A 144,179-nucleotide genomic window follows, 5' to 3' on the forward strand; every position below is an offset into this window, starting at 1 on the left:
CTTCTCCTGCTTTGTCTCTTTTAGCCCTTCCTGAACCCCCACCCCTTTTCTCTTTTCTTCCCTTCTCCTCTCTGAAGTTAATCTCAATGCTGGATGAACAAAAATGAGACATCTGTCTAGAAATCAAAAGTGCAGGGCGTCTTGTCTCCACATGAATACCTACACGCCTTGTAATTTCTGTCAGTGAGCCCTCCGACAACTCACTTAATTGCCTGCCATCCAATTTATGGTGAGATTGGGGGGGCAGAAGAAAAGGCGGAGAGGATAAAAAAAGAGTAGAAAGGGCAGGGAAGTGAAGAACCAAGCCTAAAAAGATGAAAGGTAGAGCAGAGGATCGATAAAGTAATGAATAATATTTCATAAAAGTGAGGATTTTTATGACACGAAGCATAGTTATTGGCTTTACTTCGCACTCAAGAGAATCTCACGATGGACTTGCAATTAGTGCAGCACTCATTAATATTAGTGACTTGAGTAGAATGAGAGCGCTGAGGTAACGATTCTAGGTGGGTGGACTGCACAGAACCTGCCATTGTTCACATAGACACCCTGTACAGAGTAATTGGTATAAGTGCTGTCATTACCATTCCATTGAGCTGTATAAATTTCCTTTATGCATGTTTTGAAAGCATGTTCAGGGCCTTTTTTGCCGCAGGCATGTAGCAGAATGAAACAAAATTCTAGCTTTATACTGCACTGCCATACAACTGCTAGATAACAACGGCATTGTGTTCTGACTAGTCTAAAAGGACCATAGATTACAGATGGATGCAGAAAGAATGGCCTTTGGATTGGTGCTACAATGTGTCAGAGTTCTACCAGAAATGAATTGGAGGTAAATAAATCAAATCTCTGGCCAGTGACCTCAGACAGAAAAGAGGAGCCAGAAAAAACAACGGGGGCTTAAGTACAAAAAAAGACTGGTGTTTTGTTTTGTTTTTTTGTCGGCTGCAACATAACAAAGGTTTTTATTTCCAGATAAATTCTGAAACAAATCAAAATGTATCCTTTGTTGTTTGGCCCTTTTATTCTCTGCCTGTCAAAGGCAGCTGCCTTTTAGAGATTTTGCCTTTCTCTGATGTCAACAGTCTTGAGAAGCTATTGCTTTGCATTGCTAACAGGCGCAGAGACTGGCAGCAAGCAAGAAGCAGCAGCAGAAACCTGTGAGATCCAGTGTGCAATTATTACTGAGGTATTGCACCTACACATTTATACTCAATTAATCACAGAAGCTGAAAAATGAATTCATCTCAACAGGGAGGCTTTTATATAAACATGAGTTCTGATACAGATGGGCCTGCAAGTTCCAACAAATCTTCAATAGCTTTTTAGTCAAAGTCAGAGATTAAGACCAGGGATTGTTTTGTTACATTTAATAAATAAAAATACTGACAGCAAAGAAACAATCTGTGTCTACATATGTCCTTGATGATTACAAACTGTCATGGTGCTATATTTCTACAAGGTAACAGCTCACCACATTAAAAGAAAGAAATTATTTTGATTATTTAGTCCAACAAGCAACCAGTTCGGAATCCCAGGGCATCAATTGCTGCTATTTTGTCTAGGCAAGGAGCATCTCATAGATATGCACAAGGCATCATTTGGCACTGGCCTCTCGATGCACCAGCTGTGACAGCGATGCTGGGAACAAATAGTGCCATGCCAGAGAATGGAGAAGTGGATCTGGACTGAGTTGTTCACTTGTTTTATGGTGAAATTTAGGCCCTAAAACTAGTTATTAAAGTTATCGATAAGATTATTGATTGGCTTAAATTCATAACAATGTCAGGGTTAGGGGTTACGGTAAGCTTGAACCTGCATCTACGAATGAACATTAAATCTCTACCATGCAAAGAAATACCCATATATGAACATGTGACAGAAACCCAACCATCTTTTCTGGGTGAAAGCTCGTTTAAAATGGATTGAGGCACAGTGGAAAACTGTTCTGTGGTCACACAAATCTAAATCTGAAAGTCTTTTTGGAAATCATGGATGTCACATAGTCAGGAAAGGGACCATTCAGCTTGTTATCAGCACTCAGTTCAAGAGCTTGCATGTCTGATAATATGGGGGTGCATTATCAATGCTGAAAGGTATAAAGGAGTTTTAGAGTAACATGTACTCCCATCCAGATATGTATTTTTCAAGTAAGGCCTCGCAATACTGAATCACATACTCCATCTGTTAGAACAGCATGGCTTCAAAGTAAAAGACTCTGGTTGCTGGACTGGCCTGCCTGCAGTCCAGATCTTTTACCAACTGAAAACCGTTGGAGCATCATGAAACAGAAAATATGGCAAAAAAGACCCAGGACTTATTATCTGCTAGAATCCCATATTAGACAAAAATGGGATGACATTCCTCTAAAATGGTCCAGCAACTGATCCTCTCAGTCTCCAGATGTTTATGTACTGTTGTCAAAAGAGAGAAGGGATGTCTTCTGCGTTCTACTGTAAACATGTTGATTTTATTGATTTCTATTCTACACCAGTGTCTCCTGAATAAATCAGCAGTAGCCTATCTAATATGTTGGGATAGAGACTGGACTCCTATAAGACATCAGTGCAAAACATATGCGCTCAGTGCTGTATAAAAGTATAAAAGGATTAAGTATAAAAAGAATCATAATGCATTCCAATCCATCTTGAGCTTTTATATACATACATACATTTCATATACATGCATACTGTATTGTTATGCAAAGCTTTGCATCAGGTATTTATAATCAAATGCAATGACCAGAATACAACTTGAACTTGTTTTTGAACAGGAGAGATTACTGTTCTATGCTTATGGTGTTTGTGATATAACCCTTTGAAGTACTTTCAAATACCTTCAGTGGCTTTTGAGACTTTAGGAACCATGCTGCACTTGCAGGTACAGACGTGAGGACTAACTCTGGACTCGATGAATACTTATATGCAAACAAACATCCTGCCTGACAGCAAGCATGCACATACAAAAGAATACAGGTAAACCTTTCTTTATCGTGCAGCTTCATCACCAGAGCCAGGCTGAGGCAGGTTGAAATATAAATGGGTTGTATGTCGTTCCTGAAGATGAAGTGGCCAATCCCTTTGGTCCACAGTGAAACTCTTTCCCAGGGCACTGCCTTGTTCTTTGATTAATATTAATGAGATCATCTCTGGTGGACGAAGGTGAGTAAGGGAGAAAAATGTTTACGAGAAAGGAGTCAGAAAGAGGATGCCGCTGTAACAAAGTGTTTGGGGATATGATGTTGTCGATAGAAAGTTACTGATATGAATGGGCATTTGTGTTTGAATTTAAGTGAGACAGGAAAGGCCAAAGACAGATAAAGAGGGTGTTGCTGTGGGGACAGATGACAGATGAATCAGATGGATTTTCTGAACCCAGATGTTAGAGGTTTAGAGATATGCACACAGGAGGGTGAGTCGTCTTGTGTTGTGTGATGTTGGGAATGTGACTGCATTGGATATTAGATGTAACTTGTATAATTTCTCAGGCTTACATCAGTTCCTCTCCAGTATATTGACTATCACACTGATGTAATGATGTGTACTGAAGCAGAAGATCTTTACAGCTCCACAAGGTGAGATGGTTTGTGAGATATTCTACCAACAGATACAGTAGGGACAGGAGCTGCAGTAAGACAATGACAGATGCTGTAAAAATTGGTCAAATAAGGGAATTGTTGTTTGCATCTTGATGACGTAACAACAGACCTACTGAGTGTTTTAAAACACAAGTCCACATAACATCTGCATCTACAATTGCTAATTCCCTGTTTCATAATTCTTTATATTCCTTTCTCAGATTTTGCATTACCCTTTCTTAAACGCCAGTATGGTCAGTTAATAATGGGACACGAGTGGGAATAAACAGGCCTAAATGTATCTTTTTAGATACATTAATCTATTGATATTTATGTTGTAAAGTGTCTCTATAGCTCTCCAGTATTTAATGTAACAACTTACAGTTTAATTCTTGACCTGAAACCAGATAATCAGGTGCATGTTCTTAGTTCAAATACCAAATAAAGAAGAAAATACCACTTATCATTTAAGGCACAGCACACAAACTCAAAATCTGGTTTTCAACCTCTCTGTATGTTTTATTTGGTACATTAACTTAATTTATACATTTATGAATAATGAAGGTAAACTTCCATTCAACCCCTCTACATTAACCCTGAACTAAGCTATGCCTCCTCCACATTTTTTGCATCGAGCTGGCAACATTCTCTTGGGAATGCAGGAAATTTAAACTCCCATATCATCCCTTGTATAAAACCTACAGTCCTTCAACAAATTATCAAGGAATAGCTTATTTAGAAGGCCACCGTTCTCAGTCAAATCCTTGTCACTCACATAACTCTCTCAGCAATTAGTCTAATATCAATAAGATATTTTAAGGCATACTTGTGTTTGTTGTTGGAAAAAGCCCCAGCTTGCTTTCTCAGTGTTGATTTCAAAACAATTCACGGTAACTGCAAAATATTATCGGAAAGAATCTGCATACTGATTCTGCATTGCATTTTGCCTAGTCTTTGTCTCTCTTAGTTTCTCTTTGGCCTGTCCTGAACTTTTCTGTTCTCCTCCTCCAAGTTTTTTATTTCATCCAACCTGTAATTGCATGAACCTCTACTAACCTCTGTAACCCCCTCTTCTGAAGATGCAGCTTTGTACATATCTGATCTCTGGCCATGTAGATCTCATGGTGTTACAGATGTCACGTTATTCTCTTTTAGAGTTTGCTGTTTCTGCTCTCTGGTTAAAATGTTCACTGTACACTGTCAGGTTGATAGCCTGGCATTTACTAGTTTTGTCTGTTATGTAGCAATACAACTAGCCAGCTGCAAAATCAAGTGTGTAGCAACAACCCTATGCTTCATTATCACCAACTGTGTGTTTGTCAAGAGAAAATAACCAACCAGAACAACTGGAATGTTGTTACTGCCGTGTTTAAAAATCCAGAGCCCATATAAGTCTTCGATCTGCTTAATTCAAGAGACAACAATAAAACTGAAGTGGAAGAACATGAGCTCAATATTCCTCTCATTTTCCTTCTAATTATGTAAACGACCAACAATTTGTCTGGAGCCATGTTGAACTTCCATCTCACCATTGTTGGACTCTGCCACCATCTCTTTTCAGCCAGTTCAGCTTATATAATCACTGTCGTTGCTGTTGGTGAAAGAGCTCTGTCTGGCTGCTTGTCCAGTGTAGTAAATGAGTGACAACAGAAAGCTAACTTTCACATATGGAGAGTCAAACCAGTTTTTAGCTCGAACCAGCTGTAGGACAGAACTGTTTTGGTAGAAAAGTGATAAGAGGCACCATATTATACTATCTTTCTGAGTAGTTATCAACAACCAGTACCTCTAAAAGAAGCTTGATAATCTTATCTTAATTCTTCAGAAGGTATAATCATAAAAAATGAGCTGAATCTAAACAGACTCATAGAAAGTGTGCTGACAAAAAGCATTTCAAAGCCAAAATTCCACTCTTGGATGTGCCTAGAAGGACTCACAGGAGACCTGATGATATCAAACTGTTTTGGCGTATCTCTATCTTTGGTCTAAAATGGGTTTCTGGACACTACTGTGTCAAAAACTTTACTTCTTCTACTCTTATCAGAAAGAAGTGCATGAAGAAATGCATCACAGATTTCAAGGATTTGTAATAACTGACTTTCAGACTTAAAGTTCTGACGTTTAAATGTTTTCCAATGATTTACAATGTATGTGTTATAATAAATATTATAAAAGCATATTTTTTGTTTGTTTTGTTTCAAAGTTTGGGTCAGCCTTGAATTAACTTTTGCTTGTACAATTATGGACAGCAGGAGAGTGATGAAGTGGGTGGGAAAGAAAGGAAGGTGGTCACTGAAGAGCAGACACAAGAGAGCAATGAGTGGAGGTTGAACAGCAAAAGACAGTACTTATTATTCTGCATCAAAGAATATCGCTGTAGGCAATACAAAGAATTGTACCAGTGAGGCAAAGCACTAAGAGAGATATTCAAATTCTTTACACCCCAGAATCAAACTCTTATGATTTATTCAATAAAGTTTCTATTCTAATCATGAGAGTACAGATATTGTAAAAGTATACTTTAATGCTAACAGCTGAAGTGTGTGTGTGTGTGCGTGTGCCTGCGTGCGTGTGTGTGTGTGCGTGTGTATGTGTACGCACTTTGGCAGGGGAACAGGCGGGATATAACTACAGAGGCTTGAATGCAGATGCTACCAGCAGCAGCAAAGGGATTGAAGCCCTCATCCCCAGAAACCTCTGGAGAGAGAAGGAGCTTTAACGGATGGAAGGTAAAAATAGCAATGGCACTGAAACAGAGACTGATCCATGCTGCCAATATCGGCTTGTAGTCCCGAGGAGGGAGATTGAAAACCAAACTGGCAAAGCTGCCAGCACTGACTCACATCCAGGGATTCATCACCTCAGTTTTACAGTCAACTTGGAAATGATTTTCAATTAGTTTTGTCAATCTTTTAATGAAGTTTTTTGTTTCAGAGTTGAGACACAGAGTCATTGCTCACTGTCTTCATGTTCTTGGTGCTGGTTGGAAAACTGTCTGTCCAATATTTGTGGATAAATCCTGCAGATAGTGACTCTGATTACCCCCGGACCTCTCCTCTATTACTCCCTTTAGTTTGATAGCTTTGTATTTTTTTTACCAACATACTATTACAGCTTTTAGACAAAATGATAGTTGAAAGTATTTTCTACAGACATCTATGGTGCACTCAGGATGAATCTTGCAGACTTCCCACTCTCAAAAAGCATAATCCTAGGCTGGCCTTTGGCCTTACTATGTTAGATTTATCGACATCTATGTGAAGAATAATACATTTTTTCTTGAAATGTTGGCCATTAAAGAGTGCTGATTAAAGATATTTCTGTACTGGCTTCACTTTTCAGACTCCAAGGCTACAGCCATCACTACATGTAGTCTGTGGGATAAATATGCAGTTTTGTCCAGGCATTCATCATCTTTTGGATCCATCTGACACCAAAACAATTTAGGAGATTATTAATTATTACCAAGATTTCGAGTAATACTTGGTATCATTACATGTTGAGAAAAGAGACCATTGCAAAACTGAGCCGATCGCTGAATGAGATATTTTAAATCACAAGAATCCCTAAAGAAAGTGCCAGGTTATGCTTTATTCCTTTATTTATTTGAGTTTCTGAATAGAGTTTTTAAGTTCTGGTGCTTTTGCTCAAAATGTGTCTAAGTGGGCACGGTTTCTACGATAATTAGAACCCGCTCCCAACACAACTGTGACATCGCTCTCTAAATTCCCATTTTATCCACTTATTGTTCATCTCTCCCTGCTAGAGATGTATATGTTTCCAGCTGATACAGTAATGCAGACTTAGACTTAAACTTAGACTCAACTTTATTTATCTCCTTCAAGGAACTTTAAGACAATAGCCAGGACAGAGACCTGTAGTCTCCAAAACCCTTTGATCACCATTTGTCATCAGCATTTAAATAAAGTGATTTTTCCTGAAACTGTGACTTCTGACCAGGATAAATACTGCAAGAAGGACAAAGGACAGAGAGACAAAAGAGTAACTTTGCTTCAGCTGGGTCCTGTCCTTATTTCCACTTTTGAGGCAGTAAATATGGCGTAGGAATCTTTTACAGAACTTGGGTCTATTTGATGGAGCTTTATTCTACCACCTCCATTTCCCACATAAGAAACATGAGCTAATTAATGTTCCAGGGTAGGTATTTCATCCTTCAGCACTTAAGGTGCAGGACATTTCTAACTTGTCAGCTATTGTCAGAGTCTTATTGTTGTCACGGTCCTTGGATTTGTGTATTTTGATGAGTACCTGTATAGCTTTGTATAGCTTCCCCCTTGTTTGTCCTGTTGAGTTTTACTTCCTTTCCTGCTACACCTGTTTTTGGGACTGAATAACACTCACCTGTTTTCAATCCCCTTGTCACTCCCTCAGTATAAATACTCCTGGTTTTCAGTTGATTCTTTGTCGGATCATTTCATGTCGCACATTGTTCTGTTTTCCCATGGATTCTTTGTAGTGTTTTCTTGCCTGATCCAGTCCATCTATCGGCTTTGCCTCTCCACTGTCTTCATTTGGGTCCGCTCCTCCAGTCTTCCACAACCTTGAGTCAGTCAATTTATGTTTAATCTCCACAAACTTTTAAAAACTGTCGGCAGGGGAGCTTGAAGCGATATTTGAGCAAGCTCAAGAATGAATGAGAGGAGGGAGTGTGAAGGAAAGAATAGGAGCAAAAATACTTCAATCTCTGTTTCTCAGCAGTTGTATTCTAAGGCACAAAAAAAACACATTCAAGGAAATATTTAACATTAACAGATTTTTTGAGTGGATGCAGTGGAAGTGCCTTTTCTTATTTAACTCCTCAGCGTTTCTTTGTACTGCGTTTGCTGCAGTCCAGCAAAAAAAACATTTCACTGTTAAACAGACTTCATTTGTTTGATCCAACCTGTACCTTAGATGACGATGGAAATCCAGATGATTTATAGGTGAAATAAGCATTTCTGGAAAAAACAGTGTTTTTAAGTTCTGGTGCTTTTGCTCAAAATGTGACTAAGTGGGCACGGTTTCTACGATAATTAGAACCCGCGCCCATCATAACGCACAATGACTGATCATGAATAAGCCAATCACCTTGAAAATATTTTGACCCGGTAAAGTTTAAAGTAATTGCAAAATTAAATATATTTGTGCTTCATCCTGATTAACCAAACAGAGTCCTTCAATGATTCACAAACATTTGATTCGCTTGACAGAAGTTTTTTCTTTTTCTTTTTTTTTTTGTCAGGAAGCCACAGCGCTTTACTCAGCAAGATGGAATCAACTTCATCATGCTGCATGTATTGGACAAGTAAGACTAGAAAAGCAAACAAAATTTAGGCACAGATTTATCTTACTTGGTTCATATCTATAAATAAAAAGCAATAGAAAATGAAAGCAGTTTAGATGATGTATAAGTGATAACTACAGGCAAATATAAAATGTGCTGTAACATAAATTATAACTTGAACATTTTCATTTTGGAACTCTCTGTAAATACACATGCTGCAGTTTCAAGGCAGTCTGTACTTAGAACAGCGATATCTGACCTACCAAAGACCCAGCTTTATAAATACAGGTTACAGAACAAACAGGATGAAAGATTCCCAACAGACTCGTCTTTGTTCTTGTAGCGAGATGTGAATCATGTATGTGTCATCTTTTTTTCTTTTCTTTTGTGTAAAAAAGGCTAAATACGGTGGTGCAGCAAACAAAGATGTACAATCTTATGACTGACATAGTTCTTAGGTCAGGGTGACTTTGTCATAACACTGACTTTTTAGTTTGATTATTGTGGACCAGACTGACTGGAGGGTGTACTGACTGAGAATGTAAAGTCATTTTATATATCAAGATCCCTCCTCTCTCACGGTGTTCCTAATGCTGTGGGGAAGGACAGACTAATTGATATTGTGCAATAAATTGTCTAGACTTAATCTAAATTTATATTTTGAGTTGAATTATGTATATTTCATCTGCTGTGTGTTTGTGTTCAGACAAAAACTCAGTGTGTGGGAGTATACTTTGATGTGGATGAGGGAAGTGTCAGGGGTTATGTTTAGTTTTCTAAGTATATGGGATTTTCAACCATGTCTCCTGCAGAGTTTATATACACCCAACCTGCCTTCCATGACAAGTTTGGAGGGAATATAACCCCTGCTCCTGTTGTTTTGTCTTTTATTCTCCAGCAAAAGTGATATCTTAAGTTGCAGACAGCCTGCACATTACATCTTTGCCTCACATTAATGAAAAACTTTGATTGCACCAGGGTCACAATATTTTTGAAGCCTTAACCATACTTTGAGTTTCCGACCCATTGAAATTGAACCATTCCATTTTGGATCATATTCTCATCCAGAGGAAGAAATGACAGTGAAATTAACTGAAAATAAACCAAACAGTTTATTAAAATGAAAATGTATCTGTAATTACTGGGATATGTAATAATATATTTATTGGAATAAATTATATGGACTGCCGTGAAGAAATATGGCAGCATTCCACCTTCTCAAATTTGAAGATTTACATTTTCCCCTTTGTTCTGTATCATTACAAACTTAGGTTATCAGTGCTTTAGAACTGTCTACAGACATAGATATCAAACTTGAGGCTTATTCATCTCTGGATATAGATATTTTATTTACAAAAAAGTTAATCAATTGATTATTGTGGACATGAATGTGATGGCAGCATTCAGTTCGAATTAATGTTATTTTTCAAGGGTAGAATGATACATTATATATATTTTTACACTGATGAAATGAATGAATAAATAAAAAAAAAAACTGAATTTGAAGTACAAGCTTTAAATTATTTTCAGTTTCTGAGATTAGCCCAGAGTTGATGAAATATACAAACATACTCAAAAACTGTGTTAATATATTAATTGATATTATTTATTCAGTGGCTCTAGAAATACAGAGATTTATTAAAACTTGCAAAGGCTCATTCATGTCCCAGAATGACTGACAGCAGCTAGTTGGTAAAAAAAAGTTAAAAAAAAACAATGGACACACTTAGGTCTACACTTATAAAATGAATAATTGTAAAGCGAAATCGGAGGTGGCTATAACTTATATCATCTGTTGCGTTTAGAAAACCACATATTAATCAAAATCCTTTGGTTTTATTAACGATAATTGCTATACAATTGCGGTTCTTCAGAAATTGAAATTGAAAAGTAAAAAATCAGTTCAAATAAATAACTAAAAGTTCAATCCAAGCCTAGTCTTGCCTTAATGTGCACAATGCATGTCTGTAAAGTGTACATCTATTGTAAAGGGTTTTGTTTCAGAAATATCTATATTAACACGATGTGTGTTTTAGTTTAGCTGCTGTGTTTTGCTACAAAAAAAAACTTGATACACGTTGTCCCCAAGCTTACAAAGCTCAAACTTGAGGGCCCAAAGAAAAATGTCATAAGATAACACCCGATACTAACAACGCTGGAGGAAGTTAGATTGCAAGCAGCAGGTACTGCAGGGCATTCTCGAGTGGTGTGTGTTAACACAACAAATTGGTACATGAACAGTTTGCAGACCCATTTACTACAAACGTGTTCTAACTGCATATAGGCTTCATAAAAAAGTAATACAAGGAGAAATGTGATTCTTTCAAAATGTTTTTGCCAGTAGAAATTATTTATGAGTCAATATAATTTCAGGAGACATAACTAGTTTTGTCGAAGTAGTGGAGAGGGGAAAGAGAGATTGTGATGGGGAAAGATGCTTATGTAAATGTCTGTGTGTGTGTGTAAACTGAAGTATATTAATGTGTGTCTGAACAAATCCTAGTTTGTGCTACAATCTTTTTTACCAGCTGCTACCATTCATAACTCATTGTCATGTTGAAAATAGCTTTTGAGACACAGGAGAGAAACAAGCACCCCTGTTATTTTTTTAGTGTCGGTTGGCGCAGTGACAGGGATAAGTTAGATGGCTTGAGGAGGAGGTGGGGTGAGCGGTTGGCCCTCAAATTCAAGCAAGAAAGAGTCCCGACTCAGCTGAGCAACGGGCTGGCTAGCTGTGGAAAATAAACAGCAGGCCTGAAGAATCAATTCAGCAGGCCTGTCAGAGGACTGTCAAACTCCCCTTCATGATGGACAGTCTGGATGTTCACAGTCTATTTGCCGCCAGACTGCGAAGCGGTGAGTAAGTGAACCATGCAGGGCCGAGCACAGACAATATGAAGAGGGAGTGCAGAGCAATATTTGCTGTTGCCATGCTAGATCAGCATAAATGTCAAGGCCACTCTGCCGTGCCCTGAGGAGTCTACTGGAGGGACTCCAGGCCTGGAGGTGAATGTGTGAGCAGTGTCAATATGTGCAAGTGTGTGTAGCGTGATACGTGTTTGTCTATGTGGTTGTAAGTGTTAGCTGTTAACATAAATCAAGTGTGAAATTTTAATTAACTCCATCCATTTACCTATGGTTTGATTTGTTTTTCATGGAGCATGTGCTTAAACCAACATGAGCAGCTGAGATGAATTCACAGAAAACCCAGGATAGAGACACTGTGGTAAGTGATTAACAGCTGGTGTTGTTCTTCACTCGCACAAAACGTGTTTATGATTGTCAATAATTATCAGACATGTGTTGGCTGTCCTCAGCCACCCACACTGATAATGTGTTTTTTTAAAACCGCATCTGCACTTCCAGAGTGAACCATATCCAAGTCCTGGTGTCAGACAGATTAGATCACTCCTACATTTCTGCATTCCAGCATTTTTCACCTTAAGCTTGGCTCTTCATTATATTTCTGTGGTGAGTAAATTTAGATTAAAAATGGATTACTTGTTTAGCGGTCAAAAACTACACTTGTAACAGCAGATTCATTTTTAAAACTTGTTGTGGCTATAATTATGAGACTGCTTTTTTTTTTAAATATTGAAGTTTATCTTAAAATCTTTTTTTTTTTACACAGGGCATGGTGGAGGGTAACACCCTTCTAGGGTAAGGACTCTTTACCATAGACACTGAACCTTGAGTTGGAAACAACTTGGAGAACAAGATGGTTTTTGCTGAAGGATTTTCTTATCTCCAGAACATTGTTGTTGTATTTGATTGAACTGCTTTGCCTGGCCATTAATTGGGCAGGAGGCTTTTGTGCACATTTAACAACCTACTCCATTGATACGTTTCTTGTGGATAGATTTTATTGTAAATGGTGATCTGGGTAGTTAGGCTAAACGGTACTTAGCCTAATTCCATTTCAATTTCTAGCAGAAAGGTTATAATCATATCCTTGTTTATTTTTCAAGCCAAAGTGGATGGTTGTGGTGTAGTTGACTGTGCTACAGCAAATAGAACATTATTCCAACATCACCTACACCTTTAACAATTATGATGGAAGGAAAACAAAAAGAATACTTTCGCTGTTTACAACACTTCATCTGAATAAAGTTCTCAGCAATGATATAATGTATGGTGGAGATACAAAATATTCTTTTGTTGACTATTGAAAAGCAGGTGTGCCTGCAAGTTGTCAGTGTAAGAGTAAAACACTGGTGGATTTAAATACAGTTTACTAAAAAAAGATGAGAGATAAAAGGTAAAAGAAAGTATGATTTAACCAAATTGAGGTTGGCTTGCCAGATAATCGAACTTAGCCTACATCTCAATCGATCTCAAAGTCGGTCCTTTCTATGCATTGAATCCACACATCTTATAGTGGTTCATTTAAGCTGCTTTAGCCTGTCTATCTTTGCTGCCTCTTCTGCAAGCTGCTTTGCAACCATCTCTACTACTGCTCCGGGGAGGGCAGAGAGGCCCCAGAGCCATGCTCTCCAGGTTAGAGCAAATGCTTATCACCTTCTTGACTTAGCTGTAATAAAACTCTTATGAATACTGTTCCCCAGCTTTGGATGTAGAAAAAAAAAGATGAATATATTTTAGAAATGTTTAGAAAATCATACAAAAAATTATGGCAATATGTTTTGAACACTGAGCAAAAGCCAGTATGATTAAACATTCACTGCTGCCTTTATTTCCATAGTTTACACCCTCTGCCCCTGAGATACCAAGGAATAAGATTTAATAAACATTAAAATCATGGTCATTTTCACTGTGGACTGTGTAGTCTCTCTGCACGAGCTACTTAAGTCCCTGCCTTTGGGCAAACAACACTGTCTGACAGTCTGCCTTGCAGCTTAATAATGCCACTAGTGTTCAGTGTTCAGATTACTGACCTGATCACACATAATCCATAGCCCCCTAGCACCCTGCCACTGTGCTACAAATTCTTATTGTCATTTGCCTAAGCTTATACACATCTTACATAATAAAAATCATGTAAGGTCAAGTCAAAAGAAGTGACATGTTATGTATTAACAATGTAGATTGTACATTTTCACTTTTGCAAGAAGGCAGGGGTAAACTCGTTGATTTTTATTAGAAATCAGCTACCTGATTTTCTCTTTAGAGATTTTAGGGGAGAATTAAAGGGCCTAAAAAGTCTGATCTCAAATTCGGCTGCTTAAACATTTAACAAGCAACATTTTTCAGAAATCTGGACACTGTGAGAACCAAAATACTTGAACTTGATCAATATCAGCAATGCAGAATTTACAAAATTTAACAAATCAAATCTATGACATTTTAATGCTGTAATACTCTTGCCTTGAATGTTTTTTTACCCTAAAAATGTGAGGAAAAATCTTTTTTAATCTTCAATCTTCACACTTGTGCTTTTAGTCTTTTAGTCCTGGAAAGCAATTTAGGTTGCATATATATACTTGAAAAGTGTTTATACAAAAAAAGTTAAAGTTGAAATGATAACAATGTATTCATTGTTTGAATTGTAAATCACAAAAAAAATATTTAGATCAGCTGGGTTGAGGTGGGACCTGTCCTGGGTGTACACCTCAGTGTACAGCCTTTGCAGTAAGGAGGAGGACTGAGGTTGTTGGTCAGCTTGCTGGGTCACAGATTGGTTATCTGCAGAGGAGCTTGCATGGCCGCAATCCAAAGATGCTTCACTCTGTGAAGCTTATCAAAACTCATGGTGTTTGGGACCAGAATTACAAAAGACAGGGTCACTGGTACACTGCAGACCCTGTTTGTGTCACAGAGGCTCACTGTATCAAGGAGTTAATGCTCTGTAGATCAGAGTGCATGGCTTGCCTTGGGATGTTTGGGTCCTGCAGCACAAGACAGTAAATCTTCCTGTCTGTCTGATAAGTATTGATTAGATATTTACATTCTCCCTCCTGTCCATGAGAAAAGAGCTCTGGCCTCCACTCTCACATACTTATCATCCCTCTCTCCTTATGCACAATTGCTCTTCTACCAGTGGGCCCTCACTAAGTGTGGTGTTTACAGTATATTATGCAGAATACTGGCACAGCTTCTTGCTTTATTCTCAGCGTATCCTCAGTTAAACAAACATCTTGCCTCCGCCTTGTTTATCTAACTGCATGACTCTCCTCGCTTCTCTCTTTTCTCTCTCAGACATGTCTCTTTCACTTTTACTCATCTTGTCATTTTCTCTTTGCCAATGCCTTATTTAATACCTCTTTTCTGCTGTAACCTGTCACTCTTGTACCTTCTCTCAGGGACACGTGAGCTTTGTGGACGCAAATTACCACCCGCTGGGAGGCGTAGAAGCATGTTCTGTGTCACTGCTGATCATGTTGATGTATGCAGATGAGTCTTTGCATATAAATGAAGTGTTCCCTCCTTGGTGGAAGGTCTAAACTTAGCTGACCAGGCATTCAACTAAAACTCTTTTTGATGCTGGTTGCGAAATGCTGAATGTGTAGCTTTGTTGAACCCAATGACATAAACAAACAGGTAAACCTCTGTGGAGTTCAGAGTACAGACTTCAAAAACACACACAACAAAGGGAACAGATCAATTAGATTAGCACATTCCTCTCTTATGAGAAAACCCATCAGCGGCATGTTCTTTCTGCCCAGAAACCCACTTCCACGTACATTAAGGCAGCAACAAAGCACGGCAATAAATGTAATTTCGGATACTAAAAATGCAGCGTCACTATTTATAGCTGAAATGTGAGTAAACAGTACACAAGTGCAAGTTACAGTCAAAACTGGAATACATCATTTTTATTTGCTCTGTATATCTCTATCCTGCACATTATTGTGTGTATTTACAACGCCTCCCCCATGTCACATTTAAACAAGCGGCTTTTAGCTAGAAATATAGGCGTAATCTAATTTCCAGGTAAAACCGCTTTCTTTTACAGCATCTCTGGGTTTCAGATGGGGGTCGATGTTTTGCAGAGCATTTCATCTATCTTCATCTTTCGTCTCTATCTGAGAACTGGGCTGCTTGAAAGCAAATGTAGCTATGCATGTCATTGTTCGCCATGCATGCATCTGTGAGAGGGGGCAAAGATATATTGAAAGAGAGAGAAGGTTGCTTATTCATGATTGTTTTCGTGTGAATGCAGGGTTGAGTATGTGAGGCTGGGTAGTGCACCCTCCCACAGGTGTATGTCTTCCACAGATAGAGAGACGTGCTTTTGGGATTTTGTTTAGGGATTGTCACAATGGATGTCAGTGTATGTGACAGAAGTAGGGATTACTGCAAGTGTGCGTGTTAGAGAGACGGAGGGAGTTAAAGTGCTTGTGTGCGACTGTAAGAGAGAAAAAAAGTGTTTGCATTCTTGTTTGTCATGACTTTGCAGGCACATGAAGACAGTCTTTTAGAATTTAAAGGTTGAATGTGTGTGCATATACTGTAGATGTGTGGGTGTATGTGATGGAGGATCCATAAACCGCCTGTCCATGAGCTGGAGGGCTGCCCGGGTGCCTCTGCTAACCCTCTCTCAGTTGATTTAGGAAGCTATCGATTTCATAGTCTTTCTTTGTTTTTCCACTTTTTCATAAATAGCAGATCAAACTTGCTATCACCCATGTTTGTTTTGTTCTCTTTCTCCTGCAGGCTATTTACTCTGACATTTCCGCCATCATCCTTGTTACATGGTGCAGGAAAATCATTTCATATTTCTGCATTCTGCAGAATTTAACAGAGGCTGTGATGATGAGGAGGTAGAGCCTGATGCAAATGAAATAATATGGATGAAAAGCTTTTGATGATCTCATTATGGTTGTCATTGTGAAGTTAATAGAAATAGTCAAAACAATTCTGACATTGTTAATGTAGGGAAATTCTATCTATTTGCTTTAAAAGGCTATTTTTTGTATTTGAATTAGCCAGTTCAGCCAATGGGGGGAAATCTGTTTTGGTAATGTCTTTGTGTCATCAAGATTTAGAGCCTTGTTTTCTTTATACAGGTTCTGACATATCAGTCTGAGAGGTTTCTGCCTCTGTATGTATGTATCCAAATTTGTGGATGTGGATGTTTTTTTTTGTCACTCAACAAAAACTAAAGGGACTAACATCCTGAAACCTGTAAAACAGGACTTTAAAATCTACAGGTTAAAAATGTGGCGAGTTTTAAGATCGGTTCTGTGTATGTTGTGTGTATAGATATAATTATCTATACAGTAATTGTCTATATATATATAAGACAGTAAATCAACAAATCACCCAGAATTATCAAGTATTGATTTTAAGGTAATGAGGAAATCAAAATTTCCAATACAAGTGTAACAGCAAGTATATCCACTGGACAGTAAACATACCCTACCTATCTTTATTCGTATTATCAGTGCACTCCACAGATGTTTGATCTGATCTTGAACTTCTACAAGTTTCCTCAAACAATACAAGAACAATTTCTTCTATATCTTCCAGGGCATCATCCCACTGAAACATGTAGGGCTGCCATGATAACGTTCATGGTCTGTAACAATTTGTAGCAAGGTTGTAAAGTGTCAATGTGAATGCTAGAATTCCTTGTTTCTGCAGAACATCGCCCAGAGAATCACAAAGTCTCTTCTCAGAGTGCATCCCGCTTCCATTTCATGGAAGAAAATCCGATTCTACAGACCAGACTACCAGCTTCCTTTGTTCTATGGTCAAGGTATAAGACCACAAAGGTTCCACAGATCCACCGTATGCATTTTAGTACTGGACAGTGGATACAGCAAACTGCAATACAATGTGAATTCTGGCTTTTTTTTTTTTTTAAATCACAGCCGGACATTTGTGCAACAATAGCTTTTCTGTATGATTGGATCACACAGAACAGTCTTCACTCCCTATCTCAAATGGTGAGCCTTCACAAACCATGACCCTGTTCCTTGTTCAGCTCCTTAACTCCTTCTCCTTAACTTGGACCACTTTAAAGTACTAATCTCTGCATTTGGTGAACAAATCAGCAATCTTGCAGAACAGAAGATGCTCTGACCCGGTCATCTTGCCATCACAATTTGGTCCTTATTAAAGTCACTCAGATCATTAAACAATATAATTTTTCCTTCTTCCATCTTATCAACTTTAAAAACTGACCGTTCAGTTAATTAATCTCACCTCCTTGACAGGTGTCATTGTAACAAGATAAGAGATCACCTGTTGGTGGTGTTACTGTGTGGCTTCTCAGAGTCTTCTCATCTGTCATGTCAAGAACTGTCCAGCTGATGCTATCTGGAAAAGATGGCAATAAAGCAACTTCACAGATTCTGTCTCAAGGTGACACTGAAAAAAAGCATCCAAGTTCCACAACCAGTGATGGTGATGAAGCAGGAGAGAAGATGATGATGAAATGTTGATTGTTGTGAATGAATGAAGCTTAGGCAGGGCCCTGTGACTAAGCTTGCATTAGCTGATTGTTTCATTCATACTTCAGTGTCACCAGAGCTAATTCATCAGAGTTTTAGCTACCAGGTCTATTCACCCTCCCTCATCTGTGCTTTTTGATTTTCTGCCATATTTAATTTTGTTATTAATAATTTAAAGATCTGCTCTCAACTGAATCTTTGCTGTTTAAGTTTTTTTTTATTAAAGCTCCCTGAAAGATCAGAGCCTCTTCCACCGAATCTTCCTAATCATTTGGAAGAGGTTAATCTTTGTGCAGCTTCACTGAACAATGTGTGTGATAAAGCCAATAATAACACTGTTGACAAATAGTTTGATGAGGAGGAGGAAGAACATGATGACAATGTGATAATACTGATGTTAGAGCAGGAGTAATGGCATGATTAAGATGGTGATGAGAATGATGATGGTGGTTATCATTATGAGGCTGATGACAATGATGATATGCTGTCTGGCCGTGATGATGATGACAAAGGAGCAGTAGATGAAGAAGGTCATAAGGTTTCCAATAATAACATTTCAAGTGAAGAGTTATTTTGAGTAGTCCGATATTTGTTTGGCTCATACAGGCTTCTTTCTCACCTTGGTATCCTGGGGATTCAACTCAAGCAGTGAAGTGAGAGGCGTCAGGATGCTTTCCTCTGTAATGTTTTTGTTTTTATTTAAATGTTGTATTTGATTGTTATATGAGACTTGGTAATGTCTGGGACGAAGCAAGACTGGCTGAAATGGAGATGTTTTTTATAGCCACTGGACATTTAACAAAGAAACACTTTTTTTCTTTCTTTTCAACCTCATTAGATGGTTCCTTTGGAAAGGAAACAATGAATAGCTGTGCACGTTTAGGCGATAGACACAACTTTTGGTCAACATATGTAATGCTCCCCTCTGCAAAACCAGCAGCAGAGCTGGTATATGAGCTGTAATGCAGTTGAATTAAACTAATTTATAAAAATATTTTAACAAATCAAGAAATTGTGTCTTTATGTATGTATATACATATACATACGTGTGTGTGTATAGTTATGTTCATTACTGCCACAAATCAAGCTGTATATTTTTACAAAGATTGTTTCAAATGTAAATGCCTGCAGGAATTAAGTGATTTTGCTTCTTTTCTTTTCTAAAGTTTAAGTTTAATGTTGAGCTGAGCATGGTCCTGCTTATTTTTGGTGATATGTTGGCAAAAATGTATTCCGAGCTGGTTAAGAGACTGTTTGAGTTGCATAAACACTTTTACAATCATTTTTAAGAATTCTCTGGGTTATACAGGACCTCTCGCTTACATGTTGAGGACTTCCTGTTTATATGTGACATGCAAAGTGTTTTCCTGGACATAAGATCTTGCCGCTTATTTGGAACATGTCCCTTATGTGTTGTAAAAGCATCCTGACCGCACCACATATTTAAACTGAGGTATTTGGTCCAAAATATTGGGATATAATCAACATTTTGATAATGACAACAAATTGATTGTTGTTAATGAAGAGGGTATTGATAAGTGCATGTAAATATAATAATGATCATGCTAATAATGACAATGACATGAAAATTAAAAGCTGAAAAGCAAAGACAGCAACACTAATGAAGTTCAAACAATGACAATCTTATACTAATAGAGCACATTTTGTGTCTAAATAATCCCACAAGTGAGCAGGAGCTCATCTCACTGTCAGGGCAACAGCCCTAAAAGACTGTTACCCCACCATGACACAAACATTATGCTGAAAAGAAAAGAAACCATAGCAACCATTTATCACAGTGTAATATTGCTCATAGCATAAGGGTCCACGTAGACTTCAGTTTGTACTTGCATTTAGCTAATTTCCCAATCATCCCAATTTATCCTGCAAATGGCATCCCAATTTGTCTCTTTTTAAGGGATTCTTTGGGGTTTTGAGGCAGGCCCTATTCCTTGCGGATATGTATCTCCAAGGACACAGATGCTGTGTTGTTTGCCTTACAGAAAGCCTGAAAATCCTCCACAGATGTGCTCATTTCCCTAAGCGAGGGGAAATGACATGCCTGTGTGCAGAATTTGGACACATTATCCACTAATGATATAGAAATGTACGCCTAAGCAATTCTGCTGGGGACACATACTGTCTCATTTGCCAAGAATTTCTTAGTATGTATACAGCTCTCTGAGTCGAACAGTGCCCTTATGACTCCAGTGGTAATAAGGTTGCTATCACAGGAAAACAACCCTTGTTATGTGATCCATAGAGTAAAGTCTGAATGGCATTAATAAATGCCCAAAATGTGAGCACACAAGGGCACTGATTCAAATTGAGAGAATTACCAACACGTCTCATGCTGCAGATTGTTGTTTTTCAGTAGTTAATTATCATGGTGAAGCCACACAGAGAGCTGGTGACAACAGTCTTGCCCTGGGATAAGCTGCTGGCAGAATAATAATAAAGCGTATGAAGAAAGTTGAGGCCAGTCTCCTCAGTATCAGGTCTCTCATTCGACATGAGTCAGACAGAGGGTGTTTTTATCAGTTTGTGAAGCCAAAATTAAATCTAAGTAGATGAGAGCAGGCCCTTAGTTCTCTGAAGACAGAAAGGGGAAGAATTTAATATGGCTGAAACTAGCACTTGTGTTGGCAGTGTTGATTTTCTGTATGAGATGGGTTTAAAAGACACCAGGCCAAACTGAACCACTGGAATGAACTCTGGGGGATAAGTTAAAGGATTAAGGGAAAATTGGATAAAAGAGTAACAAGGAAGAAATTCTTAAAAAAGAGAGACAATGTCACATGGAGATGAGTGAGAAAAGGAAAAGCCGTATAATAATGTGTTGAGACAGAAAATGTCTGTTTGAGACTATAGCTTTAAAAATCATTTTTACAAAAGGGAAAAATAACTCTAAAACCAGCTGGCTTCTGATCACATTGGAAAATGGAAATGGGAGGCCTTGGTTTGCAAGCCTGAGGGCCAGTGAAGCAAAGCGGGGTCCGGTGAGGTTGATCAGTCAGCCAGCAATTTTTAGTGAGCAAGACTTCATTTACAGTGGTTCGGGCAAGGAGAGTTGCACCTAGTTGGGTCAAAAGAAGAAAAACAAGAAAAGAAAAAAAAGGCCCATAGCTCTCAATTGGTGTCTTCAACAGCACTCCAATCCATCATATGCTTGTAATGCCACACCACGATGCAACATTATTCATCATGTTCCTGAGACACGAATAAAGGCACACTTTTTGGAAGTCTTCCTTCCATTGCATGATTAATTTATGCAGCACAATGTTTAGCCTTAAAACAGCATGGTATGAAGTTGTAGAGGAAATTAGCCTGCTAGGCAATGATATGACTAAGACGCTACTCTGCTCACAGTAAACACCAATCCTTTTCTGGCCAAGCTGTAGTAATAACTGAAGAATCCTGCTGTGTCCTCCCTGTCTGTTCCTCTCCACCTCCACTCTTATCCTCTTTACTCTGAGTCTAGCAGAAATTGTATCTGAAAAGACTTACTAAAAAAAACCTGTAGAGCTCATTAATTTAGTATCTTGTTTTTTCAGCTGGTTCTATAACCATGTATATAACACATGAAGTCAAATCATGTGTTCCATCCATCCATCCATTTTCTATACCCGCTTAATCTGTCGGTCGGGTCGAGGGGGGTCTGTTACTTTTTTTTTCACTTTTTAGCCAGTTAATGCCTTAAAATGAGATACCTGACAGCATAACATACCCAGAAATTACATGCAAAATTTTTGTGCTATTTACATGAATACCAGGAGACCAGTTTAGTTTGTTTGCCACACACAGACAGATGTATGTAAGAATGAAACTTTGTGTATGAGGGAAACTTAATCCTGGTACAATTTCCTGATATTGTGCACAGCCTTGACAAAATGTCATCCAACACAGTTCATGAAACGATAAAATTCATGATATGATGAAATACAATATGATCTATGGACCAGCTTTGTCCAGGAGGTAAACACACACAATAGGACACATATCCTCAACACTTCCGTGACCTTAATGCAGACCATGCTCATGCCAGACACTACACTACACATCAAACTACACAGATGACCGAGATTTTGCTATACATGCACACCATCTTTCATTTGCTCACACACTGATCTTTGTCAAGCATCAAATTAAGTGAGGAATTAGGGACTCCAATTTATTTTTTTTCGAGAGGAGAGGCTGATTCTCTATATATAAGTTGCAAAAAATTAGATGGAATGATCCATGCAAATCTAAGCATGTTCTCATCGTGAGTAGTCAGGAATAAACTTTCCATTTTTTTAAAAATCTTTGAACAAAAGCCAATTAAATAATTCAGTTTGGTCTAGAAGCTACACAGACAGACTGTAAAACCAGGCCATGCTGTAACACAAAAATCCATTTGAAACAATGAAACACATATCCTTGAACAACCCATAACACCATCTGCAAAGTACCACCTCAATAAACAGAAGGAGTGAAGTACAACTAATTTGAGAATTCCTGTATGGATGCCATTTTATGGATCCATGGGTTACATTTGAATTTAACAATTACAACAAAACTGTCACTTTCCAGTTGGGTTTAAGCAATAATGTCACTTGATTATGGCAAGAAATATTTGAGTACCACAATGATAAAATGCAATCTTTGTACCTTGTCCTTACTGGACACTGTTCTACTCTTCAAATACAGTTGCTCTCACAACCAATAGAGGTCTCATATTCTTTGAACGTTATCATAGGTTGTTTCTGCTCGCATGAACATTAAACGCTTGGGGTTGTTTTTGAGAGGAAGGCAGTCTCTGCAGTTGAGTTCTGCATAACACTGTAAATGACTGAAATACAAAACAAATTGACAATCTAGCTGTTGCCTCCAAGTTATATTGGCCCACTAAGAAACCAATAATTCTGCTGTATCTTCGTACAAATTAATTCTATGTGAGGAGTCCAAGACAGAGTAGCACCCATCATAACACAAAGCTGCTTTTGAGAGAATCGTTGTTCAGTTATGAATTGTAACTGGAGGCAACTGATGCATACAACATAACTGCAAGCGTGAACTGATACAGATTTCAAGTGAAATGCAGGTTTATGGTATATTCAGTAAAACAATTACACATAAAAACTAAATCAATCTTGCAGCATTTCTTGAAAGAAAAGTTTACCTGTTTTAACAGCTGAAAAGTCACATTTTGAGGCTTACTTCCTAACATTATGGTTTCTCTTAAACAGACCCGCGCCACCTGTATTGTATTGTTGAGCCTTGTAAGAGACTCAGACTTAGCATGTAGGAAAGTTCAAGTAGAATATGTAAATCTGAAAGTTGTGCTGCAGTTGTGTCATGAAAGACATTTGTGTCCAGCAGCATAAATATAGCGATTTTAAGTATGTGCCATTTTCATGATTTACCATGAAATAGGTCTGCGATCGCTTGACATTTCCCAACTTTAAACCATTGTGCATGCGCGAAGACCAGAAAACCTGCGTTCACTGATAGCATGTGTGCAGACTAATATGGTCTCATTAATCAAACATTTGCTGAATTTCTGGTTAGAGAAGTACCTACAAGACAGGTGATAGTTTATGATTCAGTGAGGGATTTCTCTTTTTGGTTGTGCCAGACAGCACCACACAGATGTATCATATAACCTCTTGTGACTCAAAGTCACAAATAGGTCAACTACAGAGATTTGTTTTCATTTTACCAGTAGATTTGTAAAGATAAAAAAATAAAGGAAAAAAAGATAAGAGAACTGATGGATGTGAAAATAAATATTGATAATCCTGTTAATCATCTTGTTAGCCATCCACACATGTAGTGTGCACTTCCTTGCAACCCCATAGTCACCTGTTGCTCATAAAGTACTTTAGGTGGCAAAACTGTTTATTTCATGGGTATGAACATCACATAATCCAGGCCAACAGCCTTTCCTCAGGACATAATCAATGTCTGAATTTATTTTGCAACCTGGTAAATGTGTATTCTGCTGAGATGTGGAAAAGATATTAAGTGAAAACAGAGGAGGGATATTCCTCTACGGTGGCTGTCCAAATATTTCTTCCACGGTCGTGTCTTCTTGCTACACGGCCAACTCACTGTGAACTGAAAGTATAAAGCAGAACAGAGCCCATGAGAGAAAGTGCTGCTGTGCAGACACGACTGAAAAGGTGCAACAATCACCAAAAGGGTGTTGTGTGCCAGTGGACTGAGAGATGAGGCTCTCCTCATCGTTACCCATAAATCCCAAATGCTCTCATTATTAAATTCAACTTGTCAGATGCCAGGGCGTGGCTTGTGATTGCCATCTAACTTTATTGACTGGCCTCTGTCCTCAGTCAGATGAAGGAGATGCCCTTGCCAAACAAAGTGGGTGCATTGGTGTCCTCCATTGACATATTTACAACTGTGTGGTGCACACCACATCCTCTGAGATTGTGCTGAGTCACAGTGATTTGGGAGTGGGGATTTGTTTTGATATATGGTTGGGAGGATGTGATTTAAAGTGAGGATGTCTGTGTATCATGTAAGTTTACGCCAAAGTTCATCTGTTTGCAGCTCCGAAATCAGTAACAGTGACAGCTGGCCAGAGTACTTAAAAAGTGTGACTATGCCACCACCGTCAACTTTCTCAGAATGTTTCAAAGTCAAAGTCCGGACACACACCAACCTTATCTTTCTTTGTGTTCTGTTTGCATCCTCCTTAACATAAGTATCAGTGGGAGAGGAGTCCTGTGTCCCATCCCACTGCTTAACAGACTGGAGCCAACATGGCCCCCATGGCATCCATGCTTGTCACTCCTGGTGTGTTATCATTAAAGGAAGGCAAATACCGGAAATAAATTAAACATGTGGCTACTTCTTCTATCGGTCTGAAACTAATAAGTTTGTTTTTCCCCAGTGTCAGAGTTTGGTGTATTTTGAGATGGCTGAATGAGCTGTGTGATAGGCTGTGGGGAGGAGTTTTTGGTGAGTGGGTTAATCTTTGTTCTGTGCACTCTACAGGAGGAAAATCAATTGCTGTTTCACTTAATATTCTGTTTGCACAGGCTCAGCTGGTTATTTGTTTGGAAATAAGCGAGGGGTTTTTGTCACAGTGAATGTTGTGACCACAGATTTAAAGGAATGGTTTCTGCCTTTTTAGTTTAGAGCACAGAATGATATAAAAGCATGGGGTTTTAATGAGGTTTTTCATACTGTGGGAGCAGATGGTTACTTTAAATGTACCCCGTGGAGTGTTTTCATGTAAACAAACTCTGTAAATTGTATTCACTGTGTCTCATCACGGTGCATTGTGCAGTCTGTGTTTCTTTTATGTTAGCAGTTGATTGCTGTGTTTCCTGGCACCTTTTCACGAACAACTATTGACCGGCAGTCTGTGAAGACAAAAAAGAGGATAATAGAAAGCCCATTTATATTTTATCTAGAATTAAAGTTATAATCACATAATTGCCATACTTTTGACATAGAAATATATACAGAAGTGGCCTTTTCAATCTCATGTCTTTGTTTTTGGGGGGTGTTTATACATACAAACATTTCATGTTGCGTTCCTCAGAGCTTGGATGCAATGTATTTTTTACAAATGGTTTCTTACCTATAAAATATAATTTCTTACTTTCTTTCCTCTACGACAACTTAGGTACAGCTTAGTTTTTTAGTTCCTCGTTTACATTCATGGACTATATCTGAAATTTATATGTTGCCTCACCTGGCCTTGGGCTGCACGTCATCTTAGTTTCTTCCCCCTTGTCTGTTTATCTACAATGAAATAAATGGGAGAACTCCATCTTTTCCCAGTTGAGAACCATGACCTCAGATTTGAATGAATGTGACTGTCAATGACTGTCATCCCAGCTGCTTCACGCTCAGCTGTGAACTGCTCCAGTGCTTCCTGAAAGTCATGGTTTGAATAGGCCAACAGAACCACTTCATCTGTAAAAAGAAGAGATGTAACCCTGAGCTTCTCAGACCAGACATCCATGTCTCCCCGACTATGCCTCGAGATCCTGTCCATGAAAATCAGAAACAGGATCGGTGACTGGGGTCAGCCTTGGTGGAGTCCAACAGGCACTGTAAAAGAGCTTGACTTTGTGCCAATAATACGGAAACAGCTCTTGCTTTGGTTATACAAGGACCAGATAGTCCCAAAAGGGATACCCCTTACTCCCCACTGAAAATGTTCAGCATTTCAAGTCCCACCTCTAAGTTGCCATATAATTTCAAAAGTACCACCTTCCCACAGCGGGCACTATAGGAGTTGAAAATATCGGCACTTTGTTAGCCCCTTTTTCTTTTTTCTTGTTATTCAGTTCCATCTAGAAGGTTTGTTAGGTAATGTTTGGGAGGTTAAAAGTTATGCCCTCTTTTCCTCTTTTTTTTCTAAATTCTGTCTCAGCTTTTATTTCAAACGCAAACAGTTTAGATTTCCAACAAAATAAATACATACTCACTACTCTTAATTTTACTGTACTTTGGAATTTGTTCATACAGCCTTTTCGAACATCCAACAAATACTGACAGGCACCACATACACACACACACGCGCAATGCACACAATATAAACAATATTTCTCAAGCCATTTACTGCCACTGCATGTCCCATTGACGGCCTGAGATCTCCTAGATAACCCATTATCTCACAAATTAGAAAGTCACTATAACAGCCCCTCCTCGGCACATTCTTTAACAGCAGCAGATTTGTGACAGTCTCAACCACCAGGATTCAATTTAAATCTCCACTTGACATGCTGAGAATGAGATGGTGCTTTAGAATAGTTTTCTTGTGGAGGTGACAAGGATTTTCCACAGAGGCAAGCCTGACTGCTGAGTAAAGCTCCTGATTTGAAAATGCCCTTATAAGCTTGACCTTGCATGCTTGTTTTACAATGCAGTCAAATGGGTGGCATTTTCAAACTGAAAGTAGCAACTGATAAGTTTCATAGTTGCACAGATTTAGTCCCTCATTAACTCTAAATGTCAAGCTCTGCTACAGATGAAAAAGCAGTCATTTCACCTTGCTTGTTGTGACATTAAACACAGGTAGCGCTATCAACCATGAGGTGACACAGGTACAACTATTTGGGAGCAGATGTCAGCTTCACAATGCAGAGATCATAAAATCTCATGATGGATACCTTGAAATCTCTAAATCGGAAAATTCTGAGAACACTTTACTCTGCAGTGCAAAAAAACAGCTGTGACTCACTGCTGAGAAATAAATGTTTGAATCACTCAGAAAAACTAAAATGTTGAGAAAGATGCATTCAGAATAAAGAAACGCTAAGAACCCGTCACCAATCAGTGGAATTATTTTCCCTTCGGACAGATTAGTAAAATTTCTGACGCCCTACACAGCAAACAAATAAATAAATGTGGGCCTGTGAAAGAAATGTCTTCTTCCAAATGTGGACACAGCTGACATCATAAGTAAGGTGAGTGCATTCTATTTTTCATTATCTGATCTGAAAACTGTCTGAAAACCTTTGAAATTACTCATCACAGTCTCTGAATCCAAGGTGTTAATTGCTTGTTTTTCTCCCCAGCACTCCAAAAGTCAAAGATGCCATATCATAAAAATAAAGAAGCTGCCGATCTTTACATTTGAAAAACTGGAACAAGCTTTTGTTATCCTTAATTGATTGATCAATTATCAAATTGTTAAGCAACGTTCTGCCCATCAACTGTCCAAGCACTATTTCCCTTGCAGTTATAATGTTTTTACTCTACTTCTAAAAAAACTGTCAAGCTGTTAATACACTGTATTTATATTTTATGCATCTGCAGTTCAACATGTTAGTCACGTTGAATGAAAGATAAACAGTGAAAGAAACAAAAAACACTACAATGAGGCTCTTAGAACGTGACCATTGGAGACCAGGGTTGCACAGTAATAAACTGATCAACTGGGGTTTGGTTATAGGCACAGCACTGACCACCACTCTCTTTTTTAATTCTTATGATGTCCCCTCCACAGCCACCAGCATCAGGTAACCCTGAGGACTGGAGCCTTGAGGTATGGTTGAATAGTAAAATCCACAGTTGAATAGATCGTTCCTATAGTCTTTTCCTAGCACTTTTTAGGGACTTAGGGAAAGACAACTACAAGAATCCCACCTGATTTAGACTAATCTAGGACGCAGGTTTTTTGTTGTGAACCTTTTCAAAAAATGTCCTTCAGAAAATGCATCAGGTACTTTACCTACTATGTTCGTATCATATTGTTTCACTGAAGCTAAATTATATATTTGGGGTTGGCAATTCAAGAAAGAACAGAAGAAACCACAAAGCTAATTTCTAACAGGGTCCTTCCACTCACTCGCTTGCTCTCATACAGTATGTATTTACATGAATCACAGTTCTGCATGAAAATAATCAGGCATCATATGTTGCAGCCACAAGGAATTGTGTGACAGTATCATCTCCTTTTCTTTCATAAAGGATGCTCCAGTGTTTTGTTATGCAAAGGGGGATTAAAATGGAAGCACTAAAGCTGTTTCTTTAGCATTTAGACAATTCAACTAGCTTTTATTGTGGGTGCCAGTTTGACACTTTCTGGTCATCTCACTCAGTTAGAATCCTTCATAAGCAAAATAATTCATTCAGACTGACACTATGTCTAAAAAGCAAACCGAGACCTAATAGATTGTCCAGCAGATTCTGAAGCAGGTTGATTGATATTTATGATGTTTAATTGGTGTCTTGCAGTGTCTTATTCACTGATTTATGTACCCTTTTTGTCACTATCAACACAAATATCAGTACAGGCAACACAACTGATGGTCTGTACTGTATATGGAGTTAACACTGACTCCACTTGTTACTGGAGTGCCTTAGTAAGTACCTCAATAATAGCTTTATCATTGTACCAGATCCAGATTCTGTCATCAGTTCGCCATCATGACACTCACAAAGGACGATGATGATGATCAAGATGATAGTGGTGATAGGAGAAGGTAGAGTGGACAGAGATGAGGGCACAGTCCGAACAGTATGGTGGAGACTGCAGTAAGAGCGGCTGTTTGCTAAATCTTACTTTCCTCTGCTGTGAAGAAGCTTCAGTGACACCTGCTGGTACACTGACATGCATGAGCAGGGTGCCTGCAATCACGGTGTTTCCCTTGATTTAACCAGTAGGAAGGTGTCACATTTAGTCTTCAATAAGTTCGATAGACTGACTCATCTACATATTCCAAAAGTTAACCTGATGATGATGGTTCTTTGCAGTAATGAAACAGAGACTGCACAGTGCACATGTTCACATAATTTTCACAAGTATTGTGACACTTAGCAGACATGATCTCACGTCGCCATCTAGTGTTTACAAACTAATAATGACCTATTTACTCTCTTTTTATCTGCTTCCACATCCAACAGCAAATGTAGAATAAACTCAATACTACACACGGGATTCCTCCTCATGAGAACTTTATCAGTTTCTTTTAAACAGAATAAAACAGTTTAACAGAAGAGACTAAAATACTTCATTATGAGCAACAGTGCTCAATAAATGAAACATATACATATTCCTTCAAAGCTTAAATACTTTAAGCTTCCTTCCCTTTTCAAAACTAACATTCACTGGTGGCCTTTCTTTTATAATCAAATACTTCCAAAAACTATCATTTTTGTTTTATTTGAGCATGAGCATATGTCCACATTCAAGTGGATATTTGCTGTCTATTTGCTGTAAAAGTGTAAGTGTAAGTGTAAGTTGCACTTAATGCACTTAAGTTGCTTAAAAAGTGCATTAAGTTGCACTTTTACAACAAGGTGATTCCCAATGAGCTATAAGATGAAAAATCATGTTGTTAAAGAATTTGAGGAAACTGGACAAGTGAAGAAGAAGTATCAAGTCTAAAAAACAACCTACAGCAGACTAACATAATATAAAAGTGAAAGAAATCCAGCAACGACTTGACACAGGACCTGAGATATGCACCTGGACCTCCTATAGATTAATCTACAGTTCACTGAGGCTTCATCAGAAATGGTCTCCGAGGAAGAGTCAAATGACAAGAACTGGACTTAAAATCAGTGGCAACAGTTCTTCTGGAGTAATAAATCTTCCCCAGAGCTAGAAGTCAACATTATTGAAGCAGGGTGGGATCATCTTGACATATCCATTCATATGTACAGTTTGAGGTGAAGCCCTCATGAAGGAGGGAGGCTGAAGGAGGGAGGCCAGGGGCATCGGAGCCACTGTCCTGGATGAAACAACAAAGATTCAGCTATCCATCAGGAGGATTACTCCCAGTGATGAACCACTAAATGGAAAAGGTAGCTCAAATACAGTGGAGGAGAGAAAGAAAAAGAGGAACCATCATGGAAGGATTGTACCATGGATAGATTGAGAGGTCCTATCAGTAGCCAGAAAAGACTGGTCTCAAAGACAGCAAGGAGGCAGTAATCATGACAGCTCAAGAACAAATGATAAGCACAGTAATAGAGGCTGGGGTCTACCACACCGGACATGACCCCCGGTGTAGGCTTTGCAAAGAAGCCTTCAAGACAGTTCATCACATAGTATTAGGGTGTAAGGTGCAGGCAGGAATGCTAAGGCCAAATTAAGCCGAGGCAGAGTGAATTTGCAGGTATTATTTAGCAAGATGAAACAGTGTTGCTTCAATAGTGAGGGACTGAATTAGAGTGGCAGCCAGAGTGGCAGCAGTGGAGGAAAGCTATATGTCATCAAACTATCAATTAAATGTGACTGAAGTGTGATCAGGCCTCTGAAAGAGGAGCTTTAATGGACAAAACAAGGCTGGGACATTGTGACTGACAACTGTACTGTGCTAGTCAGGAAGCACAGAGATGGCAACTGTGAAATCTGTAGAGTCCTGAAATCCTTGCAATATATCATAATGCATTGGCCCCATTATGCCAGAAAGAGAGATGTATTTTTTGTTTTGGAACTAAAGGAAACGGCTTAAAATGGATTAGCTTAAAACACTGCTGAGTGATAAGGTGCTTCAAAGGGAAAGAATGAGGGTAAAACGTTATGTCTGTGTAAAATAACAAGACACAGATGAAAAAACAAAACAACATCAGTGATATCTATTTGACAGTGGGAGGCCACGGCGTTCCGAACTGCAAAGTACTCAGCTGCTAAAAAAAGAAAAAGAAGAACATCACCTAAGATGATATTTGACTATCTTCAGTGATGTGGGGGAAAAAACAACAGTGCCACACACAGCATCCATCATATCAACACAAAAAATAAGCCAAACTCTTTCATAGGAGCCAACACACAGATACATGCTGCAGTTTTTGTGTCGCCACACAGTTTCTGATCATATCCTGACGAATGAGAATATTACAGATGATAAATGTAGCACTGTAAAATCTGATCACATGCAGAAAATTCCTCATAGCATCAGAAAAAAACAGAAGTCATTGCTTACTTCTCATTTTAAGCCTATTCAGTAGCTGAGAGATATCTAGGTGCATGCATAATATGGCAATTAATGCTGATCATAGATAATGAAAGGTCCAGATGTGCAGAATTTCTGGATATATAAAAAATCACCTTTCACCACTCAAGTTCTAAAACGAAAGTTAAGGTCTCTGACTTAAAGGGCCCTAATACTTCACGCCTGATTCCATCAAGATTATTTTTCTGTAGATTTTATCTAATAAAAGCATGAAGATTATACTGATTATACTTTTTTATGTGGTACAGTAATAGAACACTTGATATAGCCTCTTTTTTTAATCGAAGAAATGATAAACAAACAGAATGCTCTATTTTTTTCATCATTCAAAGAACTTTTTGTATTGATACATTAACATTGAGATTCATAATACCAGGACCTACTTTTGTAGCACATAAGTTGTTGAAAAAGAATTCACAAACAGCGGAATCTTTTTCTTTTTTCAGACATCGGCCAGAGCTTTAACTTTGAGAGCAACCTTAAGACACTTCACCTGACCCACCTAGGAAGTTAAAGTCACCATGAGCTGGCAATATTTTTTGCTATCCACACAATTAAACAAGCCATAAAGCATAACACAAATGACCTCTGTCATTGCTGTTCATGCCATCAATTTTGGGAGTGGTTTTAATGATTTTGACTTCATTCCAAATTCATTTTAGGTCTTAATCAGCATCTTTCATGCAAAAAGTTAAGCCCTAACAGTGGCCCTTATTTTAATTAAACTAGAGGTACAAGCTGCACAATGTTGTTTTAAAGACCCGAGCCACCTACAAATACGTTCCACTGTTTAAAAGTTTACACGTTTTTAGAGCTCATTTACCAGTTGAATAGTATATTTAAAGGTAGTTCAGTTAGACAAGTATACTTAGGCTCCACTGTTTTACAACAGACTAAGCTAATCAAGTCTCTTACTGTTGCTTTTGTTAAGGAACTAATATAGCTAAGTAAGTGAAAGCTTCACTACTTATAGGTCTCTAGAGGTTGTTATGTAACAAAGTGCAATTCTACTGTTTATCAAATAGGGTAGTATCCTGACGTTCTTCTTTTTCAGGATCAAAAACTGTCATGTTCAATTCGATGTTCTCATGTTGGATTAGACAGCATCACCATTCCCTTGCTCATCCTTGGACTCTTACTAAACCTCATTGATTTTTTTTGTGTAAAGTCCAAGCTCAAGAGATCATGTGTGTGTGGAAGTGGGGGTATTGCCTTGTGCTCTTAAGGTCCCACAACAGCATTTCAATCAGGTTGAGGTCTGGACTGGTTGGACCTTTGCAACATCATACCATTAATTTTCAACCATTTTGCTGCAGATTTATTATTGTACTTTGCACCACTGTCCTCTTGCATGACCCAGTTTTAGCCAAGCTTTCGCTGTCTGACAGATGGCCTCACATTTGACTCTAGAATACTTTGGTATGCAGAGGAGCTCATTGCTGACTCAGCGACAGCAAGGTGCCCATGTCCTGTGGCTGCAAAACAAGCCCAAATCATTAGCGCTCGACTACTCTGTCTCACAGTTGCTATGAGGTGTTTGTGCTGATATACTGTGTTTGGTTTTCAGTGCATTATGACTAAACATCTCCACTTTGGTCTCAACTGTCCAAAACACAATGCTGCAGAGGTCTTGTGATTTGTTGAGATGCAACCTTGCAAACCTAAACTGTGCTGCCAATAAATTACTCAAGTGCATTTTTATTAGCAGCACCTGTCTGCTACTTATCTTAATTTTCAGTAAAAATTAAGTTTGTTGCTGTTTATCTGCGGTTGTATTTACATAACCTTAAAACCATGATAGTAAAAAATGCTACATCTGACACTTTGTTTTCAGTATCACTAAACTCCAGGTAAATCAAGCTCACACACATTCTTCCTTAGAAATCCTGCATCCCAATCTGATAAGGTCAGCAGAGACTAAGATAAAGGTCAGGAGGAACCAACCTGCCCTTGCCCTGCTGAGAGCATCTCTGATTATGATATCAGCTGACTTCAGCTGGTGGAGTTAGTGTGTGTGAGTGCACCTGTCCTTTTATCATTCATGTTTTTTTGTGCTCAGATCTATCAAAGGGAAAAATAAAATTCTATTCGTTAGAAAACATATTTTGTGTATTCATAAAGCACCACAGGCCAAGCTTCTGTCCTGTAAAATATTTGTAGAATGTGGTGTCCCTTAGGGGTCACCTTATGTTTTGGATAGAACATGTAAAGCAGTAATTAGAGCATCTATTCAGTCATTCATTTGCCACACTGAAAGACAAACAACCATGCATGCTCAAATTAATTCCTACTGTCGCTTTAAGAGCACCAGTTAATATAACATGCATGTTTTTGGACTGAGGAAGGAAGCCGTGGTACCCTGAGAGAAGCCACAAATGCACAGGCAGGAATGTGCAGACTCCACACAGAAAGGCCCAGACCATGATTCAAACCCAGAACCTTCCTGCTGTGAGATGACGGTGCTAACCTGATCCATATTCAGAAGATATGAATTGGTTGTGTTTACTATTTTTCAAAAATAAGATTAGGTATACATTTGTGGGGATATAAATACTTTTGTGAATCGCATCAGACCTAGCAAAGGCATGCCTCCCCAGCTGTTTTCATTCTATAAATGTATGTGTCTTTCCAGCATCTTCCCAGATATGATATATTATCGCAAACACTTTTAGAGATTAAAGTTATTCCTGAAGAAGAGCTCTCTCTATTTTCCACTCGTAGATGTCCACCGCAGTGATTGTTGTGCTTTCCCACCTCAAAGTTTGTTTCCAATTAGAACAATTGCGTCTTCAACTGAGTTACAATCGGGATCAACAAAGCCTATACTGCAACGGCCTTTGGCAACACTATGCAGCCTACTTTATTTGTTTCAAACCAGTCAATGAAAAGTATTTGATTCACTATGCAGCTTTTCAAAAAATTGGTTCAGATTTGTTTCGCAAGTGAATGGAAACCTGACTTATGGCTAAGGCTTGTGTAGATCTCAACAAGACAATGTAGCGAATGTAATATCATCTCAAAAGATTGAATCAGGACTGTGTGTATGCCGCTAGCTTTGAGCCTGGCTGATGAAACAAAAGACAAAGCTCCTCTGAGCCATACCTTTATTGAACAGTGTAACAAAGAAAAACCCTGAGACTGGTTTATGTGTCTGCCTTTACAAATATTGCAAGATAGCTTTTGTACCACATGATGGCACTACCACATCATCATTAGCATTCAGAACTGCTATGTAACATTAATAAATATGTGTGCAACAAATGTAGGTGGGGGTTGTTATTGTGATTCAGCTTCTAGCCACAGGAGAGACCTCACAGAGGCACACTGGATATTTTTCAAAAATGGATGGAAAAGCAGCAACAAACAAAAAGCCTGTGGATATTATGAATTTGATTTAGTGACTTAATTCTCAAGTGACACAGAAAAAGAGGGGAAAAAACAATCAATACTTCATAGAGTGTTGCAGTAAATTACATGTTTAAGGGCAACGAAAAACTATTTCACATAGCACCCGTCTACACACTTATCCATATGCATGGTTTGTCTTTCCTTTGATTGGCAAGCAAACATACTTGACCCCATCTGGGGTCAATTCATGAGGATGAAATAGATGTTATAGCACACAAAATAGCAGCTTCTGTGCTCTTATGCTTTGCCGAGGGATTGTTTAGCGACATGAAACAACGTCTGAGAGACAGCATGTCTTTGTTGAGTCCTGTTTCAAGTTAATGAGCTACTGCTGTACAAAGATGACCCCTGAAATAAAAAAAAACAAATTTGAATATATTTCAATCTGAACCATGACTGAATTACTGAATAAGCAGGCCTTCAAAGACTGCTGAAGGTGATTATGTGTAACCTTTATGGCCATCATCTACAGCTGTGTGACTGATGACTGATCAATAGGACCTGTCCACATAGGTGTGCTTTTAACAAACTGAAATGGATGAGTTTTGCACCAACATTTCCCACAGCTTACACGGGCAGATGTCGAAATTGCATCATTTGAAAAATGTTTTTGTAGGCCTGCTCATTCTTTAATTTGTACTTTATTTGTGAACCCCGTATAAGGACTGATAAAAAAAAAAAGAAAAGCCCTCTCATCCCTATCTACAAAGAAACAAAACACATGGGCTAAAGTAGACTAAAATTTAGGGTAAATGAAGCCAGTATGTTTTTAATCTTCACCTGTTTGTGGTACTTCTGTTTCTCTCATTGGTTTCCGATTGTTTCGTCTCTATTCTGTGAGTTCTGCTATTGTATTTTCGTCTCTTTGTTAATAATTGATCCCTTTTTTAGGATTTTAGTGTTTCTGCTTTTGTGTGTGCAGCAGTGGAAAGACAGAATTCCGTTTCAACAAGAGGAGACTTCCAGCAAAACTGGACTCAGGAAAAGCGTCCATAAAAGAAAAACAAGGACTTGAAATAACAGCATTTACTCAAATGAAAGGTAAAGACTGTGGACAGGTGCCTAGTAGCAGCCTAGGCATATGGCGGCATAAACATTTGTATGGCTTAGGTTTACCCAAGCCAGCTATAATCAAAAGCTTTGTTGGTATTTTGATTCTTTCTAGTCATTTTGTATGTCTTTACAGCAATTTTGCAAAAAGTAGTGTGTTCTCCTGCTGTCTTTTTGTCTGTTCTGGGAGAAATGTGTTTGTATTGGATGTGTATCTTTATTTGTATTCATTTTGGATCTCCTTGTAATTTGCTCTTTCTCTTGTGTGACTGATTTGCATCTCTGTCTCTTTTTTCCCCTCTTACATCTCTGCAGTTTATTTGTGTTCATTTTCCCTTCCCTCTAATTGGTTTTCATATTTTTCTTCTCTTTTCGTAATCCTTGTTGTTGTTTGCCTCACATTTTTGGCATTTTGTGGCTCTTCATAGTTGTTTAAAGTTATTTTGCATCTCTTTGGTGTTGTTTTAATAGTCTTGCCAAGAAAAAATGGCTCTGAACCAAGCTCTGTGACTTTTTAAAATAATTTTTCTTAATACAAGGTACTTTCTTGCAACTTGTCACAATTAGTTGGCATCTTCTTTCAAACCATTAGTTTTCTACATCTTCGCCGTAATGGATCTTTGTTGTGAAGCATTGAAAAAGGAGATTTCAGATGCCGCTTCTACACAGGATGGATATTTTTTGTTTGCTTCATCTCTCCAGTTCCCAACTCATATTCCCACCTACATTTAGTTTATCAAGCAAGAGAAAGAAAAACCCTAGGAAATCAAAGCTGTTTAGGTTTTCTAATTGCTGAACTGAGAAGAAAATTAAAGTATACTGATTTGGCCGAGGAAAGGGAATATGCAAGCAGTAGGCAAATCTAAACAGATGAGTGATAGAGTGGAGTGTAGCTCTTGAGGAGTGTAATCGAGTGTAATATGTAATCTCGATATAAATAAGGACTGATCACATTGCCGTGTGCCGTAAAGACTTTACTCTGCACCATCTTGGTGCAAGTCAGAAGGTTGGGCTCATAGTGTCACAGATGAGGGGCTCGCGCCCTGCATCTCCAGCTGGCACCGGGTCTGTCACTTTATCAGCCCGATTGCAGTACAGTATCCTGACACTGGTATGCGCACTGCAGCTTCCACTCCAACCGACTCTCACCAGGGTCTGCAGCAGTCACAGTCAAGACAGCAAGCGGAAACCACAAAGATAGGGAATTAGACTGCGACGCCTTCAAAATAAACGACCCATTGATGAACTTCTGCACAACACAGGAAGAAACAAAGATGATTTACACACAGTATGTACACTGGACCACTGATGGGGAAAAGAAAAAGATCAATACTCTTTGAAACCTGGATAACAGTATGATAAAAACTGCAGTAAAACATCTCAAAGTACAACAAAAATGGAATCCTTGTGCACAAATGTAGGAATTCCTAAAGGACAGGCCAATGAACTCAAAAGCAGATCACTACAGCAATATTTATTATTAGCTGGAAATCTCACTTTTAAGATATAAGAAAATTCAGGCTTCATGTGTGCGTAACATGTCAAGTTTGTACAGCTGGTCTTTTTCTAGCCTTTTGGAAGCAACTCAGGAAAGAAAACGACTTGTTTAATTCGGACTCAGAACACAGTCATTTGTCTATTTAGGTGATTTATCAATGACCATAACCGGGAATTTCAACACTTTTCACAGTAAACTGCAGTGGCACTTATTCGAGTTTATTCAGCGGATTATTTTGAAAATTTGCAACCGGATATTTGGTTCTCTCTCCTCTCTAGTTTGTGTTGACACCGGCCATTCAGTAGATCCCCACAGAGCAGCCTAGACTGCCGTATTCAGAAATCCAAGCTCCTTCAGTTCCTGTTTCCGCTGCAGCCTTTCTCCTCAGTTTTCAGGAAAAAAAAAAACAAATCTCGGCGGCCGCTGCGTCAGACCCAGCCTCTGCAGCCCCGGTCGGATGCCTCAGGAAGCCGGCGAGTCACGTCAAGGTAGGTGAGAAAAACCGTGCTTGCTTGACATGAATATAGAAGCAAAAGAGGCAATAGATCTCCCCGACACATTCCGGCCTGTTGACTGCGTCGCTGATGAGATCACGGTGACCAAATAGCGGTCACCGCGGGTAGAAATGTCTGGTCCCGTTATGTCAGCGCTGTCGCTCGGACGTGTTTGCCTCTCTTCGGAGGGATGGTGCTTTTGCTTTTTGCTCCCTTGGTGCGTTACTTTGCACAGCTTCTCGTCCTCCTTTGTTGCTCATTTAGAGAAGCATGGTCCAAACAAATGCTGTGTCCTCGTAAAGACCTATGTATTCACCCGTAAACCTCAGTTGAGGCTACACTTACTTGAACTTGGGTGAGTGAAAGCGTGTTTACTTGAGTGGTTGAATTTGACAGCCTTCTTGAAGGCATCAACAGCGCTAGAAGCGCGTAGCCTATATGCTAGCTGCAGGTCCACGCGCGGTTGGTTTCTGTTTTGTTCATACAATGAGTTCATACCATGAAGTGTGAGTGGAACGCATTTGACCCGCAGCCTCACGCACACTCGAAGTGAAAACAAAGGCACATGACTCTCGGAGTGTTTGTTAAGTATGTGTATTTTCCCGTATTGTCTCCGCTGTTACGAGCGTCGCGGGCACAGCTGTGTCAGCCTCGTTGCACTGCTGTTATTATCAGGAATAGCTCAGCAGTAATCACCACAACCAAGGGTGACTTTGGTGTTTTAGTATATGAAGGTGTCGTTAGTGTGTAATGAGGCCTCTCATATGTGATGACTAAATGAAGCGACTTCGTCTTGCATCGGGGCAGTGAGAGGGAGCCTGTGGGTTGTTCCGCTTCGCCATCCTCTCCTCACTTTCCTTTACAAAGCTGATGATGACATTCAGGTGTTGACATTATACACTACCTGGCAAAAAAACGGTGAGAAAGAAAAGAAAAGCATCAAATCTAGACAGATCCGGGTTCAGCAACATTATGTGCCTGCAAACGAGGTCAGCTGTCTACCTGAATATACTGAATGACCAGGTTTTTCCATCAGTTTTTTTCTCTTCTTCTTCCCTGATGTCACAGGCATACTCCAATGTGACAATGCCAGGATTCATCCGGCTCACATTGTAAAAGAGTAGCTCAAGGAGCACCAGACATCATTTTCTGACACACAGATTGGTCCCCACAGAGTCCAGACTTTAACCACTGTGAGAATCTTTGAGACGTGCAGGAGATAACTTTCCGCAGCAGTTTGACACAAGATGTTGGTGAAAACTTAACGCAGCTCTGCACACGAGTTAATGTTGTGGTTTCGTGTAAGCTTATTGACGCAATGTGGTACTATTGCACAATATAACCGAAGCTAAAGGTGGTGCCACAACATTGTAGAGTTTGGGACTTTTGTCCAGGCACTGTATGTGACTCAACTGACTGAGTCTGTGTCTAAGGTTCAGCTCCCAGCAGGGGCACCCATTAGAAGATGTCTGCCTTCTCCATCATGCAGAAGTGCCACCAAATTGGCTGGTGATGAATATGCAGCTCATTGCAAACTTTCTACTCGGCTGGGTGCAGTATTGAGTGGAGGCTAAAATCAAAGCATATCAAGGAACTGTGAGACCATTTGATTTTTTTTTTTTTGGATGTCAGATTCGGTGGAAATTAAGTGCATTGCCTTGTTTTTTTCATGAAATAAGTGTACTGCTTAATGCTTGCAGCTGTTATTACAACAAGACATTTTCTGCTCTGTGAAACACACAGCGATGTCCTTTTTTTTTTGTCCTTGACAGCATATCGCCTGACAATAGATTATTATCGAAGTGCCTCAGTTATCCCAGAGTTCTGATCCATTTGCAGCCAATATTTGTTGTGCTCCCATTGAGTTGTTGCTGTTTCTGCACAATGCAGAAACTCAACACCCATGGACAACTAATTCATCATTAATGTTATCTTATAAAGTCTGCCTTGGTAACTGGTAGAGCAGATTGATTGAGTTAGTAGCCCTAATCCATTCATGAATAAGTAAACAGCTGTATATTGCTCTGACAGCCGTCTGTGCCATGGCCGGGGAGCTGGGTCCTGAATTCCAGTTGCAGCGATTCTGCCGCTCCAGATAGATGTCTGTTTAAACTTGAACTGCTTAAAACTGTCAGGGGCCAATTATTTGGCATGAAGCAAAGTGACTCATCGTTGGTAACAGTTTGCTTTCATCAGACCTTTATCATTTTTGGACTGAACATAGCCATGAGTGGACTCAGTCATATCAGCCCAGTGCAAATATTTACACTGGAGTAGTTCATTCAAGGCTGTGGAATTTTAAATGAAGCAGTTAAAGCCAATGATAAATTTCAAGTGACCCTTGAAATTTACATGGCAGGTTTGAGGTTTTTTGCAGAACGCCACCCCTGCTCATTGTGTTTCAGCTCGTCTGGCTGATTGCATTAGAAAAATGTCACATTGGTACTTCCTCAAACACATGATACTGTATCTGTAATTCAGCAGAATGTTCATTCTACCTGCTTCATGTGTAGCCCCTCTCACTTTAGCTGATCAATTTTCTATCATTTCCCTGCCTCTCTCTCTGCCCTTTGTGCATCCACCCTCCATGCCTCACGCCACTGTCTGTCTTCATTTTAGACTAATGAGTTCATTAAACATATTAACGTCGCTCTGCCAAAGACGTTAGGTGCGGAGCGGTGAGCAAAAATGGCCGGTGACTCATTTGGTAGTTTAACCTGTATTTGAAATGTATGGCATAGTGGCAAACACTGCTTCTGTGTTTGGTTTATTGCAGCAAACCACTGCCAAGCGGAGTTTTATTTAAAATAGCATTTGGATTTGTTTTTCATTTCATCTCTGTCTGCAATACCAGCCTGTCACCTGCACAGCAAGCGCCTCTGTTTGCATGAAAAGCCATTCTAATTTCAAGCATCACAGTGTTTTGGCTCAGTGTACAGTGTGTGTATAATGCTTGATATTGGCTTCGGTGTGCTGTGTATACATCCCCTTTCCCCCTTGTTGTTCCAGATATATCCCAGTTTTGTTTTTTTTTTTGTCTAAAAGTGTCAGACGAACGAGGGGAAAAAACTGTATAGAGCTCTGAAAGAAACGAACAACACATTTTGAAGACATGTTTCCAGTTTTGGGACCTCATGCTACTAGCACAAAGAACACTGAGGTGAAAAGACTATACAAGACACAGAAATGCTTGTAGCAAGCCTTGCTAACAATGTTACCGAAAGACGAAGACTCAACTGGAGGCATTGTTTTGTTGGTATTGTTAATCTCTGTGCAGGGTATTCCAATCCCAGACAATGAACTCTAAATAGAGCATAAGCCATTGAAAAGAAGCTTTTACCATTGTTGTTTCTTTTTGGAGGAAGGGAAAGTATGAAAATATATATTGATGGATACCAGGAGGTGTCCTTATGTCTTCCTATGAAAGACTGTATCTTTCAACACAAAAAATATGAAGAATAACTGCTTCATGAGCATAGTCCAATGAGCAGTCTCTGTATGATAAGTGTTGGCATTTGGGTCTCATTTTTCATGTAAGACCAGTATGTGGCATTTGTTTTCTTTCTCCTCCACACTACAGGCTTTTGATAACACCACTAAAGAGATGTGGAAATTATTATGAACCATGAGATATATAACTTCTGGGCCTTTGGGGATAGGGAATGTTGAGAGAACCATCTGCATCTTATGCGTGCAGCATTGTGTGGAAATGTGCAGAATGCAGCCCTTCTAAAGGGCAAAATCTATAGGAAAAGAGCCTTTCTGCATCACTCTTATCCTGTTGTCATCCTGCCAGAGGACTGTTATTATCTGTATTGTAAGACAGAGTGTCTGTCTAGTGATTGTGGGATCCAATCACAGGGCGAATGTGAGGCAGGTTTCCATGGAGAATAGTGGACCGGCCCAAGAGGCTGCTGAAGCTCAGCTTGAGCAGGCTAGCTTGATCGAGGCAGATAGCATTCTCCAGCAGGAGAAAAAGAAATGTCCCAGAAGCACTGTTCTGTTGTCTGCCTGTCTAAATGTCTTGGTGCTTGTCTACCTGTCTCAGTCAGTACAATGTGTAAAGACAAGCTGGGGCAAGAGGAGTTCCGAATAGAAAATCTGTGAGACTGGCACAATAGAAGCTTCACACAACAGACATGTGGCATCGTATGTCTTTCTGCAAAAAAGGCATCCTCATTAGAGGGGATGATGCGACTGCATCTTGGGGTCAAGCAGTGTGTTCCACGAGGGCGGCTTGCTCTTACACACATTGTCCATTTTGCCTCCGTTACTACCTGCCACTACTGCATGCCACCTTTGTTGTTTCACACATGACACCAGCGTACAATGACTTTGCATCATTTGCATGTGAAAGTTTTGAAAGGCCTTCTGCCACTGCAGCCTGAGTTGGGAAGTGGTTCTTACTACGTTACTTGGCTCATTTGTGCTGTCCCGAAATAGGTATGTACCCATCCTCAGGCAGCGCTTAGATAGATTCTTTCTATCTTCTTTCCCTTTTTCTCTGCTTTTCAGTAGGAGGCACTTAACTCCCTGTTGTTACACGGTCTCCTGTGTGGCTTTGCATTCATTTCTATCTCAATCTATATATATTTAGTACATTTATTTATTCTACTTTTGTTTTTCTGTGGCTGCAGAGAACTGCAACAAAGATAATTAAAGTTTTTTAGCACCTTGTCTGCATGAAGAACTGAACTCATGGGGGTATGAGAAGTTATTCAGGGATTTACTGTGGGATGCAAACGGAGACCCAAAACCTCCCACATAGCCACAAAATCCCCCAATGCTTAGTACCCACCGTCCATCAAAGAGCCTTTTAGCCCCTGAGAGTCCACAGCTCAGGCCAGGATCAGAGCAAGCTTGGAGGGCTGGAGGGATTGAGAGATGCTGCTAAAAATTCTCAGCTGCCTGACAAGATACTGTGCTATCTGAGTCTTAGGCAGTGGCATCCTACAGCGTCTAACTTAAAGCAGCGTCTCAGTCTACTTTGGTATCCAAGAGCTCTTTCCAGAATCAGATACTCCTGAAAGTACAACCTACACTAGTGGCATTCATGGATGCATGGGACAAAGGTGTGGAGTCAAGAAGAAGCAGATGGGTGTGGAGGGAAAATTAGGAGATATGAGAGTGATAGTAATTGAGACAGCTGTGCAGCTTGAGGCACAAGCAGCACTCAGATCAGCCGCATCATCCCCTCTCTTCCCACTTTGAAACATAAAAAGAGGGCCAGAGAACAAATGCTGGACATTAGGATCACAGTGACAGTTTCCCAAATTCATGCTGGGAATGGAACACAGAATGTACTGTCCCACAAAGACACACAAATGAGAACTGGAAAGAACACGACTATGACCTCATCTGACAGAATGGGTGCATTTCCCACACTCGGGTAAAAAGGTCGTATGACAAGTCTGCCTCTACATGAGGGGGGGGGGGGCGGGTGATATTATTCTGTTTTCAACACGGGGCCAAAATTCCCAGCAGCCACTCAACCTCTACCCACACATGCTGAATGTCCTCCATTTAGCCAGAGGTATCAGATCCCGCAGTAACGAGTGTCCTGTGTGTGACCTCGCCACGGGTCCAGAGAGGGTTCAACCGCAGGCTCCGGGAGAGGGGGACCTGGCTGATGATGAAAGGTGTGCATTATCTTGCTCACAGGCAGGGGGCTGTTTGTGTCACTCATTCCAGTCCTACTCCTGGAGGGGTTTGTTTGCTTTGGTGGGGCCGTGGGTGTTTGTGGATTATTGGTGTTCCACTATTGATCCTTAAGGGGTTAATTCATCTCTATGACCTCCACTGAGAGAACATAATGTGGGGTCAGCTGCACTGTGTTGCCACAGGAGCTGGAAGTGATCCAGTGTTTTGTTTAGCACTTGCCCCCCCCCCCCCCCAATGCCAAGTTCACAAGAGGTGATGTGGTTAATGTGCATGTGTCTGTCTCCATATCTATCACAGAGTTCATTGTAAGCGCATGTGGCACTTGCAGTGTGTCTTACTGATGGTGTTTGTTGGGCGGCAGCTGAGAGGATTGTGAGGGATCGTAGAGGATTGGCCTGATTGGATTTCCGTCGTAGGAGTCCTGTCACCTGGCACAGCGTGGCGCTCTGGAAGACAGCAGGGTTGCAATCAGACAGCAGTCCCACTGCGAATAAACAGCAAAATCTGTATCCAGGCACTGCTGATGCAAGCACTTTCTGTAAGAAAATACAGAGAAACATTTCCTGATACAAAGTATTCCACTGTCCAACAAACTGACCAACCGAGAAGGTTGTCTTGTCAAATCTTTGCTCTTTTTCCCTACCCCCAATTATAAAGTTCAGCTCCTCAGAATCAAAAAGGGCTTTTATTTGAACACATGACTGGTTAAAAAGAAAAAACATCCATTGTGAACCAGGCTATTTAATTTTCTGTAAAACCAGAATGCAGCCAATCTATAAGACAGTCTGTGCTCTTACTTAAGTCCATGAAGATCTGATGTCCTTACTGTGTTTTATCAACAACAGCTGAATAAAACAGCCTCACCCATTCAGCTTGATAGATCCTTTTTCTCTGGGGGTTGTTGAAAAGCACTCTGGGAAATATAGGAAATCACTAACTGAAGTCCAATTAGATGGAGAAAGCTGAAGGAAAGTGGGTACAACAAACAGTAATTACAAAAATCACTACTGCAATGCATTGTTCATCATATATTAATGATTTTCAACAGCGTGGGAGTATCTAAGAATGGATTATTTTTTTAGTTCTTTTCTCACAACAGTACAGTTGGTCTGAGGTGGATTTATCAGAGGATAATAGCAAATAAATCGTGGTAATACAATGGAAGAGAAGAATGTTGAACAGATGACTGTTAAAAGTGTGTAAATCTGCAATGACCAACATTTGTATGCATGCCTGATATAAATCCTTAATCCTAAGGTTTCAGGTTTTGTGTTACAGATCTAAATAGCCCAGAATCAAGTTTATTTTTAAGCATGTCATCATGGAAACATTTTCTTCTCTTTGATGTTCAATAAGTGAGAAACCCTTGTTTCCTTGGAGATGAAATAGTGAAAGGTGCACATTATGCTCTGAATTATTCTAAACACATTTCCCTGGTAGAAAACTGTTAACCAATGGGCTATTTTTTTTCAGGAAGAAAAGAATACAACATTTCTGCTTTTTTTTTCTGAATTCACAAACTGTTTGCTCAAGTTTCACAACTACCTGTCAGATAGGCAGAGGTAATTATCCTGTGAGAGCTCCGGGGTGGTCCCACACACTCTTTGGGTCATTGTTCACACGACTCAATGCAGCTAATTTAGCCAGCTTTGAGAAACAATTCTGCTGTTTTTGATTATCCCCAGTTGAGTGCAGAAACTTCAGATGGTTATTAATCTGTATGTTCATTCTGCAACTCGAGGACCACAGAGGTGTCGAATAACAAATTACACCGTGCTCCTCTCAGTGAGCAGAGAGCAAGTTATACTTTCATGCAATTTTCTCACCCAATAACAGAATAGCAGAGCTACTTGATGTGAAAAATGGAGACAAAAAGATCACATCAGCATATTTTTACATTTATTGTGATTGTGATGCATTTGCAGAATGAATTTCAGGTGATATTAACTTAATAGATAGCTTTGCCTCCAGAATGAAGTTGAAATCTCTCTTATTAAACTTCTCTGTGATGTCAGATCCTTTGTTTCTTAATTGTATTTCTGGGTATTAAGAAGTTCTGCTGGCCAGAGAAGTCTCATTCCCAAAGTTATTGATTAAGTCATAAAAATGACCTCATAATGCTAATGTTGCAGGCTGTGATCACAGAAATAGCATTTTTTGTTGTGGTTTTATTTCTCTGTTGGTGCGTTGTCAGTACAAATTCCATATCCCTGTGTACTGCAGAAGGGAGTTGGCTGTAGGTTTTGGTGCCGCCTTGTTTGAGTAATTCACATATTTTTGTGAAAGTGTTGCTCTGAAGACTAAGCAGACAACACTGGCTGCCAGCAGTTTTCCACATCACTCCAAAAAAAAAAGAAGATATTTGCAGAAGTGAAAAAGTCGGCGCGTTCTTGTTTAAACAGAATGCATAATGTTGAGGGTGAATTGAGCGGGACATTTGGTAGAAGTTATCTTTTTCACACGTCGATCCTCGTGTTTCTGCCATTTTCTTGCAGTCTCACACTTTGCAGAACTGGAACTTCAAAATGAATGACTAAGAAACAAACTGCTTCCTGTGCTATGCTGCTGAGTGCCCTGTGTAAGTGTGAAAATGAGTTTATTACACTGACACAACTTAAATCCTTCACATACTGCATATAATCTCTTTCTGCATAGAGCTACTTACTGATGAAGTAGAATATTATGTGCTCTCTGGTGTCATCAGTCAGATGTTGTGTGTCATTTGTTTTGCCAGTATGAGCAGTGTGGTGGAACCTGCCCAAATGCCCTGCATAGAAAAAAGCAAACCAACATCCAGCCATTTTCTATACCTGCTTAATCCAATTCAGGCTCGTGGGGGGGCTGGAGCCTATCCCAGCTGTCATTGGGCGAGAGGCGGGGTACACCCTGGACAGGTCGCCAGTCCATCACAGGGCCACACCGAGACAAACAGGACAAACAACCGTGCACACTCACACTCGCTCCGTGGGACAATTTAGAGTCACCAATCAACCCAACATGCTTGTTTTTGGGTGGTGGGAGGAGAGAACCCACACATCCACTGGGAGAACATTTTGCTCTTCAGTTTGTAAACCCTGCAACACATCGTGTTCCACCACCAATACCTGACTTAGCTTCCAGTCAGGTACAGAGGCCACCTCTCCTTTACCACATCAGCACTTTTTTTATTGCCTCTGCCAGCTTGTTGAGTCCCTAAGAGAAGTCCAAGCCCTATTATTCTGTTGACGTAGGACAGATGAGGGGAAAATAGGAAGAAAAGCAAGAGCAAGTGACTGACCGCATTCCAAAGCAGGATAAAATCTCGTTCACACAAGCAGCAGGAAAGTGTGACAGAGGACTGGAACGACAGCGGGGAGTTAGTCCGAACCAGTGGGATGTTTTCTGTCTGTGTCAGCTGCTCAGGGCGAGTACTGACGAGCATCGAAGAGACACTCGTGTGATGCCAGCCACGCTACTGGGTTTTCAAGTATGTGTCTGTGAAATAGCTGTGTGACAAGCTGCTCAAGAAAACAGAAAACAGACTCTCCTTGCTTGTTTCTTTCTTTTCTTTTTTTACTTTTCTTTGATCGTGCGACAAGTGCAAAGAATTGAAGTTGGCGCGTCAACTCAGCGGAGCTTTAAGCACCCAGCGAGAGCTTTTCCTCCTCACTTTGATTTGAGCAGCAAATGATGGATTGAATCCACTGTTATGGTTGTCTTAAAACTTTTGATGTTTAAACCGAAAACCAAAACAGTGCAGCTGCCTGAATTGCTGTGCTTTCACATTCAAGGATCAATGAGGCAGGGCCCAACCCTTATAGCACACTTACTCATCATTATTTCACATAAACAGATCACGTTATTGAGAACCATCCTGGTACCTATAGCTGTAGTCTATGCTTGAGAGCTAATTACATATGTACTATTGAACTTCCAGTCAAAATTAGTGGAGAAGTCTTTACATCATGGAAAGGGTCCGTCTTCATCTGTAAGCTCCCCCCGCTGTTTAAAAGCCGACCCATCCACTCGAATGATAGAAATAACAAAACGCCTATGTGTCTTTCGCAGTCATAGCAGCATCATCCGCTCCACTCGGTCTTTGCTCTCCTCCGGCAATTGGCGTCCTAATTGAGGCACTCTTGAGCTATGTTTATCACCAGGGCAACATTGCCCTGCAGATAATCATTGTCTTGTGGATTAGCATAACAACAGAGAGGAGGCTTTGCTTTAATTCCACTAACACTGGACAGAGCTCCTTTGTGTCGCTAGCCTGCCGAGCTTGTCTCAACTGGGATTAGAGGCACTGGCCCCCACTGTGCGATTATGCCACTGCCTGCGAACTTGTCTGACCTCTCATTGTGTCCTTGGTTGTTTCTTAGGGGAATATAAGCGCTGTAAGTATTCTGGACGCTACCTAAAGTTTGGCGTTCCAAAACTACTCTTAACTACATAGGCTTTTACCCTTGACTCCACTTAAATAACTAAAGCTAACACAAATAACATATTTATAGCATAAAAAGGCAAAAAGATGCACTTACTTAGTACACACTGCTGCTATATAAGTGATCGTAGAGAATGAGTGTATCAGAAAAAGAGAACACCGTTTGTTTTCTTCAAACTACACTGGCCAGCAGTCAGAAGTCATCTCGGTTGTGTTGAAGTGCTTGTGTTTGCCAAGATGCTGACGATGCCAGGAGACCCAGCGTGGAACCTCTAGTTACCTCCGGCTCTTCATGTCGGCTTGATGTATAAGAACCCTTACATTCGAATGGAGTAGACGTGCTAGTCAGAGTTTCAGGTTGGATGTGGTGCTCTTAAAATGTGCAACGGGGCATCTCAGGTGCTGTTTAAAGAAAACTGATGCTCGAACTAATTGACACCCAAATCTAACAGAAAAACATAAGCATATACTCCAGGTTAGTAGTAAAAATCATGACAATTTAGCTTCAACGTAACATTGGACTGGCATGCAGAACTGTCCTGGCGCGTGTTATGAGAAGCGAGTCACAAGTGGTAGCAAGTGGGTGGTTGGTGGCACATGAGGGGAGAGGAGGCAGGCGTGTGACAGGAGTGTGCGTGGCTGTCCTGTCCTGATCTATTGCTGCAGAGCACAGCAGAAGGGGATCCCCTGAGACACAGGGTGTAACCACTTGTCTCTCCCTGCCGGCAAAGGGAGGGGGCTGCAGAGCACAGAGGAGAGGGGGAGTGAAGGAGAAAGTAAAGGCAAAGGGAGGAGCGGGGGCAGCCGCTGACCCCGAAAGCACACGAGATTAAGAGGAATAATAAAAAGCAGTCTTCGCAGCGCTTCGCTAATATGCGTGGTAATTTAAATACTCTCCAAAAAGAAATGTCAGTGATGTGTGGGTGGGCACATTCAGCGTGTGTGAGGGAGAGACACAGAGAGGGAGCGCACTGCGCACATCAACAATCTCCATGGAGGATTCCTGTGGTAAAGCGTTCTCAGCTTCTTCAGCAAACAAGTGGTGAGGCGTGCAAAAGGAATTTCAGGCCCTCTCCGAAAGATGACCACACCATTGCAAGGGAGCTCTTTTGAACGATTAGCGGAGCCATTATGCTCTCAGATACAAACACACACGCTCACTTCTTTGTCCCATTTATATTATAGGATAGCGGTTTCACACTTCTTCCTGTGGCTGACATTATCGGAGTGTGTTATCCTCTGCCAGGCTTTTTTCTGCTCTTATAATTCCTGTATAAGACCACCAGCCAGCTGTGCTTAATTCAGTGTAGGTTGCACTGTCAGTCCTTGGCAGGGTCATGGCAACATAGCATAGCCCATAGCTCCAGATAGCCTTTCTCTTGTTTAATCTGAGAGACAGTTGTGAACTCTTGTGATCACTCTGTGACCCACGTTTGAATCTTTTTTATTTTTTTTTTATTTGCCAGATATGATAGAATCTATAAAACTGTCAAATCTTCAGGTCTCTTGTTTTCGCCTTCGGTGCAGAGCTGTTTACAAGCGGGTGAGTGGTGGGGGAGAGCGAATGGTGTGAGGCAGGCTGCTGGAGCAGGTGACATCTGTGACCCAGCACAACAGTGGTGGATGCCGGACACATGCTCCTTCCTCAAAGGCTACTGGCACTGTTTCTGCCTCATTGGGCTCATGCCCACACACATACATACACATGTTTTGAATACTTCAGAATGAATTAACTTATCTTGAAATGTATGGGATTCAACATGCTTTTAGCTTTAAAGACTGTGTGACCGAATAACCTCTGCTCAGTCGCCTTGTTTTTTGTAGTCGCTGTAAAGAATTTGGTCTTTTCCTTTACAGTTTTAAACTCTACGAGCAGCACAGTCACTTTGTGAGCATGACAGACTTCAAACTTCAGGATCATCAGGTCACTGACAGCAAACACTCGATATGTACTGTCCTTCCTCCAACAGAGGCAGAGGCCTTTATTTACTTAATCTGCAGGCCTGAATAAATCTTATAATCATGATAGGTAGGCAAAACGCGGTTGTCGAAGGTTTTTCCTCCTCAGGAATTTGCCTAGAGGAAGTTCAAAGTGGAATTGTTGAACAGGCTAACAAACTAGCAGGTTGACAAGCTTAGACTACACACTTCACTTTCCCTGTACCATATCAAAATAGTATCAATTCTGATTTTAAATTAATAGAAACCGTTTTATGTTGGTATGTCATTCTTACAAATGTTTAATCCGATAAACAAAATGTTAAAAACAGCATGATTATTTCTCTGAATTGACCAGATGATAATGGTTATTACTCTTAGGTGCTCACATTATACCGACAGATCTTTTTCTACCCCATCTTCTACCTATATTGGATGCCTACCTTTATCTGTTCACGTCAGCTCTGCTTGCTAATGATCAGAGGGCCGACTTTTAACTGAATACCAGTTTTTATTTGAGGAAATATGGTTTATATTGGAGCTGATTGGTCCATTTTCCTTCCCCACACAACAATCAATGTAAAACTTGTAAGAAATGGCTGCTCCTCTACGCTTATCACCAATACAACAGTACACACACACACACACACACACACACACACACACACACACACACACACACAGAGTCTTTTACACTGCATTCTGCTTAATTTGGAACTTTCTCCAGCTTTACAAAGTGACAATCAGATGATTGATCGTGCCTCCTGAGTTATTAACCCATTATATATTAGCTGCTTGATAATTGGACTGTTAATTAAAACAAAGGCCTTACTTTCTCTCTGTTGAATCTCAAACTCCCCTCACTGATGGCAGTTTCATTCCTCATGCCACTCTCCAGTGTTGTGTTTTCAGATACCAACAATAATCCACCCTCAGGATTTTGTCATTAGACGTCCCACCTCTCTGCAATAAGTCAACAGCTATCATTCTATGACTTTCTTTATATGCAGCTATGTGTCTCTATGCTGGCCTTCCCTTCTCATTCTCTCCCCCTGGAGGGAGTGCATTTCTCCTCCTGGTTTCTCTTTGCATTCTAATAAAGCAGACTCTGTCTGATGTGCCTTATCTCCTCCCATCTCCCATGGTAAAGACCACTTCTGTTAGTTTTAAGCTTCCTGCCAGTTTTTCCTTTTACCCCTCGTTTTTCTCCCGCTGCTCCTCTCAGGTTACTGCCTCGTCCCGGTGCACAATGAATCACAATTGTCAAAATAACTAAATGGTGTGCTGACCAGGCTCCAGACCTTGCTTTTTTTTTATCAAATTCTGACACCCGCCCCTTCTTCCTCACTTTCTGCAGGAAGTATAGATTTGTTGCGCGGTATCTCTGGCAGTGCGGCACGCCGCTCGCTGACTGTCTTTGACACAGGGTGTGTCCAGTGCAGGCTATGTTTGCCTGCATCAGGTTAGTGCTGCTAGCTAGGACTGATTCAGCAAACAAACATTTATTATACTGAAAGCAGGCAGAGTGGTTATATAGCCAAGGGGCCACGGTGTGTGTATGAGTTTGCTTGCATACAAGCCTGTTTTCAGACACGATAGTGTAAGTGTGTGCATTGACCTACTATGTATAGTCTGCACTACAAGAAGCAGTAGACCCGGGCTGTTTCAGACCTGTAATGAAATCAAAGCTGAACTTGCCAGATGTATAAACAATCATCCAAATCGGAGTGTACAAATCTGTGTAGACTTGCTGCGTGCAGCTTTGCAGGGTTTATGTGGAGCAGGCTGCGAAGGTCAACGTAACTTGACTCGGATTGAGAGAAAAATTTTTTTACAGTAACCCAAAAATGCCAAAAGAAACCTTTGATTTCTCAGAATAGGGATTTATTTATTTATTTGAATGGGCTTGTGTGCAGTGCGTCTTCCCTGCAGTCGTTAACGGAGAACTCCTGATTTGGAGAATCTTGTAGGATTCCTGATGGGTGAGTTAAAAGAGAGACAAAAGAGTGAATATTTGCCACTTTGACACAACTTAAAGCTCCAAGAATTTCACAGCAGTTCCTGATCACTTAATTGTAGACTTTTTACACCATTTTCCTTTTGCAACAGATGGTTATTTAGTCACTTTAAAACACAATATTTTGATAAAAATCTGCGTTCCCTTCTTCAGTTGAAAGAAATGTAGTCTAAAAGGAAATAACTGTTGGATGCAAAACTGATGTCATCTAGATATCCAATACAGTGTTGGCTATAACCACTTTGTCACTTTTTTTGTTGAGCTTTAACTTGTTTTTCTGTCCCTGCTCTGAGCAGATGTTAACTTAGCTCCCCTGTGTTAGTTTAGTAGTTTAGCTCTCCAAAAAGACCAGGTTGAGCGTGGTCTTTTGTATGTAAGACACTAACTACTCATAAATACTTAACGCAAACCCAGTTCCCCAAAAAAAATAAATAAAGCGCTTTTAACACAATCAAAATACAATGCCCCGCGATATTTATTTGTGGAATAATCCATTGAGATTCTGAAAAGTCCTCAGACGGGAACCGCATTACCCACGTTGCACCAGGTGTTATTGGGTGAAATGGATCAACAAGTTTAATGAAGTTACTTTATTAATACTGTAAATCTTCATTCACATCTCTTTAATCTCTGCATCACTTATGATAAATCTTGACAGAAGGGAAAAATCATCCTCATCATTCTCCGCAGTTGTACCACGCCCTTCACCTTCCCCACATTTTCTGCTTATCTTTACCCAGATTGTCAAATAAAGGCCGAAAAAATGCAATTGCTCGTGGAGTGTTAAGATGTCTTATCAGGATCAGTACTGACGTTACAGGCACAGTCGGCGCTCCTCTGATGTTTTTCTCCAGTTTCCAGTGGGGACTCGTTTGCAGAGGATTTGACTGGTCCAGGGTGCCTGTCTGCCTATCCACCCTGTGGACTCAACGCCAATACAGGGATTTGTTCTCTTTCTCTAGCTGTAAATGCCTCCTCCTGTCTGTGGGAAACCAGTGAAATTAATTTTACAGTAGTTTACCATTTCCTTTAGAGCCTGTACACCCTGCCGACAAAGCCTCTTGCTCTAGAATGAAGCTGGTGAAGCACTGATATTGGGATTTTCCCTTTTCCTGCTACGCTATTTTTGTCATTTTTCTCTAATCATATTCATCATCTATCACATTTTTTTCTTCTTTCGCATCTGAATGCTCAGTTCCCGAGTCACATGATTAAAATCAAAGGAATAGTCGCTCTGTCATGAGTTACCCCCTTCAGTGTGACCTGTCACAGTTACATTTTCCCATTTTCTCTCCATCTGTCACTGTCTCACATGCTTCCTTCCTTTGTCACCCGTTTTCTCTCACATGGTCTGTTATATAAACACAGACAGCTGACAGATATGTGCAGTCATATTAAATCACAGCTCTCTCTTGATAATTGTAATGCCCCTTGTACTCGATCCATCTATGTGTCTCTTTTTCCCCACAGCCAGACACTTGCCTGAGCTCAGGTGTGTGTATGAGGTGGCAGTCTGCTCTCTCTGTCAGATCCTCAGCTCCCACTAGCTTTCCAGATGGCCTCGGTGTCAGCACCGCACCTTTCATCCACATGGCCCTCCTGATCCTACCCATCCCCATTCCTTATCCCCTGCTTTCTTTAACAAAGTATACAATCACATATTAAGTGAAAGACACAACATTCCTGACCTCATTTGCATTCTTTTGGGAGGGACTGGAGTGAAAAGCGAAGCGGAGTCTGAAAAGGTCAACGCTTCATGTTCATCAGACTCATTTACGGATGTTTACACTTTAATGTAGATCTCACTTAACTGTGTGAAAAGCATTTCTAGTCTTGGACGTTAGGAAATATGTGTGGAGTGTTTAAGTTATACCGTCGCCAAAATGTTTGCTTTTTTTGTCTTTTATTGCCAAATTAAAAGGGAAACATTTCCCCAGAAGGAAGTATCATAGGTGTTGTCATGGGAAAGGCCCCGCATACACTTACTGTGTTTATCTGGTAATAGGAGAAGAAAAAAGTTCCCATAAAGTGCCTGCAGATTGAACTGTGTCAGATGTGTCAGCAGCAGAACACAGAAAAACTGACTTGTATTTTATTAAAACCCTGATCAGTAAATTATTCAGGGAAAGTCTGCAGAGGATGAGCGCTCTTGTTTTGTAATGCCCTGTTTCGCATTCATACGGCATCTTGGATTCGCTCGGGGAGTTCTGCAGGAGAACGGTGCGTTTGCTTTCTTCTCGCGCTACAGTACAGAGCAGCTACACCGGAGCAGGCTGGACTGTGTGAATGCATGTGGGTGTCGAAGGAGTCGGGAAAAGGGTATTTTCCCTCTTCATTCACACTGCATGTCTTTGACTTGGCTGCCACTTCTCAACTTTGATTCAGGACACTTGTTTGGCTTTTTAATTCAGTTTCCAGCGTCTCGCCTTTCAGTCATTATTGCAACAAGGTTCAGCCGTTCAAAAGATGTATTCCCATTCGCTCTCTGTCTCAGCGGCATCTCTTTTCATTAACGTGCCTCATTCACACCATGCTGTTCTCTGCTAATACATTCCTCCTTTCACCCTCCCCTGGTGAATTCCACTGTGCTGTGTATATAGAAACTCTCAATTGTTGTCCCTATCATGATCATCTCTCCCGCTGTCCTCTCCGCCTCTACTCTTTCTTCCCCTCCCTTTCAATCTCTTCTCTATTCAGCATGTGCTTTGTGTGACCCCACCCCTTCCCGCCTCTCCTTGCATTTCTGTCTCACTGTGCCTGCCTCCATCCTCACTGCAGGGTTGAATCATCCCTGTTTCTGCTTGCCTTGTCACGTTTGGACCCCGTGCTCATCTGTCCGGGCCTCATCACACAGCGTTGGCGCGAGCTGGGCTGACATCTTGCTGCAGCACTACAGGCGTCTGATGTCCGCGACGCCACCACTGACCTGTCCCTCACTCAAAAAGCACTGACATCATCAAACAGAGGGACACGTGTCTGGCGCAGGTGCTTTTAATTGCCAAGTACGGTTGGAGCTGTTTTCATCCATGTCAATTTCAGATCAGACGGGGAAGGAGATTAGGAAGTTTGATATCTGTCTTTATAGTGTGTTATCAAAGCCAGACTTTAGCTGGCTGCAGATCTTTTTTAGGCCTTTTCATTCCAGTCCTGCAGTTTCTTCACTTGGTATTCTCAGGGTGTTGTCTGCGAGAGGGTCCACATCAGCACTATTCTCCTCAGAAAGGAGCTGGCACTTCCCCACAGACTGCTTCAAACGGCACACCTCCCATCACACAAGCCCATATGCTCACATGCGCCCATACGCTTTGAACAGCAGAACCTTCAGCCTTGATGTGAAAGTGCACACAAATGAAAGCCCCCAGAATCCTCCTTGGTGGAAAATTGAGTCACGGTCCTTCTGCTCACGTAAACTGACAGACAAGCCAAGCGAAAAATGGAATCAAAATGTCCCCATCTTGGGGAGTGTGTGGGCATGAGCAGTGACAGTGTGCGATTCTGTAACGAGCACATGCAAATCAAGACAAACCAACCCCAGGCTCATTAAATAAAACATGGGAGGAAGGACAAAAGCCTGCTTCTGCTGTAACCTTGCATATTCATTATGAGTGCTCTTCCCTAATGTGGGGTGGAAGGATGTAACGCAGGTTGACATTATGCGGCTGGCTGCGTCTTGGGTCTGTGCTGTTGTCATGTTGGCTCTGAGCACAGAGTAATGGGACGGATTTTGTTCCTCAGATTGACCTGAGCTGACTGTTTGGGTGAAATGTTGCTGCGGTGTTACACTGCATCTACATCTGTTACACACTTTCTGCTTTACACTGAAATGGAAATGCATTAACAGCGGCGCGCCAACATTTGCTTTGTAAAGTTTTGGAAGCAAAAAACGATCCTTGCGGAAGAATTCCATTTGACAGTTTAGGTCATTTTATTTCATACCAGGAGAAACCCAGAGTGGCCGCTCCTGTTTTTCTTGTTGGGGAGCGCTTTGTGAGGGGATGCATTAAAAATGTATAATACTTTACATGGTTGTCGTTGCTAACTTGATACATCCCAGCAAAATATTATACCTCATCTGCCAGTCCCATATCTGGAACTTTTTCTGCCAGTAGTACTGAGGTTCCCAACTGAAAACTTCAGGAGCCCCGGCCCGGACTTTAGAATCCCCACTTCGAAGAACTTTTACACATTCATATATTTCTTCATGTGAAGTGAACTACTGATGGGTGTTTTGGTACAAATGCACAAGTTAAAGACCTGCTTAGATACGTAATGACGTAAAAACTTCTGTTTTATTTTAAAGGAAAAAGGAGCTGCTTCCGCAGTGATAATGCAGCAGCAGTTGTGTTTTCAGTGTTCCGTGTTTAAAGTTCATGGCTGTGTCAGGTCCAATAAATCTCTGACCACACAGTAAGAGGGACATTCAATTCATGGCATTTTCCATTGTAACGTTTCAGCTTCATTAACTGTGTGAGCCCTTCCTGCCTAAGGGTGTAAGCTTTTGTCTTTTTCAAGATGGAGCTCGCCTGTTGATTTTGAGAATTCTCCTCGTGGGATATTTGGTACCCAAAGCTCCCAACAAAGTTCAGAGCCTACCGTCTATCTGTTCTCCTTCTGAAAAGGGCCAAGCGAGAGAGAGAGAGAGAGAGAGAGACTGCTTACTAAGCGGACACAGTATATGACAGCTGCATTGTTCCCACCCTCCGTTTATGACAAGAGCCTCCTGTATTTACACACAGTTCACTCTTCCTTCTGGGGTTTTATAAGAGTTATGATGACAGTTAAAAAGAAGAGGAAAAAAAGTACAGGTGGCAAATTCTGAAGTTGCTTTGTTTCTCCAAGTTATAAAAGTGTCCTCAGAAATAGTTGTTAAATGTTATGTATCAGCGGTTCCCTTTTGGCATTTTCTTGTTGGCAAACAGAAGTTATATTTATATTAAGCGTTAACAGCTAGAACCAGTTGTGTGTAATAAAGGTGTTGCATGCTTTTCCATCCTTATAAAACAGTTCCAAAGACTGCCTTTACTGACATATTGCTACATTTATTGGTGTACACCAGCAGCCACCTGTGGGTAAATGGATAACACCATTGGTAAGGATGTGCATCCTGTTACCCACGTGCATGAGCATCCTTAAGAGCATGCATGAGACTAACAGACAGGAAAAAACTGCAATATAGTGCACCTGGCTTATTACTGAAATTGCTTTGTATTTTTGGTATTGGTGCTTATGCCTGATTGATAAAAACACGATTGAACTTTAGTCTTGTCTTGACCCAAATTACTGCAGGTATATCAGATTTTTGGATTCTGATTTTGACTTGAGTGCTGCCCGGACAGAAAAAAATGTGGATAGATGGGCAGAGAGGCTGCTGGGAGTCAGAATTAGATGCCTCCACTGGTTTTGTGATTCTCAGTTGCCAGACTGTTAGTTTTGGGAACAGAAAAAGTTGAGATCAGGTCGTGCTGATCTGTTGCCCAGAATGATGGGAAAGAGGACTGATGTGCAAAGAGGACTAGAGCTGTGGCAGACAGTGTTCATTAATGCTTCAACCTCTGATACAGAGTCCAATCGAGGGGCTCCACACACAAGCACCCTCAAGGACTGAAGTCCTCTCGCACATGTACAGCTGTCCAAGCAACGATACAGGCGGGCTAAACTGGGGCACTGATGGCTTCACTGCCTCAACTGATGGGTCCTTAGAACAAAGTGCAAAAGGAGAGTGTCTGGTCCTGTTGATGACTGTCTGATAGCCTGAGCTTAGGGCACTTCTGTCCAACATGCAGAGCCTTTACTTGTTACCCATCTGCTTCCATAAAAGCCCTGAAAATCTTAGCAGATACAGTACAACCCCTAACAAAGCTGCCCCACTTCCAGGTGAGGAATTATACTTGTAAAAAGCTGTGATCTCATATAAACATTCAACCAAAGCTTGTATCCAAAGTCTCAGAAAGGGCAACAAGTTATTTTAGTGTCATAAATTGCCTACATTGCATAAATAGCTGTCTCTACATAGAACTGGCATAACTGCATGTGGCAGAATGTGATTATGAATTTGCCATTTTTGCCGTGTGACAGACTTGGCAACGCACAGCGCAGCGTCTGTCACTGTACTCTGTCTGTTTGTACTGTCACTCAAATGTTTACCTCCCCAATACCCATCTGAAATGTAATCAGCAATATGTGGATTGATTGTAAGCCTGTTTGGTGGTGTGATTGGCTCAAACGCTGGACAAACAGGCAGAGTGCCTGCAAGCATTTTCCTTAGATAAAGAGGACAAATGCTGACAGGCTCTGCCGGCCAGATCTGCCCTTGACCCAGCGGGTGGGGAAGACAGAGCATGGGGTGCTTTTGTAAACAGATGCCTTGATTAAAGGTAATAATTATTTTTATTCTCTGCTCTATTGTACTGTCAAATGATCATTATTCAAGTGGGGTTTTTTTTTGCCTTTTGTGTCATTTATGAAAGTCTTGGTTCTTGTTCTTTACCTCTAAGACTAAGTATGGAATTCAGTGCACATGTTGTTATAATGTCACAGTGTGTGGCCGTTGCTTTTCTGGGATGACAGCTTTCCCTTGGTGGTCCTTTTCCCCTGTCATCTTGTTTTTCCTCCCTTTTGTTTTGCTTAGTGGTGCAGCTGTAGAACTATCAGCAGGGAAGCTGCTGGTGCCCCGGACATAATATCGCTTTCATTAGCAGCAGAGCTTATGGCCTTGTTTCCTCCTCATTGCTAACAGATTCCCATAGTTTAGCCCAGCTTTCTTAATTATCTTGGCCAGTTATTAAATACTTGTTAGGAAGTTTTTATTGCGCCTACAATGACAATAGTTGTTGTCAACTTAGGTAACATTATCTCCACCTCACCTGTTTACACTGTTAAAGACAAGCGGTGCAGCAGAGGAAAGGAGAAGAACAAATGACACCAAAACTCAGCAGAGATTTCATTTTGGTGAACAGCACAGCTCAAATAGGCCCCAAATGTGACTCAGACTACTTCGTCTTAGACTACTGTTTTTTTTTAATTGTCTTTATTGACACTTATTCTTTTTTGTGGCCTGGTAAGGGTACAGAGGCAGTATGAGGCAATAGGAATCAGGGATCAAGACCGATCGATCTCATTAGATGAGCTGCCTTGCTCGAGTGCACTGCATGACTTGTTCGGAGTGGCTGCTGGACATGGAGCGACCAACGTAGATGTGCTCCCTTCAAAGTGCATCCCTTCGAGCAGTCGGGAATGAAAACAGATCAGGATTCGCTCCATCAGGAATGCAGCGTCGAGCTGGGTAATGAATTCCAGGAGGCTGAGCATGCTAACGAGTTCATTATTGCAGCGTGGTTTAGGAGTAATTACCATTTTGCATCCAACGCCATTCAAGACCGGGTTGCTCTTGTCAAATTAAGGCAAGTGTGAATTCAGATAAATATTTGTGTAAGCACGAATGAACAGTGCGGGACTTGATGACAGCAATGGTGGAGATCAGAGTGGATTCTTAATCTTATCCCCGTTATTTAGTTATCTTATGTCCACGTAGATCCACGACCTGAGGAGCATAGCCTAGACTGTATCTGATGGGGTCATGACCTCCAGATTAAAGATCTGGTGGCGTCCGTTGATGGGAACATAACTAGAGGCCTGGACATGAACTTGTGAAACACTTATCTTCGTGCTCGTCTGCTTACTTGCAGCAAACCTGCTTTCTCACAGGCTCTTTGCTCTGTTCTCATATTTTGGGCATTAGATTGAAAATGGCATAATCCTAATAAGCAGTCATGCATCGAGCCTACATCAGATAAGAAGGCTCATTTTAGGTCTCACAAGAACATCATTAATTATAAAAAAGGACAAGCCCCACTAGCTGTCTGTGTTGGTAGACTTATTCCCTGACTTCCTTCACCACACAGTCGCAGGGGTGGATGTGCAAATGTATTCACTGTAAGCCTCAGAACTCTCCTATGCTTCATTTAGTCTTTTTTTTTATTTATTTTTTTTACAGAGGCTGATCAATCAATTTTTCTCAAAAGACAAAAGTCTGTGATTCACTTTCCTCAGCAGAGAGTGCAGCATTGACACTGACAGTTTCAAGCTAGAGCTCATTCTCACTTTTCACAACCCAAAAGGTTTTTACCAGACTTTTTTTTTTTGATCTCTCCACTTGCAATTCATGGTGCTTTGTGCATTTTTTTTTAAGTTATAATTCATTCGTGTAATTGAATGATTGATGCCCTCAAATTGGTCATCTTTGCTGTGTGCTTCTCCTTTTGTTATCTTCCCCGTGTATAACTTGAAAGATCTTTTATTACTCATGCATTTGGGACTGTATGAAGCATAGATGCACATGGGAACAGTGATTGGGCTTCATTATCTGTTACAGTTGTGGCGCATTTTCGTTTCTCCTCTTTGTATGAAGCGACACAACCAAGATTAAAGTGAATAGGGCCCCACCAGCTATTTTTAACAGACACATCGTATATAGCCACAAAAGAAACATGATGATTACAAGAGCAAAAGATCTAAAGCAGCAACTATCGTAAAATATATTCACAAATACATTTGTGGTACTGATGTAGCACAAGACACATTCCACCTACGATCAGACACAAATGTGGACTGGAAATAACGCATTACTTCAGTGTTACCAATGTGCATTGTGGGCCCCCACCCGATGGCATTTATCACAGAGGGCCTTTGTTGTCTTGAATAAGTTGAGATATTACTGGGAGTCCAGAGTTCAGCCCACACTGCCGACTAGCCACAGGGACACGGGTGAAATATGTTCACTGCTTGAGCATTTGCACCTGACGAGCATAAATAGAAATATGATGTTTAACTTTTTATTTCACTAGCCATAAATCTAGATATTTTTTTTGGAAAACATTCAGTGAAAGAGCCGCCCACTAGGCACGGATTTAAGAAGGGACGAACACAAACTTAAGCTAGCTCTGTGCACTTTGCAAGCCTTGGTTACATAAACACAATGAGTACACAATTAGACATAGCAGGAAGTGTTTTTACAATGGTCCAGTGGAGATAAAAGAGTCTGTCCCAGTTGCTGCATCCTGCCTCCTGCTTGAAAAAAACCTTTAAGAAACTAGACTTTTCATTCATTGTTGTCACACATGTGGTGTGATGGTACTGGTTCAAAATTAAACTGATGTTGGTGGTTTGTAACACTGGTCTAATTGTTATAGCTGCCTTTGAATACCCGTGGTGCCTCGGCAAGTGTTTAGCTTTGTAGATTTGACTGAGGTTTTGCCTTTTATTTGAGGTGCATACCACTGCGGGTGCACAAGTGGGATTTGTAAACTTTACATCATAAAGATATCTCTTTTTCTCTCACTGTCTCAGAAATATGAAACTCGGAAAGAAATAATAATCTCGTGGATTTCTGCAGGGTGAATGTTTAGTTGCTAGGCAACAGTTTTTGGCATTCGAAAGGAATCCTCAAGGAAAGATGGTGAAAGAGGCGGCTGGGCTTGTGTGCGTATGTGGCGAAACAGAAACATGGGAGGATCAAAAGGTTCTGTGGACAATTTGGCAAATTCTACTGGTGTGAAGTGGCTATACTGTTTTGAAAAATTGGCCCACATGCTGAAGAGTTGATTACTAAAGGAAGGTCATTTGAACAGCATGGCTTACTATTATTTGAACTACTCAGGAGAGCACTTTTAGCTCTAAAATTCAACTCGTAGGTTTCCTGAAAGTGATAACAATGAGTGTTTAAATGATGTAAAAGTGCTCTGCATTTAAAGGTTTCGATTGCTATAATGTTGGATTATTATTTTTTTTGTATCTTTAACACAGCTTCATCACAAAAGTCACCCAGCAGCAACTCTAACTGTCCCTGTTTTCTCACCCATAGTGTTTTTCTTTGTTCTCTCATCATCTTCGGCATGTCGGAGCCATTACCCGCCTCCCTCAGCCCCCTGGCAATCAGAAAGGAAGTCCATGACACTGATGCAGAATTTTCTTAACATGATTTCCTATCTGAGTCCATTTTCCTCTTCAGTTTGTGAGTTCAGATATTTATAATCTCGAGGCACCAACTAATAGTATTTGCTGGACGAAATCAGGTTAGCTCTTGTTTTTTATAATGGTTTTGACTGCGTGGCATTGCCTGCGGCCCTGTCTTGAATGGTGGAAGGATGACTCTAATTTTGGCTAATGGGTGACTCAGCCATCAACATCGTGTGTCCCTTCGTGGGCTGCTGATGGTTGGTGAGCCAAGGGTGCAGGAAAGCCACCGTTACACTCAAGATGCATTGTCAGTGACACATGCAGCCAATCTGGCATTTTTCAAGCCATATCCAGTGCGGGGATGAGCAGTGAAATGAGACTTTGCTCATATATAGGTGAGCTAAACGCAGAGGAAGAGGTTAATCAGTGGCTGAGTTAAGATTAGATTACGGTAGGTCAGATTAGATTAAAGCATTGAACCTTCCCTCAGGCAGTCATAGGGAGATAGCAGAGGCGAGTATCAAACAGCTGTGAAATGATACTGTATGGTAAGTAAGAGCCTGCATCTGCCTGAACTCAACTTCTACGCACGTGCTTTGGGATAGAAATAAGGTGAGTGAATCACGGTGGCAGGTGGGAGGTGGTTGCAGGTTTATAAGGTACGGTGGCCCTGCATGTGGAATGTGTATGCGGGCGGCATGGGGGGGGTGGCATGCCTGTTCCCAGCAGGGAGTGTGTCTGAGACCAGTGCTGCAGTTCCTCGTTTACATTCCACAGAGTTGGCGAAGCTTCACCAAGCTCTGCTCTGCTTACACATGCACACACACACACATAGACACATAGCTACATACAAATGTGATGAGAGATTTGCAGGTTCCTGAAAAAAAAATATGGATTTACTCTTCCCCTGTGCCTTCCTTGTACATCAACAACGTAGACTGAAAGCAAAGCACCTTATCAGCACCACCTTATACCCACCCCCCTCCATTCCAAAGTAACCTTGGCAACAGCGTCACTTCACTTCATTGTGTGGAGGGTGGAGGAGGAAGGGAAAGTGCTCCGAATTTGCAGCATGGAGGAGTCAATCCCAGGGGGAGGAGCAAGCCGGTTTACAAGTGTACTGGGCATCAGAGAATTGCCCGAACCCCAGCCTCCAGAGGCCCATTACCAGGGGTCAGAGCTGTGGTCTGAAGGCGGCACCACAGCTGAGGCCTCTTTGTATAACCTGTCAAAGACCAGTCGCCTGACCTGAGTAAAAACAGACATGTCTGGACTCTGACGAGGAAACTCATTTCTGCTGTGGGCCATTTGTATATGAACCTCCCGAGGGATCGAGGAGGGCATTGACATCAGTTCTGCAGAAACAGGATTTCTACACTAATTTGAACTTGACAGCCGGTTAACGTAAAATAACTTCCTTCAAGTAAATTTTGGTTTTGGATTGAATTTGGCATCTGTGATTACCAGTGAAGCGATGCTTATGTGTTCTACGGTATTACCTGTTGTTGGTGAATTTATTTCAGTTTCGGTCATTTGTTGCACCTGTGTCACTGTGGATCAGATCGGTCTGATTTCTTTTTACTTCTCCAAAAAAGTCTTGGCTCAGCTAACTTAAATATGTAAAGCTGCATCTTTTTAATACCAGTGTCTGAGTGACCAATCACAGTCAGTTTTCTCTTAAGTCCACAGATGGTTTCTCTCCTTTCTCCATTGAGGTTTTACATCAACAACTGTGCAGATTTAAAAGCAAGATGCCTAAAAAAAAATGGTTTATAGAACTACGGTTATAATAAATTACACAGTTGGCGGCTTAACTGGATCTGTACTTGTGGACTGTAATACTATCCAGTCAAACAGCATTGCAATGAACAGTTCTGGAAAACCTGTTATCTTGTCCACAAAATGACATCTAAATCCTATTACAACACAACACTGCATGTTTCTGTTATACATAACAATAATGGAAACCCTGACAACAGAATGTAACCCTGTACAACATCGACACAAACTACAGCCGGAGAAATTATCATAACGAGTCTTGCACTGTCAACGGAAAAAAAAGGAAAAGAAAAAAGTTTATATTCCTCACAGTAGCAGCACATATTGCAGGACTGGGGCACGGGATTGCATTTGGATTTACAGATCTTGAGATATTTGTCTCACCTGCTGTTTGGAGGCAGCCACAGCAGAAGTGGCAGTGTTTGAAGCACAGCTAGCACAAGATGCTGTAGTCATAACTGACTGTCAGTTAGGATCATAATAATCTGGTAAATTTTCATGAGCAAGTTGTATGATGTCTGCCTCATTAGTTAATGATCACACATGGACACACAGATGAAAATTGATAAAAACAGCTGTCAAACAACTGGTGAGCTGAGGATTTTTGTGTATCCATGTCCAGAAACGTATGCAATTTCTTAACCCCATCTCCCCATCACTCAAGATGACTGCAGACTTGTGGGAGGTGCTGTACTTCCAGCATGTTTAAGGAGTCTCATAGCGTGTGCGTCTGTGTTCAGAATGATCTACATTTTGTGTGAATGCATGGGCTGCATGAGTTCATGTGTTTTCTGTGCTTTATCTCTGCCTTCGCATTCCAATCTCTGACAAAATTACTTTAAGGAAGTGTGAAAACATTTTTAGCTGAGCCCATGTGACAATGAGACAGAACATACACACACCCACACATCAGATAATACAAAGCAGCAGCATGTCACAGGTCGTGTACATAATGTTCCTCTCTCTCTCTCCCCTTGCAGTCCCAACGAGCCTAGTTGAAAGGACCTGTAACCCAGTGTGTACAACTTTTTTTTTTTTCCCCAGCAGACAGCCCATAATGAGAAAGCCCCATTATGTGTCCAGCAGGAGCCTGAGCCTCTGCGCGACGGCTGCTACCACAGTTACCCATAAGGTCTTTCTCTTTGTTAGTTAAGGGGAAGAGCAGCCGCAGACGTCCCTCACTCTCTGCTTGTTAGCCAGCAGTAATGACTAGGCTGTGGGGAGCCAGGCAACCAGGCCAAGATGCTGGCAGCACGTTCCCCTCTGCTGGCCCTCAGCTCACCGACAGGAAGGGGAGCAGAAGCAGACACACTGGGAGGATCAGATGATCAGATCCAACAGGCTGAGGAAAGAGGGGATTGTAGAGGAGGAGAAGATTTTTACTTCCGTACAGACTGACATGAGACAAGACCATTATCAACACACACACATGCCCAGGGAGTATAGCTACCCCCCCGCCACTTCCAACCTGCATTATATCAGCACTACCCAAGCAGCACTAAGATCAATGCATAATTTGAAAAGAAAAACCTTTTAAGTGTCTGTGTTTTCTCTAGAATGGCGTATCTGTAAAGATTTGATCAGAATTTCTTCAGCAAGTAGTTGTTTGAATTGGGGAACTGTGTGGTAGGCAGCATGGTAGCAGAGGATTTCCCAACACGATCAAGAAGGACTCACTTTTATCTGAACGTGCAAAATAAAATAAAAACAAACCATGCCTGTAGCATTTAAGCACATGAAAGCAACTTGAAAGTATATTTCACAGTTTGGTTTTCTCTGAACTCATGTGTTTCGAAGGTTCTGCATTTCTTTCGTGATATCTAGCTTATCTATGCATGCGTTCTCCGATAAGGGGGTTTTGTCATGTCAGCTTGTCACAGGTGATCAATCATTCAGAGGCAGAAACCTGAGTCATTTGCGTTGTAATGCAGTATACAACAATAAGACAGAAAGAACTATGGCCAGTGGATGAATTAAGGGGAAAAAAACAACAGCAATAATTCATGTGTTGATGAATATTTATATGCGAAATGTGTTTTAATGCTCAGCAAGAGCCCATAAACAATCAGTCTGAGGAACAAAATCTGACAGGACTCAAATGCAGTTGACTGTCTGTGTCTTGGTTTGCAGAGTAAGAAATGAAGTTGTCGATGCTTTCGTAGGGAAGACTCAGCTTTTGAGGAAGGATTTTTGTTGCTTCACTCGGTTAGTATCGATAGGTTGCACTGGGAAAGTAGTTGAGAAACAAATGTGGAGGCACGTTTTGATCTTTAATATTTTTATTGGTTTATTCTCTTGTTCCCCATTTTATGACTGTGGTCTATTGGTTTTGGCGTATTGCGAATCATTTAAAGCAGTGTGTAATGACACATAAACAGCATTTGCAGCAGTGGCAACCAAGCACTCCCCGAGTGCCTCGTTTTCCTGCCAAGTCCGCCCATGTTCCCTCTCATCTGCTCAGGCCATCATCCTTCCTTCCCCATCCTCTCTGTTGCTTCTGTCAGTGCCTTTGGAAAGACCCATCTTTCATGCAGGCTGTTGATTTAGCAAGAGCTCGGCCAGACCTGCACTGTGGATTCACTTGAATGGAACTGAGCTGAGCTGACTGCAGTGCTGAAACACAATAGTCAGTGCATTATTGATCATGTTTGGGATCTAACCGTGATGCTCCCGAGTATATCCACCCATACACCTACATACACCTATCCCTTTAGTCATGCATAATTTCTGTAGTAGGGGAGTTGTTGTTTTTTTCTCCACCCTCTAATGGAAAGTTAGGTGCACTATAACGGTTTTCCAATAGCTCTTCTGTTTTACCCACCAGTGGATTCTAGCTCGAGCCCTATCGGAGGTCAGCACGGCAGATTGAGAGAAATGGAGTGGGAGTCTGCACAAGAGCGAAATGGGAGAGCTCCATTATAAATAGACTTCATCAATCAGGGGAAATGTCCTTCGTTTGTCATGCGTCAGTCCTGGAGGGAGAAATGCATTTTCTATTTTGAACAATGAATGTCACTCAGACCACATCAGACACATGACAGCTGTGCACAGTGGCCGGTCATACATTCCAAGAATTGTAGCTGCAAGGAAATGGGGGGAGCGAAAACCCAATCGATGCACAGAGAGCTAAATAAGCAGCAAACCAGTAGCCTCCCTTGAGGAAGATTGATGGACGTGTTGTTTAGAGTCAGCACAGATGTGCAAGATGGCTGACATGATACACATGCAACACTACATGTATGTAGCATAGTTTTGATGTTTGATGTGCAATATGGGTTGATCTGTAACGTCCCAGAGCAATGACCATTGATGGATCTCAGGCCCTGTCCCCACAGGACGTCTCTCGACTGATCCTCACGACTGTAAGAGCGCCAGAGGGTTGTTGGTGCATTTCGAAACAGGGATGCAGCTGCTCCCAGTTGGATCACAATGTTCCGCCAGCAGTGGAAGAAATGTTTTGTCTTTCCTTTCACTTTCAGCTCCTACCAAGTCACGTTGTGTAAACTTCTGCTCTGGCTTTTCTGTGTACTAATAAGGCCTCAGTGGTGCCTGCACTGGATGAAGGAATGAGTAGAAATAACACTTCTGTTTGCAGCAACATGCGAATTTATTTCTTGATTTTCCAATGGGTGAGATGGTGAATAGGGATTGTGTTCGTAGGTGTGATTGCATCAGCCATACTTACTGTGTCTTGATCTTTGAGTAACAGGTCCTGCTTAGTGGAGAATAAATAGGGTTGTGGCTGTTTTCTCAGGCTTTGTTAGCCAGGGTCAGCATAGGCTGTGTGGTATTATTTCCACTTAAACTTTATCCTTTTGAGATGAAGAGGATGTTTTGTTTTTTACTGTTGGCTCTTGCATCTTTTTTTCTTTTACTTATTTTATTCATTTATTTTTGTATTCCAGTGGAATGCAAAGTTGAACCATGTAGGTCCAACCCTGAGAGCAATAACAAAGCCTTAGAGGGAATGTTTGCTCTGTGGCTTGTAATTGTCAGTTTCATTACACTAACAACCAATAGTGTATCCAGTTCATGAAAGTCAAGACTGAATGTAGTGAATCCGATTAGTGTTTCAAGCCGAGCAGAGGAAGTCTAATATGATGACAGGTTTGTTGAATAAACTCCTCTTGAACCAGTCAAAGGAAATCATGCCAACATTCGCTACCGTGCAACATCTTAGACCGAAAAAAACAAAAGAAATGAAGGCACACACACGGAAACTGTTACACAATCTAGACATTAACTGCCAAAGACTTACAAACAGGTCACATCGAGTGGAAGGGGCATCCAAGTGGAAGCTGATGGGGGGGAGCAGAGGCACACAATGCCAGACGTGGAGCCGGAGTGGAAGAGACGGAGGGGAAGTCAGGCGAACGCGAAGTATGAGTACGGACCCAAAGCAGAAAACACAACCTGACGGGGACGAGGAGTTCTGTCAATACAGCTTGTGACGCATGCAGAATGTGGCGCCAGAGATACAGGAAAAAGGCAAGAGAGTGATGGTAAACATCAGTATATAAGGTGCAATATGTAGTTCTTCTGGAGTGTTGCACAAACTTCTAATACTTGTCTGGACTGCCAAAAAAAAGCTTTCTGAATTCCTACAGTGATAAGCAATTTCTAATCATTAAGTCAGGGTAAGAGTATTTTACCATTTTCAAACAATCTTGACCCAAAGCAAAGCAATTAAATGGAAAATTCTGTGTCAGCTTACCCAAGTCTTTTCTCCTCACCTCCCAGTGGGGTTTTGGTTTAAATGCCAAGCTCTAACAAAAATTTGTAAAGTCGAAGAAGAAGAAATGGAGTTCAGAGGAAGCCAGAGAGCAGAATAAAGCAAAAATGATTGAAGCTGGGAGTGGAAAGGAAGGCGGTAGAACACCCGCAAAGATGCTTTCAGGAAGGGGCAAGGCACAGAAACACCCATCTCAACTCGTCAATTATTAATTCCGTTGTCTGCTTTCACATGTGCTCATGCCGGTCGGAAGTCCATTTCAAAGCCAATACAGACTGACTGATGCATGCAAGTTTGGGCAATGTTGAAATGTCATTTCATCTCACTTGGATGAAATTTGGAGCACATGGAGTAAACATGAAGCGTGAAACAGACACAGAAAATACAGAGAATCTGGGCCTTCTTAAAATGCAATAACTGTGTCATACAAGTAAGAGTTTCTTTAAGCTGGTGACATTTCAACATAAATGAAACTGCTTTGTTTTAGAAGGAAAGCATTTGTCTGAGCAGAGAAAGTTATCATCCTATCAGTTGCCTCCTACAGGTGCCTGATATTTTCCTGGTAAAATGCAGACTGTAAGGCTAAACAGAGGATAGATAAATAAGTCACCTGTTACTGCTGACATGTTTTCCTCTACAGGGATTTAGGGTCAGAGAGCAAAGTAGCTGACTCTTGAAGACAAGTGAATGGAGGTAATGGTGCATAGAGTGATGAATCTGTGCGAGCTGCGTGTTACTGCTGTTTATAGAACTCTTGTTCTGTATTACTCAGGACTTGGACCCCTCAGGGAACACTGTTCATCTCCCCCTCTGTCTTTGTGTCAACCGCCGCCATCTTTCTTCTGATTACCACCTCCCTAGCTTCCACTTTTCCTGTCATGCTTTCTTTTTTATTTTCTCCAGAACAGTTTTTCTTCGGGGTCTGTCTTTGCACTCGCTGTGTCCTTTTGCCTTCTTCCTTGTTTTTAGTCTACATCTTTTCTCTTCCCCATCATTGCTCCGTTGGCCTCAGAGAGTGCACTTTGAATTGTAGCAGGGTGGGGCTACACTCGCCCTAAGCCCGGGTATAATGGAAGGTAACCGCTGGCTGTAAATTCGGTTGCAGAAGATGTAAGAGGTAGGAAATGTTCAGCAGTGGGACGTACTGCTTATTGTGTTGGAAATGTAACTTATTGCACAAGAGACTGTCGAGCCCCGTGTTCCCGTCAATCCATGCTTTTATTGGGAGATTGGAATAGAATTTCACAGCACTTTTTCTCACCGTCTCCGACTGTTGCTGATTTTCCCTAACCGCCAGCATTAAATCTCAACAGACACATTCTTTCTTCCTGTTCTCACTGCTGTGCCATTTATGTTTTTTTTCTTTAACTTTACTGCCAGTTCTTTGATGTCAGCTGGATTTAAACACCAGGACATTTTTGATAGTTGGTCACAAATGGTTCACATAGCTGCATAACCAGACTTGACCTGGAATACCTGCTAAATCTCCCGTGGCTGTTGTAGAGCTTTTTTTCTTGTGCATTTTGATGATCTGCAGAGCGGCAAACCTTAAAGGCCACACTAAAGAGAGTTTTTCTCTCCCACAGAAGACCTAAACTGCTCCTAAACTGCCCGAAACACCAAATTTGTAGGCCAGACCTTTCGTCTCAGAGTTGATGACTACATCATAAAAACAAACATGCATTATGCCTGCCTTGTGGCCACTTTGGCATCGCTCAAATTAGGAGTGTCAGCAGCTATCTTGCATTATGCCATTTTTTTTTTTACTAATTGGAGCCAACTGGGCCCGCCTGCTGGTTTGTAACAATAACAAAGATCTATAAGAAAAAGAGAATATTATCAAAGACTAACTCTCGGTTTGTATCTCATCACTTTGCTGAATGAATGTTGAGTTTACCTGGAATGAACCATTAATGCTAGTTTGTGCAGAGGGTCCTTCTGCATGGGAAAATATTACTACCATAACAAGGCTCCTTGAAGAAGAATATTGTTCTTAGTTGATGGAGAAGAAGAAAGTGGAGAATTTAGTGATTGTGGATGCTTTATTATGAGAATACTTTTTACGCAATGCATGAATAAGCAACAACGCACAAATCTGCTTTGTTAAAGAGTCGAAGCGATCTTTGAACGGGCGAATATTTTGCAGATGATGATGCAGAACATTTTTGTTTTCTCCTTGACATGTTATTTTGCTTAGCAGTATAGATGCTGATGATCTTTTGCTAGATAGATTGTGAAAAGCATTTGAGGTGGTTGCTCTATCCAGCTTCACCACTAGATGCAGGTAATTGTGACACAGGATTCCTTTACAGGAACTGAAGTATAGAATAATAATGCATTCAGTGAAAATTGAAGCGCCGTACAAGAACACCAAAGACAATTAGGAGCTTATAAATGAGCATATTATGAGCTCTTGAACTGACAAACAGATGAATTAGAAATTACAATCATAGGATCAGCTGGACCACTTCTAGGTCTTGCTTCAAAGATCTAATCCAGGCGTATCGCATGACGCCTTGGTGCATATTTAGATGATACAATCACATAATGAGGACAGTGTAACAGTAGCTGTTCTCTCTTCGTCCTCTTTTTTTTTTTTGGTCCTTTTCATCTCCCTTTTGTCCCTGCCTCCTTTATTTCCTTATATTATCCTTTGCTTTCACACTCCCTTGTGCATTCAGCCAATTATTAGACCGCTTTAAAGTGACCGAATGAAGGTTGGCACCCTCTGTATGGGGTCACTACATGCCCATTCACCCTCCCTCACCCTCACCATCTCTTTGGCTCGTCCCTGGCACCCCAGGCTGTGAAAGGTCAGTCGTCATCGGGACTCATTTTGTGGAACAGAAACTGGAACAGACAGTAAATGTGTGTGGGTCCCAGCAGCAATATAGCTCAAGGCAGAGGGATAACACAGACCTTGAATTTCTGCTTTTTGCTTGCAAACAATGACGGTCAAGGTCCTTTGCAGCGTGCACTTTGGCTTTCAGAGGACTGTGTTCCTTAACACTGCTGTGCATAAAAAGTAAATGATCAATTTTGTAATTTCTCTGCAACCCACCCACCACCACAAAAACACTCACTTAAACTCTAGCACATAAACGCTGACATTCAAGGTCTTCTCTTTTGCTGCAGGCAAGATACATGCAGCTACTTGAGTGGCACTGACTCCAGCTCTTTCCCTTTCTCTCTCAAACAGCCCACACGCACCATTGCAGAGCCAGTTCATCACCTTCGCTGACACTGTGAATTTACAATGCTGCCCTTGACCATGTCTGAGCCCCACGATCTACTTTCAAATGTCAAGAGACAGATTAGGAGGGACCCTCGCCCAGGTCCACAGTTTGATTTAGACAAAAAGTAATAAAATAGAGCGATGATTGCTGCATTTTATTTCTAATCATGTGTCCCTCCATTGCAATTAAAAGCAAACAGACCCCACCACACCTCCATACTAGGCCAGTGAGGTGTGTGTGCAGGTGTGCCTCTTTGTGTCACCCTGATACTGCGTGTACGTGTATATCCTGCTGTCAGCAAATTCTCCACAGAGATAACCTTGAAGGAGAGGCTTGCTCTGATACCGAATGCCAAGCTGCAGTGGACTCAGCGGTGCCGTCGTTAGGACTTCTCTGAGACCTTTAGCCGCTTCAGCGAGACTTAATCCCAAAGTTGAGTTGAGGTGGGGTGCCTTCGGTGGTTGAGTGCAGGCCCTGCACAGATGGGTAGTTCACAAAAAAGGAAGATGGTCTCTCTGTGAAAACACAGCACTCTTTGATTTGTTTAACTTTTGCATATCTCCATTATATTATACCATTTCTCCTTTAGAGGTGGAACATTAACGTTTGTTAGTTCTAGCACGCTCACATTGTGTTTGGGTATAGTGTTTTTTGCATGTACACGACGTGCACCATAATTAGGCAAACTACCCTTTATCAAAATAGATTGTGATGTTGAACAAATACAAATGTTGCTTTTGAACCTTAAGGGTGAATGTTTCACAAAGGAAAAGAGAGTTTGGTCTTCTCCAGAGGAGGATGCAGACCTGTTTAGCATCAATTAGGCATGCAGAACTGTTTGGCAGCTAAAGGACCAAAATATTTTCAGCTTTCATGATAAATATTTCAAATACATAACACAACACTTGAATACCATTTGTTGGCCTTTCAAAAATGTCCGTTGACCATTATAGCCATCCTCCTTTCTAACGACTGCTATGAGCCTTCCAACTTGTGTGTCCTCAGTTATTTTGTCTTTAAATATCATGTCTGAGGGGGACCAACAAGTCCTCAGCTGGATTTAAGTTAAATGGGCCCAGTCCTAATCCCCCCCCTCTGCCATACCACTCCATTTGCAGGCTCTTTGGAGGTTCCAAGTCTTTGGATCTGTGTGTCAGGGCTTACGGGAGCATTCAATCAGGGAGGAATCGGGATTAGGATTGGGATTTAGTTTTTTCTCATCGTTTAAACTGCCTCATGATCCAGCACTCTCATTTTATCTGCGCATAGAACCTTTGACAAATCAGTCTTAATGTGTTCAAGTTTATAATCTTACTTTGTGGAGGGTTTGTGACATTCTTTACTTAGGCCACATCTCTGAGAACCTGACACCTCACAATTTTACACACTCCAGATAGGTTTCAGCTCTAGATTATGGTGGCACTGGAGGATAATGGCTTTATTATAGCCTTAGATTAAAATCCTATTACGTGTTTTTCAAACAAATTGAACGCAGTTGACAAATATGCATCATGTGAACACATTATAAACTAAAACGTAATAAACTCTACAGACTACATTTTGACTTGGCAGCCAAATTGGCTCATAATTCAACAGCAAATGTATTTGATTTTGGGGTTTAACTGTGCAAATTTCTATACCTTAATTTGTTAACTTAATAGTTGTTTAGGGTTGGACTTTGGGGCTCCCTTGAAGTGTTTATTGTACCTAATGTGTTGGCCAAAAGATTATCTTAGACAATACAAGAAATGTTCTAATTTTCTGTAGCCTGAAACAGTCACATTTAAAGATATAAAATCATTCAATAACCAAATCATTGTTAAAAAAAACCCCACCATGTGTAGTTTGTCTCTAATTACAGAATTGCTTTATAATAAGCTCTCACAAAGGACATGACCGCAGTCTATAATTTGTTGGCTGTGGGCCTCTCTTTCCACGTGTATGTATTAAAACCCATTTCATTTATTTGGCCGTCATGCCCTTTACTCGCCCAGCTTTCCATCTATCTATTTTCCTCACTTTCTCCACACTTCTCCTCACGCCTGGCTTTCTCTCTGCCTTTTAGCTTAAGCTAATGGACTCCTGCACATTCGGCTTAGAAATGTGGTGAAGTAAACAGCCGCTCATGAAATATTTACCACTCTTCAGTGTGTGTGTGGGTGTATGCCTGTATGTGCGTGTCTGCAGATGCAGTCAGCTGTAATAAGCCGTGTGACTCCCACACACCAGCTCTCTGGCACACACATGCATATGAAACACGAGGGGCACCCCAAAAAGCTATGGGTGTTTCTGCATCATAGCACCATGCCAAGTGACTTGCAAAAGGGAGGACTGGGAGTGGGAGTGTTCTACTGCTGAGTGAGTCAGACATTAGAGGGTATTCATATTGTTGGAAAATGGAAAAAAAGATAGAAACATTCAGAGTCACACTCTAAATTTAATCTAAATGTTTTTGTTGCAAATGACAGCAATACCATTCCCTGCGTCTGCATTCTTTCTGGTGTTGCAGCTTTTTTTGGAATAAATGTGTTTTTAAGCCCCATTTCCTTTTTCTTTAACCAGTTTTTTTATTTTTGATCCTCTACAAACTGTGAGTGCTCCTAAAAAATGTGTCTTCGCTATGAATCTGAAACTAGCTTTTGAAACTAGCCAACTGGTAAAATAACCAGAAAAGCTGCTGAGCAGCCAGTTGCAGAAATATCTAGAAACTAAGTATAGCTTAATGGCTTCCAAGAAGTCTGTTTCAGCTTGCTCAGAAAGACCCTCCCAGGTGAATTACAGTCAAAAGTCCCAGCAGAGTTGGTGCTGATGTTTCTCATGCAGCATCTTAACAGGAGTGCTCAAATGGAGAATCAAATATCCCAAACTGGTGATATACAGTACTAGGATGGAAAGCTCTGGATAGAATGAAATACTTCAGTGGTATCAGCAAAACCGCATCAGCTATCTAATCACATTTAGCTTCACCTGTGAAACAGCTAAACTAAATGTTTAAGCTTTACTACGCAGTTTTTTTTTTTTTTTTGTTATTCTTTCGCTGATCTTACTTGTCGGTTTTCCAAGCACATATGTCATATCTAGCTGCCACCAAGCCACATACCATGACATGTGCAACATCTATCTACACATCCCCTTAGGGTTGCCCCGAGCAACACATGCTAATGTAATCCCCTGCCCCAACATAGATGAGAAGCGACAGCAAATGTGTGTCCCTGTAGGAAAATTTACTTGGACTCCACAATACCTGAGCTGTAGACGCTTGAGTATGAAACACCCCCACTTAATTTAGAATAATAAGAATGGTCAACTTGAAATGAAGAAATTAAAATGTACATAGATGACATTTTTAAAACACAAGTAAAAGAATAAATAAAAGAATGAGCAAGTATAAAGTAATTACCGTATATGCTGTGAAATGAGTTATCGGTCAACATCAGTTTGTTTGGTCATCGTACAGCACGACCTCAGAAAACTCATCTTATGTTAAACTACTGTTAAAACACCAACTGATACAGACATAAAGGAATTGTTAAATCGATTTAGTTTGCATAACTGAACTCTGTATCGTCTACCTGATGGCAACAAATTCAGTGTACAGTATATACACGATAGGAGATGGATCGCTTTAGGTTCTTTTTGCATGGCTGAGTACACTTTGATCAAAAAGAGCATTAAGATTAAAGTGGTCATTCTGACCGGTGATTTTTCCTTGTGACCAGAACCAGGCGAATTAACTTTGAAGGGAACAGAAGCAGCGCTGCGTGATAGAACAGAACCATCAGTTTTTGTTCTACTTCCTACAAACTTAGTCTTTACAGGAAGTGCATTCTCTGTAGGCGTCTCGGGGAAAACCCAGTCAGCATGAACGTTCCAGGATAAAGCGCTGCCCTCTGGACAGGACACAGATTACCTATATGACTTAACGTTTGCAAGTGTCTGGTCACAAACAACCACTGGTTGGCTTCCTCACTCTTTTTAGCTTTTAAGATGAAGTAACTTGGTTCACACCACGTGACAAACTTACTTCTGGAACTCCACTGCTTGTAGTCGTCATCTGAGACGAGATACATGTATATGTGTGTATATATACATATAGTACTCTAATTTGACTGCTTGTGTTGGTGTAATAGAAGCCGTCCTTAGTTAAGCTGCATGCATCATTTATTGGCGAACCTCATTGCAGTGCTTATTGTCTAGAGATTGGAGGCGGCTGATAGATGACCCTTATGCAGCCTGAGACACTGAAAAATGACTCTAACTGCTGTATGTTGCTGCAGCATGGGGACGTTTTGTGACAGCAGTCCACTCCACACGGCCACGTACTCTATAGTAGCCTTTACATTAAGAGGGAAAGAGGCTCTAAATATAACGCACAAGAAAGCTTTGGCCAGTGAGTTAGCAGGTGGTGCCAACAAGAGGAGCTGACTAAGGTTTGTATTCCATCTCTTTATAAAGTAGCAGGGCGGCACTTTCATAAGGAAAGAGTTGCATTTTTCATCTTGTCCATAGTAGCATTTTACTTTGAGGACAAGGGAAGAGAAGCTTGGGGGAACAAAACAGAGAAGAAAAGAGGCACTGTGAGGCCATCCTCTGTGAAATCCCACTGTCAGCATATCTGTCATGTAGCCCAACTTAGAAATGATTGTGCCACAGTGGAGAACGTTTATATTTTTAACTGACATTATTATAATTTAAAATATTTATGAACCCCCACCCCCTGATGTGACTCAAGGGCAGATATGAAAGGTTTTAGAAAATGACAAAAAAAAAAAACTTCTGAATTCTGCTTGGCTATAATATAATTCCAGTGAAATATTACATTGACAGATCTTCATCAGTGGAACAAATTTTAGTATCATGGCATTTCTCTTTAATCAGGACAGTTACTGCGGACAGGATATGTCCTCATTCTTTAATTGTAGAACCCAGCTATCTGAAAACTATGTAATGTGTTTCCTGTCCCTTGCCACTTCATCAAAGCCAAAGCTAAGCTGAAAGGCACGATGAAAAGGGATTGTAGAAGCATCTTTGCTCATTTTCTGAAGCCATTGACTGGATTTAATAATGGCATAATGTGCAGTTAGTAAAGAAGGCTTTCATTTTAAAATGGCATCAACCCATAAGCCTGTAGGTTTTGTACGTTCAGAGGTGGAATACATCTCTTTAATAATGATTATTTAGTGTTTCCAGTATTTCAGTGCAGGTGGTGTAATACCAGGTTCTGTTGCTTAACCGCTGCACAGTGTGTGCTTGTGGTAATGTTATATTATCTTCTGCTGTTTTATAACTTTTTAAGCATTAGATTGAATTGAATTGAATTTAATTTAATTGTTTTTGCTTGTGCTGGTGGCATCCTATGACGTTCAAGGTTGCCTGCTTGAATGTCCTCAATGTAAAAAGGGTACAGTCCCCACCCTGAAATCTTGGCTCTTTTCATTGAATACGGTTCAACTTTTGGAACTTTGACATTGTCGTTATGCTTTGTTTCACTGACCAAACACGATCACCGTGGATTTGGCCTGACAAAACTATCAACTATGACGGAGAAGAAACCGATCGTAGAGGCCACTGAAGATGGTATTTGTTTCCTAGCAACAATAAGAACTTGAGAGAAGCACTCTGAAAATTAGGTCATGGGTGTCTCCTGCACAAAAACAGAAGTATGTGGACACAGACCCTTTTAGTGTCCAGTGCACAGGATGTTTTTTTTAATGTAATATTATATGTACTGTCACAGCCCGGCTCTAAGACAAAACAGGAGCCGCCCCGTAACCTGGTCACAAGCCCCAGGTGTGGCTCAGTCAGCCTGATCAGCTCTCCACCTTACTCCCTGCAAAAGAGAAGAAACAACAAAAGACGGGGACAATTAGTAGAGCAGGGGTTTGTCACAGTACTAAATGTACATACGGTTCATCGTGTGATGTCACCTTGTATTTAAGGTTGTCACGGTTGCCATGAGTGATGTTTCAGAAAAACTGGGTCCTTCACTTCACATATTCATGTTGGTAGACTTAGCCACTCAGCATACTGAGTCTTGTTGCACTCAGGCAAATGATGTCACATACTGTCTTGGATGTAAACAGCAATGCAGTTGGCATGTGAAAACTCCCAGCATGTAGTGTGACAGTAGCCCCATGGCTAACAGTTCAGTGTCAGTCTTAACTTTCATGATGAGCAGAACAGCTAGCTTGAAATTTGATCTAAAAAAAATTTCTAATTCTATTTGACAGCAGTAGGCAGTCTCATTGAGCGGTTTTATATTTGTCAGTTTTAGTCTACTGCACTCAAACTCATTATGGTTCCTCAAACACTGTGACAAGGGTTTATTCAGTCTGGCTTTTAGTGAAGTTCCAATCATGCATTAGCTAGTGGAGTGCTATCCTCTAGCACCTCTTAGTTTCCATAATAAAACACAGCTCAGCACAATGTTGTGCTGCATACATAAAGAGGACCCACTGGTGTTTCCACCAAGGTTACTCACAAGAGGACACCAGCAGGGAAGGAACATCTCGGCTGATTTCAGTTATCCCACATCATTCAGTAAGAAATTAAGGTTTCACTTATCCCCACTGCTGGATCCTGAGCAGTATGCACAACTGAAGCATGAGCGGCCTCCATGGTACTGTAGCGTGGCACCATTTATGTCTTACATAGCAGCTGTGCTGCTATGGTAAACATAAGATGCTGGTAACGTACTACCATGCTGCCAGGCAAACCCCAGCAGGAACATTTTTCCCTATCTTGAACGCTCACCCAGAAACAGAGAAACACCGCATCGTGTCACGCAAAACCCATCCCATCAGCTCCACTCACATAAAGTGTAAGATGCTTGGCATTACTCCAGTATGCTGCGATACAGACTAACAGATGATGATGCACGCCCTCACACACACACACACACACACGTCAGTCTTCATTTCATTACAGGTCTAGCCTCGGTTCTCTGGCAGGGCTTTGATTGGGAGTTGACAGTGAAGGTTGCTTCATAAAACCCGGCATGCGTCCATCACTATCTCCCCTGCTGCTTTGGGATGAAGGGAAGTGATGATGCAGGGATACTTTTTCTGGTCCCCTCTGCTCTTGTAGAGCACTTTGTCACCTTGGCAATGTTTCATCTGTGACAGAGCTTACCGGGGATGGTAGTGACTATTTGGGAAGGAGGAAGCTACTCAGGAAGAACTTCTGTAGGATTTAGTCTACTACGTGTTGTACTTTAGGTGCTGGAAGTGGGTTGGGTTGGCTGGGGGTGAGGATGCATGGTTTGGGAGTTTGGGAGTTTTGGAGTAAATAAAACAAGTATTCTTTTTTGGTGCGGTTGCTTTTGTAACTGTGTGTTGGTTTGGCTGTATTTGAAGGAAATTCATTGCGCGAGTACAGTATGTATGTGCTGTACAGACAGGCATGACGGTGAAAGTGTAACATCCGTGTCATGTCTGGACAGCAGTGCAGCATATCTTAGAGACTGCACATCTCCGTGTAAATGCAAATTGCACTGTCATGCTGATCAATCATGTAGGCTGCTGAGACAAGGATATGTGAAGATCAGTCGGCAGCATCTTGACTGTTCTGTTTCGGTATCTTCCTCATGCCTTGCTTCTTTCTTCAGATGCCTCTGTTTGACTTACAAGCTCTGGAGTTATTTGTTTATCAAAATTGTCCAAAAAACTCAAGTAACTCTTATGTCTTTCTTTCTTTGTACAGGTTGCAACTTGAATAAAAGAATCTCCTTGGACTGGAAGGATACAGCGGTTGTGTTGGTTCGGCTTGTAACCACAGAGCTGGGTGGAGGGTAAAGATACCAATCAGGACGTCAAACTACTGACTTATGAGTGTGCTAGCCATGCTTTAGCTCAGAGGAAAGACTGGATGATCACTGGAGAAGCATCCTTTGCCTTTTCTCAAACTCTCCTAAGGCACAACACACACATTTCCTACTGATCTGTCATTTACCATCCTTGAAAAGATGCCAATGCCAAGGTTAGCACTGTGGCATTTGTGGTGACGGGGCACAGAGTGTGTGTGCGCACGGCAGGCAGGCCGGTGGCTTGGTGGGTGTACAAGCACACCACAAGACATTTCTGGGTGGGCGTGGTCTAACCATGCGGCCCTGGGCAGGTTCATGGCGCTGGATTACCCTGGTGCTGTTGGCCTGGGGCACACTCCTCTTCTACATTGGTGGTCACTTGGTGAGGGACAGCGAGCATCCAGAGAGATCCAGCCGGGAGCTCTCCAAGATCCTGGCAAAGCTGGAGCGGCTCAAGCAGCAGAATGAAGACCTCCGGCGCATGGCCGAATCTCTCAGGTAACAACAAACGGGATGTTTTACAAACTGACTTCCTTGTAACAAGCACAAAGATACTTCTTGAAATATGCTCAGTTATCCTGGTTGTGTATTTTAAGAGGTAAACGAGAACATCACTAACACAGCACTAAAAGAACAACAACACTGGAACAGCAAAGAGCAGCCCACAGCTCACATTGCCCCATACATTTATGAGACTTCCTCCAAGTGGCTGCAGTAATATGTAGATGTGCATTTGCAAAGCACCAACTGAGAGTGGACTGAGATCTGTTTTTCAGCAGAGCCGGAATCACAAAACATACTTCTCTAACTAATAAAAAAAACACTTAGCGTATTCTGTAATGCCAGCTTCGTGCATGTAAGGATACATCGATGCAGGACTGAGCCACCTCTGTTTGACATGTATTGGTAACCAAAGAGGAGCAGCAGTGGATTAACAAAGTTGTCTTTTTGTTCACCAAAAAGGGCTAACTGATGAGTGAAAAGGGCTTATGTTGTCAGTCAGTGTGGTCACTGTTACATTTTTAAGGGAACTGTTTAAAGACAACTTTACCTAATCTTGGTATTGAATTGATGGGTAGCTAGCTGTTTAACTAGCTGAGCACATTCACACAAGCTTGTAAAAAGTATACATCAGGCAGGCTTACCTCCTCGCTTACTTCACGTAAACTGGACAAAAAGAGGTAAAATGAGTTTTTCCTCAATGTACCGAACGTTTCACTCTTGGAGACAAACTTGCACAGATATAGTGAACATTTGTTTGGAATTAATCACAACCTTTGGCTTTGATGAGAAATTTAGGGATTTTCTGAACATCTGCACAAGTAGAGTAGCTTGCAGTTTTTATATTTGCTGGTCATTTGGGCCAATTGTGTCAATATTTTGAGTTCTTTGATAAATTGCATCAGTTCCAGGAATTTTGTTTGTACTATAAATGTTTATCTGATATTTTGAGCTAAGCACAGTTGACAAGCGAATGTGTTGCACCTGTTATATCTGTAAACTTTAGATTCTGAGAAAGTTCTATGGTGCAATACCGAACCTCCTAAAGTCCAGCAACAAGTACAGCTTGTAGCGCTCTTGTTGTCCTGTCAGAATAATAATCCCAATGTTTAAGTGGGACGAGTAAAAATGTGTACTTCAGTGTTAACCCTTGTTGAGTTACAGAAGCTGATCAGTCACGTCAGAGATGCTGTGTGTGACAGATGGATGGTCTGTCACACATCTCACTAGAGTTCGTTGTTATTTTTGAAAGACAATAGCACATTGCATGAGTCCATTAACCACACAGCATTTTTCACACATTCAAGCTATTTGTAATAGCAAGACAGATGGTTCTGCTCTTATCTCCACATGCTGACAGTGTTTCTCTTCACACTCAAGCATTAGTTCTTTACTTGGCTGTGTGTTAGTGTGCCATCATGCGCAGAGGATGCTGTTGTGCGCTATTGTGTATTTGTGTGTGTGTCATATTAACGGAGAACTTCAGAAGTTGCCATTGCTGCTCCTCTGTGATATTCCAATTCACTTTGATGCGGGGCCCTCATCAGTGCACACAAACATAAAAACACACACACGCATTGCTTCAAACAGCTGGTCCCTGATTTAAATCCCTTGGTTTTGTAATTATTCAAAATTGGCTCAAAAACAAAGGTGGAATTCATGGCATGAAAAAACAAGCGCAGCTTTCAGTCGATGTTCAGTCGATGTCCAGATGGGACCCAGACACACTGCATGCTTGTTGCTTGTTACAGAGTTCGGTTGTTGATCTGGGACTGAGGCCTCCTCAGTTGTTTACTGGGGCAGAGCTACAGTGCTTTCTCAATCCCTCTAAGCTTCAGCTAAGTATCCAGCACAGCATGCTAAATGCAGACAACTGGCTTGCTGAGGTTAAGCTTTATGAACTATTGACAGGGATTGGTTAGCCCTCTGTCCAACTCTGTTCTTCTAAATCTTTGGGTATATGTCTATGTGTGTAAAATGTTCACATCTAAGTCCAGGAGAGAACTCCAGCGGCTCATCCTGAGTGTCACTTATCCTTATATTGCAGCCCTAATAAATGCAAATAGGCTGTTAGTGAGCTACCTCATCATCCCTGCCACAGCCTTCCTTCTCTGCTCATCGCCGTCCCATGCTTCCACTTTCACTCTTTCTCCATCATTTTCCTCCACATCTGCCTCATCCTACCACCAAACTGCTGACAGAGACATGGCACAGAGCCAGACTCCAACAGAATGATGGACTATGTAACAACTTACAAGCTCATTGATTGAATGGTGCAAAACAAACTATGCCTAACTTAATTCGCCACAGGTAGTGCAGATTTGGATGGGGAACATGGACCTCTGAATGTTGTACTAGAGGCAGAATCAGTTATCTGTAAGCATCCTGTTGGCACCAGATAAATAAAGAAGAATTCAACCAAAGCACCTAAACAGCACATTAGTGCCTTAATTTTTTATGAGTGGCCTCAGAAAGTTTTAAACCCATAAAACTGACATTATTACACATCATCTTGAGTTCCTGCGCCACAGAAACTCACTGCATTGAGACTGATTTATTGATCTAAGTAAAATTTAACTTGGTTAGCGTCATTACACCACAGCAGCACTAGATAGATGTGTTATGCATTATCGGGCAGTGTGGTGCAGTCATTATGTATCTGACATGATCTTATGTGGATGATCTTATCTACTTCATCATCATAGTGAGTTTGCATGGTGCATTAATATTGTTGATCACAAATGAGCAGAATCATAAGACAGAAAACTGCTCACTAAAGGCTTTGCGCACATATTTTACCTGTTTTGCTGAATCCTTTTAGTACAGCATTGTCATGTGTAGTTAATCAAAATATCAGTCAACACTTGGATTCAAATTAGTGTCACCTGGTTGGCCTACAGATGCAGTCCACTGATTCAGGCCATTTATGACAGATTTGAGTGACAGGCATTGTGCCAACCCACCTATCGCCCCGCAGCATTAATGAGAGGTGAGCATAAGGTTGAGTTGCTCAGGCTGTCTGGCTCCGCCCACACTGCAGCTGTCAGTCACCTCGGGCATGAAGCCACTGCTCCTGTGGAGACAACGACACGCGCTAGCCTGATCTTGCGACACCGGAGGAAGAGAGGGCTGAGAGTGACAGCTGGGCTGAGCGATGACGACCTGATCGATCCCCCAACCCCCTCCAGCATGCCAACAGGAGGATGGAAGAAGGGAGGAAGGGAGGGAGGGAGGGGATGTTGCAGAGAAGGAGAGGAAGATGGGAGCATGATGGATGGCGTTAGGACTGTGCTAAGTAAAGAGCAGCATGGAGGAAATGAAAAATGAGGACTGAGGGGATGAGAAGAGTTGCAGAGACCACAGTCACTGCACTAATCTGCTTTATATATTTCAACCTACTTCTGTGCCAACAAGATGTTTGCTATTGTGCAATACAATCAAAGACTAAGCAATAAAAGAGATTGATCTACTGTGTAGACCGGTTTCAGTTGAACAACGCAAACCCATGTAATGTGTTCTGCAAGGTAAAACGGGTGCAAATTTGCACGCACAGAACCATGTGACCCAATAAGGGGGGAAGGCAACATAGGGGAAAATTGTTTTTACATGCTTGAGTGGAATTGCCATGTAACGGTACTGGCTATTGAGCATTAGAGCTCAAATCTGGCCTTGTTATGTGTCACTGTGTGTCTTAGTTGGCAAGATAGCTGGTAAGATCTGCATGTTTTGAATTAGTTTGCCTCATTTGGGTCAAATAGTAATGTAAAAGTAGACCTGTATAGTTTGGTGCCATAAGGCCACAGTTTACTGGTGTGTAAGGAGACAGTGATGGTTTAAACCGTGAGAGGCGCAGCTTACAGACCTGAACTCCCATCGACCTGGTCATTGCTCAGGCCGGGCACGTGAAGGTCCTGCACACACAAGCCCCATTGTTGGACTGTCTGTGGTCGGGACGTCTCTGTCAAGCAGGGCTCAGGGCAGAGCTGGCTCGCTGTGGATGTACTGAAGTATTGGAGCATGCGAGGCAAGAATGCACTATTCAGAATCAGTTTACGTGGGATTTTACCGTTCAGTGGCATACACATACAGGATCGTACAACAGATTGTCTCCAACATTATCTCTAAACTAAGAATCCCTTAGCAGTCTTTAAAACAGTTTCTAAGCAGTATGTGCAGGTTTTCATGGCAATATCAGATTTTTCCACCCATTTGTTTCCCACTGCTGCATTCCAATAGCTTGACTTATTGGAGTCAAGTGGTTAGAAGCCCTGTGTTCTGAGGAAAGCCTGGAACATATCGGTTGAGTCTTTGATGCATCACAGTGTAATGATGCATGGATACACTTGTTTAAACCTGCATAAGTCACTTTCTTAACGTAAAGGCAAATGGTGTTTGTGTAGCCTTCTTTCATCTACACCTCAGAGAACGCTTTACATCTCTTTCCATATGTATAGCTTTCCAGGTCAGCAAGCAAGTTTTCTTTTGAAGTCAGCCAGCAATTATTACATTTTTCCTCGGAAATTTGTGCATGCCGCACTGCCACAAAGGTCCCCGCCATACAAACCGCTCCGCCCAGCTCTGATCAACCTGTGAACTCCACGGTTACCCCTGGTGCAGGGGTGGGACCCGGTGGTGTGACAGCTGGGACAGAATTTCAGAGGAAACTGGGTTGCATACTGAACCTCACCAGCTTTCCGGCTGTGCTTAGTGCCCGCGGGGCTCATCATTCCCTGCTTTCGAAGCTTGTCTTTTATTCCACCCCCCCTTTCATTTCCCTTGTGTACTGCCTCACCTAACACATTTTTTCCTCATATGTTACCTTGTCTGTATCGTTTGATCAAGACGCAGTTGAATCCTGTTGCCTTGTCTTGTATCTGCTTCAGGTTCTCTAGAGATAGTATCAGAGATCATTTGTGTTTCTGTGCAGTCGTTCGTTCCTTCTTTCCTTTGTGTGTAGGGTTGAGTCTGTCTATAAATATGTATATATATATATATATATATATATATATATATATATATTGACATATTATATTGACATAGCTTGTGTTTTTCTTGTACTCACGCATCGAAAATTGCACTTGCAGCTTGTATGATAGATAACCCATATACCATGTTCGTACTCGTTAGCCTGAGCTGATTTGGTCTGTTTTTTTCTGCCCTGCTCAAGGAGATTTCATGTTATTTTATGACACAGTTTTAGCAGCACTGAAAACCCTAGGGAAATGATGTAACCTAATAAATAGTCCCACTTCCATGGCAGTGGTGTAACTAGCAGGTTAAGGTGTGGCCCAAGGGAAAAGCTAGTTGAATACAGTTAGAGAGCAGATAATAGAACTGATACTTGGAGAGGAAATGCCACTGGGTTTCCTTTCAAAGATCTATATCAGGCTGCTGTAATGGACACACCACAAATTTCATGAAAAAGAAAAACCTTAATTTAGGACAAATGTTACTCCATGAAAGTAGAAAAAGGTTTACAATTGTCCTTCACAGGGTTACATAGTAAGAGGGGGGAAAAAGCTGCACTTTTCTCCACAGTTTTCATGGCTTTGAAGCAGATTGCTCTGTTAGCGCTCAGAGAAGTGGGAGGCAGAGGCTTCTCAGGGACCACGGCTCACACATTGAAAGGGAGTTGTGTGGCAAGAGGGGCTGTTGCAGCTTTAAAAGTCTCATCTTTATGCCTGCCAGCGACTGATGTTCCTTACTCAAGGAGTAAATTGACTTTGCATGCCGTGATGACTCATTATGGTGAATGCACATGGGCTTTTGGAAGTATTCAGTTTTATATAGTTTTTATAATTTCGATGGCTGTTTTTTTTCCCTCCCCATGACTGATGTGAACTTGGTTTTCTTAACATGTCAGAGTGCTCATTTGTGTTTACAGGGCATGCATGCTGTAGTTATTCATAGTTCACTGACACAGAGCAATGAAAATGCAAACATATAATGTTTCTGCAATTATCTGTGAAAGACTTCAAGTATGGAGTTATAACACTAGTAGATTTGCATATATGCACATGGAAATATTTGATCCAATGTACTTGATCGTTGCTCAAACATAATTTTACCTTTCATCTGTAAATTTTCTGACTGATGTACTTTTTAGCAAAGCCGTCTATCATGAGTAAGATCCCCCGTAGGATAGTGTGCTAAGATGACCCTCCTTTCAATGTCATTGTTCATAAACACATAGCTGACAGAGTCCTGTCTTCATCAGGCTGTGAGAAAGTGGCTTTTTTATTTTTTATCTATTGCATTTATAAAAATTTTTTAAAAAGAATCAGCTGAAATGCCATCGTAATTTTAATCCGGCACTTTTATCCGGGCATTGTGTTCCTATATCATGAACCAACAAGACATGTGACTTTTAGGTCATAGCGTGTAACTGGGAAGAAGATTTCATACGTGATGTCAAGCATTTCATGCCGTTTTGTCTCCATTGGAAGGAGGTATGGGAAATGCGCTGAGCCTAATTCGTGAGCTTTAGCTCAGACTGTAGAGTGCTTGTCCCTCTTACACCTCCCATCTTGTCCTCTTCAATTCTAATTCTGAAAGGAATCCAGCACCTTTGGTCATGTGTACTGGTGAAAAAACGCATGAAAAGATCCAGAAAACAAACTTCTGAGTTGTGCTTTAATGGAAAATGAATGACGATTGAAGTAACTGGTTTCTGCTGCTTGTGTAGCTTGACAGGAGATATTTCTTTTCCATTTCACACATCAGAAAAACAACTGGCCTCCATTGCCGCTTGAGCACAAATGTAGTATATGATCAGGGGAAATTTCCACTGGTTGTAGTATGGTTACAAATAATACTGCATATAGTTTGTTTACTGCACTTGGATAGCTTCACTTTATGTGTGCTTCTTTTAGAATGAGAAGTTGGTTTTATTAGATTGTGACTACCTCTAAATTAAATTTGTTTCCATTATAGAGTTCAGATGCTTAGCCCATGTAAGTACTGCATCACAAACTCACAAGCTTTACAACTGCCATTCAAAGAGCCACTAACCAGAGTCAAAACTGAATAACATTCTGGATTTCTGTTTTATTATTTCATAAATTAATGGCATTTCACTGTAATTCAGTTCACAGACTATTCAGTCGATGCTCTGTATGTAATTATTGGAAGGATTTTGGAGAAGAAGATAAGCTGAACCTAACAAACATTATTAGAGAGAGTTGTTCAGTGTTCTGAGCTCTGAGAGGCGGCACTCTGATGTTTTAACAAATCAGAATTTTTACTCGCAAGCACTACAGGACACAAGTCTTCGCAGCTCAGTTTCCTCTGCAACTATGAAAATGAGAAATGAGAGCAGGGTCTCAAAAGTGAGAGACTATTCATTCCAGACCAACCAGTGGAAGTATCCGTCGATTTGTCAACCTCCTGAAGCACAAGGGACAATGAGAGCACAGTGTTTTTGATAACTCAGTCTGGAAGGGGTTGACCTTGATTTTCAGTCAGAGTCTAATGTCACGGGATGCTACGAGGAGAATTTGGTGATATTTGCAAAACAGCTTTTATGTTTTCCCAAACTGAAAATCCAGAGTAAGGACTGAAAACAGTCCTTGTGATGTAGGGCAGACTGATCAAACAACTTTTACACTGAGTTACATGTGAACTAGGTTAGTTCCTCACTGACTGAAACTGTACTTTATTTTTATTTTTTTAATTTAAAATCAGAACAGCTTATTTACTAAAAATGAGTTGTTGTTTTTTTTTTCTTTTTGCTTTCTTCACCAGCAAATGTTCTAGGACTCTCTTCACTCTATTGATGTGCTCACACTCCCATGCTCACAAATCACATTGTCTATTTGCGTGCTCCAGGATACCAGAGGGCCAGGCAGAAGCTGGGTCCTTGGCAGCAGGAAGGCTGCGCTCTCTGGAGGACCAGCTAACCAGAGCCAAACAGAAGATCCACAGCTTCCAGAAACTCACCGGAGATGGTAAGTAGGGCCACCTAAAAGGTTGTAGGAAACGGTAAGGTGTAGAGTGTTGAAATATAATAATATTTGGCATATTGAAAGTGTGTATGCACAATATATATGGTATGAAATCATTCAGCTGCTCTTGTGAGCTTTTGCCTGCAGGGAGAATCTCAGTGTAGTCCAGTGTTAAAGCTGGTTTAGCTCAGCAGTGATAATTGCAGAACCACATCATCAGTGGGCAGGGTTATATGTGTGTATTTGCTGCTCTAAGCAGCGGTCAGAGGGGCAGGAAAGCTGTCAGGTGAGCGAGAAAATGTGTGAATGAAGTGGAAGCGGTGTGAATGCCCCACTGGGAAAATGAAAGAATGAGAGGAGAGAAAAGAGACAGAGGGAAAATAAGTAAGGACATGTGAGCGTTGAGGGCAGTATAGGGTCAGCCTTTCCATCTAGCCACAGGGAAAGAAAAGGCTAAAAATACCCTCCAGCTTTTTTCCACAAGGGAGGACGTGGAGAGAGAAGAGAGTGAGATAGGAAGCTTTTTTTCTTTTAAAGAAAGGGCTCTCCTTCCCTTCTCTTCCCTTGATTTCTTTTTTGTGTTTTTCACCACAGAAACCAGAGCAGCTGTGTTATCCATGTAGGTTACTCCACATTGTTTGGCTGAGGCGGGTGTATAGAGTTCTTCTGTGTGAAAAACATGAGAGGGATGATACACAAAAGCAAGTGTTTCTTAATCAGGTCAAAGTAACACCCAGGGACAAAGTATGAAAGAAGGAAATCGTAATGGTTAGACTCTGAAACTATGCTTTGTTCCAGTAGGATTTTTCTAATGCACCAACATTCTTGGATGACATCCTGACACAGGATGTTTGACGCACCTGTCTTCTCATGAAACGCTTTGTAGATGTCATTGACTTGTTTTGTTGATCATACCTTTCTCTCTAATGTCCCAGTACCTGAATCTTACCTATATTTTGTTGTGACCCCCCCCCCAGGCCCTGGGCCCAGTCAGGAGGAGATGCGGAGAAGAGTGGAAAATGGTGTTAAAGAGTTCTGGTACTTTGTGCGCAGTGAGGTGAAGAAATTGGCCAATGTCGAGCCCAGTGAGAGACAGAAGTATGCTGACACACTCCTCCAGGACCTGGGACACCAGGAGAGGTGAGCATATGTTGTTGGTTTTTGTAATGGAAAACAAAGATCCAACTCAAATCCCACAATCCTCTTTTCTCTCTGGTTTGATTCTGAAGCGATGATTCTTTTCTCGCTGTGGATTTGATCTATGAGGTTTCCCCGCTATAAGGCTGGCTGAATGATCTGTATTGACCATTAAAGAGTCACTAAATGATGTCTAGCTCCTTTAAAAAGGAGAAGGCGGTGATTAATATGATCATTAGCCATTAAGACCACTGACTGGTGAAATGAATACCAATGCAGGTTCATCTTCTTACAGTGCTATGTTCTGCTGGCCAACCTTGGGTCCTTGTGTTCATGCGAACGCTATATTCAGACCAACCCCCTTGTCTTCTTTGATGGCAGAATCCTCTCCCAGCACACAAGGCCTCACAAACACTGGCTACATTTAGACTTTCCAATTACTTTAACCAGAGTAAGGTCATATACAGAGTAAGCTATAATTTGATAAAGCTATGTATGTAGTGTGTCTTGTAGACATGCACCATAATTGCACTTTCATATCTTACCCAAGGTTTGCAACATCTGCATTTGCAGTACACTTTCAGCGTGCTTACATACACATGCTACGGTTATAGTGCGACTGGCCATTTGATTGGAGCTTAGTTTCCGTCCCAGTATACATGCACTGGAGTTACTGACTGAATATGTCCAAAGCTGTGTTCTGTGCGAGTTAAATGATCAAAACACTCTGTGGTTCTAACTTTCTCTGTGAAGGATATAGCTGAATTTACTGCACAGATGTTGTCTTTAAGTTACTTCAAGGATGATTTTGTCAGATGATGGTACAATTATAAAATCCTGATTTTTATTAGAACACAGCGGCAGTCTGGAAATGCTTTAAGCAACTGCAAGTTGACACGTAGTCTTAATGGGCTGCTGTTTTTAAGTGTGTTTAGCCCCCTGAAAAAAGAAACTGAAAAGCAGTTTTAATGGAAATTTGGCTGTATTAATATGAACTTATTTTACAAATAGATTAAAAGAAGATGGTGCCCTGATGGTTCACTTTGGGCGTGCTTTCTAAGAACAATTGCTCTTTTTGGGCTTGCTGTCATAGTCTGGGTAGCTTGTTTCTGTCACAAGATCTTGCAACACCAGATCAGTACAGAACAGCACAACTGTGATAGAAAGAAAAGACGCTTTTGGGACAAGGAGGAAATGATGCTCTGTTTTATGGGACATTGATATATTGCAATCTTTGGATGGGTAGAAACATTGTAGTTGCACAGTGGGCCGTAATGTGGGTGGAAGTTTTTTATTTGACAATGATCTGTAACACATAGACAGGAGCATGAATGAAATATCCTTTCTGCAACTCATGTAGACTTCATCATTTGAATATTTGCTTTTAGATCAATGTCAAAAGTTGAAATACTGCTGTGCATGAACATGTGGCAATGTTAATTAATGGCTCACTTCTCATTTCTCTCAGTTCTCACTTCTTTATTCTGTTAAAGAAATTAAAAAACTGAAAGCTTGGCACAAAAAAAAGCGTATGTTCGCCACAACCTTGACAAACAGACAGACGCCATTTACAGAAAATGAACAAGTTTTTCATAGTTTAGTTTATTGTTACCTTACAGTTTAAACAGATGTCTGTTTTAAAACCCAATCATTAGATTAATGATTAAAATAAATGTCATCAACAGATTATGAATAATAGCAGTAGTATTTATCTTTTGTGCTAAACATAGCGCAGAAGCCTTAGGACTTTGAAGCAGTGCATCTGCTTGTTGCTTAGAAACAAAGGGCAAAGATCAGGGACACACCCGCTCTGTCATCTACATGACAGCTTTCTGCACAGCTGAAAGAAGAAAAGCCTGGTAACTCTTAGCCCAAGTGCTTCTATTGTAATCCTCCTAAGGTGGCTTACAGGACCTATTGTCTTAGTCATTGCTGCCTAAGTAGCCTTCCAGGGACTGATTCCTTACACCATACACACAGACACACACAGACAAGTTTTCATATACATTCACTCTCTGTCTCCATCCCTTTTTCCCAGATTAATTTGTATATGCTGCAGACACAGGCTGAGTGAGCCGGCACAAATAGAGGTAGAGGTTGGAAAAGCAATGGAATGTTTGACTTGAATGAATGCTCAGCACCTTCATTTACATTCTGCTCAGGAGGAGGAGAGGGCCTTCTTGTCTTGAATGTTTCTCCAGTAAAATAAAAATGGAGCACTTAAAGAAAGTATGCAAGGACTTAACTGCGCTTGCAGTGATAATGATCACTGCACTATGAAAAGCTTTCAGTTTAAGTTTTATTGAAATAATGCGGATGTTCAGGAAGAGCTGCCAGAAACCGGAGTTTGAAGTTCAAACGTCTGCAGTCAGAAATCAGGGCATGTACAAAAAACAAGTGTAACGCTTCTAGTTTCAGTTTATCAGGATTGAGTCTTTCGTAGTACAGTCATGTTATGGTACAATTTGATTCCGGTCAGCGCACACTAAACCTAAAAATGTAATGAATTAGCTGAGATTGAAATACAAAGTTTTTCTTTAAAATGCTGTTGAAGAAAGTAGACATTTTGAATATCTGTATGAGCATCATCTGCTGATGAAGATCATGGGATATGAAGAAAGAGTAACTACTTGATCTGGGAAAACTTGATCACAAAAATTACAGTGCTCAGTTTTAAACTGGATAAAGTGTGCCTGCCGACTGGCTCAAATGAATTAGAACAGTGCTCCATTTCGCTTTAGGGCAATGCCTCATCTCCCTTTTGCCTGTCCTTTCTCTCGCCTGACCTTTATATTCATGCTGTTATCCTCAAACATTGTAACTGCTGTCCTACCGGAGCAGCATTAGTACAAAAAACTCAACATCTGCAGATCAAGACAATAAAAGCTGTTCCATATATTCTCACATGCGAAAGGCCACACATGCATGTAGGCATTTATAGGCACTCACATACCCTTTACATAGGCGGGACTTCGTGTCTGTGTAGTGTTCGCTTGTCTTGCAGCCCAATCCCACAGGGCTTGTCTGTTGTTTCCTCTTGCTACGTTTTGTGGCCAGCCAGGTGTGCTTTTCCTTCCCACAGAGGGCTGGTGATGGCTCCCCTGTGAGGAGAGATTCAGATCCTTTCACACACACTGCGGTTCCTACTTCAGAAAGTGACAATGAGTAATGATATTGTCCAAGTTAGCTTAGAAAGGCACTTTTCACTATGCCACACTGTTGAAATGAGACGCAGTACGTTTGTCTCCACTGCATGTGTGTGTGTGTGTGTGTGTGTCCTTGCTACTGAATACATGTATGAGAGCTCTCAGTCACACATGATGTGACTGATTTGGGTCGAGAAGTGAGTAATAAATTAAGCTTGTATAAGTGTGTGTGAGTGTGTGATGTGTTTGCATCTGCCCTTCGCTGCATATATCAGAACTCTTGGGCATGTTTGTGAGAGGATGGTCATGATGTTAGGCAGTGTGTGACAAATACACAGATGTGCTGTCAGTGGGATGTAGATGACAGACTTAATCCAAAAAAAACAGCTTAACAACCAGAGAGAAGCATTTGTTTGTTAGTCAGCATCACAGAAACAACAGTGTCTATAAATGTCATGACAGAATTTATGTTCATGGAATGCTTAAGACGGTTTAAAGATAAAAGATATCCCTTTCAGTACATGTTTGTTTAGCTTTTTGCAATTCCATGTTGGTCTCATTTGCAGCACTGGATTTTGCAGCTTGTTATTGTCAAGCAAGTTACCTTTTAATCTGCATCATGACAATAAAAAATCTAACTGAATCCCTCTCAAACATTCTAATTGGCTGCTGTCGAATTCATGGACTACGAGTTGAACGATTTTTTGCCTTGACTGGTTAATCAGCATGAACGGGGCATTTACCACACTGTCAAAATCGACCCACTATTCCTTCTCGGCATTTTCAGTTTAGCCTTAAAACATTACAGCACCTGAGTGAAATGGTTTGCAAACAGACATGATCGCGCCAGCCATCAGCTCCACTCAGCTCCACTCAGTATTTAGCTACAGTAATGAAGCAATCTCTGTTGCCATTGCTGTCAAATAATGCCCTATGTTTCCATTTCCTTTTTCAACGTTTTGCACAGAACAAACTAACTACCAACTAACTTTATGTATTTTCACTGACTTTCACAAATTTCTCAAATGATGTTAAGCTGTTCTTGCAGTTTCACAACATTCTTCTTGAATCTGGTGCCTAGCAACTAGCAGCTTTCTCCTCTTCTTTTAGTTGCTTCTTTGGTTCAGTTTCCAGATATGTAATTTACTGCATGCAATCTATCATTTTCTTTTCGTTTTTCTTAGACCCACACAATTTGATCATTTGGGATTTAAGTTGAACTCAAGGCTCGTAGTCCACAGTAATCCACAAACTGATGGATAGCATCACTGTGCCTGTCTCCATGTTTTATATACAGTCTCTGGTGGGAATTAGAATTCACATTATTTAATGTGAACTTAAATAAGGTTTTGAAATATATGTGTTTATGTCTCTAGGTCCATCATGACAGATTTGTACTACCTCAGCCAAGCAGACGGAGTTGGTGAATGGAGACTGAAGGAGGCTAAAGACCTGTCGGATCTGGTCCAGAACAGAATCACCTACCTACAGGTATCTAAAGGCACACTTTCTGCATGGGCAGCGGACCTGCATTCTCACCCACACAAATACATTTAGATATACCTACGCTGCGAGCATTCATCCAAGTGTTTCCCTCACAGGGATAATTGTGCATATGCATTCTTAAGAACAGCTTTCACACCTGCTTGCCTCATTTGCACCAACCGTAACTGTCAGTACCAGTTTCCATAAGTAGCAGGTGAGGAGAATGATAGCAGCCGTTTTCAGCAGTCAAATCTGACAAGCAGGATTCTTGTTATTTGTCAGTGGTTTAGTGTCAAACACGCACACATGCGGCAAAACACATTGACGAGCGCAGAGCCACAAAATGACAGACCTGCAGACACACTTGTGCAGATATGCAAAATATGTCTATGCAGTAGAAAGACAAAAACTCACATGCTCACTGAGGCTTAGACAGAGGCACATTTGCTTACAGTCGCCCCACCCACCCACACACACACATACGTACACAACCTGACATGCAGGACACATCCACTCACCCCAGCCGCCCTGCCTCCCCTCCCTGACTCTGTTGCTGCTCGGGTCTCTTGTGGGGCCGCGTGGTGCAGCAGCGGGCCCTGCAGCATTAATGAGCCAGTGTATTTGATGAAGAGGACCCAGTCAGTCTGGCTGGGCGGAGACAGCACCACTAACAGCTGCTGTCACCACCGCTGAGGGATCACACCGCTCTACCAGCTGCCATCACTAATTCATCACACACACACACACACACACATAGAGTTGTGCATGGATTCATTCGTCCCTACATAAGTTACTGCTGCACACAAACATCCTAGTTCAGTTGCAAGATCGGTGTACATTCTTGTGTGTAAAGAGATGCCTGTATCTGTGTGTGTGTGTGTGTGTGTGTGTGTATATTGCTATCTTACACATACTCATATGTACTCATATATATATATACACACAGAGACAGACAAACTCCTCCCTTCTGTCCTGCTGTCTCTACCACCCACACCAGTTTCTCCCTTCATTCCTGGTTTAACCAACTTCATCTCGATGTCTGCTCCATCTGTCCACTCACAACATTTGGTAACCATGGCTCGTTCAGATAGAACTCTCTTAGACAAGCTTTTAATCTATTTTTAAGCAATGAGCCTTAGTATAATGGTAAAATAAAACTGAGTGAGCAAGATTCCGTTTTTCATCTTTGGCAGAAATTTACAAATCACATAAGAAATATATCGGGTATTTGAAAGTTTTACTCTTTTTAAATAAAGAATAGATCACATGACTGTTTCTACTTTGAATGACTGGGACGCGGTTTTGTTCTATCCCTTGTCTGGTTTAATTTCACACTGAAACTTTCAGAGGTGGGGTGAACTTTCTGCTTTAAATCCCGTTTTACTCCTAAAACTCCTTTAGTTGGTTTCCACACCTTGTCCTCTCCGGTATTTTATTTGTGATTTGTCACCTCATATCATGTAATTTAATTTATTTTCTTTTATAGTTCAGTGCCATTGGTCTCCCATCACCTCTGTTAAATCATTTAGAAAAATAGATAACCAATGAAAGGTATTAACAAGAGCTTCTGACTAAACCACAAATGAATTTGCTCCTCAACATTACAGCCTCTCCTGTTTGGCATGTGTGAATTACAAAGGAGGAACAGAAACAGGTTAACAAGGACCTCTTTTTTTTTTTTTTGGCTTATTGGGTGCAACAGATAGAAAGTGAAAAGGGCTACTGGCTGGTGGTAAGCTCTGTAAGCTGTTGTTGAGACATTGACTCTTTATCCACTGTGAGTTGTTTTCCTGCCTGACCAACATGTGAGATGTTTTGGCTCCATGACTCAGGTACAAGTGGTTGTGAAAGGCCGTGGGGAGGAGAGTCAAGGCTGCAATGTAAGTGTAAGTGTGAGGCAGGTGATAACAGCATCACCACATAAGCCTTAGAGTAAGAAATGAAACCACCTTAAAGAACTAAGAAAAAAGTCCAGTTGGTTTCTGTTTAAGCATGAAGGATTACCCTGACCTGGAAGACAAAATCTCCGCTAGCAGCACCAAGACAGCCACCTTCTCTGGGCCCAAACTAATTTAAGATGGACTGAGGTGTGAAGTGGAAAATTGTCTGATCTGAAGCATCAAAATCTGAGATTCGTTTTGGAAATGATGCGCTCTGCATCGTCCAATCTGTCAAGGAGAGGAACCAGTTTGAAAGCTGGTACCTTTCATGGCATGTGAATTCATTAGTACACATGGCATGCGTAACCTGTGAAGGTAATATTGTAGCAGGAATGTGTATGCCGGAGCAACACATGCTGCCATCCAAAAACATGGGCCTGTTTATTTCAACAAGAGATTGTGATTTCAAGCCAAATCACATTTTTTAAGTAAAACAGCTGTCATTGGATGACATTAATGCATGAGACAAACCTGGCTCTAGATCCAGTCTCCGTGGTTGTCGCAGCCACTGTGGGTAGGTGGGGGTTATTCGTCAGTTGCATGCAATTTGTGCTGCTACACTGAAGATTTACATTTAACCTGAAGCTGCAGTTATATGTTAACCAGTGAGTCATGACTGGGGGCTAAACTGTCACCCACTGAAAATATATGGTACATTGTAAAGTTAAAACGAAACAGGGGCAGCACTGTTGGTCTGCTGAAATCTTATACCAAGCAAAGATTAGAATATGCAACACATTGGGAAGCCTCTGTCACAACTTTAAATGTGTTGCTGGCATCAAATCAACATGAGAATAGATTTACCCCCATATAATACTCAGTTTGAACTTTTGACCTTTACACTATTTTTACATAAATATAGGGTTCAAATGGCAAATCATTAAATGAAATGTTTTTATTAACACGTTGCACACCATCCCAACTCTTTCTTTTTGTATAAAAGGAGTTATTCATAGTCACGTTCACTCGACTCACCTTCACAGGGATTTGTTGCATCCTTCATTGTTTTTCCTGCCACTGGTAGAATTTGTGGCCACAACAGATTGATTTTCACATTGCAAAAAGCTTAAAAACATACTGTAATTTCTGGACTATAAGCCGCTACTTTTTTCCCAGGCTTTGAGCACCGCGGTTTATAATACGGCGCGGCTAATACGTTTTTTTTTTCACTTACACTTACACTTACACTAAATTATTGTAAATCGGTCATTTGCACTCACCCTCAACATGGAAAACAAACAAAGAAATGCGTAAGATGCAGCTTTTAAATTAAAGGCGATCAATTACTTTTTTCTTTTTTTTTTAACCAGCTGTGTTACAGGCACTGTTCAAAAAAAAGATAAATAAATACGCCACGTATTTGTGTGTTACCGTTAGGTATTTAAGTTAAAACCATAGGTGTTACAGGCACTGTTCGGGAAAGAAGCATTTGCAGTATGTATTTGTTTAAGTTACCATCCACATTTAATTAAAAGCTTTAACATCCACATCTCATATTACAATGTGAACACCCGCAGTTTATAATCCAGTGCGGCCTATACAAGTACAAAATGGATTTTCTTTTAAAATTAGAGGGTGCGGCTTATGTTCAGGTGCATTCTATAGTCCGGAATTTACGGTACTACACATGTCCAAGCAGCTGCAACCATGGCTAATGAACATAATGGTGCATTTTGTGGTTCAGTTAACACATCTTTAAACTTTTTAATCCTAATTGTCATGACTTTCCATTACCACAAGTAATTTGTTTTTACTCGTTGTACGTTTTAAGTATCTGAAGCAGCAAGGACTACAAATGTGTACTTAACACAAAATGTACAATGAAAACCCGCTTTCTGAAGGCTGAAAAGATAAACAGCCTTGTGGCACAATGTTGATACTTGTATCCACTGTTTACTTAAATGCCTTCCTCGTCCCAGTCAGTGCTTGATTTATGCTGTTCTGTTAATACCTTGTCTGTATCTACACGATTTGAATTGCATACAGGAAAGCAGACTCCACCAGTAACAACTAACTACTCAATATAAAGCAAACACAGAATGAAACATTTAAATTGCTCTTCCTGCAAAAAATACAGATAGTGGGGGGAAAAAAGTCCTTATCTCTCTATAGGATGTTATCATAAAAATATTTTATGTTTTCTGATGGTGCAGCTCACTAAAGCTAGTGTGGATATTAATGCTCATGCAAATGAAATAGTCTCTGAATTAAATACATTCACACCTTCAAGTGTGAAATCTGCCACTGTTCTCTACAGGTGTTTTGCCCAACAGAGCATCCATGAGGAAAGTGCAAAACCTATAATGTAATGTGTAGAGCTGAACTACCCACAGGGTAGCAGAATAGAAAAAAGCCTTCTGATGAGTCTCACATTAAACATCTTTCAGTGAGTGGATATAGGTAGATAATTACCTGATGTTATTACTCAGTCAAATTCAGTTGTTCTAAGACATACTTCCTAAATCAACAACATCACTGTGGTCTCTCTGAACTGAATCACTCTGCAACTGTCCTTGTGTTTCACATTCAAAAAGAACACCATTTAAACAGGCACTTAACCTACAGTAAGTACATAGCAGTGCTGAGTGGCTGGCTGGGCACGCATCTGGCACCATTATCCTTGAACTATGTCTCATTCCAGCTACACCATTAGCCACCCGGGATCCAATGGTAGCCACATGACTTGTGCCACATAATAATAACGTGGAGATACAGTGACAGGGGTCTTTACTCAGACAACACGCTTCGTGGAGGTCCTTTGCGTTGCCACTGTAGATTATTAGTGAGTTATCGTACACCTGTGGGGTGAAGTGGCAGCCTGTAACTCAGAGGGATATCTCTGCGGCTCATTCTGTCACCTCAGTGGCTGTGGTAATCTGTTCATGTTATTGAACACGAGTGGTGTTAATTTATTTACCCAGAAGGATCTTCTAGTCTTTCTTTTTCTGTAAATTCCTCTCTTTGCTCCTCCTCTCATTGCCCTCTGTCATCTTTTTTTCATTGCATCTCCAGTTTTTTTTTGGTATCATCTCATTGCTTTTCCTCCTCACTTCACTCTCCTTTCCTTTTTTCCCCTTCTTCTCCTGCTGGTGCATGATAGGCAGTGTTAGCCGGTGGGTGTCGGGCGGCCTGATTACTGTGAACCATCCACAGCTGCAGCAGCCTAATGAGGAAAACACTCCCATCAGCCGGTAATTGCTGTTTAGGAAGCTGGTTGGCACAAGCGTTGCAGAGTCGCTCAGATCGGCTGCAGAGCGGATCACAACCCGCCCGGCATCTCATCGGCAACACAGCATGTGTCACTCTGTTAGTTTCCACTTTTTCTTTTTTCCTTTTTAAAAAAGGTGGAAAAGAGAAGAAAAAGGTATCCTTCCCTTTTAGACTGTGTGATGTTGAGGCTAAATTTCATGTTAAGGAATGAGAGAGTATTGAAAAGATGGAGAGCAGAAAGCAGAAGAGGGGGTATGAGGAAACAAAGAGTGGTGATAGATATGAAGCTGTGAGAGTGGGGGAATGAGAGAATATATTGAGAAAGAGATTAGGAAAAAGAAAAGAAAAAGCACTGAAAAGTGAACGGAGCAATAAAAGAGATTAAAAAGGATGAAATGTTAAAGGGTAACACTGACGATGTTCTGTATTTTTCTCAGTGTTAACAATTTCGAGGAATAGAACAAACACAAGTATGAGTCAGTCCATCTGTTTATGTCGGTGGCATTCAGTCCCTTTTTAAAAGGCGCAGTAATTTCCCAAACCAGCTGGGAAAGAGCACGCTCATTTTTATCAAGTATCACCCAAACAGGAGCCAACTGTGTATTTACTGAGCACTACGCTCCACTGAATGTTGATATGCACAACCGTGAATGCATTTGATTGAAAATGATCTACAGAGAACGACAGGACTCATTTACATGTTCTTAATGGTGTTAGGACACAATAATGATGGATCTTTTAGTATCCAGATAGAGATGAAAAATGAGCTGGAAAAAACCCTGAAAGAACATCACAGAGAAGGAAGTGGGGAAGAAATGACAGGTAAAGAGAGAAAAGGCAAACTGGGAAAAAATGTGAGCAGGCAACATAAAATTAATGTTGAGCGGGAGACAAAATGATATCAGCCATGTGTTATTACAAGTCAGAGAGCAAGTCTCCGAGAGATACACAGTGAAAGTCAAGCAATAAAAAAATGTTGAAACATTCTTTCCTCCTCCTCCTAGAACCCCCCAGACTGCAGTAAGGCGAGAAAGCTGGTGTGTAACATCAATAAGGGTTGTGGTTATGGCTGCCAGCTCCACCATGTTGTCTACTGCTTCATGATCGCTTACGGGACCCAGCGTACGCTCATCTTGGAGTCTCACAACTGGCGCTATGCCCCCGGCGGCTGGGAGACCGTCTTTCTGCCCGTCAGTAATACCTGCACTGACCGCTCCGGGGCCTCCACTGGACACTGGTCAGGTGAGTTCATGGAAATGAATGGACTTACTATGAGCTCCATTCAATTTAGCCTTGGTACTGCCAACAATAGTTGCGATCAGTTACTTAATAATCAAATAACCCTCACAGCTTTTAGCATATCCCATTCAAAATTGGGCTCCACGGGTCTCTCCTTTGTGCTGCCTCAGCACATTCAAAGTGTGAATTCCCTCTCTGAGCAGGACTGTAATTTCAGTTAAAGCATTTGGGCTGCCAATTGGCAGTTACTTTTCATAGATTAACTTGCCAAAAAATGTGCGTGACTGTTCTGTAAGCATAGCACTTATTTAACTTTTTTCACTATGGGGCTGTTTATACTTTCAGTGTGTGACAGCAACTGTTGCGTACATGTGTATTTTGACGCATATTTAGCAGAAGGAAATTTCAGCATTTCCAGCAGATTTATCGGCTCTTAGTTTTGCTTTTATTTCTTTATTGTAGCCCCAGGCTGTGGTGTAGATTGACTGAAGGGCATTCTGTTTTCACATTTTCCTGCAACGTCAACATTTTCCTGGCAAAAGTTTATTTTGGCATCAATATTTAATGTTGTGTTGAATGTGAAATTGTGCTTTTCGAGGCACTCTAGTACTTTTGCAAGTTTCTTTCTACATTTTACACAACCAGCTAATAATATAGGTCGAGTATTTAGTCTTACTGTAAATATCTACTCTCTCCAACAAGAAAACTGGGGTATCTGCAGGCTATGCTTCCAAAGATTGTAAATAGCAATGCAAGTTCTGGGCTGTAATAGTTTCTTAAACTAAACTTCCAAGCTCATAGTTCACATTCATACACTTTTACCTGTAGTAGCACACGTATACCAGCATAACCAGGCGGTATTTGTCGAAGGGTATTTGTTTTAGGGTCGAGTTGAAAAGCTTGTGCAACTTTCACAATTTCCTGCATTTTCAGACCCAAGTCCTGAAAGTAGATACAGAGGATGAAATTAAACAGTAAAGAGAACACAAATAAAAATTACATATGTTGTGGAAACTGATCCAGTTCTATGTATTTGTCAGTTAAAAATTAATCTGAACCCTTGAACCCGTCAAAATCTTGTGTTACACCAGCATGCAGCGATAACTTGCAGCTAAGTGTTTCTGGTGACGTTTAGTTGGTCCTACACATCAGCTCAGACAAATTTCAGCTAATTTCTCCCGTGCAGAACAACCTCAGCTCAGATGCTGTTAGGTTTCCTCTGATTACCTGCTCACCTAAAGTCCTTCCACAACTGCTCTGTTGGATTTAGATAATTCCAAAACATGAACTTTATTCTTCGAGACATTATTTGATAAAAAGGACTTCCACATGTTGGGTTGTTGTCTCGCTACATGACCCACTTTCTCTGAGATTCGGTTGATGAACAGATGTCCAGATATATTCCTTTAGAATTCACTGGTGTAATTTGGGATTTATGGTTCTGTAGGCGATGGCAAACTAGCCCAGATGCAGCAAAACAAGCCCAAACCATGATACCATCACTCAGTTTCACTAATGGAATAATGCTGGAATACGGTGATTTTGTTTATCCACTTTAACTTTGCACTAGAAAGTTCTGTTTTAGTCTCAGTCATTCTCTAATGCATTTTTCATACATTCTTAAGGCTTGTCCACCTGATCATAAGCAAACTTCAGTTGTTGTTTTTGGAAGCCAGTGCAGCCCTTCCATTACATACGGTGTTGTCATGATGGCGGACGGACATCAGTCAACGTGAGAAAGGTCTTTAGTTGTGTACAAATTATCATGGCTGAACTGTCTTAAGGAGAGTTAGACTGATCTTGACAATCTGTCCAACTCTTCCCATGTTAAGGAATCTTGTTATTTCACTAAAAAGGCATACCGCCAGACCAGAGCTGACATCAGGCGCAGGTGTTCAAGACACAAAGCTCATCAAGCTCCTTAAGTGCTTTACGTGCAGGTGTAGTTTTGGAGCTACAATTTCTAGTCTCCAGTGACATATCCCAAATATAAAAGACAGTGTCCACTCTCGTGATTATAAAACCACCACTTTAAACACCTCCCTTCAATTTTAACTTCAGGTTAATGGCTAAACCTAAAGGTTTTCATATTTCAGCCTCTTAAAGGACTCCTTTAAGGACTCTTTAAGTCATTTTTCATGTAGAAACATACATTTTAAAGCTTTACAGGGAGATGTGATAAATGTGCAACACGTCTCAGTCACAGAGGTTGTATATGAATATGTGTGCATGCTCAGTAGGGCTGAGGGAGAAGGACAGTAGGGCTTAAATTCGTAGACGACTAATTTAATAGTCGATGTGTAATTTTTTTTCTTTGTTTTTCTCTCAAAACTGCTGCGGCACCTTCCACAGCTGTGTCTGCCTTTCTGTCCTTGACACACCTGCGCAGTAGTGGTAACCGGGGGTCAGCCGTAATGTCACAGGAAGTTAAACCAGACGGGCTCTGGTATCATGGCTACCCGGCTACGGAGCTCAAAAGTGTGGGAGCATTTTAAGAAAACTAAAGACAAATGTGTACAATGCAATATCTGCAAGGCAGAACTTGCCGTCCACGGCAGCATAATGACGATGCACGAGCACCTGAAAAGGATGCATGTTGTTGTGGCTGATTGTGAAGAAGGACCGTCATCTTCTTAAGCTAACTGGCTAGTTAGCTGCTAAAATTATTAGCGTAAACAGAGTTACTTGCTACTTATTCATATTGATGGCTGTAAACGTTAACATTAACGATGACGTACACATATTTCATGTGTATTCTATAACGTTATAACAGTGATGTGTTTGAATAAGAACGCTAATGTTTTCTAACGTTCCGTTTCAGTGCTAAAAAAGTACGTTCATCTTCAACGGACGGTTTTGGTACAAAGCTAGCTACATGCACACCTAAGCAAGCAAATGTCCTGACTGAGTCCATACTGAACATGTTGGTGTTATATTTGAGTCAGTGAGACCAAAACCTTTTGTGAATAATTCCTTAGTTTCAGGTGCCTACCTCATTTGATTTTAATGCAGCTATGTTTGATGCCAGAGACAAATGAAGGAAAGAAAAACCTAAAAAAAAACCTTAAGTATTTATTTTTGTGTGTTTGCTACACAGTTAAATAATTGTTTGTTGCAACAAGCTGCATATTTCATTAAAGGGTTAATGAAATATGACATTAACTGTCTTTTTTTTAGTTGGCATATATACCTTAAACACTCCAAGCTGAAAGATAATGATGGTTATATAAGAGCAACGGCATCCTGGTGCGATAAGCTGTATGTTTCACATTCAATATACTTATGATCCGATTAGTCGACTAATAAAAAAAATAATAAATCAGTGATTAGTCGACTATTAAAATAATAATTTGTGGCAACCCTACTGTCCCTGTTATTCACTTGGTCTTAATTTACTGATTGCAACAAACCTGTCTTGCATTTGTCAATAGTTCCCCCTCAGTATATATTCTGCCCCAATTCCCTTGTCCACTGCCAGATCCTTATCATCATAGTGGTTGCTTCCCCTCTTGTCAGTTCGCCTTCTGTGTTTGATTAAGTTCAATGTTTAGCCCCTGGTTTCCCTGCTCCGGCAGCACCTTTTGTTATGGTTCAATAAAACGTCCAGTTCCGGCACCTGCCTGGCTGCTACCTGTTTGGGCAGCATTTGGGCACTTCGCATCCACTCAACATGTCTGAGGAAAGTCACAGCATGTCCTAAATTGTTTGTTTCGTAATCGTTTATTGCAGCCTGGCGACTGTGGTGGTTAGAAGTAAATGGGTCTCCCCGACGATAAAAAGGAAGCAGAATCACTTTTGAATGAATCAAAACTGTGATATTTTTTTTTTTTTAATGGATCTTTCTACTGCATATGTTTGTTTGCCTTTACTGAGCTGACAAAACAGAAGCACTTGAAATCGAGATCAGTTATTCCTTCGAGGTTTTACTGTAACCTCCCCCCTTCAATCACTTTCTCTCTCTTACCTTTTCTGTTCTCATCGCTGCATCCTTTCAGCTCTTCATTTTTCTCCTATTGCTTCATTTGACTTGTGCTCTCCTGGGCTCTCTCTTCTTATCTCCTGCACTCCGACTGCCTTCCCTCTATTATTTCTTGCCTTTCATGTGTCCTTTTCCTCTATTTGATGTGTTTTTCTGCTCTTGTGTGTTTAAAAGCTGCCTCTCATAGATCCATATGTGTTATGGCTGCTCACACCCAACAGAACCCCCTCCCCTCCTTAGGCCTTTTAGCATTCTGAATGGTTTTCCTTATCATAACCCACGGTTAGCAGGAGGAGTAGTTTTTTTTATAATCAAGTCAGCTAAACTAGATGGGCATAGCTAATTTAAGCATTTTGAATACTTGGCTGTGCCAGTGGTCAGTGGCCTGCTGTGTGTACAGTGCAGGCAAGCACAATCCTTGGAGCACCAGACCACAAAGGAATGCTAAAGCCTTGGATTAATACATTTTTATAAACTGAATTTCTTACTAATTAAGTGTAATGTTTGCCCATAGTGAATACTGATTGCTTGCAGAGGTGTAAATGCAAGTCTCTAAATTCCTGGATGGAATGGAGCTCTGCACCTTGAGGACACTATTATATTGTAATTTTCAGATTTTGTTTCTCCCAAACTCCTCCTTTTGCTGTGTAATTTCGTGACAAACACCGACTGTTTGTGCTCATACAGAAACGCACTCGAATCTCCTTCGCTGGGTCGTTTCTTTCTATTGTTTGTGTTTACATGGAAAATTGACTTTTCTGATACTTAATACAGCAGACCCACTAAATTCCAATTTCCTCATATATCTTAACACGGGTAGCCCACTTTCTGTTAAGTGTTTCCGCTGGGATGTGAGACATTTATAGACTAAGAGAAGATGCATGGCGTATGCATCTGTGACTGGGTATTTCTGTCAGGGAAACATACTGCTTGGGGGGAACATCAAAGATGGAGTCATTATGGGACCTGCTGATTTTCTTCCCTCAAATGTGAAATGGAAAAACAAAACATTACACAAAATCCACAATGATACAATCATTTGTTTCTCTGCAGAGGTAAACTGGTGGGAGTCTAAAGAATAGAAACTGAAATAATCGAGAAGAGAAAACAAGTAGTGGGAAAATTAAAATATGCATATAATGGAGTCTGGAAATATTTAGATGCTGGCAAAGGTTTTCTTTTTAACCGTATAACCCAAACCACTCTTTAACCCAAACCACATAAAAAAAATAGCAGGTAGGTACACACAACCAGCTTAGAGAGAGGGCTTAGGAATTACAGCTGTTTAACACATGTATATAGAGAGAGATGTTTTAATGGGATCAAATATTACCGGGCATATTTAATCAGCTTTTAATGGAATAATTATATTTAACACTTTTTCAATAATTCTTTTCAAGAAATGACTGGGAGTAGTGTGGAAGCCCTGAACATCAGGAAAGACTGGGGTTTCCTCTTTTTTTCATATTTCCAGGTCTAAACTGCAATGGTTTTTAGTTTGTTTGTAGATCTTTTAGGCTGGTCTTCAGTGGGTAAAAGGATGGTCAGTAAGGTTGAGATCAGTTGACTGTCTAAGCATTTCTCAACACATCAAGCAGACGGTACATTCCTACGCTCTTCAGAACTCATGTGGCCGCTTCTCTCTTCTGTCTCATCATCAGTGAGCACTTGTATCCCGGTGCCTCTGGACGCGATCCTTGCCCATACTATCACACTGCATCCGCATGCATTACAGATCACGTTTTCTGCTTTGGATCATAAATAATTCCAAGCATTCTCCGCAGAGCAGATTGATTTATGTTTCATTTGTCTAATGAATGTTGTTCCAGAAATGGTCCAGCTTTTTTTTGGGCAAAGTATAATCTGCTCTCCTTACTCTTGAGGTCTGTGAGTGGTTTGTGCCTTCCATGAACTCTCTGTATTTCCCCCTACAAACTTGCCTCATTATGGTAGATGTGGAATATGCTACTTCCTGGAGAGTTTTCTTAACTTGACTGGATGTTGTAAAGTGCCATGTAGAGGTGTGATCTTGTGATCATCCACCATCTTGTCATTCACGGGCATCCAGGCCTTTTTATCTTGATGATTTCAAGTGCATTCCTCTTTTCCTCAGACTGTACAAAGCTGTTGATTTGGCCTCTCCTAATATTGATCGCCTGCTGTGGGTTCACAGCAACACGTTTCTTATAAAATCATCCCTCTTTTGCACGCTTTACTTGATGAATAAATAGCCAAGGAATAATCCACAATTTTCTCATTCACACAAAATAGTGAGCTACAAATACAAATCTGATTACATTTGATAATATTCTCATTAAGTAATGTGAGGGATATGAGTGGGAACTGACTCACTTTATCTCTGAATACTTGATCCCCACCCAGGTTTTCGACATGTCTATTTATTTCATGTTTTTTTCTTTTTGACACAGGAAACCAAAGTCAAAAGTGGTTTCAGTTGGAAACCGTAACCACAAGTCTGAGCACATATTCTCACCAGTTTTTAGGACTTGCCTAGTTTTGAGCCTCAGTGCTCATGACAACATTCTGACAGAAGTGTAAAGGAAATGAGCTTTGATACCCATTCCTACTGTCTAAAAGTTACTTTTATGTTTAATTGACAGCGGCGATTAGAACCTTTGTAGCCTTGCTCTGACGGAATAAATTTGAACAAAAGACAAAGGGGAAAGCAGTCTTTTTGTGGAACAATGGCTAGTTGATCAAAGAGCTAATTTGCCAAAGACAGTGAATGTCTTTGAGGTTCTCTGTAGAGATATTTTGGCCTTATATTTGAATCTGAAAGCAACAGGAGAAACATAATGTCCCCTTCCATGTAAAGACAGACCTTCAAGTTCATTAACTCTCTCTCAAATGTATTATGAATGGAGAGACTCTCTATTTTGTCTGTACGGTGTCAGTCTTGGTTCTCCAGTTCATACTCTCTTATGAAACATTGAATTGACCCAGTAAAGATCATAGACTTAAATATGATACAGGAATTCTGTGTCAGTGCAGACCCATATGTTAAAAGGGATGTTACATACAGGAAATTTACCCACAGGCTTTTGAGTTGAGCAACATTAACATTTTGTGGAGCTTTGTGCTCTAATTAGGTAGCAGTGGGATGAAGACATGCTGCAAATCTGTACATTTGTGCCAAGAAGTGCTGGCCTCAAAATATGCCCATTCCCCCTTATGTGAATGATGCCAGTGCTGTTATATAAGCAAAGACAGGCCTGGGAATACTTTTTTCTGTTCAATATTTAATGCTTTTACCAATTTATATTCAGTTCATGCTCCGGCATATACACACACAAATTTAAGCCTCTGTTTCCGTCCTTGTTTTTAAAATGTTTTTTTTTTCATGTACCCTTTATGTGAAAGGCCATCTTTAATGACTCATTATGCCATTTATTTGTAAGTGTCTTCTAAAGTCTGTGTTTGTAGCTGTATGAGGGTCTGCCTGTGGCACTTGTAACCAAAAACCACTTTAGTGTGACACCGAACAGGCCGCAAACTTGTTACTGACGGAAATCAAGGGTCTTTAACCACACAAACACACACAAAACTGTGCTCAGGGTTTAAGACTGAAAGAGAGTGAAGGTCATGTTTGCCAGGCATATCCCCTTCTGGTAAGATGTGATTAGCTGGAACTCTTTGTGTGTGCTTGAGAGTGTGAATGCATATTTCTTTTTATTGTTGTTCTCATTGGATCCACATTAGTTATCACTGTCAGACCACCTTTTTCCCTTCTGTTCAGAAGATCCTGTACATGCGCACGTTTACATGCTTGTGCATGCAGTCCCATTTGGTTCACACGTGCAGGTGTGCGTTAGCTGCATGTAAGTCTTTGTGTGCAGATCATTTGGGGAGGCCTGGCAGAGCGTGGGGGCGTTCTGCTGTCCAAAGGGGTGACCTTCATAATCAGCTTTGCTCAGTCCTCTGCTTGGGGCTTCTTCCAAGCAGGACTCAGCCTTAGGGAGGCCAGTTTCAGACGACAAGTAAACCCTCTATTACCCCTCCAGTCCAGGTCACTTCCAATTTTAAAACACTGTGGCCGGGTTTGCACTGAAACCTGCAAGAGGAAAATGAGTGCTGATGAATTGTTGGAGCCATTTCTCAACCGAAAATGACAAACATTTTCAGCTTCAGCCCCTCAAATTGAGCTTTTCATTTCTTTTCAGTTTTCCAGTGTAAAAGGAGCATATTTGGCTTTCAGTTTGTCAGTTTGACAAAAAAAAACTATTTCAAGTTGCTATTGGTGACTAAGGGAAATTCTTATGAGCATTTTTCAAGTTTCAAGTTTTTCATATTGTGATGACTGCACTACTGATACATGATAAAAGACTATGAAGGGCAAAAAGAATTTAAAAAAAAAAGCCAGCATGAATGAAAATACATATGTTATACCCCTGAACTTGAATCTGTTGTCTCATTCTCTACCTACTCCTGTTTGGTCTACTCAGGAGAGGCTCATGATAAGGACGTCCAAGTGGTGGAGTTGCCCATAGTGGACAGTTTGCACCCTCGGCCCCCTTACCTACCTCTGGCGATCCCTGAGGACCTGGCCCCACGCCTGCAGCGTCTGCACGGTGACCCGTCCGTCTGGTGGGTGTCCCAGTTTGTCAAATACCTGGTCCGCCCTCAGGCATGGCTAGAGAAGGAGATCCAGCAGACTACTGCCAAGCTGGGCTTCAAACATCCCATCATTGGGTAAGGATGCTCGGTTTTTTCATTTGTGTGTGCATGGCCTTGCCTTCGCCTTCTTATGTGGTTATAAATACTTAAATGATAAGGATTCTGTTTCTATGGTATTCCTCCATATTAAAGATAACTAAGTGCTTCACTATGAAAGAAAACAGAAACAAGCAGGAATGCAGATGTAAAGTGTTAAAGCCTTAAGGGCTGTGGTGGAAAACAAACACTGAATTGGGTGAGGTTAATACAAGGTTAATACAGCAGCGTTAAAAGTACCTTAATTTGATGGTAGTTTTTTATTTTTTATTTTCAACCTTTATTCATCCTTGCAAGGCTTTAACTTTTCATTACTTCATCGTTTACACTCATCCAGCTCATGCAAATGGAGTGGTTTAAAGAAATTTCATCACCCTGTGCTCATCACTCAGTGCTTTTTTTCAAAAAGCAATTTGTTTGATCATAGCTTGTTTTTGTTGTTATTGATCCCAGATGTACGTACTTGATATTTATAGTTTCATTTAAAGCAGTTGTATAACTAAACACTAAAGGCAATTTTCCAAATTAGTAAATTCAAATCTGATAAGGAAAGAGAACCTTTATCAATGAAAATAGTGGCCTGGAAGTTGTATTTTCATCTTCAATAGTATATTTTCCTTGTGAAAAAAATCCCAGGAAAAGTCTGAACACTACAACTTATTTGCAGTTATCAAGCACCGTCTTTCTAGTCAAAACCATTCAACTGTGTCACTGACTCAGCTGTTATCTACAAACTTACAAGCTGTATTTATTACTTGTTTATTTTTAGACCCAAATGCACATTCCTGTTTATATTCCATTTCTTCAGAATCTATCCACAGCTAAAAATAGTTCTAAATGCTCTTTTTCCTCACCTCCTCTTTGCTTAATTTCAAAGCGCCTGATTGTTTTTGGAGAATACTTTGCAAGAGATGCATCGGTCGATCCACTCATGTCTGGAATCAGACAGCTTCTGATTTTTATCACATTTTTCTCAAGAAATTGGATATATATCAGATTCTTTGCTGATTAATTTTACACACACAAGCCGCAGAGTGGCTCACGTCTTATGCACAGTGACATTAAGATAGCTGCCATACACACTCAGCCTGGAGGGGTTTTTTATTTTTATTTCCACAGAATGGGTGTATGTGCAGAGAGCTAGAAAAAGAAGAGCAGTCTTTGTCTCTAAAGCATGACGTGAACTACACCTGCTCCTAAGATGTTCACAGATTCAAACTTCCTAGTTCTATAACAAACAATGCCTCTCTCCAACTGTAGGAGGGTATCGAGCTACAAGCTTACTTTGGTCAAAATAAGACGTTGGATAAATAACATTGATTTTCATGTAAAGCCAGCTGTGAGGCGAGTGCACAGAGGCCTCCTACAAAGTGGATACTGAAAAGAGCAGCAGTTCTCTTCCTTTGATGTTAAACAAACTGAGATTTACAGCAAATTATTTGGAATGAGATTAAGTCTGTGTAGTTGGTACAGTTTGGAAAGTTGCTTAATAGTTGATGATAACGAAAATAATTAGATTTTCCATTAAGTCCCAATCTTTAGGCTCAATCCAAAATTTAAAAAAAGAAAGTAAAACAAAACAAAAATGAATTCAGCCATACATCCATCTTTGCCATATTTGAACCAGAGAATGATTCTGAAGAAAGCAGAAGGATATATTTAAGGTCATATGCATGTTGTCATCATAATGATAATGTATTCACTTCCTATGCTTTCAATAATCCAGGGACTGCTAGTTGCAGGAGCCAGGCTCGCTCAGAACTGTCAGCTAGGCCAGATTTCCCAGTGTTAGTCTGGTTTCCTGGATTAACTGCACACAGCAGAAGCGAGATCGACGCAACACTTAGCAATTCGACCGACAGCAACCTTCTCGCAGCACATGCAAATGAGCTGCACAGCCCTTGCCTGCAAGTAGTAAGGAGTGGTTGGTGCTGGTTTCTCCAAACAGTCTGCAGAGCAGATACAGGCTTTCAGGAATACAGACTCACATCAGAAATCCTCTGCCATAGCAGTGATCTGATCTGCCCATCTTTATTCCAGAGAGACCACTCCTTTACCCAGACATGGTATGGACCCTATTGCAAGTTAACCTAAATGGTAGCAAAATGTTCCTCTAGTTGTTTCTTTTTTGTAACACTTGCTTTTCCAGCCTTTTGTTGCCCCTGTTTCAACTTTTTTGAGGAGCGTTGCTTTCATCAAAGTCAAACAAGAGCTTTTATTTTTCATGAAATAGCTAAATGTCTCACTTTCAACATTTGATACATTCTCTATTTTCTTTTGCCAAAAAAAAAACCTGCATTCTGTTTCTACCTACATTTTACGCAATGTCCCAACTTAATTAAAAGGTGGGCTTGTATCTTGGCTCAAATGGTGCAGATGAAAAGATACAAGCCAGCTCAAATCTGTCGTCAGTGGAACTGATTACTGCTTTTATTCTTACTGCATAGGCTGTGCCGTCTCCAGAGAGTCTGCTCGCGTCTTTTGAAACTGATTTGGAAGTTCTTGTTGTCCAGTGCAGCATAATTACTCGTTAATGTGAAGCGGCCAGATCCAATGAGAAGCCCCCATCTGAGAATGCATGCTGACAGAATATTTCAGTCCACTTCTGACAGTAGCTTACTAAGAAACCTGTTAGGCATGTCAAGGTGTTTACTCACTTGTTTACTTTCCGCTGAATCCCTGTCAGGCGCTCCGTCAACCAACATTCATGTTTTTCTTCTAAACACCCTTTTGACTCATGAATAATTCTTCCCAGCAGCAATTCAAACCTGGATCAGATTAGACTTTGCAGAGGATTTTCATCTGTTGTTTTAACCCATCATCTGGCAGATGAGAGTGACTTGTATATGACCATATGAAGACAATACACATTATAAAGGATTAGCTGCCAGTCGTGGGAAAGTATGTGAAATGATTTCCAGGTACTGCTGAGATCATCTTAAATTTCTTCAGCGTCCCATGAGTCTGACATCGCCCGCTCAGACTTTACAGCGGAATAGTTTGTGAAATCAGATCATCACATTCATATGTTCAGTCTCTGTGCCAGCTTCTTTCCCTTCATAGTTCTCTTTATGGCATCTTCTTTGCATTTTGCTGCAAGCACTCATCACTGGTCTCTTGTTCTCTCTGTAGCTCTCCTTAGTTTCTACTTCTTTGCCTTTCATTATCTCTGCGTCCCTTGCCTCATCGTCCTGTCCCTTTTTGACCCTCAGCAGCCCACTTTTTTTTTTAAGATGGTATATATTTTGCTTGAATCCTTCTTAACTTATTCAATCCCCCTTTCTTCTCACATTCCCTCAGTTGTGCCTGTTCCTCTGTCTTCGTTTGTTCACTTAGCTCCAGGATTTTTCACATTTTTTTCACATTCTCCCTGGTGTTCCCTAGGCATACATTTCTACCCACATTTCTTTTGCTCTCATAGTTTCTCACACATCTCTATCACTACTCTAGCACACCCACACATATCTCACCCTTTTCTCCCTCCGTATCACAAGGGAAAGGTTTATTGAAATGAAGAGCTGGGTAGAATAAAGTTTTTATTTCCCCCTTACCTTTTTAGCTCTCAATACATCCTCTCCACTCTGCAGTGATGTTGCAACAAAGTGCCTCTGTGCTTCTATCAGCCTTGTGGAGGAAGGCGATACAAGTGTGCTTAGGGCTGGGTTTCAGTCAAAATATTTCGATACCGGTACCAATACGATCCCTTCACTTCGATACCGGTTCCTGAACGATACTTTTTTCGATACCAATTTTATAATATCAATTCTAACAAAAAGGAAATTACATAACAAATAACAGTACAAATTTTCAGTTTTATTTTTCAGCTCGGTATTTCAATTTCAATTTCCCGGAGGGAACCTCCCAAAGGGATTAATAAAGTTATCTATCTATTTTTCCAATCCAAGCAGTTTTCTTACAGAAAAAATTAACAAATAATTTCCAGTGCAAAACAAGTGACAGGTTGGTGTCTAATGCTATCCAACATACTGAGGATACTTTTCACTTAGCAGTTTTTCTTCAGAAAAATCAACATGTCTGCTTCCTGCACGTATTAAGTTGCAGTAACATTAAGATGAATTAATTTACCTGTTAAAATGCCACACACTGCGCCGTCCTTGGTACTCTTAGATGAAGCCGAGTCCAGTGGTTGAGATTTTCAACTATGCCGCTCGGGCTCTGTCGCGTCCACAGGCTGATTTGATTGCTGAGAGGAGGATGGCTGCGGTACCCCCTTCTTGCAGTAAAATGCAAAGCAACTTTCTGTGTAACGTTAATACAGCCAATCAAGGGTTTCATGATGAGTTCTTGATCTCTGGGTACCGAAACTTGGCACCGAAAGACGAGACATGTTTTGATACTCGGTACTACCGAAGCATTTCGGTCGGTGCCTTAAAAGAACCGAAGTTCGGTACCCATCCCTAAGTGTGTGTGGGGAAAGGTGGAGGTGTTAGGCGTAAAAGTGGGGTCGAAAGAAAGAGAGGTTGGTGTGATGAAATGGCAATAAGGTGGTGGTGGTGGAAAAGACGGGTTGATGGAGAGAGTATCAAGAGAGATGGAATGACAGCTTTTCCCCAAACCACCCAACAACAGCCAGCCAACACCCCCCCCCCCCCCCCCCCCCCCCCCCCCCCCCCCCCCCCCCCCATGCTCATCAGCACCATTCTCACTGCTGCTTCCTTTGGAACCGAGTTACAGGAAGACAGGGAGCCATAAACTAAAAAAAAAAACAGGCATCAGCAGAGGTCGATCCAGCCAATGTTTCCTGCTGCTTAATGGTGGTCAGGATATTCAGAGAGTGGAAAAGCAGGTTTGCTGCTTCTGTTGCTGATACATGATCATCACCATGGCAATATGGCTGGCAAAGGATGCATTTTATTTAGCATATCTGTAATAATGTCTTGTGCCTGGTGTAATCTATAGTGGTAGAGCCTGGACTTATAAATCTGTGTGTCCATTTATTTATTGATTTTCATTTGTTTTTGCATCCTTCAAAATATTGCATCACAGATGTTTGATGTAGATAACAAAGAAAAAAATCAATGTCTCCCAAAAAAAGTGCTGATTTTGCAAATGTTTTACACTTAGTATGTTTGAGGTTACTTTTTTTGTTTTTACAGCCTTGTATAAGCCAATTTGGCTTCCCTCTGATCACAATAAGAAGCCTGGATATTCCAAGTCTAAATTCATTTTATTTGATTATTTGTGTCTCAGTTTTTGAGTTTTCTGTTTGACTTCTTTAAAGAAAAATATATATATATATCCACACACGTGGATGAAACTTGTAAGTTTCAAGTGATTTCAGTGAGAATTGTGGGTTTTTCCTTCTTTAACTGAGGGGTACCAACAATTTTGTCCACGTGTTAATCAAAATCAGTTAAGGATGCTTCATAAAAGTTTTATCTTTTCGCATTGAAAAGACATGAGATGAGATGAGATGAGATGAAAAAAAATTAAGATGGAAACAGAAATATATAAACATGCTCTCAACAACGAGGCAGTTATACTGATGTAAACCTGTTAGAAAAGTTCTCACCTGTAGGTGTGCCAGATTGGCTCCAACAACATCCATTTTAGTCGTGGCAAGACTATGTGGCTCCTACAGTGCATAACCCACACTTCGACACCTTTTGAAAAATGGCTTTGGTTGTGTTTCCATAACAAATGCAGCCCTACCCAATACAGGGGGATCCAGGGAAGAAGGGGTTACAACGAAAAGCAAATAGATGAGCAGGAAAACTAAACAAATGCAGCTGCCACTGTGCAGCGCATCAGGGCAAACTGTGTTAGTATGATCTGGATCAGAAGAGTTCCAGGACTAAACGGATGGAACGACCTTTTAAAGGTGTTAGAATTGTATAAACTTTGCTGAGACCATCAATCCTCTTCTGGAGTAACATTGTATTCCCAAAAGCTTATTAAAGCACTTTGTGTTGTCTGCTCCTTTAATTTGTCATCTATAATTATGTTTTGATGTCAAAGCACATGCTGCATAAGCAGTGATTCTATGGCTTTTGCGTATGTAATTATGAGCAGTTTTTTTCAACGATTCAAATATTAATGGCAGCTGCTGTTAAAAAAGCTAAGTAATCCAGAGTTGCAGTCCTTTTCATAGGCATCTGATCAGCAGCCAGAGCCCTGAGGTCATTCTCCAACAAGTAATTTATTCACTCTATATGCTATTGTCACAATTTACCAGAATCAGCACTTGCTGCGTCTAGTGTGGGTGTGTTTGATGCCTTTAATGTATGCTTTTACGCCCACCATGAGAACTGCCCTGCCTTGCCAATACTGTATGAATAGACGGGAATGAATTGAATTATTGTAGCGGCAGTGTGGGTGAGTGCCGCTGCAGTCGGATGGGAGAGGAGACTAAGAGCAATGCAGTTCCTCTCTGCGGCCTCTGCTGCTCTGACAGAGAGAGAAAAGGGCAAAACAAAAAGAGGGTTCACAGTTACAATGAAATGCAGACATGAAAGAAGCCGGGGAGCAGGAGAGAGGGATCGTGACAAAGCCTGATGTCAAGACCTCTGTCCGATCAGACACTGAGACCGAATGAAATGTCTCCCTCTCACCTTCGTGAATAAAGGCGAGCATCCAGTCACTGAGTGATCTCATGCCAGATTTAGAAATTAGGAACAGCTTGTTTATTCTCTTTTATTTGAGCCTCTGAAGTACTTTTTCCACACCTGTCCCATTCTCACAACAGAGATGGAGACAACCTTGAGGTTAGAGAAGCTATTTCAATCCCAAAGTAACTGATAGATCCTGAATTGACTAGAAGACTAATGTTCTTCACCATCTGAGAATCTGCAGACCCTGGATGTTCCACCGCAGTTGTTCCCGGACAAACATGATGTGCGAGGCAGGTCCAATGGTGGAGCTGCAGAGGAAAGCAATGCAGCAACATTCACTCACTTCTCTTTAAAAAACAGAAGGTTGAAAATATCATTTTTCCTTTTTAGATTTGGAAATGTCATTTACTCCCTAAGGCAAGAGGTCACAGTGCAGATATAGTTGTGGGGTATATTTGTAATTGAATAATTCTTGACAAATAAAATTGAGTCTTAGCTTCCTTCAGTTTGATGGATGCGTCTGTGTCAGAGGAGGAGTTCCCATTCTCATTCACCCTTTGTTCTGTTTTCAAGCTGTGCTCTTTCCTCACATGTTCAGCCGGTGACGACACTCTGTCTCCTGTCGATTCTTACTGGAAGCATCAACAACGACACTGAAAACATACAGAGTCGGGCTGTTTTTTTTCTTCTGCTTTCCTTCCTTTTATTTGGTATTCTCTTTGTCACAGTTTTTTTACTTTGTTTTTCCCTCCCATCATTTTCTTTTGTTTGTTATTACATCAACAATGGGAAGATTCATTAAAGGCTTTTTCCTTTCTTTACTGAAACACCGTTGTGGTGAAAACAGGAATTTACCATCATTTTGAAAATGTTATAGCAGCAAAACTCAGATCTGGCAAATGAGTGTAATTCCTTTCAAGCTTCCCCCGTGTGTGTGTGTGTTTTCCCTCAAAAGTAAGGGCATCATTGTTGGTTGATAGTTTCCATCATCTTATATCCTTTCATTATCATTCATTTGTAAATCATCTGATCCTTATTCCAACAGCCCATAAAATGTCCTCTTATTAAATATAAAGGCTTTGCCATTTCAATCACTTAATCTCTCAATTAATTATTCGAATGAAAGTTGGTTTGCATCTGTGAAATGATTTGCACAATTAAGTATTAAAGCAGTTTGCACTAATCTTATCAATCTAAGGCTGCCTTCTTTTTTTTTTTTTTTTATAAACACACTTTATGTAATTGTGTCAAACAAGTGTAAGTATCAGCATGGAGAACAGACAGTAAGGAAAGGTCTTCATATTGAAGGATGTGTAAGCTGTGGGTGGCTTTCTATCAGGCTCCTTTCGATGTTGACCTGATCTTTTAGTTTTTAAGAAGTGCTGTTAAACCAGCCATCCAAACAGAACAACTCAGCAATATTTTATTTAACATTTAGCTGCACCATCATATCTCTGTTGCTGCTCTCTCGTGGCTGAGAAGGCAAACCCAGAAAAGCAGATAGCAAATTGCAAGGTGAAGTGACAGAAATCTCTTCGGTGATAATAGTTGTAAGATACAGTACTAGTCTGTAACCATCTGTGTCCACCCATTTGTCTGCAGAGTCCATGTGAGGAGGACAGATAAAGTGGGGACTGAGGCGGCCTTCCATCCCATAGAGGAGTACATGCTGCATGTGGAGGAACAGTTCCAGCTTCTGGCAAGACGAGTCCATGTCGACAAGAAACGGGTTTATTTGGCCACAGACGATCCCTCCCTGCTGCAAGAAGCCAAGACCAAGTTAGTGTCCAACAGTGTGTGTGCGTGTGCTGCATATGAGATGTTTAACGTGAGAACTGACTTCATTAGCTCATCTGTGTTCACGTCCCTCTCAGGTATCCAGACTATGAGTTCATCAGCGATAACTCCATCTCATGGTCGGCAGGCCTTCACAACCGCTACACTGAGAACTCGCTGAGAGGAGTCATCCTGGACATTCACTTCCTGTCCCAAACTGACTTTCTGGTCTGCACCTTCTCCTCACAGGTAAGGAGGAAGAGACGAAGCATGAAAGGGGGTTTTGTTGCGGCCTCGCTCCAAACTGAAGGTTAGGGTTTGGGGTGTGAAGATTACCTTGTATAAATCAGAACCAACAAACAAACCTACAGTTTGGTTAGAAGCGACTGCTCCTTTTTCTGGTCTCTTATTGAATTAAGGGTAGATTTATTGTTTGGATGAAAGCAGGCACAACCAGCTCACTGGATTGTTTTATGTGTGCTTGCTTGTAATCAAAGCAGCATGAAAGTGAAATAGAATGAAAATATTCTCCATTTTTTTACATAAATTCAGATCTATACAGCTGCTGGTTTCACAAACATAAAAGTGTCCACTTTTCCGGGGATATCAGCCACATCAGTCACGGCTTTGTCATGTAATAACAACAGAACCATTTGAAAGGACTAACTAATAAAAAGCGAGGTGAGACTAGAAATTCCTTGAATTTGATTGTATAAAGAGCCATAGAAAACAAGATCAGTTCATCGTGGTAAAGCTGTTAAAGCTGCAAAAACCTTTTAAAGCAGTAAAAATCCCGGCTGTCAGTTGATGTTTCCGCTTTGTCACAAGGCAAAGCAAAATGGCTTCTGTAATCCCACTCATGTGATTGTCAACAACCTCATTGTCCTATTTTCTGTCACATGTTAGAAACAGTTAGCTCATTTGACATTGCAAAGCTTTTGTCATCCACTCTTCTGATTATCTAAGCTTCTGAAGTCCTGTTCTATTGCGAGTTATAACATGGAGTGGAAAGGTTTGCTGCCAATCCTAAAAATAATATGAGCTCCTTAATTCCTGTTCACATTCTCTGCTTATTAACTCACTTGAAAGATCCAACTCAAATGAGTCACTTAGCATATTTTATCCCTCTTTTATCAGGGAAGAAATGAAACATACATGTCTGACTGGGAGCAGCTCTTATGTTCATCTTCAGGCCTTTACAGCATTATCAAGGCATTTATCAATCTTCTACATTTATGAATCAGAAATAATCCTTGGTGTTTCTTTGTCAGGTCTGCCGCGTGGCCTATGAGATTATGCAGACGCTGCATCCAGACGCCTCCTCCTTCTTCTACTCCCTGGATGACATCTACTACTTCGGAGGTCAAAATGCCCATAATCAGATCGCCATCTACCCACACCAGCCACGCAACAGCGAGGACATTCCCTTAGAGCCTGGTGACGTGATTGGCGTAGCCGGAAATCACTGGGACGGATACTCCAAAGGCATCAACCGCAAACTGGGCCGCACTGGCCTCTACCCTTCCTACAAGGTTAAGGAGAAAATTGAGACCGTGAAGTACCCAATGTACCCTGAGGCAGACAAACTGCTCAATGCTCAAAATAAGTAAAAGAGAAAAATGGGAAAAAAGGAGTGTGGAGAAACGTACAGTCTCCGGTTCCAAGGACGGAGGCTGCTCTTGTACAGAAGATTGAAGCGCCCTCAGTGCGCTAAGCTGAGAAGAAAAGAAAAAGCCTCGACGCAGGGGTGATAGGAACGAGAATGCACTCTGTGTGTTTATGTGTGTGTGTGTGTGTGTGAATGAGTGTGTGTGTTCGAACATGTGTGTGCACTTGTGTAAATGCCCGTGAATATGTAGGGACACGGAAGACTTGCACCCTACCACCGCTCCCCTGCCTGACGTTGTGACGTCGGGTCTGTAGAGATGTAGACGTGAACATTGATTTTTAAATTAAGCAAGAAAACAATGAAAAAATATACACAACTGACCAAGTTCTCCCTCCTGAGACAGCACTGGGACTACTGTAAGACTGGCTCCACACCCTGGTGTGAGCTTCAAATCAATGACTGGAAAAAAAAAGTGTTTTGATTATTTTTATTTAAATCTTTCCCGTGGTTTTGATTCTAATCTTGCCTTTTGTTTTCTTTTAGTTTTTTTTTATTTACTGAATGTACTGTACCCTCTTGTTGCCATGCTCAACACTCCTCTCCCCTCTTCCTCCTCTTACTGTGCTTCCTCCATCTCACCTCTTCATGTGCAATTAATTTTACAAAACCATATTGTGCTTTTATCAAGTGTTTTTAACAGTCTTAATTTTGTATGTATGGGCTTGTGCATTCTATACTGTACAGTGTGTGTGTGTGTGTGTGTGTGTGTGTGTGAGAGAGCGAGAGAGTGAGAGACAGACGGAGAGGATGGACTTGTGTGAGCCTGTGTGTTTAAGGGGCCATGTCACTACGAGGTGCCTGGTTATTGGTGAGCAGTGCGTGTTTTTATTTCTTTCTTTCCCACTCGACTGAATAGTGTTTGTGTGGCCAGCGGGAGACTGACCGTGACAGTGGGAACTGCCCTCAGCCTACAGCACTTGGAACAAATGATGAATTCCAGTCACACCGCTGGTGACCATTTGTGAACTATGGTAAGGTTATGTGGAGTACGGTGAACTCATGGTGCACACAAACAGACACAAAAGCCGTCCTAAGGCTCACCAAAAAAAAAAAAAAGAGAGAAAAGGAAAAAAAAAAAATCCACTGAGATAATGTCATTTTTGGCATCTTTGCTGTCTCTTCTGTCCATCTTGTTTTTTTGTTCTTTGTTTCTTTTTTTTTTTACTTTGCTGTTTTAAAATAAATAAGAAAAATCTGCCTATGTTTAAAAAAAAATGCTATGTCATATCAAATTCAAACTCCCAACCATGAAGGCTTTGTTTTTTCATAACTTATGTTCTTGGGCATTGTCTTTGATTACCACAGATCGAATAAACTCGAGAAACCAACGCATTTTCCCCCTCTAGTCTGATCCTGTTTACCATCTGGCTCCTCTGTCTCATAACTGGCTACACCTGCTTGTACAATCAGCTGCATCACGAGCTGAGAATCACAGTCGTTTCATATTTGAAGACTTCCCGAAGGGCATCCATCAATTTTTGAAGAGTGAAAGTCATTACCTGAAGTTTATCTTTTGATATTGCCATAAAAAGGAGGACCCTGCATCTTAAACTGATTTGACTTAAGCATCTAAGGATTAGAGCTACGCCCAAACTTCAAAAAGTAGCAGAGGTTTGTTTTATAAATCATTCAGTGCGAGACTGAATTAATTTTCAAATCATTTCAAAGCAGAGACTCTTAAATCTGTCATTGATTTACATTTCAAACTGAGGAACAGATCAGTACCTTCAACAGAGACATCTGTCATTTGGATATGGCTTGTGACAGCTACATGAGACTTCTGCCCCACATAACAACCACTTCACCCCCGTTGAGACTGTGTAGGTACGTCAGTAAGGCATCCATTGACTTCCTGCTCTTGTCTGCTTCTCCATTTCCTACTTCCTGAATTTCTCAGTCGTTTATGATCTTGTTGTCTGTGCCTTGTTTATGGGCTGTCTTGTTATTCTCTTTCTCTGGGGCTTTGGGAGTTTCATTACCGATTCCTCTTTAATTTTCATGCTGATCTGCATGCTTCATTGGACACCCATAAGGAAAGCCACGGCGCTGGCAAAAGAGATGAGCGTTTGGTGTGAGCAAGGAACAATAACAGTTTTTATAGTTTTTTCACCACTCATGCTTGACAACAGTGCACAACCAATTTAGCCAATGTCGACAAAGCGTTCACAATGCACTTTGCACCACACAACAGTTCATTGAACATCTCTCTTCACTGGAAAGAGTCCCTTGTGGGTTTTATAAATGCGCATGCTAAATGTGGGGCACTTTAATTAAAATACACTCGTCGCTGTCACTGTGTCCTCTTACCGTCGTTTAAGAGACACGTTAGTTCCGTTAATTATTCTGTTAATTGGCCTCCATTCCCAGTAGAGTGAATTCTGGTCTTCAACAGGCAAGTTTCTGTCTTTGTATTTGTGGTCTCATTGATGCGCTGCTTTTTAAGAGCACAGGGGCCTTTTGTGGGCCTTTCACCAAAAGTTGTGTCTTAAAAGGGAAACTTTTTCAAGGACAGAAAGTTCCCAAAGCCTTGTTTTAAAAGACAGAATGATGTTTTTTCTAGTCTGAATGAAATAGAGACAAAAAGATGCTGTTTGCTTCCTTCTTCACACTGAAGAAGCAACCCTCACACATTTACAAACAACGTTTTCCCTGCCATTCTGTGCAGGGCTCAGCACTGCTGAGTTGCTAATACGACCAGTGTCACTGAAAGAGTCCCTTTCAGCCGCGGTGCATGTAGGTGTAGACACCACTTCTTTCAGACCAGTCGGTGTTCTGCATTCAACATCCTGTATTTAACTACCAGCTGCAACCTACATAGGTGAAACCCAAAATAATGAAGACGGTACACCTTTGTATCTGAACACACATTTCTGGAACTAATTAAATCCAAACAATAATGAGAGGTATAGGTAATTATTGGACGTCATAAAATGTGGGCTAATGGGAGTAATCTTCTCCGTCATTGAGCAGCCCAGATAAAATCATTCTAAAAACGATTAGCAAATTGTTGTAATCTTATAGTCACATTATTTTGGTGACTGACATTATCCAATTTTAGTCAGTTTAATCTAAATTGAAATGCTTTATTTTACTCTTTTGAATATTTTTATGAAAAACGGCATGCTTTTCTTAACGTTAACATTGTTGGAAACCATAGGGATAGTGGCGGTGCTAAAACTTACAATATGTTGAACATTGCTATAATTGTTTTTGTATATTTTACAGCAGAAACGTTACATATAATGCTTTTTTCCCCCATGTCAAGCTGCAGTGGAGGAGTGCTAATAAGTAGCTCTGTTAGGCTGTGCTTCAGCACTGTAGTGTTTTGAATAAATGCTACCATCAGCATCCTTTCTTGCTGATGTTTAGCACGTAATGTGTTATGTTCACCATCATAGTATCATAGTAAATTAGTGTGTTTCCAGTTTGTTGGCGATGAAATAATGTATTGGCCAAATAAAAATTTTGGTCTTATGGCGGAACCAGATTTAAAGTCAGGGGAGCCCATTAGTCATCCACCAGGAACCATGCTTATTATATTCCGTAGCTATCCACCCAGTATTTCTCAGGATATTTCACTCTACACCACAAATGCCTGTGGGAATTGAATAAAAGTGAGAGGATCCCCAGAGTTGATAGGGGTCATGTACGGCTGCACAAAATGACATTGCAATCCATGCCACAGTTGTTGAGATATTTCAGAAGGGAAAAGGTAGATGGAGAGACAGTGAAGCCATACATGAGGTGATCTGTGGAAGTCAGTTTAATATAACTAAATATCCAATACAAGGCTTCGACTGAACTGATCTTTAGGACTTTTGCACATCAAGCTTTGCCTTTAGTCCCTTCACAGCCAATCTGATGAGTGACCAATTGCTCTGAACATGAACAAATCCTAACTGCTCAGAGATCACAGACCAAAACTTCAATGTGGCTGTGTAATTCTAATGGAATTCACATTATATAGAGATAAGCAGGAACCATATCAGCTTCTGGAATTCTAATCTTGTAAAGGGCAGTTGAATTAATTCTGTCTGTCTCGTGAAAAAGGGAAAGAAAATGGAAATGATTATTGTAGTCCTGGCCAGCTCCAATCAGAACTGTGTTGGTGCGGCAGTGACAAGTAGAGTCTGCCCTACGGTACCTGGACCTCATCAAAGACAAGGAGAGAGAATTAAACAAGGAACTGTCAGGTTTTTACAAGTCAAAGGAAATTGTAGGTGTCAGAGTCTCCTCTTCAACTCAACTCAGCAATCGGCAGCAGTTGAGATTTCATTAGCTCAGTGTTTTTAATCCCACCTGTTATCTTGACTCCCCCTGTAAAACCTCCTTCGATTAAGCTGATTTCTTGGCACAGCGCAAGGCCAACTTAAGGGAGTAAGAATCACATCATCACACAGAGGAACAAAGAATCTTTGTTTGGCACACACACTGTACTTAACTGGGATGCCTGCAGTTGGTCCTGTAAATCAGCGGTTCTATTAGAGTGCTGACACACTGAAACCTAGCCTGATATTCAGAAAAAAGGATACCCTGTGAGCTGCATTGTTTTTCTACCAAATGTTATTAATATACTTTATTATTTGAGTCACATGTTAGGTTAATCACATTCACTCTCCTTCCAAGGGTGCAGGTTATTTTGATAATGAGACTCTTACATTGAATTTGGCTCGGACTGCTTTAAAGTTTACTCTATTTAATTCAGGAGTAACTCAAATTAGAGGAAGGCTTACAGAGTAATTAAACTTTTTTTGAAATGGTATGCACAATAAGAATAAGTTGAAACTTGATCAAATTCATTCTGTTTCTTCATCATAATATTAGGAGGGTAAAGATACCTTTAGGCGTACAAGAATATCCCATTTAGGAAATGATGATGTGGTGGAGAAGGAACATGGTCAGTACATAGAAATCTGTAGATCTGGATCTTACACTGTGTAGAAAAGATGGGCATCATCACTTGCTCACAAAAGTGAAGCCAATTAGAGATGCTTTAAAGTGCAATACAGCTGATGGCACTTAAGAAATGGCTCCAAAATGTGTCTCAAATATCACAATCCACCTCTACCCAAATGTCCAAACGTCTCGCTCCAAAAAGATGATGATAGGCAAATGACAAACTCATAGTTTTAAACCAGTAGTTTCCAAATCAGTGGGTGATGTCATGGTGGCTTTGTTCGTTTTTTATATGCAGTGTACTATCTGGATGGATGTGCTGTAATGCAAGACTTCCAATTTGCTCACTGGCTGCTGGTTCAGACACTGGATTTGATGGAGGAAGGACTTTTCTGACAATGAAATAACAGCTTACAGAAGCAGAGACATTTTTTAAAAAGATTTTACTGATATGATTTATGGCTCCTCTTGGTCAGGCTGTCTAATATATTTGAGAATGGCTCTCAATGCTGCTACTCTGTGTGCAGCATCTGTTCCTCAGACGAGAACCTGCTGGCAGTACCGAGATTTAAGACAGGAGGGAGCTAGGGCTCTGGATATGCCTGGGGAGCTCAGACTCTCCAAATGATTACATTTTCTTTTAAATAACCTTTTAAAGCACATTTTATCCCGAAGCCTGTGAGTTTCTTTTTGCTTTGTGGGGGAAAAAAAGCAAGATGACTTGCTAAAACTGAAGTTGTGGCAATATGTAATTAGTTTGACTGAAATCAATAATGCTTTTAGTTTGTTGAAGAGTTGAGTTAGGAGCAGCAACAAAGAGAAATAATGATGGACTGTAAATGAATAGTATAAGCATAAAGGGGGTCTTTCTGATATAGCCCTCAGATTTACTCTCCATGCAATGTGCATGTGATATTTTAAAGCTTAGAGTCATCAGAGTATATATGGTATATATGTCATGCTTTCATATATATTACAAGAACTTGCAGTCCATAATAAATCAACTTATTTCTTGCTGTCACTAATATTAGGTGATACATGATGTTAACTGTCAGTTTGTGGTGAGAGCAGTGTGCCAATTTTCAGTCCAAAATATCAGCAGAGCAATTTAAGTACAAGTTGGCAGTTTCATGCACAACACAGCTGTTCTGAGGGCTTGCTGATATCACAGATAATTGAGCTGCAGCCTCTCAACTCTCTGCAGCTTCCTTTGTTGTAAAACAGACAAAGCTCTTTGTATTACCAGCTATGATAAAGACCAAGCATGTTATTAGTTGTGGTGTCATAATAACGGAATATAAATACATAATAATAATGGAAACAAACGATGTGAAATGGTATATTAAAAGATAATTGTGGGTTATTACCGCTTAAGTCTCATAGTGTTTTCATAATTCTTTCATGAAAAAAGTAATTTATTAAATCAGTTTAAGACCACTATTTAATGCAATTTTTCTTATTTAATTAAAGGTAAATAGATTGATATTAATTTAAGAAATAAGTATTGGCTTTTTAAAACATTTTTTTATCTTGTGCAATATGCTCCACAAAGCTTTATGTTAGAGGAATAGCAGCAATGAGATTTTACTTGATCTACACCACAATGACGAAGTCATCATTCATCCTTCGATCCATTTACCACCATTTATCCACGACCGGGTACAATCTTTTCAGATATCCCCAGACCTCCCTTTCTCCAGCCGCCTCTTCCAGCTCATCCAGAGTTGTTTACAAGCCAGATGAGAGATTTAGTCTCTCCAGTCTTTTTTAAAAAATTGCAAATAGATTTAATAATGTATAGTACAACATATAATTTCAGTCCTTTAAGTTCAACATCAAATCAATATCTCTAAAACATGTCACGTGACCCACAAGAAATGTGTGATGGTGTATTCCTCTTCAAAAGCAACACTCCTTGCTTATATTTCCCTTTTCTCTCTTATTTTGATTTATTCAGGATGTTTTGGGGCTGCAGTCTTCAGGCAAAGGGTGTGTAGAAACCAACCAGTGCAAGCAGAAGTGTGAGGACTGTAACAAGAATTCAGTTTCAATCTTCGGTCTTCATGTTATCTGCCTCCTCCCTGCTCTTGACAGAAATTAGACAATGCAGCACTTTCCCACAGAGTTGTGTGGAGGTGTTCATTTGTGCTTCTGAACAGAACTAATATGAAACCCTGTCATTAGCCTTTAACCATCCAGCCAACCATCAAGGTTTAAAGAAATTGTTGGGTACATTAAATCAAATTTCAAAATCAATTAAGCTCTCAGGTGTTGGAGGCATGTCTGCTGAGGATGACACCTCTCACTCTAGCTCAAATAAACCATACCTGTTACATTTTAATGAAATGAATAATTAACACTTTGATGAAATTTTCTAAAATAACAAAAGAAGAACACAAAGTAGCTTACTCTCTTTGATGGTCATATCAACCTAAAGATGACTGTGGAAAAGGAGATATAGATTTGTTAACTTGTCCATTAGTTTAATGTAATTTATTTTTATAAAATTAAAAAATCCCTGCAGCATAAATGTGCATGATGATCTTCATCTTTCAATCAGCTTGGCTTTGCATAGAAATAATTAATTGAGTGTAATGCTGGCTGTCTGTGTACGTAGTGTAGCTGTCTAACATCTTCAGTGAGGTTCTTGAGCTTGGCTGTTCACAAATTATTCCACCTCCTCATCTCATCATTCCTGTAGAATGTGAATAAGGAGCACAACCTGCTTGGTAAATTCTGGAATCCAGGAAAGATGCATTTGCGTTACAAAGGCAGCATAGTTATCATGCTCAATGGCAGATGCATAGCTAAATAGCTTAGTTAGCTTGCTAGTTTATGCCTTTAGTATTTGAAGCATTTTAGTGTGAGGTGAAAACTGTTCTCAAACACACACTCCACTGAGTCAGTGAACCATAATTCCATTCCTATCCTTTCGAAAAAAATGTCTGAACAGAAAAATGAAAATCATTTTACTGGACGAATGCCACAATTTAGTGTAACATAGTTCTAGGTATTTTCACATCAGCAATTATTTTCTAGAGTATATAGTGTGTTTCAAAGCAAGTCTGTGGATTTGTTTTACAAAGACTTCAAAAGATTCATAGAATTGAGAGAAGTGAATATGAGAGGGACAGGGTTGAAAAGCAATACTGATTGGCCCTGAACCTCAGGCTTTCAAGTGAAACTGCCTTAAAAACAGAGACAACTCTGTAGTGGAAATTCTTTTTTAAATCGCTGTCAGTGAGCACAGTGAGTTGCTTCCACCACAAATACAAGTTAAAAGTCCACCATGCAAAGAAGAGACCATAAATAAACATGATCACTAAACACTGCTGCTTTCTCTGAGCTTGAGCTCATCTAAGATGGACTGAGGTGAAAAGGAATATTGTCCTTTGGTCTGATGAATTATGGAAGCTGCCTCTTTCAGGTTAAAGAGAGGAGGGACCATCTGGCTTGTTATCAGTGCACAGTTCAAAAGTCAGCATCTGTGATGCTGAGGGAGAGCATCAGTGCAAATACCAATGGTAACTCACATCTTTGTGGAGACACTATTAAGACGGAACAAAGCATTGGAGCAACCTATATTGCCATCTAGTGTCCTTTTCACGGAAGGTCTTGCTCATTTCAGCAAAACAATGCCAAGTCATATACTGCATGTATTACAAAAAAGAGGCTCTGCAGTTAAAGAGTCTGGGTGCTAAACTGGCCTCTCTGAGGTCCAGGACTGATCCTCAAACAAAACATTGTGAAGAAAAAAAAAAGAAAAAGCAGACTCTGAACTGATGGGCATTTTAAATCCTCTGTCAAGCATCAACTATTTATTTCTATCAACTTTTCAGTGCTTAGTGTAGAGTGGTGAGGAGATGAGGCTACACAGTAGTAAACATATTTACCATATCATAATGAAAAACATGCCAGAACATTTGATATGTTGTCTTTGTGTTATTTTCAGTCAGCATTTAAATGACGTGATGGAAATGATAGCACTCTCTATAATTAAAGGCTAATGCTGCTTTGCCTGATTTAGGGAGTTGTTCACAGCATGCCTGAACATCTCATGCTGCTTGGGCAAGTGGACCGCTTCCAATTTTTCCAAGTTGACAATAATTACTTATAACCGGTCAAAATGATGGCCAAAACTGCAAAAGTGACATCCTAGTTGCAAGACAACTTGCATTAAAAGACAAGTCTTTTATACCACAATTCCGCCTGAATAGTGATGTCACATTTTGAAGTAAACTAATGGCTATGTGACAGTGGGGTGTGTGCTCTACTCTACAGCACAAAGAATAATGTTCCTCCTAAAGCATCCAGTATCCCTCTGTGTGTCCACGTGAAACTTGCTGCAGCAGCGGTGGGGAGGAGAGTCCCTGCCCCTCCTCCCCCTGCTGCTGCCTGCAGGGTTCAGCCCACTGTGATGACCATTAGCGTCTGGCTGAGGCAGCAGGAGATAACAGGTGATTTAAGGCCCTGTACCCCAACACAGCCAGAGAGAAATGGCCGGCTGCTGCTTATCTCCCTCTCCGCCATACTCCACACACTTTTACATTAGGCTCCCCCTATTCAAAGCCATCTGTCTTCTCAGTCAGGGTTTGATAAAACCTCCAGCATTCTTTACAAAGGGGGAAGAGCGGGAGAGACACACCACCACTCCACCTGCATACTTATACACAACAATTCAGAGGATCATGGTGGAAGTCGACAACACCACACTGGCTGAATACTTTATCCACGCTGACTTAGAGCCCAGGGGCAACACAGTGGGACTCAATAACAATGGTTGAACACAGCACAAAAAGATACTGTACCTGGTTGTAAAAGAAATTCCTGAGTGTATAACATCACCCATGGACTAATTGCAAATCAATGCTCTTGGTGAGATGAATGTGGTGGAGATAATAATAGCCTTTAACTGCAGTACATGAACCATTCATGAACAGCGTCATACACTAGGCATAGCAGGTGCACCAATGAAAGCTGTGAAGATGTTATCATGCCCCAACAGAAAAAAAGCTTTCATGTCAGTCACATCTTTCTACCTCTGAACAGTTCCATGAAAGCGACAGGGATATTATTCCCACTGATTGCGCAGAGGGCTTTGGCATGTTCATAGACTGCTGATTAAATCTTAATGCCATAACATATTGGGCAGCCTCCAGACAGAAAAGGGATTATTTCATCCATCTTGGATATGTATATTTGAAAAAATATTCACTATCTTTGGGGCATGAGAGAAAAATGCTTGTTATCTTAAGGAAAACACAAAAGATCCAGAGAAGATTGGATGTAAAAACAGAGACAGTTAAATTCAGATGTGGTGCAGAGTTGTATAATTGCCTCGTGTTTTCTGAGTTACCCACAGCGGAGACTATGTGGGCAGTGGCTGTCTTCCTTTGGTCCCTGCACTGTAATTATGGTGTCATTGTGTGACAGCAAGATAGCCTTGGCAGCAACTAAAGGACAGAAAGTTCTCTTGTCTTAAACTTGACAAACTAAGTGAAGAGTGGACTCTTTTTCTCTGTCCATCTATATTTCATCTCAGTTGTCATATTTTTCATTTCTCTGTCTTCTGTTTCTTAGTCTTCCATGTCCCCTAGCTTCCATTAACCTTTGTCCCATCTAAACCTCAGAATTAGGCATAATTTAAGCATTACAATTAACTGTATTGTACAAGCCAATGTGATTCTCCTTCAGATTATGGCTCGAGTCTTTAAGTCAGGACTTGGGTCCAGGCTTGGGTGATGAATATGCTGCCATTACTATGAGAAGGAATTCAGCAGTTACAGACCTCCTTCAAGTCCAATTGATCAATGCACTCTCATGATCATGCTGATAGAGTGGCTGAAGATTAAGATCTTACTGTGCTTATGCTGTGTTCAGAATATGCAGTATTTTTGTCAGATAAACGCTTGATTAGGTTATTACAGCGGCATAAATTTTTGTCCTGACAAACTGAATCTGGTTATGAGCCAATCACAGCTTGTTATCTTTCATGGCCTACTTGGCATCATTGGGAATGAGGTGCCTAGAACAACTGAAAATGAGAAAAATGGCATGAGTTATAGTGTATAAACCTGAAAATTAGTTCCCAGCAGGGAAAAATTCAATGTAACACCTGTTCAGTTCAGAGTAGCATCTGGGAACATCAGTGAGAATTTTGGTATGGGACTTGTTTTTGATTTTTTATGCAGAAATATGGGCATGGTAAAGTAAATGTGCCAATCATAATAAACTTTTGAATGATGGTGCAAATTAATGTACTACTTTTTTTTTTTAAGAATTATATCTAGTCTGCAGTGTAGTTTCAAACATAACCCTTTGTTCTTGGCTGTTGACCTGTGTGGTTCCAGAATGGACAGTACAGAGTGTTCTTCAACCCATCTTTCACTACTCCATGCTGTGTGTGGAAGAAAATGAATTCCTATAAATCACTGCCACCATTGGGGTTTGAAAGTACTCACATTACAGGAGAATTATTAAAAGATAAACACACATGCTCATCTTTTTGTCAGGATGCAATGGGGCACCCAGATGCAGCATCAATTATCGGTCATGATACACTAAACTATGGAATATCTGATTCATTTCTGGTTTAAACTCTGTCAAGGATGAACTATTTTCATTTCCAAATCTTTAATCAATTCATTCATCTATACTGCTGTAATAAGTAAATAACATTATTCAGAGGAAATTTATGAAGGGAGACTGAAAACTCATTGATTCTGACAAAGACATTAAAAGGTGGTGTACTGACACCATCTGGGCTTAACACTGAGATAAAAAAAAGAGATTCAGACAAACAATTTTAGTGCCTATGTTCATGCCATTGTGACATGGTTTTGGTTTTATGGCATTTAAGGACAAGACCAGCTGGCGGGTGGTGGCTGCACAGTGGTGTGGTGGTTAACACTGTTGCCTCACAACAGGGTTTTTTTTTGGTTCTCTCCAGGTACTCCAGCTTCCTCCCAAAGTCCAAAAACATGTTAGTTCAGTTGATTGGTGATTCCAAAGTGTCCCTAGGAGTAAGTGTGCATGGTTGTTTGTCAATCTGTTCAGTGTGTACCCTCTCACCCAGTGGCAACTGGGATAGGCTGAGGCTCCCCTGCGACTCTGAACTGGTTTAAGCAGGTATAGAAAATAGATCAATGGAATACCACCCTAATTCCAAGTGGATAAAGAGTTCCAATCTGACGGGATTTAAGGTGAAAAAAGTCACCCTGATCTTCCCTGCTTCACAAAATATTACTCACCTATAGATTCAAAGAAGATTTGAATCAGACCAATCATTTGAGGTTTACATCATCTTGATTACATGATGTAAATGATGATGATTACATCATCATCATTTACTTGAGTACAAGTTTCTTATTCTTCATTTGAGGCATACCATCCTAGCAACTAGGCAAAAGTTATGCAAATGTGTTTCATGGTGAGTAATCAATTTGGCTGATTTTCATAAACAAAGCTTTAAACTGCGATTATGCTGCAGTGGTCATAGTGCAAGCAAATTGTGACATCAACATGGCACCATAACCATTCATACCTGTGTTTCAGGCAGGCTGGACTGTCATTTTCCTTCTAAGAAGCAGGCATTGCTACTGATGAAATGGCACCCCAATGCCACAGGAATAACCTCGGAAGAAGACACACAGGAAGTACACTTTGCATAAACAAACGTGATGAAACAATTGAACCTTTAAGTAGTTTTTTATGTTTTTGTAACATTCACAGAAGTTGTGGGTTATTTTAGATGGGTTGCAAAAATGCCTGCAGAGAGGGAACTCCTCATATAGTTTTCCCTGCAGCTCTTCTTGTTTTTCAAATGCAACCCTCACGCAGCACACGGCAGTTTACAAAAAATTGAGAGGCACAGGATCGTCTGAAACGACGTCATTTTTTACATACAACGTGAGGATAAGTACAGTGGGCATAAGAAAATAAATATATATATATATATATCAGACTACAATTCTGCTGCCATAATGCTGAACAGGACAAGGGGGGAAAAAAAAGAAAAAAATAAATAAATAAATAAATAAATAAATAAATAAATAAATATATAACACACTAAACATGAGCAAGAAAACCTTAAAAAACATAATATGGCAATTACAAGTTGACTGGATCCAAAACAAAATACTGTTTTCCTTTGCCCATTCTATGCAAAAGTTGGGAAGTAAAATATTAGTTTTCAATACAAACAATTTCCTCTAATGCAAATCTGAAAAGGCATATAGGCAAAATGTTACTGCAATCTTCCCTGTACTTGCTAAGATATTTCAGCAACTTCAGCTTCCTCCCACCATCTGTAAACATACATGTTAGGTTGACTGGTGATTCTGAATTGACCCTAGGAGTAAATGTAGGTGTGCATGGTTATTTGTCTCTGTGGCCTTGTCAGAGTGTACCCTGCATGTCATCCAATGGCAGCTGAGATAGGCTCCAGCCCTCCCGCAACCTTAAATTGGATTAAGTGGGTATAGCAAATGGATGGATGGATGGATAAAAATGCTTCAGACACTGCAGGAGTGAGGTTATAGAGTCCATCTCTGCCTGCATTTATCCTGCTGCCTCTCGTTCCACCTACTGTACATTTGTCTCCATCTAAAAATAAAACATGCAGGAAAGCAAAATGCTAATTGCGCAGCATTATGTATCATAACTTTAGAGCGCTGAAAACATTCAAAAGATGTATTCCATTAACACCAGGGAAGTGATGGGCTATGCATGTTGCCTTTGAGAGGATGTTTTGCCAGCTGGAACCAAACCAGTAACTGACTTATTCATAAATTTCCCCAGGTTTGATAAATGTACTGCCAAGCTCTTTAATAGACCATATAGAAATCTTAACTGGCCTGTATTCAAAGCAAAGGTTTCAATGTCAGTTTGTTGGGGCTGAGTTTAATCATATGTTAATCCAGGTGCATGTATCTGACATTATCCCACAATTATTCAGCACATATTAGAGAAAGCAGATGTTTAAGGAGCCTTGAATGAAAGGTATTACCTATAATCCTTATTATGAATAAGCCCTAATGTTTCCAGCTATGTTAGTCATAAGTGTAATACTACTGGGGGTATTTTCTCCATCACTTACTTTTGTTCGTGTTTTGGGTGAGATTAAAGGACAGTGCCTTGGGCTATTTACAGGCTGTAATGCTTTGATTTTAGAGGATAACTAAGAAACTGATATTTGACCTGTTCTTTTTTCCAGGATAATAATTACAATACTGTGTCTTTTCTCCAAACCATCCAAAGTTGGTTGCATGACATGTTCTCTTGTAAGATATGGGCAGATAGTCTCAGCTGTAGAAGCTTGGTCAGGTGAGGTTTTTTTTCTTTTCTTACCTTATATGTGTATGTGTGACGCTGTGGAGTCTTGGAAAACAATTTGATATGCGTTACTGTATGTGATAATGTTCTCTGCACTAACTCAACACTTCACTCATCCTGGGCTCAGAACCATGTGTTGAACATTCTTGCTGACTTTGACTGGGGAAACAAAGAGGTCACCCTCAAAACAGTTCACCTTCCAAGTAAATTGCCTCTGTCCAAACTTTGTCTGGATGAGAAGGGGTCAGTTGCCCTGGATAGAATTTATGACTGTCTGTTAAGAGTGCAGAGAAGCTAACTGGGGTCCTTATGAACACTTTCAATCTTTCTTTGCAGGCTGTCCCCACAAGGTCCAATACTGCCTCCCCTGTGCAAATGCAAAGCAGTCCTCTGCTACAACCCCAGGTGAGTTCTGGTCCTGCTGCATTCAGCTTTATCACTGCAATATGTTTTGGAGAGACTGGTTCTATCACATCTGAAACCCTGTCACCCTGCTCACCACCCTACATCTCTATTAGTTTATCTACTCTAACAGCAGTTTAAAAAAAATGCTGTTTCCACATTACCCCTCCTTGTCCTGACCCAACTGGACAGTCCAAACTAATATCTTAGATAGTTTTTTATTAACTTTAGCCAAGAATACTATGAGATTGCCCTGTAAGTTGAAAAGCATCTATTGAATGTACTTCTTGACTTGGAAGGCTTTGTTTGGTCAATCTTTATGTCTGCACTCTTCTGAGTAATTTGGAAGTTTTCCATGACTACTTATATTAGGTATATAATTATTAGGTATATTGATAATATAATACATACATTATATTAGATTTTTCATGACTGGTGCGCAGACAGAAATGTAGCCATTATCATCCAAAAGACTAAGGAAATCCCTTGGACTAAATTATATATCAAGCTTCAGATTTCTTGACGTCCACATCCCCAGCAACGTGGTCCCTTTAGCTCCTCTATCCTGATCAAAAAGAAGCATAAGCCTTGCAGAGCCTTAAGTCATTTCCCCTGTGATCCCAGATTCTGCTGGACTTTGACCCCTTTACCACTGAGAGCACCAGCTATATCTCAGAGTGGTATTGCATTTGGTCTGTATCAGACATACAGCTGTAAAGCACTCTAATGCATAAACTGCTTAACAGATGTCCACTTTGTGGACATTTTCCGTAAATGCTGTCTGGGCAGGGCAAAAAGCATTATCAAGAATACTAGCACCCTAACTATGGTATTTTTACTTTACTCCCATCTGGCAGGCACTGCAGAAGCCTCAACTCTCTCTCCAGCAGGCTCAGGAGGAGCTTGATCCCCGAGGCTGTGACCCTGCTGAACTTCACACTACAGCACTAAGCATCGTTGCACTCATTACTGTACAGTCTCAGTACTTGTGCACTGCACTGCTGATGCTTTCGCATGTAGAATCAGTTAGTTCTTCCCATTGCCATTATTATTATTGTACATACTATTGACTACGTGCATATTTTCATTACTGTGCAGACAACCTTTATACAATATAGTATATAAACATCTGTAAATACTCTCTTGTGTTATATTTCTAACCTTCACCTGCATTTATCTGTAAATACCTAAATCCTTTGCACTTCAGGTTAGATGGTAGCTGTAATCCATTGCCTTCATATCTGTGATATCTATGCGTTTGATGTCATTGCCCCTTTTAACACAGTCTTCTATCCCATCTGCCTGATCCCTCTGAGTTGTCCATTGTTAGCCCTGCAGATAGTGCACAGGCTTGTATTTCAATGTGGCCTTGGTGACAGAGTTTCCAAGATCAATGAGCTCTTTTTTTTCCTTTTGTAGACAACTTTGAAACTTGAAAAGATATACAACATATAAGTTTCTGTTCTATTTATGTTCTCCATGTGGTGTAATTTCGCTCTTGACACTACTAATTTTAACCAATGAGTTTCTTTACAAATCAAGGCTTTTAATTAGCAAATGTTACTTTGTTCACTGCACTTTCAGTTTGAGTTTTAAATCAAGAGCATATACAGTAAATTAACCCAACTCTTTCACACATTCTATTTTCGCTCTCATGCCCCCATTCAAAGCAGCGAGACCTTGACTATCATCCCCTCTCAGCATGAGAGCAGTTTTAAATTATGAGCAAGTATTTATTAGACTGCATGAGCACGCTGTTCATCAGCTGCACAGCGGGGGTTACTTCATTCCTAAGTTTCGTGGAAATTTCAGGTTATTCATATTATCCCAGATGTTTGACAATTTACTTAATATCCATAACATATCCGCAATACCTCAAAGCAAACAAGCTCCCTGGCTAATCATAGGTTATCTCACTGAGGGGCTGATTCTAACACTGTTGCTATCCAACCATGTGACATTACTGTAATGTCACAAAGCCACAATGGCTCGCAGCAGTGGTTGAGTAACAGTGTAACAAACAGTATATAGAAAATATCTTTTCACTCTTCAAAGGGTTGTTCAAAGGGTTTCCTGAAATTACCAAATTACAGTTATTTCCTCCAGTGTTGCCCATATATACGGTTTCTGTGTTTCTTTAATATAGTTTCTGAGTCACAAATCTTTATGCTGAATGCACTCTAGTGTTTGAAAAAAATTTAATTTCTCATGCATATATACACTCTTGCAAATAGATTTTTTTGAAAACAAGCAGTGTGTAGGACTTAGCGGCATTTAGCCGGGAAGTTGTAGATTGCAGCCAACTGCATACCCTGCAAAGTTGTATACATTTCTACCAACTGAAACCTCCAAATTTTACATGCTGGATCTTTATGTACAAGTACAAACAATTGAAATGACCTCGTGGTATGCATGAATTGTCTTGTATTTTGAAGTTCGAGCTTATTTCAGTGGTTTGATATTTTATTTGATTAATACCACACATTAATCCTTTTGTGTACTAAGAATCTTGCTTGCCACCATTTGCTCTTGGCATCCAACATTGCAGTGATAAAGGTGGCACAGACTCCAGAGTATATTTCATGTGTATCTCGGGCTTTGTCCATGAGTGCACAGGATTTAATTATTTAATTATTATTTAAGTGATTTTTGTCCTTTGTCCACATGAAAATGCAAATTCAATAGTATGCTACTTAAAATGGATCTTAAATTATCTTTCTATGCAGGTTGAAAAGATTTAAAGCTGCCCTCTGTTGATTTGTATACATGGCAACCTTTGGAAAAGGTCCATCTGAAAGAGGACCATTATCACCTTAACGTAGTTAATACCTTTATGGACTGAGCCTCATAGATGCCAGCCCCACTGAGAAAACAACAGCATTTAGAAGTATGGAGATGAGAAGGAGTTGTTGTTAAATATCAAGAGGTTATGGAAAAAAAAGAATGTATAAAGTGAGAACAATGAAATTACTGGTTAGCGTTGTTAAGAGAAGATGTTCAGAATTACTAAACTTCATTAACAGATCCCGAGTCCCTTTTTAAGCACAACTAATGTGAAGATAATGAAAAAGATATCTTGCTGAAGATACATACAGAAGAATATCCAATGACTTCACTTTGACTGTTGCCGATCTACATAAATATACCATAAGCCTGCTGCAAAATTGTGATGGTACGTACTCAACTGACAGTTCAGCCTAAATAATGAGATGCAAAGCAGTAACGTGCAGCACTGCATCTTCAGATTGTCACAGGATTAACTTTGTTGAGCTTGTATTCATTCAGTGAATGTTTTTGCTGAGTGAGCAAGTTCTTTTGCATAGTTGTTCTTTTTCAGCCCTGCACTGCTTCAGTCTTTATTCCTGCACTGTCGATTCTCAACAGGGAAATGTCCAATGCATCCACAATGTTCCAATATTGAGCATTACTTAAACAACCCTGTGTCAAATTTGTTGCTCAAAAGTGCCTCAGTAGTAGTGAGGTAGAGCCTAATTTGTTCTCTGAGAGGTTTTCTGAGACTGGTCTGAGCGAGCTAAAGATCATTTGTCTCGCCAGTAGGGCAGGACAAGACAGAGTAAGCTCCAACTTCCCCCTCGATTAATAATTCAGTGACACTGTTCAGTCTCCTCTACCAATACAAATCCCAAAGAGCCACATGCTTTGTTGGTACCTCCACGTAAAATTCTTGCTCTGTGTAATGGGCCACCAAGCTGCCCAAGAGTTCATAACATGGAGCCAAAATCACAGTCTATCTGTCCCTAAAGAGTTTCTGCTCTGTCTGCTGTGTGCTTCCGCTGGAGAGAAGGCCTGCCACACAAGAGTGTCATGATCAATATTCCCAAGAGCGCCTGCCAAGGTTCCTGAGATGAGGTAAAGACAGATCTTATCTGCTTTGTGTGTTCGAAAGAAGGAGTGGGGGGTTGTGTAACACAGAGGGGGAGCAAGAGAGAGACAGATGGAGCAAGAGTTGGAGGAGTTCGAAACTGACTGAACAGTGAGGCTCCATCTGAGATAAATGTAGGGGGATGCACTCTGAATAATTTATACACGCCAAAAATAAAATCAAAAACCTTGTTCTTTCTCCTTACAGATAGATGAGTTCCCTGGGATCCCGGGAGATTTACAGACAAAGTAGCAGGAGAGGGAGATTGTGCTGGGACACGCACGCAGGTCCTTTTTATCCAGCTGCCATTAGTGCTACAAGATTCATACCTCGTTAATGAGCATTCATTTTTCAACATGGAATACATTTTGATTAATTTGGCCAGACAGAATATACAAAATGACTCCAAAGTTTTCAATCTGTGCTCATTAAAACAGAGATGGTCTGTAACCACAATGCAGATGTCCCATTCAAATGTGAACATGGTTTTTGTATTTAAAGTTGGTAAACACAAGAGTTTTTCTGGGATGTGCATGAAGAATATTCTATAATAGTCTATTCGTTATTCTACATGTAAGGAGCGGAGCCAATAAGAGAATCAAATCGACAGCATAAAACAAAGTGCATACATAAAATAGAGGGTGTGTATTGTGTTTGTTTGCAAAGGAGATGAATATATCCTTCTATATTAAATGACTATGTGCCAGCTGGGGTTTCATTCCATAGATTTCTATTTTTTTTGGGGGGGGGTGATTTTTTTTTACTCCATCTAATAAACTGTAGATATAAAGTGCACTCAAGGCACAAGAGGGCCCTTAGGCAACTGCCGGTCACTCAGCACATATCAGCGAGGTGTAAATGGGATGTCTTGACCAACAGCAAGCTTAATAATCTCATGAATTTCTAACCACTGGTCTGACCTTTTAGGCATGCCCACAAGAGATGGATCACAGTGCTTTGATTGCCCTCTACACATCCAATATCATATTATTTGAACCTTGTGGAGACATTAAAAAAGTCCTGAAAGTCCTCAAACTGGAAGTTGGCCTGTTTTAAGTATCTTATTTCATATATCATCACTGGTGCACAAAAAATGGACAGTGTTGGATGAATTATGCATCATAGGAATAATGTTTGGATATAGTATGTGAATTGTATTTAACTCATATCTACAATTTCTATAAAATCCTTCCACTTTTTTCAAAGTTTGTTTTGTCTTAAGCATTAGAGCATTTGAGAGCTTAAAGAATGACAAAACACAAGAAGGTCTTCATATTTATCTAAAGATGTACAACTGAAATATGACGTTGACAATTAGACTTTCCAGTTTATTTCTGCATCTTGATTTGAGTCCATTGGCACTAGATAGAGTTGACATCTGTCTAAACATGTGTCATAGCTTACAGAAAGCAAAAACCAAAGTTTGAAAAAGCACGGAACAACAAAGACCACAAAAAAAGACTCAAAACCAAGGCTTTCTGGTTTGGTCTGGTTTTGATAGAGCCAGAACTGAATTGTTTGTCCCAGGTCTTATGTCTGGAAGAAGTCCTGCACAGAAAAACAACTTAGTGACATGTCCAGCACTACAGTCCGTTTGTTGTTGCACTTCTATAGATATCTTTGATACCAGCATTTCCACTTACACCGTTGGCTTTTGTTGGTAACCAGATGAAACATCTCACAGTTTTTCCGGCAGAGTTGGACATTCAGATGTCGTTTTTTTACACATCATCTAAAGTGAATGGGTCTCCTCTTCTCACAGTCTCTCTGTGTTTAAATTCAATTAAGTGACATGTCTATATTTGCTCTGAGGTTAATAGGTTTTAAGTTGTATTTGAATATATTGTCTATATTTCCTCTTCAACTGTACATGCATATTTACAATAACTGGCCTTAATGTCTGAAAGTTAAAATACAGATCAGATGCAATATAGGCACAACATCTGTGATCAAGAAAGATGCCTTTTTTCATCAAAATGTGCTTTGATTGTTTCACCTTTTTTGTTGACTGATAACATGAAATTGTTTCCATATGGCAGCATCGTGTGTGTAATATTCTGAAATGCACAGTTGGCATCTTCATTCACTGTCATGGTCTGTGATACAATCTTCAAAGCTTTGGAGAAATGAAAGTCATCCTTTTGCTTGTAATTGAAATGTTTATGATTTAATTTACTTCTATTCATCCATTTGCTATAGCTGCTAATCCAATACAGGGTTGTGGGGGGGCTGGAGCCTATCCCAGCTGTCATTAGGGGAGAGGCGGGGTACACCTCGGACAGATCACCAGTCCATCACACGGCCACACAGAGACAAACAAGACAAACAACCATCCATGCTCATGCTCACTGCTCAGAATAATTTAGAGTCACCAATTAACCTAACATGCATGTTTCTGGGTGGGAGGAAGGGGGAAATATAGAGTACTTGGATAGAACCCACGCATATACAGGGAGAACATGCAAACTTCACACAGAAAGGGAATCACACCAGGAACCCTCTTACTGTGAGGCGACAGCCCTAAGCACCACACCACCATGGTGCCCCTTAATTTATTTAAAGATCGATAAATATTTCTTCTAAATATAAAATCTGTTAGGAGCCTGCATATATTCGTGAGCTATTTACATCATAGAAATAATTCTTCAAACTTCTGCTCTGTTCTGAAACATACGATAAGCATTAATAATGAAACACTGTGTGTAGTCAACTGTGTTCCCATAATGGAATAAATGGATTCCCAATAAAGTAGGTCCTTTAAGTCCTCTCCACTATTTTCAGGTTTTTCAGTCTACATAAAAAATGGCCATTTAAACATGTTTGTTTTTATCAGTGCTCTTACCCACCAACACAACCTCTGCCTCAAATTCTAGTCATGCTGATGGAAATAAACAACAGCAAGCAAACCATCAAATGCAGCAATCAAACTGAAAGTAGTTGCAAAAATAAAACAGGAGCAACAGTCTCTCATTAGTGGTCCCATGAGGGAGCAATGTTCATCACTCATCATATCACTAAATTGAAAGTGGATGAAAAATGGAATTTCACCATTAGTGGGACAAAAATCATATGGGTGAGTGAGCTCTTCGTGGAAATGCTGCATCAATTATAGTTTATCCCCTGTACAGCATTTTAGAACATTACATACTCTCAGACAGCTTGACAACATCAAGTTGGGCTCAACTTTTGTCACTCTGAGCTTCCCTTTATTTACCTCTAGCTGTGCTTTTAGTTTAATTAATAGCTGGGTTTCCATTCTATTCATCGCAAAGCAAATCTGAAGCAATTTTTTAAAACGTCAAGAAGAAATTTCAATCAGACACATTTCAATAGATGGTTTGAAATTAATAAACTAGGCTGCTTTGTGTCACCAGAGGGTGGCGATATATGACGATATATAACATTGGGATGATAACTCAATAAAAGAAACAGTTGTTCTCGCTGGTAATTAAAACTATTAAAACAACAACAACAAAAAAAGACAACTGCGTGTATATGCCGAAGAGGACAATAGAATGCGCATGTCTTCTAGAGTTACTTTCATCACTGGCAATTTACTGGATATCAAATCATATCTGGGAACATGTCAGTCAATCATGTGAGTTTGTTTGCCAGATTAAACCAGAAAAAAAAGGTGAGTCAAACCAGTCTTGACATCCCTATTTTCATGTTTTCTTCAAAATGTGCAAAAACCACCTGAACAAGCATATACTGTACATTTTTTGTTCATCAAAATAGGGTTGTTATGTGCTCTAAAACACTAGTTTCCATTCAAAAGACATTAAGGGGGCACAATTAGCATCCCACTTAGGATCTCATTTGAGATGTTTCGGAGCCAGCACCTCGTGGTTATCAGTGGTATTGCTCTTTACAGCACCTCCATATTGCCAACTGACTGCCCATGACTTCATCCATATTTATATCAAGACTATGGCTGCAAGCTACGACCTGATTGAGTAGTTGCTGCTCCCTCAACAATTTAAAAGCAGAAGGACGTAGCACTCTTCTACTGTTGTTGTTTGTGCCAATTCAGTGAGTAAGTGCAACTCTTTAAATGTACCAAAACCATTATGCCATTTGAAGCCATATATTCTACACGGTAATTATGTGTGGAAGGTTATTGGTATCCAACTCTGTCAATTACCACTGTAAATACATACGCTACATGTGACAACATGACTGTATTACTAAAGACAAAAATTGTATTTTATCTGCTGCAGGTTTCTTTGCCTCCTGCTGGTCAGAGGATGTAAGGTTGTTGCAGTGTATTTCCTTTCAGAAGTCAAATGCCTGAGCTGGGAAATCAGGAGGGAGGAGAGACCTGAGACTAAAATATCAAAAATATGGCATAATGAGTCAGTACAAAAAAAAACAATATTTACATAGAAATCATTAAAGTATTCCTCACAGTCGGAGAGCGCTTTATGACAAGAGTCCTCTGTGACGGACTCCTTTGACCAAAACAATGATTTTCCAAAGAATAACAGGGAAGATGGTGGTTTAATACATTAGTTCAGAGGCAAACTAACAAAGATTACTAAAGTCACATTATATTACATTCAAGCTAACTGACCAAGGCAGCGTTAGACAAATCCCATGTTCTCTGAGATGAATGGTGATTCTGCACCTGTACTATTTATTTCAGCAGATATTTGTTAAAGAAAGTTTTTGAAGATTAATGTTAATTTGACTGGGCTCTAGAAAGAGGCTTGGCCACAAACCATTGGGTGACATCACAGTGGCTATGTAAACTTCTTTATGAGTTGAGCTTGAAATCCATCCACTGATTAAAAAGTAGTTCAACAGATTTACATCGTCTTCAGAACTACAGTATGTTTAATTTGGGAAAAGGCATCAGAAACAAAGAAAGAACCAAAGTCTTCTATTGAAGAAGACATGAACAAATTGAGTTACTTGGTAAACAAACCATTTTTTATGGGGCAGAATTAATGTTCATATCTTGGTTCTGCAGATTCATTACATTTTACTGCATGTTTCTGTTTCACCAAGATAAGTTGCAGTTATTATGAATTAGTGTTGGTCCTGGCAAAATAACAATTAGTGATTAATGGATAAAATAGTAAATACTGGAAAAATATTACTGTTGTTAATGGTATGGTCAAACTCTGCAACTTTGGAGCTGAAAAGCCTCATAAGAACGACAGACAAGCCTGAGGGAATCCAAAAGCCTATATGTGTTCAGCCTTATTTCTCACTCACATCACTCTCTGAGGGCTTTTAGATGTACTTTGATACATTTGGTAAGAGTTCAAATTAAATGAACAGTGACTCAATGTTTGTAATGATGTATAAATTCCTTGTTTCCTTCCCTTTAGTAACCACCAAAGGGTGGCTTCCAGAGAGAGAGACCAGAGATGGAAAGAAAAAGTGTCTTCATTCCAACCATATTATTGAATATTTTCTTTATAATTAAACTACAATGCAAATGCCCAGGAGCAAAAATAAGATTCATAAGTGACATGCAAGAAACACAATTAACACTGGGTCTTCCAGTGTGAAGTCTCAACACGGTAATATTATTTCTAATAGTTTCATTTGGCACACTCACAAGAACAGTCACATTGAAAATTGAATGTAAATCACAAAAAAAAAAGATGCTGCTGGAGGTTGTGGAAAATTGAAATAAATTCAACAACATGACAACCAATAAGAACCAGCAAATGCTTCAATTTTTCTTCCTGTATTAAGCTGTGAAGATGCGCCCTGTGGGCCGCCACACAAACCTGCTAATCAAATGAATCATATAAGCCTGAATTATTAGGAATATGAGATTTAATTGAGCTATTACCTCAGTAACCAGTAATCAGCTGCAGTTTTCCCTCTCGTCATGTGCTGCATTTGTTCTATTGACTAGATTTGACCCTTTAGCACTGAGAGGTCATTGAGCCATTTGAAATTTCAGTTGTTTAATATAAGAGTCTCATACTTGAGGGAGAATGCAAAATGATGATTTATTAACTGCTGCCTCTGCTGGCATTCACTGAAACTAGATCAGTGTCATTGTCTCGTTTTCGTTCTGAATGTATTTTACTACGCTGCTGGATTCTGTTTTGATACTTTCTATCTGCTGGTTTTTTTAAACATTGCATTAGAAAAATATGATCTTTAGCCATTTGATATCTCTGTCTCACACATTCCTTCCTTCTGTCCCATTTGAATCCCCACTTTCTTACCGGGATCTGTTGGGTGTGGGGTGCACAAGTATTTAGCTGACAAGTAGGAATCCAATGATTTGTTCTGACACGAAAGTGCTGACTTCACAGAGTGGCCAACCACCTGCTGGATCCCTGGGACTGGATACAATTGGGAATCTGCCAGTGGGGGTCATCTTTTTAAGGTTTTGTGTGTGTGAGCTTAGAACTATCTACACACAAGCTCACTGAGAACTCTCTTCAGTACTGGTTAGTGTTGAAGCGAGAGTGGATATAATTAATTCTTTGAGCAACTACAGCATTAGTAGGTGATTAGTATGATAATACACTGTGGGGGGGGGGGGTGCTATTTCTAAATCTTGTTGGAATTTAAAAAAAATTCTGGATCTTCTGGTTCCCTCCGACTAGCTGTTACACTTAGGCTGAAGTGGAGTGCTTAGGGTATAAGTGATTAAACTAAAAGTTATCTTCCATTTTATTTTTTATTTAAAACTGATCTGCAGAGGTTGGCATGATATATTTCCAT

At 40.5% G+C, this 144,179-nt stretch overlaps 1 protein-coding gene across 2 annotated transcripts; it reads left to right on the forward strand.

Annotated features, from left to right (window-relative positions):
* Window positions 1-37,900: 37,900 nt before the first annotated feature.
* On the forward strand, window positions 37,901-120,298 carry fut8b (fucosyltransferase 8b (alpha (1,6) fucosyltransferase)). 2 transcript variants are annotated; one of them, XM_072362300.1, is made up of 10 exons: window positions 37,901-38,095; window positions 79,536-80,136; window positions 87,967-88,085; window positions 89,060-89,222; window positions 93,742-93,856; window positions 100,005-100,242; window positions 108,682-108,928; window positions 117,124-117,300; window positions 117,396-117,546; window positions 118,569-120,298. In XM_072362300.1, exons 2-10 carry the CDS (start codon window positions 79,934-79,936, stop codon window positions 118,905-118,907), a joined length of 1,752 nt encoding a protein of 583 aa, XP_072218401.1. In that variant the 5' UTR covers window positions 37,901-38,095; window positions 79,536-79,933; the 3' UTR covers window positions 118,908-120,298. The 2 variants fall into 2 exon arrangements, with proteins under 2 accessions (XP_072218401.1, XP_072218400.1); XM_072362299.1 differs by having other exon boundaries at window positions 37,901-38,091.
* Window positions 120,299-144,179: the final 23,881 nt, after the last annotated feature.

The sequence above is a fragment of the Leuresthes tenuis genome, unplaced genomic scaffold (genome assembly GCF_036924035.1).
Source record: "Leuresthes tenuis unplaced genomic scaffold, fLeuTen1.0.hap1 SCAF_13, whole genome shotgun sequence".
Lineage (NCBI taxonomy): Eukaryota > Metazoa > Chordata > Actinopteri > Atheriniformes > Atherinopsidae > Leuresthes > Leuresthes tenuis.

Excerpts from the sequence above, each read along its gene's own strand:
- fut8b (XM_072362300.1), top strand. The coding sequence starts at position 79,934 with ATGCGGCCCTGGGCAGGTTCATGGCGCTGGATTACCCTGGTGCTGTTG. Across the intron at positions 100,243-108,681 it reads CTCCACTGGACACTGGTCAG|GAGAGGCTCATGATAAGGAC; the intron begins GTGAGTTCATGG and ends TGGTCTACTCAG. Across the intron at positions 117,301-117,395 it reads CTGCAAGAAGCCAAGACCAA|GTATCCAGACTATGAGTTCA; the intron begins GTTAGTGTCCAA and ends CGTCCCTCTCAG.